At 36.7% G+C, this 123,974-nt stretch overlaps 3 protein-coding genes across 13 annotated transcripts; all 3 read left to right on the top strand.

Moving 5' to 3' along the window:
* Nucleotides 1–5,054: 5,054 nt before the first annotated feature.
* SCUBE2 (signal peptide, CUB domain and EGF like domain containing 2) lies at nt 5,055–69,716 on the top strand. Of its 5 annotated transcripts, none has more exons than XM_039350234.1 (23): nt 5,055–5,317; nt 11,046–11,168; nt 14,166–14,291; nt 15,498–15,632; nt 19,164–19,289; nt 20,808–20,924; nt 23,169–23,258; nt 24,773–24,889; nt 28,473–28,595; nt 30,680–30,796; nt 32,073–32,195; nt 32,704–32,814; nt 37,376–37,462; nt 38,617–38,721; nt 39,038–39,193; nt 39,556–39,759; nt 43,814–43,984; nt 48,318–48,485; nt 49,387–49,548; nt 55,241–55,438; nt 57,110–57,262; nt 58,972–59,051; nt 69,606–69,716. In XM_039350234.1, exons 1-23 carry the CDS (start codon nt 5,215–5,217, stop codon nt 69,609–69,611), a joined length of 2,901 nt encoding a protein of 966 aa, XP_039206168.1. In that variant the 5' UTR covers nt 5,055–5,214; the 3' UTR covers nt 69,612–69,716. The 5 variants fall into 5 exon arrangements, with proteins under 5 accessions (XP_039206168.1, XP_039206167.1, XP_039206165.1 ...); XM_039350233.1 differs by lacking the exon at nt 69,606–69,716 and adding an exon at nt 62,315–63,082; XM_039350231.1 differs by lacking the exon at nt 69,606–69,716 and adding an exon at nt 60,111–63,082.
* Nucleotides 69,717–72,609: 2,893 nt separating this feature from the next.
* On the top strand, nt 72,610–103,896 carry NRIP3 (nuclear receptor interacting protein 3). Of its 7 annotated transcripts, none has more exons than XM_039350228.1 (8): nt 72,610–73,195; nt 86,464–86,622; nt 88,676–88,758; nt 98,683–98,825; nt 99,653–99,705; nt 99,813–99,907; nt 100,964–101,047; nt 101,286–103,896. In XM_039350228.1, exons 1-8 carry the CDS (start codon nt 73,028–73,030, stop codon nt 101,299–101,301), a joined length of 801 nt encoding a protein of 266 aa, XP_039206162.1. In that variant the 5' UTR covers nt 72,610–73,027; the 3' UTR covers nt 101,302–103,896. The 7 variants fall into 7 exon arrangements, with proteins under 7 accessions (XP_039206162.1, XP_039206161.1, XP_039206158.1 ...); XM_039350227.1 differs by having other exon boundaries at nt 72,615–73,195; nt 86,443–86,622; nt 100,914–101,051; XM_039350224.1 differs by having other exon boundaries at nt 72,616–73,195; nt 86,443–86,622; nt 100,914–101,047.
* Nucleotides 73,310–75,930, top strand: LOC120311081 (cilia- and flagella-associated protein 77-like). The gene has a single exon (XM_039350221.1). It carries the CDS (start codon nt 74,982–74,984, stop codon nt 75,810–75,812), a length of 831 nt encoding a protein of 276 aa, XP_039206155.1. The 5' UTR covers nt 73,310–74,981; the 3' UTR covers nt 75,813–75,930.
* Nucleotides 103,897–123,974: the final 20,078 nt, after the last annotated feature.

The following is a 123,974-nucleotide window of genomic DNA, read 5'->3' as shown; positions in this document are numbered from 1 at the left end:
CTGTCTTTAAGATGCTAATTTAAAAAGTTGAAAAATAAACTTTATAAGGGCTTTAATAAACTAAGTGCTTTCTGTATTTATTGGAATTCCCTTGAAAGAAGATAGTTCATAGTTCAGGACTAAACTGTGGGATCCTTGGTGCTCTCTGAACTTGGTTATTTTCTTGCAGATGTTTCATTACCAAACATCTAACAATGATGATGTTGCCTAGTTTGGTATTGAAACTTCTGTAAGAAAACAACCAAGCTCAGGCGACACCAAGGATCCCACAATTAGTATTAGTATTACTGCTGTTGTGGAGAAAATAGGAGGAGGAAGATGTTTTGAATGTGTTCACTGCCCTGGGTTGTTGGTAAAAATAATAAAGGTAACATATAAATAAATAAATATCTATGGAGATTCTCAGTCATCCAGGTAATCAACATAGGAGAGCAAACCCATTAGGCCAAGATTCAGGAGTCCATCTGCATTTAAAAGACAAAGGCCACTCTTTCGAAGACAGCAAAGTCCACATTTTGGACAGAGAGGACCACTGGTTTGAAAGAGGGGTCAAAGAGGCCATCTATGTCAAAACTGAACAGCCTTCTTTCAACAGAGGAGGAGGGATATGACATAATCTGTCTCCAATCTACAACACAGTCCTTTCAACAGTTCTAAGAAGGCTCCACACCCATTTGCACTACTCAGGTGACCCTGAAGATACAGGTAAGTCTCCAGGTAGCACTAACAACTTGATAAAAGAATGCAAGTGACCAGCTGCCTGCAAGGAGTATAAATCCTTCCATTCCCCACCATCCAGTCAGAGCTGAAGAAGCTTCTTGGATGAGAAGCAAAACATCTTCAAAGAAAAACAAGGAAGTCCAGCTGCCTCGTGAAAAAGCATCTTTGGGATAAATAAATAAAAATTATTGATGGTATGCCCTATTTCTGTATAGATCCATCTGTATTTCTCCAATATTTCAAATCATGCTATACTACTGTCCTAAGATTCAGTCCAGAAGGTATTTCCATACAGAGAATTTTACCATTTCATGGAACACCTTGATAATACATATCAAGCAAGCCTTTGTTGTGACCCAACAGTATCTGCTAAAAATGTGAAAGATTAATCCCTTATTTATTCAGAATTCAGAGGGGAATTCAACTTTGGTTTTTAATGATGATGATGATGATGATGATGATGATGATGATGATGATGGAAGGGACCTTGGAGGTCATCTAGTGCAACTCCCTGCTCAGGCAGGAAACCCTATACCATTTCAGACAAATGGCTGTCCAGTTTCTTCTTAAAAACTTCCAGTGTTGGAGCATTCACCGCTTCTGGAGGTAGGTTGTTCCACTGGTTAATTGTTCTGACTGTCAGGAAGTTTCTCCTTAGTTCTAGGTTGCTTCTCTCCTTGATTAGTTTCCCTCCATTGCTTCTTGTCCTGCCTTCAGGCGCTTTGGAAAATAGCCCTTTTCTTTGTGGCAGCCCCTGAGATATTGGAATACTGCTATCATATCAGCTCGTCCTTCTTTTCATTAAACTAGACATACCCAATTCCAGCAACAGTTCCTTATATGTTTTAGCCTCCAGTCCTCTAATCATCTTTGTTGCTCTTCTCTGTACTCTTTCTAGAGTCTCAACATCTTTTTACATCGTGGTGACCAAAACTGGATTCAGTATTCCAGGTGTGGCCTTACCAAGGCATTGTAAAGTGGTATTAATACTTCACGTGATCTTGATTCTATCCCTCTGTTAATGCAGCCTAGCACTGTGTTGGCTTTTTTGGCAGCTGCAGCACGCTCATATTTAACTGATTGTACACTAGGACTCTGAGATCCCTCTCACAGTTACTACTATTGAGCAAGGTACCACCTAGACTATACCTGTACATTTGGCTTTCCTTGCCTAAATGTAGAACCTTACTTTTTTCACCATTAATTTCATTTTGTTAGATAGTGTTCAAGTCTGTCCAGATCATCCTGTATCTTAAGCCTATCTTCTGGAGTGTTGGCTATTCAAGCCAGCTTGGTATTGTCTGTAAATTTGATGAATTCCCCATCTCTCCCCTTGTCCAAATTGTTGATGAAGATGTTGAAGAGCACTGGGCCCAGAACAGAGCCCTGGGCCACCCCACTACACACTTCCCTCCATGTAGATGCAGTTCCATTGAGGACCACATGCTGAGTATGGCCGGTCAGCCAGCTACAAATCCATCTGATGGTGATGCTGTCTAACCCACATTTTTCTATCTTATCAAGGAGTAGGTTGTGATCTACTTTATCAAATGCCTTACTGAAGTCCAAGTAAATTATATCCACAGCATTCCTCCGATCTACTGATTTTGTCATTTGGTCAAAAAATGCAATAAGATTTGTCTCGCATGATCTGTTTTTGACAAACCCATGTTGGCTTTTAGTAATGACCTTGTTTGCCTCTAGATGTTTGCTGATTCGTTGTTTGATTATCTTTTCCAGAATCTTCCCAGGTATTGCGGTCAGGCTGATAGGTTTGTAATTTCCTGGATCTATTTTTTTCCCTTTTTTGAAGATGGGAACTATATCAGCTCTTTTCCAGTCCTCTGGTAGTTCCCCAGTGCTCCAGGATCTTTGAAAAATATAGTTAAGTGGTTCCGAGATCACATCTGCCAGTTCCTTGAGAATCTTGGGGTGTAATCCATCTGGTCCTGGTGATTTGAACTTGTCTAGGCTGGACAAGTGCTCACTTAGCATTTTCTTGCTTATCTTAACTTGTGTTTCTAATCTGTTTTTTATGGTACTGCTATTGATAGGTTGGACTGTTTTTTCCCTTTGTGTAAAGACAGATGCAAAAAACGAGTTAAATAGTTCTGCTTTCTCCCTGTTGCTTGTCACCTTCTTGCCACTTTCTCCCACTAATGGACCAATCATTTCCTTAACTTTTTTCTTGTTTTTTACATGTTGAAAGAAGCTTTTTTTTGTTATTTTTGACTTTGGTCGCAAACCTTAGTTCATTTTGAGCTTTCCTCACTTCATCTTTGCAGGCTCGGACTATTTGCTGATATTCTGCTTTAGTTATGTGTCCCCCTTTCCACTTTTTATACTTGTCCTTTTTATCTTTCAATTTATGAAAGAGTTCTTTATGCAGCCATGCTGGTGTCTTTTGAGAGCTATTATTTTTCTTCTTTCTTGGTATTGTGCTAGACTGAGCTTTTATTATCTCACTTTTCAAAATTTCCCAAGCTTCTTGAGTTGTTTTCCCTTCAGGATTCTCATCCATGGAATCCTTCCCAAGCTCTAAGTTTATTGAATTTAGCTCTCTTAAAGTCCAAGATTCTAGTTTGACTGTGTTCTATTTCTTATGCTTGCATAATGTTGAATTCCAATATTGCACGATCACTTCCTCCAAGGTTCCTATGGCTTCAACACCTTCCATCATTTCATCTCTGTTAGTGAGGATTAGATCCAATATGGCTAATCCTCTAATTCCCTTTTCTACTTTTTGGGAGACAAAGTTGTCTGCTAGGTTTGTCAGGAATCTGTTTGCTCTTCCACTTAGTGCAGAGTTAGTCTGCCAGTTGATGTCAGGGTAGTTAAAGTCCCCCATTACTATTGTTATGTGCTTCCTACATACCTTAGTTAGCTGACTAGCAAAAAGTTCATCTATTTCCTTTATTTGATTGGGTGGCCTATAGTATATATTTATGGCAATGTCATTTTCCCCCTTTTATATTGACCCAAATGCATTCAAGACAGTTTTCATCATTGTTGTGCTCTATTTCTGTAGAGATGTAGTTATTTCTTATATAGAGAGCAACTCCACCTCCTCTTTTATTTGGTCTGTTTCTTTTAAATAATTTAAATCACTCTAGCTGTGTGTTCCATGTGTGGGTTTCATCCCACCATGTTTCCGTAATGGCAACAATATCATATCTGCCCTCATTAACCTGAAATTCTAGTTCACCCTGTTTACTGTTCATACTCTGTGCATTGAATCTGCCTCATCCATGGCAGAAATAAGGAAAACTAGGTTTAGCTTTTCTCATTCACCACCAAGCCTCATCGGGAAGATAGTTTGAACCTCTGGAGTTTTTGATTTGCTGGCTATACTGTACACAGGGCCTCAGAGACAGCATTTTCCTTGATCAGGTAAAGTCCTTGCAAAGAAGCTGACTTTCAGTTATTCTCCAAATTCTCTAAAGTTGAAGATAATGCTGAAACAAAACGGCACAAGGCAGAAGAAAAAAATGATGTGCCTCACGTCATCCAAACAAAATGTAGTTATGTCCAAGCTCCCTTTTTTTTTGCAATGAACATGCACTGAGGCCTTGAACTTATAATTTATTCAGCTAGGCTGACTAGTGATTTTGATTGCATTTATCGTTTCCAATAACCTCCTTTTTATCCTGAGATCTCCATCATTTTCTTCCCATCATAAGGGAACATCTCATTAAAATTTTCCCCACTGAGCAAAAATGCGCCATGGAACAGATATCTGAAGACTATGGTTTGTTAGCTTAGAATCTGTGTACTTTGAGTAGGAAGATCCCCAAATCCTTCTGTATTTTTTTGGAAGCTGGGCTGAAGAGAAGCCTTGGCTGGAAAAACTAGCAATTTGTTGATGTGCCAGGAGGATCAAGCTGGGATGACAACCTACCAGATTTTTTTTTTAACTGGGAGAACTTTTGAAAGGTTAATAAACTTAAATGCATCCTCACCCTCAAGCTGCCACCACCCTCCCAGTTTGCAACATTATTAAAGGCTATTCTACCCATGACTGAAGCCATTCTCAATTTGTGTAGGCTAGAAGTGACTCAGCTTTTGCTAAAACGTTTAGCAAAGCGAAACCCTCCCTTATATCAAATATATCGGCGGGGGGGGGAGGATCAGAAGCTCAACTGTAAAGCACTGTGAAGCGATATATAAATCTAAGTGCTATTGCTATTGCTACTGTTTAGACGAGAGACACGTATTCAGGCGTCCCCCACTAGTTCTTTCTGAATTACGACGCGAGTTCTTCGCAGAAGCGCGGGAAAAGGGGGAAGGCGCCGGGTGTCCGCCTCCTTGGGCGCGTGGCCGCTCCTTGCCCCGCCAGCAGCTCTCGCACGTGAGGGAAGGCTGTGCCTCGGGGTGGGACAGCCGCCGGCAGACGCCTCCTTTTTTGGGACGAGCGCGGGGCCGGACCCAGGGGGCGGTAGCCGCGGTAGCAAGAGCAGTAGCTGCAGCAGTTCTGGAGGCAGCTCCAGCTGATCGATGGGGTCCGGACATCCTTGCTCCGCCGTGCAGGCGCTTCTCTTCTTCATCCTCCTCCTCCTCCTCCCGCCGCCGTTCCTGCTACTTACCGCTTCTCCCCAAGGTTAGCTGTGCGCCGCCGGGTTCCTTTTCTCCGGTTAGTAGGCAGGGCGAGCGAGGTGTTCTGTTGGGCATTTCGCGAGTAAACTTCTTGCGGAGCGTCGCCGTTACGGAGCTGCGCCCTTAATACCATCCGGGCTGAGCGCTTCAAGTGAGCTTGTTGTCCGCTGAGTCGAGCAGCTGAGCTGCCTCGCGTCTGTCTATGTCCCTTGCCCGAAGGCAGGGAAGCCCCTGCCTGTTGGGGAGTTAAAAGTTAAATTCATTTGGGAATCCACTAGCAATCAGCATTTGTGGCACTATTGGGCAAATGCATTGTTGGACCCTTTAATCAGAAAGGCGTGCTCATTTAGAGGCGAGTTCCCGTCCTTTTGGTACATTGTGCCCGCGGGTAAATTTTGGAAGAGGAAACCTGTCTGTTTGTGGCAACAAAACAGCATACTGTGGCTCACGCTTCTCAGATGGGATGTGGGTGGAATAAGCCTCCCTAGGGGATATTATGAAATGGGCAGCGGTTATCTAGCAAATCAGCTGGTCTCCTACATTCGCTTTTGCATAAACTTCATCTGTTTTAGTGCTTACATTTGACATGTGAGTACTAAATTCGACATTTCATCTATTTTTAGTGCTAGCATTTTAGTGCTTTACATTTGGGAAAGTCCAATTTCTATAGCTCTTAAGCAAATGGAAATTAAGAAAATCTAAAGCAGTGATCCAATATATAGTTGCTGAAGATAAAACATAATTAAACCCAGTGGCCTATTTTTTGAATAAATATGCATAGAGTTGCGCATAGTAACTCTTAGAAGGTTCTCAATAGGGACAGTTTTGGACATTGTATTGTGTTTTGTACAAGGCAGAAATAGTTCATAGAATATACCTGATATTTTATAAGTAAATGGATGACAGCTTTTTATAACATGGAATTTATAGAACCTAGTTGGACTTACAAAAATCCAAAAATAAAAGATTTTTAAAATATTTCCCCGAGTGTAAACTAAATGATTATATCCTCAAGTCAGTACTGATTTTTAGTGATCACATAGATGATGATTTTTTTTTCCAATCTTGCCTTGTAGTAGTAACATTGTAGTATATCTATTGTCACTATAATCAAATCCATTTTCCTTGCTGTTGGTTATTCTCTTTCACTTTCTGGGCATTATAGATTTCTCATCAGAGCTAGAACTTCACCTAATGTGTCCAGTGCATAATAAGTCTAATTAATTGCACCTTGAGTGAAAAACATGAAATAAAAATATTGATGTAATAGACCCTAATTATTTGATTGAATATAGAAGTTCTTACTACTCCTATAGCTTTTCTTTCACCTTTGAATATATTTTGTAAGAAAATATTGTCAAATATATATAGAACAATTGTCAAGCCATACTGTATACAGATGTATATATTTGATGCCTCTTCTTTACAGCTAGATTTTTTTGAAGTGTGAGCGTAAAACGTTGATGCCTTTTTCAAGTTGAGCTTGAGTCCTTGTAACATACTATAGGCACCTAAGTGATGGAACATTTGCAATAGTGTAGTACAATATAAATTCCATCCCTTATGTACTTGCCGGAATTTTCATATTGCAAATGCAAAAGGCATAATGATATCCAGAATATGATTCATCATTGGGGGATAATTGTGGAAAGGAGCGGATATTTTGCACATTGCTGGTCAGAACCATTCCTAAAGAACTTGCTTGCAAAAACAAAATTATACAATGCTAATGAAAAATCTACTGTCCTGATGTGAAAGAGAGAAAGAAAAAAATCAGTTGAATACAGGTAAATGAATTAGCAAATGAATTTTTTTTTACAAATCTATTCAGATGGCATTGAAAGGATAAAAGATTTGGTCAGGCCTTTCTGAGGAGAGCTGATGGGCAGGTGGCAAAACATGTTTTGCAAGATAAACTTGGCTTACATGTGTGTAATGCTGTGATAGAAATATAAAGTGGCAGAACATGTGTGATGTCACAATACATTTTTGCAATGTCAGTGATAGGAACTGATTCTAATAGCAGAAAGCATTACTTAACTGTGATGCCATAATGACAAGTCCACTTAGTTCTTTGCCATAGAGTTCAAAGGGCAGCAGGAATGGGGTGGAATAAAAAAACTCAAGATAATAATCATAACCATGCAGTCAAATCGCCTCCCAATTGGTCACAATTGCCATCCTGATTTTTTTTACTCTCCAGTGAGTCTTTTTGACTCGCTTTTTGTCTTCGTTTTAACACAGTTTATTTCAAAAAGATACTAAAGTCTTTTTAGTAGTTAAAATGCACCATTCTATAAATCTGATAAACATTAATTACTATATATTAATATCATCCATCATCAGTCCTCAAAAGGAGTTTCATTTGAGAGTCACATCAAGCACATTGAAGAGTGCATTCCAAATATAAGCAAGGTAAGAATTTCAGTTTGGGTAAAAGGGTACAATAAGTCTTTGCAAGGTCTACATTTTAGCCTTTAATTATCTGTCCAAAAGGAAGAAAAATTGCCAACTTTTGGCTTAACCAATTGGGGGAAGGGTTTGAAGTCCATAAAAAGAAGGGCAATGGACCCTACTTTTGGATTCCCAGTTCTTCATTTTTTAATTTCATATTCATATTCATTCTTTTCCAGAATTGTATATTATAGAGCAGTGGTTCTCAACCTGTGGGTCGGGTCCCCATTTGGGGTCGAACGACCATTTCACGGGGGTCGCCAAACAACGCAGTCCGCCATTTTTTCCCCCTTTTCCTTAGCTGTGCTACTCCCTTTTATTCTATTGGCTTTTGAAAGCCAATAGAATAGACTCTCTTGAATAGAGTCTAATTCTATTGGCTTTCAAAAGCCAATAGGAATTGTCCAGGCTGTCTCTGCCCTGCTGAGCCCGCCAAAAGTCCCATTCTGCAAACGGTGCTGCACCAGTTGAGTAGTCCTCGACTTACGACCGGTTGGGGGTCGCGGCATTTAAAAGGTTGAGAACCACTGTTATAGAGGGAACTAGGGGATAACCCATGGGCCTTGCTGCACCATCCTGCCAAAGCTTTGATTAAATCCAGTGGTGGGATTCAGATATGTGAACAGCTGGTTCTCTGTGTGGATGCCGCTTCCGGAAGTTCATTTTGGGGCTGGGCAACAAAAAATTAGCTACCGATATGGTGCAAACTGGCTTAATCCCACCACTGGTTAAATCCTGGAATGAAAGGGCAGCCAAGACTTTGGATAGGATCGTCCCTGTGTGGCCTTTCTTGACCATTATTGTTCCCAATGCTCCCCATGGTTCATGGAGGAGCTGTGGGTTCTGAAAAAGGTAAGAGATGCCTAGAGCATTGCTGGAGGAAAGCAATGGATGAATTCAACTGGACACAGAGTTGCTATTAAGGCATACCTTGTAGTGGTAAGAGTGGTGAAACACCATTATTTCTCTATCCTTATTGTGTCCACAAAGTGTCACCCAGTGGCCCTGTTCAGGATCACCCAGTCCCTCCTGAGACAGGAGTGCTTGTGTGATCATCTTCAGGATTATGCAGAATAATTTGTGGAACATCTGATAAAGTCACTTGGATTTATTTCCAGTTAGAACCCATGCATGATACAGATCAATTAGAGATGTTTGGGGAAAGTCTTACCCAATTATCTGAGAATAGTTTGAGTCTTTTGGACTTGATGAAGTGGATAGGGTCCTTGATGCTGTCAGTGCAATCTCCTGTCAGTTAAATCCCTGTCCTTCCTGGCTGGTGAAAGCCTCCAAGATGCTGACAGGCAGGTGAATTCAGGCAGTGATAAATTCTTCACTGCAGGAGGGGATGTTTCCAGGACTCTTAAAAAATCCTCAAAAATCCATGTCTTGACATCACCCACCTGGATAATTTCCATCCAGTCTCCTACTTTTTAAGGAAGGTGATAGAGAAGGTGGTTGGATGGCAGCGTCAGAGGGTCTGGGATGAAATGGATTATGTGGATCCCTTCCAGTCAAGATTCTGGCCCAGTTATGGGATAGAAACAGCATTGGTCACATTTGTTGAGGGGTAGTGCATCCATCCTTGCTCTTCTTGACCTGTGAGTGGCCTTCAGTACCATTGACCATAGTATCTTTTTGGGCTGGTGGTGGGGTGTGGGACTAAGCAATGCAGTTTTGTGCTGATTTGGCTCCTTTCTCCAAGGTTAGTCCCAATTGGTGTTGATAGGGAGTGAGAGCTCCAGTCCATAGCTGCTCCTTTTATGGCATGCTGCAGGGCTTGGTACTTTCCTTTTTAACATCTACATGAAACCTCTGGGTGGGATCATCCATCATCATGGGATGAGGTAGCATCAGTACACTGGTGATATTCAAATTTACATCTCCATCCTTGATGACCCAAGTAATGCTATTGCTGCACTCTCATAGTGCCTGTAGGTTGTGGGGATCTGAATATGAGACAACAGACTTTGGCTGAACCCTGGTAAGACTTAGTGGTTTTGGGTGCATGAAGCTTGGATTCTGGGAGTTTAACATCTTTAGTTCTGGATGGAGTTGCATTATCCCAACTCCTGCTCAATGCGCAGATGGCAAGTGGCTAAGAGAAACTTTACACAACTTCATGTTGTGCACCAGTTGTATCCTTTTCTGATTGAGAGTTCCTGAGCTCAGTCACTCAAGCCCTGGTCATCTCATAGTTGGACTATTGCAACGTGAACTAGCTGGGATTACTCTTGAAGAGTATCCAGAAGCTTCAGCTGGTACAGAACTCAGCCCCACAGACAGTTCTTTATTTATTGCTTTAATGTTTTATGAAGTATTTTTGAATTATTGTAAGCTGCCTAGAATTGCCTTGGTAAGATGGATGACATAGAGATTAATAAGTAAATATAGGAATAAATATTATGGATAGTTGGGATATCATTCTTCAAGCCAATAAATAGATATAGACAGAAAGTGGTCCATATTAAGTTTGAATGCACTTTGTAGTTAATGTAGGGTCTATCATATTGATATAATTATTCATGGTAGTATACTGCATTCTCCACCAACCACTGTTTTGGTTATTTGTAGAATTTATTACAGTTCAGGTGGGTGGAGATAAGAATGTGAGTTACTACAAGATCAGAACAGAACAGAATATCAGAGTTGGAAGGGACCTAGAGGTCTTCTAGTTCAACCCCCTGCTCAAGCAGGAGACCCTATACTATTTCAGACAAGGTTTTGTCCAGTCTCTTCTTAAAAACCTCCAATGTTGGAGCACCCACAACTTTTGGAGGCAAGTCATTCCACTGATTAATTATTCTATCTTTCTCTTGTAGATAGGGCTACAACTTGCCTACTACCTAGATTTGAATACAGGCATTAGTCACCTTTCAAATTCAATTATGCCTTCAGTCTAACAAAGGCACTGGGGAGGGCATGGATCAAGCCCATGGTTAATAGAACAATATGGAAAAGTATTCTGTCTACTTCTTTGGATGCCCAAGGCTGAAAGAAGTCCTAAGACATATTGCCCCGGTTATCATTTTGGACCCTCCCCATAAAGAATCAAGTCATCAGACCATCAAAGTTTCACCCATTTTCACCCACAAAAACTAATTTTTGTTTACTTTTTTAGTTTTATAGATGCCATTTGGGGTGGTGATCATGGTGCCAGGATGTCAATAGAAGTCATACTGTTAACTATGGCTTTTGATCAAATGTTGTGGTCTGCATATATGAAGCTACTGCTGTAGATTTTAATTACATTGTCACTCTCGTTTCTCTTTGCACAGATGTGGATGAATGTGCACAAGGAATTGATGATTGCCACCCAGATGCAATTTGTCAGAATACTTTGAAATTGTATAAGTGCACATGTAAACCAGGGTACAGTGGAGAAGGAAAAACATGTGAAGGTAAGTGCACTAAAGCTGGATTTGACTGAATATGATTGTTCCCAATGTCTAGTTGAATAATAGCGACAAAATGCAGGTATTTGTAAAATTATGTTATTTAAATATATCGTGGCAAGCAATTTTTGTGACCTAACAAACTTTATCTCATTGCACTTTCATAAAACGTGGTTTATAACAGTCTCTTGGTTGTATTTTATAAGTGAGTACATTTCAGGTTCTTTTTCCAGTAGACTTGAACAGGCTACTCGGTTTTCCGCTTTTCAAGCCATATAAAGTTATTTATGTAGGTTACAAAATGTTTCAAATTCTATTCCATGTTCAAATCCGAATGTATTTTACATTGTTTTTTTTTAAAGTGATCTATTTCTTTGCATGCAAACATTCCAGTTGGTCAACATGATAGACAGACACTCTATATACGTGTAATTCTCAACTTATAACCACAATGGAGCCCAAAATTTTAGTTGTTAAGACAGTTGTTAAGTGACTTTTGCCCCACTTTATGCCTTTCTTGCTGCAGATGTTAAGTGAATCACTGCAGATGTTAAGTTAGTACTATGGTTATTAAATGAATCGGCTTCCCCCATTAACATTGCATGTCAGAAGGTTGCACAAAGTGATCACATGACTCCGGGATGCTGCAACCATCGTAAATATGAACCAGTTACCAAATGTTGAATTTTGATCAGATGACCACAGGGATGCTGCAATAGTCATAAGTGTGAAAAACAGTCATAATCACTTTTTTCAGTGTTGTTGTAACAGTTGTAAGTCGAGGACTACTTGTACACTCTTTGCAATATCTGTATGCACATACAGAATCATATTGTGCTAAATCATTATTTTAATAATGATTAGTTGAACAATCCATAATGATTGTGTTAACACATAATACAGAATGATAAACCTTTATTCTCATAACGTCAAATCAATAACAATTGTAATCTTGCTCAGAATGATGTTTGAACTTTCCACCCACCAACATCATCAGTGGTCTTTGAAAGATCAGGAGTATTTATAGAGCTACTATAGGGTGTGTGTGTGTGTGTGTGTGTGTGTGTGTGTGTGAGAGAGAGAGAGAGAGAGAGAGAGAGAGAACAGCTGTTTTCAGCTGATTCAAATATACTAAAGTTGTTTTCCTGCAAACTGCTGGTCAGCTGATAGGTGGATTGTTTAAGATTGGGTGGGAGGGCAAGGCATAAGAGATTACATTGGTTGAAGAAGGGAAGATGACCCAGGGGACATAATAAGCAAAGATGAAGAGGAAATAGGCAGGGTGCTTTATGTATGCCTTCATTGCAGATCCAACTCCATTCTAATTGCAGCATCCAGGATAAATATGAAGAAAAAGGTTGTCGAGCTCCAGAGTCTTCATGTTTTATTTTACATACCTACTTATATATATGTATATATACTTTGCATTTTAGACTGGTATAATGAACTCCTCTTCTGACATCGGAGAAATTCTCTCAACTTAGGTCAGCTTTGCAACTTTAGGCCAATCTCAAGAACTGTATTTCTGAAAAAAGGTGATTGAGAAGGTGATAATCTCACCATTTCATGTGCATGGATCAAATATCTCTGTTTCAGTTAGGCTTAAGACCAAGATAGAGCTTTAAGACTGCTTTGAGCTTCAAGATGAATGACTTATATAGAAAGTGAAACTTTCTATTTCTCCTATTTTTGCTACAATTAATCATAGTATTGTATAGTAGGCCACATGGTGGAACTGGACCTTGGGGGAATGAAGGTTTTACAGTAGATTATTACTTACTATTTATCTGTGTCAAAAAGCTTGTGCTGGGAGATACTTGTTCAGCATTTAGAATGTTGTATAGAATTCTGTCTTGTTCCCCATGCTCTTTAACATCCTCATGAAACTACTGGGGGAGATTATTGGGACCATTGTCTTTAATATGGTAGTGCTAGCCAGACATTCTGCCCACTGTCATTTAACTCCAAAGAAGTAATTGATACTCATAAATGTTGCTTGATCCTTGGATTATACTGAACCTCTGAATCATAACCATACCATGCTGAGAAGTTGTTGGGCAGTTTTTCAAAAGAAATCCTCCAGACTTCTTGGGTTGTGTACCAGTTGCCCCTATTACTGGATCAGGAAGCTCTGTACTGAGTTACTCACGGCTTGATTATTTCCCGCATGGATTATTGTAATGATCTGTACATGGGACTGTCCTTAAAGAGCATTTAGGATTTTCAGCTGGTGCAAAATATTTGTCCCTAGATCGGCACATTATTATATCACTGCTATACAAGCTGCAGTGGGTACCAGTTTGCTTCCAGGTTTAATTCAAAATGCTGCATGGCATGGAGTTGGGTTGTTTGAAGGACTTCCTCTCCCAGATTACATCAACCTGTCCCCTAAGTCCAGCAGACAGGCATGTTATAGGTCCTGTTCTCTAAGGAATAATATCTGACAAGACCTAGGAGGAGAGCCTCTTTTGCCATGGCACATAACCTTTGGAACATTGTCCCCCTTGAGATCAGATTAGCCCTGACTTTATTGGTCTTTTGGAAGGAAGTAAAGACCTGCTTTTGTCAACTTGCCTCAAGATCAGGCAATGGTGCTATGGAGCCTACCAAATGGCTATTCTATTAATAAAAAGGATTGCATTCTCCTGCAGATTATGATTTTATGGTTTTTAATATATTTTATTGTTTTAATGGATTTTTGTAGTGATGCTTTTTGTTACTTTTCATATTTTGCATGTGTGTGTTTAACTCCATGAACTGCCCACATATGTGAGATGGGCCCTTATATACACTGAACAAACAAACAAACAAACAAACAAAATGGAAGCAGTACTGGACATGAGAAGATTTAGATAATTTATTTTTGAAAAAATACATTATTTGCAAAGTTGAAATCATTTAATAACATTTATTAGTAGCATATATACACTTTAATCCTGTCACAACTTATCTATAACAAAACAACCAGGCATTTATCATGCTGACTTTTGCTTTATTCTCCAGATATTGATGAATGTGATAATGAGTTCAATGGAGGTTGTGTCCATGAATGTTTCAATATTCCAGGCAATTATCGCTGTATATGTTACGATGGCTTCATGTTGGCTCAGGATGGTCATAACTGTTTTGGTAAGGATGTGCTCAAAAAAGTTACTATGTACTGACATATTTATCATGTGCCTAGAGAAGTCAAATGCTAATTCAGCGAAATATGTAAATAGCATTTTTGTTATTCCATGTATTTATGAAAGTAGCAGAAATGTATATTGTATATTAATCACAATTTGTTAATCAAAATCAGATAACCCTTATTTAATCTTAATCATGATTTAAATAATTACAAAATATATTTGTAAATAGTTGTTTATTTCAGCTAATCATAGCTGGGTCCAACACTGGAAGTTTTTAAGAAGAGACTGGACAGCCATTTGTCTGAAATGGTGCAGGGTTCCTGCCTGAGCAGGGGGTTGGACTCGATGACCTCCAAAATCCCTTCCAACATTATTATTATTATTATTATTATTATTATTATTATTATTATTATTATTATTAAAATGGAAAGTCTACCTGTCCCCACCACCCAAATCCCACTTCCATTCCACATCAAAGAGTGAAATGAGTATTTGTTATTCTCCTATTTTAGCCAAATGAAATATATTTGTTGCTGCATACCATAGCTTTCTTCTAGCAGACAAAGGACAATAAATAAAAGGTGGCCTGGAGGGAAAGATATAAGTATTTTTGGTACAACCATACTTTTTCCATATATATCTTTAGTATCTATGGATATTTAGTTTGGGGGTTTGTATATCTATTGTTAGGCAGGCAAAAATGAATGCATTATATATAGACAGTGGTGATGGGGTTACCAAGAAAGAATTTAATTAAATAGATGCTGATCTGGCCTTGCTTTTTTCTATTATTATTATTATCCTGTAATTTAGTCCTGAGATTAAAATAACTGTTTTAAATAAGCTTCAAAGAAAAATGTGGACATTAATATCTGCATTTTTATTCATGAAATTATAAAAAATTAGAAAAAGCATTTTAGTGGGCAGCGTCATGAAAAAATTAAACTTTGTATTTATTTAGAAAAATAAATATCCGTAGTGTTAAGTTTTATTGAGTCTAAAGAGGAGCAATAGGAAAAATAGGACCACTATCCTATCCACAACTGGATATTTAGTTCATTACTGCTTAATGGATTATTTATGTGCAACTGGTATAAACTTTACTTATTTATTTATTTATCATCCATTTCACTTCAAAGCAACTTTGGGTGGCTTACAAGGCTTACATGGAATTGGATCCAAACTGGTACCGCTTGTATTTCAGATATGGATGAATGCTTGGTCAATAATGGAGGCTGTCAACATGCTTGTATCAACACAGTGGGTAGCTATGAATGTCGTTGCAATGAAGGATTCTTTCTCAGCGATAATCAGCACACCTGCATTCACCGTTCAGAAGGTATAAGTCTTTTCATTTCTACAAAAACATGCATGAGGCCCTTCCTTTTTTCCCCACCATTCAAAATCAAATTCCTTGAATTCTGTTGTAATATGGGATGATTATACAGTAGGTAGAGTTTCTAAAGATATTAGATGATATGCTGATGATAAAAGGAAAAATTGTAGCCTGCCTCTTGCCTGTTTTTAACTATTACATTATGCGGATACTGTATTGACAGGTATACGTTAGACAATAATTTCCCAGTGACTTGGATAAGCATGGCTAGGAATTCATTTTTATTGCATTTTGGGAATGTATGCCATTAAAACCAGTCAACATTCTCTGAGTTAGTGGAAGAAAGGACGCAGAATTGGTACCCATTCCTCATTTATACCTTCTGCTTCTTCCATTGGTGAAGGCGCTCTTCCCTTCTTTTTCTCATGCTCGTTTGAAAGGCTTGTTGGAGCAACTGTGGTTTACAGGCTCAAAGCAGGAATTCAGAGAACCTGTACTTAGTGATGGAGCCTTGAAACTTGTCCTCAATGAGCATTCTTAAAACACCAGGATAAAAATAACCAGACTTGTTTGGCCCATTTTATGCTGTGTCACAGCTTGCTTAAATAATCATGTACTACGAGCCATGTTTATAGAACAGATCGTTTTAGTCTGAGTAGACTGTATCCTTCTTCAAATTATCAGATAAGTTGGGTTTTTTTTAAAGAATGTTTGAAGAGAAAATTTTTAGGCATTTCCCTTTGGAGACTAAAGATACTGACTAGGAGATTATAGTGAAACATTTTTGCAAAACTCTTCTCAATTTTAATATTAATTAAAAAGACATAAAATTCACATTTCCTTTTATATTATTATGGGATCACTATGAGTCACACTTCATTTATTGGGTTTGATTGATATTTGATCAGAATGCTTTAGAACTCCTTTCTAGATCATTTTCTACATTAAGTTTTTGGAGAGGAATCTTCAGAACATGTAAAATTTGCTTGTATTGATAAAACCTATTAGTGATATGGAGGAGCTGTAAATATGTGTTTGCAGATGAGGAGGATGATGAGTTGCAAAATCAAACTTACTACTTATTTGCTATGCACCATTCTCATTCATTTTACAGAAGCCCAAGGTTGTGAGAGAAAATTAGTTTAATTAGTACCGTAGTTGCATTATTTACTCCTCATAAAAATGTTATCATTATACAGGTGGTATCTTTTGAATTTCAAAACTTAAGGCCTTTATAGAAATAAGATTAATTGTTCTTCTTTTTTTCTATAATGTTATTTAATTGATATGAAAAAAATAATTCTTAATTTTACATACTCTTTCAATCAAAAGGCATTTAACTATTCATAATATATTTGTTATTAGTAAAAAGCAGTATTTCAGCATGTGGCTATTTCTTTTGCACTACAACTCTCAGGGAAATAATTTAACTTTTTCTCTTTATGTAGGACTGAGTAAATCAGAATTCCCTATTTGAAAAGTTACCGTCTTCAGTAAACTTTGTCAAAGTACTTGCTTATACAGTATAACCCTTGGTTTTTGAATGCGCACAAAGAAATCATGCTGTTAGCAGAAGCTAAGCTGTTAATTTTCTTAATGCTTTTTATATGTCTTTTAGCTAACTGATGATCACATGGCATGTTGAACCTTTCAAATGCCACACAACAGAAGAGTTAATAAGACTAATTTGTGATCCTTTGTAATAGAAAAGGACGGACTGACAACCAAATAGTGATTTGCAGGTTTAATATGGATTTTTGTGTCTTTTGTGTTTCTGGAGGGGCGAAGACATCATTGTATTCCTAGTTTTCTCACTGTGGGAAAGGAGTCAAGGAACCAGTAGAGCAGAATAATCAAAGCAATATAGTAGCTATCCCTTTGTTAGTCAAAGTCACTTTAGAAGAAGTATGTTGGAATGAAAGCATGGCTTATTAAAATGCTGCAGAATTTTCTAAGAGCATGATGTCCGTCACAGTTTTTCCTTGGGATAAGGAAAGTAATAGCAAACAAAACTTAATTCACAAATGATAGGACAGCTTGATTTGGAATGCATTATACATTGTTTTAACTACTACACTGTTTTCAAGCTGGAATGAGGAGCTCCTGATGTACATAATGAATTATGCATAATTATTAGGTAGCCTGTAAATTAGTCCCACATATGTCTGCACCTTTTTGAATGCCCTGTGGATTTAGATGTTTCCTCTCCCTTGCTCTGAAGATTTACTTTAATGGGAAAAGATATTGGAAACTCTTCATTTCCAGAATTCATAGAATCTGTTTCTTTTTTGTTTATGTTCGATCTGGGAGACTTGCTTCTTCTTATATTAAATGGGGATAATTGTTTGCATACGCAAAATACTAAAAAAAAGGCAGATCCATCTTAGATAATTATTTTCCTAATTGGAAGTTCACAGCGAAAACTACACCTACCGCTCAGATTATAAAAATGATTCTATATTAAATATTTATTTATGTGCATTATTTGACTTAATGGACAGAGGGTAAAATATTTTTTATTTTTTTATTTAAAGCATTTATATAGTCATCCTTCTTATGTCTACTAGAAAACAAAATATCCCCAAAGAGTTAGAATCTTTAAGTCCCTTTGATTAGATGCTGATAATAAAGAAAAATCTAGACTTTAAGAAATATGTGTTTGCTTGATTGAGTCTATTAGAAGAAATAAAACAGAATAAGGGATAATTCCATGTGTCTACATATTTAGAATGAATTATTTTCCCTCCTCGTCAGCTAACAATAAATCAGTAGCTCTCTTTCCTTGGATAAATGTTGTTTTTAGAAGATGCAGGAAATTTTTACACATTTCTTAGACTGAGAAAGAACAAGCTGTTTCATTCTTTATATGGTGGGTATGTTTCTCCATGTTTAGCTGATATCAGGATGAATTTCAAGGAGACTTTCTCCCTAATTTTACATTCAGGTTCATGAACCAGTAGCAAAGACCAAACTTTCAGTAAATGAATCTTCCAAAATTAGATATGCTTACCTGGTCCATGTTAAAGACTGGCCATAAAATTACCTATCCACCAAAATCAAGTCTCACTCATATATATACATTTGGTATGTATAGTGACCAGGTTGATATTCTCTAAAAGTTTATTGAACTTCTTGAGTTCTGTTAGCTGTCTGCCCTCTTCAAGAATATATATATTATTAGGAATAAAGTATTTACTGAGGTATGCTATATTTGAAATACACTGAGAATCCATCTTCTGCTTATATATCTTCCAACCCACCTCTCTCAGCTCATCCTATTCCATGAAACATTGTGTAGGTAGCACTGATCTACAATTAATTCCCCATTTGTGCCATTTTTCTCTTTAAAATTATAATAGATTTATAAATTTGGTTAAACTTTGATGGAGGTCGTTAATGTTATATTTCTACTCTTAGTATATAAACTTTGTTCCTTTTTTTCATATGAGGTAGATTGTCTAAATATCTAAAATCTGTTGCCTGTATTTTAAAAGCTCAGAGAATACTGATACATCCACACTGATTGTTTTGTAGAAGGGGTGAGCTGCATGAATAAGGATCATGGTTGTGCCCATATCTGCAAAGAAGCGCCAAAAGGAGGAGTGGACTGCGAATGCAGACCTGGATTTGAACTGGCCAGGAACCAAAGAGACTGCATTTGTATGCAACATTCTACACATACCTGACTCTTATGTAGCCCCTCTGATCAGAAGGAATTGCTAAGCATCTTTCTTCCCTTATCTGATCATATCTTGGTTTAAAAGATTTTCACTGTTCACTTGGTTTTTGTTCACTTCTGTTTTGCCTTGTGATAATTTTAATGATTATCAGATACGGTAGATGGTATGCATGATTGAAGCGTGCAGTAGATGGCATGCATTAGAGATGTGTTAGACTGCAAAATTTTCTTTGTAGAAGAAATCCCTTCCAAATCTGTTATTCTGTTTTTCTTTCTTTGTAGAATTTTAACTGAATTCAACTAGAGCTTTTGAAATAGAATTCAGTAGCCAAAGATATGTAAAATAACTATTGGTGTCTAATCTTGAATTCAGTATTATGTCTTCTGGTTGACTTTCTCATCAAAGAACTAATCTACAATCTAACCTATCAGAAGTTACTGTACCTCAATTAAGTTAAGCAGCATTATTTTTGAATAGGCAGGAATAGCATTGCCATATTTAATATCCATGCAGTTTAACTGAGAGCATGGGTGTCCACAGAAGGATATCAAAATCTGTAAGATAATGGATATAGTGTCCTAATTGAAGCCCCATATCTTTTATATATGTGTGCAATATCAACAGACATTCAGAGTGGGGGCAAGGGAAGGCCTCAACCCCAGTATCATACTCAACTCTATGCAGGTTTAAGTGGAAGCTGACGACTGAAAGAAAGTGCTATTTCTAAATATCAGGTTTGATTCTCAAATGAAAATATGCCTGTTACATTACTACAATAACTTGGTTTTCATTGAATCATCAATTTTATACAATATAAATCAGTGGATTTAAAATTTAATGTATAGTATTAAATAATTAAATAGTTATTTAACTATTAATTATTAATAATATCAATTATTAATAATATCAATTATTATCAATTTATCATATGTATAGTATAATGTATAGTATAAGAGTCACTTCTTATAAAATGGGCAGCCATGTACATTTGATAAATTCATAAATACAAAAATTATAATTCATTTAATTGCCTTACATTAATTGTTAAAAGGAAGAATGCCAATGTCTGGAATGGTATAGAGCAGGGGTAGGCAACCTTGGCTCTTTTATGACTATGACTTGTGGACTTCAACTCCCAGAATTCCTGAGCCAGTCATGCTGGCTCAGGAATTCTGGGAGTTGAAGTCCATGAGTCATAAAAGAACCAAGGTTGCCTACCCCTGGTATAGAGTTTCCTGCTTCTGCAGGGGGTTTGACTAGAAGGTCTCTTCCACCTCTGTTATTCTATTATTCTTTAATTTTGTTGCTGCCCTTGCATTTAATAAATGTTGATTTAGGAATTATGTTAAGTTACAAGGATAGATAATTTTTCTGCTAAAGTAGCTCATAGACTTACAACCAAATAGGACTCAAAGATGAACATTCAAGGTGGAGGGAGTTCAGAATGATATATACTTTTTAAATACTTCAGAAGTTTAATTGGACCTTTACTTTTCAGTGACTTGCAATCATGGAAACGGAGGCTGCCAGCACAGTTGTGAAGATGCAGAAGATGGGCCTGTCTGTGGATGTCATCCAGAGTACACAGTGCATGCCAATGGAAAAACATGTATTGGTATCTCACTTCTTTTCTGCTACATTATGTGTAGACAAGTTGTAAATAAATATGTAACAGTTTCTGAATGATTCGTCTCAGTAAAAATATAGATTTCTTTACAGTTCGCTTAGAAATTGCAGAAAATCCAGATTTGCTTATGAATGAGAAATGTGTTGGATTGGGGTTAGTCACATAACAGCACATGCACATAACAATGGGCTATGATGATGGTCCTGACTGATTAAAATACAAACTTCCATTAAAACAGCTGTTCCCAACCTTTCTGGCTCAGTGGTGGCAGCAGCAGGCAGGGGGAGGAGAGGGGTGGGCTGCTTTCGTGCACACAACCTAATCCCACACATGAACAAATGAAGCTTTGTATGTTCGCCCTCTGGTTGTGTGGTCTGGTTCCCAATGGGCTATTAACTGGTACCAGTCCATAGCCCGGGGGTTGGGCACCTGAATTAAAATATTCACTTTTAAAATATTAGAATATCTACTGTATATTCTACTAAAACTCTTATGTCTGTAGCCTTTAATTGGGCAAAATGGTGCATTGAATTTTTGAACCAAGATACCTCAAATGGGCTAACTTATCAATGCATCCAAAATCCAGGGAAATGAAATTTGGAGAATGTTATGAAATATTTTATGAAATAGAAACCATCATGAAACATGTTGTGACATAATACAAAATGTCATAAACATTCCCTATGGTCACCTTCTAATGTTTAGCTATGGTATAAAGTTCAAGATGGGTTACTTTCAAAGCAGCTACTTTTCTGAATATCTCCCTGGAATTTTAAGAACTTTTCCAGTACTTTAGAAGCTTCACTATGGTTGAAAACATTAGAAATGCCATCCTGAATTCTTTTGTCACAACGGTAGAATAAATGTAACTAATATGATTAATAAACTAGGCATTATATATTAGGAATTATATACTGTGTTTCGGCCAAAGATTAGGATGGGGTAAATATTAATTATTTATACTGTAATGCTGTTAATATGATATATTCTTCAAACATAAGTAGTGAATTTGAACCTTGGTGTCTTCACTTGAAGAATTGATAATAGCAATAGCATTTAGGCTTATATACCGCTCCATAGCACTTTACAGCACTCTCTGGGTGGTTTACAATGTAAAAGCTTTATTTGCATATTGCCACCAATAATCTGGGTCCTCATTTTACCAACCTTGGAAGGATGGAAGGCTGAGTCAATCTTGAACCCTGTCATGATCGAACTCAAGTCTGTGGGCAGAGTTTGACTGCAATATGCCCTTTAACCACTGGGCCACCAGGGCTCCTTAAAGCTTAAATACTTAAATTGATTAAAATATCAACATATCAAGAAATCCTCTGTTTGGCCATTATACCATAAACTCATAGAATTTAAAAGTTGGTAGTGATCCTAGAGATCACCTTGTCCAATAACCTGCCCAGTGCAGGAATCCAGTAATGTGGCATCCCTAAGAGATGGTTGTCCAACCTTCTGCTGATGAATTCTACAAATAATCAGGCATTTTATCAGGTACTTTATGTAAATTAAACTTGTTGCTTATTGATAATAATAGCTGTATGACAAAGGAGATCATCAGTGTTATAAGAGTAGCAGGGGGATTCTAAAAATAGTTGGAAAGAATAATCTGAAAACATGGGCATGAAAGAACACCGCCAATTTTTTATGGCAGAGAAAATAAATCAAGATTGCCAAACAAGCTGCTCTAAGAAAATATATTTTATAAGCAAAGGGAAACTCGTTATCTCTTAGGAAGGTTTTTGAGTTAAAAAGATATTTACTAAAAAACACATTCAAGATAAAACAAAACTTATTTTGCACAATCCTTCATTTTTGATGATAATTTCTTTTCTTTTATATAGCGTGTATCAAATAGATATATATGAGCTGGATCACACAGGATTACTTAAATATGGTTTACTTATATCACAACCGGCGGGGATTACACAATAGGCTAAGCTATAGCATGGTTTACAAATCACAAAGGTTGGGTTATAATAACATGCCAAGTGAAAACCGGGTAAACATGGTCTATTGTGGGGTAGAAACCCAAAGGGGGTTAACCTATAATTCAAGCAAAGATAAAGTCTGTCATATGGCAGAAAGTGATGAAAATCTCTTTGAAGTTACCAGATAAGCTGGTAGATTATTATTTTCTCAACCAAAATGTATTTTCTAGAGCATCAGTTTTTACTCCATGCCTGACCATTTGATACTTTTTCTTTTCTTTTCCATACGAAGAAAGAATAGAAGTGACCACGGAAATCTCTGAAAACAATGTTACGGCAGGAGCTGATGCAGATAAACGCGTGAAGCGGCGACTGCTTATGGGTAAAGAGATGTTCAGGTCTGATAATTGTTTGTAAGAGATTTCCAAGCTTTGCTGTATGAATAACACGAATAACAACAATTGCTGTAATGACTTTACAGAAACTGAAAATACTTATTCCACCTAATGAAATTAATGCAATTTCTATATGCTTTCAGTTCAGTGCAGTTAGGGCACCAATTGTCCGTGCCACTGCAGAACTTCTCAAGTTCTCTATTTTTGCCAGTTGTCATGTAATATATTCAGAAAAACTTTTTCATAGAGATACAATGCTATTGTGCTAATTACAGTTGCAATTTCTCTTTCAAATATGTAGAAGTGTGTAGAGCTAATTCATATTTCTGGAAAAAGGCAATAAATGATTTTTTAGTTAAACTTTATTAAATTTCTCAAAGAATGAAATTAAGAAAAGAAAAAATAAGGAGAGGCAAAGTGCAAGGGATAAATGAAAAAGAGAGAAAGAAAATAAAAAGAGTAATTTCTTATTTTCTTCGATACAATTACAAATATTTTTAATATTTTGTTCTTTGTAGAAATTTAATAAAATGTAATTTTAAAAAGCAACAAACTATGAAGGATGTTGCAGGAAAAAATTAGTCAGTCAAAATTACTTGATTGTTCTTCATAATATATAGATATTATCTATATAATTTTCTAAGATTAAGTGGGATAATATCTACATGCAATGAGGAACAATCAAGTACACTTGCTGCAGATGAAATCCCAGGACGCCCCAACAAACAAACTGACATGTAGGAAATATATGGATACTTCAGTGAAAACAGCAGCTTGGGAATGTAGCTATTGTGGGAAGGTTGAATTCTATGTAAAGAGATCATTGAAGGAAGAATTGAAAATTGCCTACAATAAATTTTTCATTTAACAAGGAAAATGATGCCCATTAGACCTGATTAGGATGTTATATATAATAAAAGGATCCTAGTGGTGCATCAGTGGAATTTTATACAGATCTAAAATGGCAACCAGATGTCTGTTGCATCCAAAATTTAGTAAACAGAAGCCAGGAAATTGTGAGCTTACTGTGTTGCCTTTAAATGCCTTTATAAATCCATATGATGAAATTAGAGTACTATATATCATTTTGGTTGGTATAATGTTATCAGAGGCAATATGCTTCTAAATACCAACCACTGAATATCAGTTGCTATGGAATACAGATGGGAAAAGTTAGTCATGTCCAGTTTGTGGAATAGAAACTTAGACCTGATCCACTATAGATTTTCTCAGATTCCTAAGGAAACCAAACTGAATACTTATCTGTAGGTAATTCTACTTATAGTTAACCTATCTTGATTTTTTTTTCATGTTTAAAGCTGAAGTTATCTGTTGCACAAACATCTCAAGTTCTTGATGCTCTTTGAACTTGGTTTAGAGATCACCAAGAAGTCTAAGATACTCTCTGAAAAAATGCTTGTTAAACATTAGAATTCGATCAGAATTCATTCTGTTGATTAAATAAAAATATCTCATTTCAAATTGTGTTCCTTTTCCTTAGAAACTTGTGCAGTAAATAATGGTGGCTGTGATCGGACTTGTAAGGACACTTCAACAGGCGTCCACTGCAGTTGTCCTATTGGCTTTACTCTTCAGCTTGATGGGAAGACATGCAAAGGTAAAGTTCAATATTCCTGGCAATGTGCAAGCTAAATATCTACAGAGGATTCTTGCCTAAAACCCCAGAAAAGTGTAATTTTGCTAAGCCAGTAAAAAAAGAAAATCTGAAATAGGAAAGCAGTATACAAGGCGTTGCTTTGATTGTTCCTTTGCTGAAATATGTATGTGAAAAGTTCAATTTGTTTTTTGTATTCAGTTCAAGGTTATCACTACTGTCCTGTACAATGTACAGTGCTAACACAACTCTAGAGCTTAGAGGTGAGAATTTCTGTATATATCAGACTAAATTAAATTATTCCTGCATGTATCATCCTGTAATAAAACACCTATAGATAACAACTACTTCTAATACTATGAAAAAAACTAAGAGTTATTTGATTATGTAGGCACAGGACTCCTGCTCATGTTGCAATGTTTGCAAAAGAGATGGTTAAAAAGCAACATTATCTTCCCATAAAAAGGAAAATGCCTGTGAATCTGCAAAGATTATATTTTGTCCCGAAACTCAGTATTCTGATAGTTTTATATCTGCCTGCCTGCCTGCCTGCCTGCCTCCGTCCGTCCGTCTGTCCATCCGTCCGTACACACACACACACACACACACACACACACACACACACACACACACAGAGAGAGAGAGAGAGAGAGAATGAGAATTGTCTATTTCAATTGAAGGGGAAGTTGATTCTGTTTCTCTAAGAGTGAATACATGGTAGTATGACATAATACCTATTGCAACAGAGTTTCTCCAAAAGCTATTATGTTAGTTAAATTTACAGAGCAAGTATACCAATTCAAATTTTGTTATAGTCAACAAAATTAATCTGTAATAAGCATTCCTAAACAAACAATAATAAAATAGTAATATACAAAGGGAAGAAGAATTTGAAAGCACAATTGATTCAATTGTTTATGATGAAAGTTCAAAAGAATATAGATAGTCCTCATTGAACAACCATTCAAAGTTACAATGGCACTGAGTTGCTGCTGAGGCAGTGTCCCTATGGTTACATGATTGTGATGCAGGTGTTCGGCAACTGTCTTGCACTTAACAGCAACCTGCATTTATGTGATCACCATTTGCAACCTTCAGTGCAAGCTTCTGACAAGCAAAATCAATGGAAAAGCCAGCAAAAGGTCACAGATGGCAATCACGTGATCACAGAATGCTAGACCACACAAAATTTGCCTAATGACAACCTCTGGGACTGCTGGAACTATCATAAGTCTGCATAATTATTTGATGTCACACTTTATGATCACATTGCTTGGTGACAGAGTTGCCAGTTTCAACTACCATTATTAAGTGAGAACTACTGTACCTGTAAATGAAGAATGTAAAAGTGATGTGAAGTTTTAGAAATGGGACAGGAATTTTTTGATACTGTCAAGAATGGATCTTAAGAAAAATAGAAATAGGCGTGGAAGAAAAGGAAAGAGATGAAAGAAGCTAGAGTAAAGGAAGAACAACCGTGAAGAGAAGTACAAGTCCTCTATGAAAAAATACTAAAAAATAAGAATAACCTCATAAAAGAATGAGTAGAAATTGGTATGGAAAAAGCATAATGACAGAAAATTGACAAGCTGTACTTTACAACAATGTACATCAAAAATACAAAACATTTGAAGTTTATTTCATCATATGTTCCCTTCTTGTAGATGATAATTCCTAACAGTTTTAGAAGCAACTCAGATTATTTTATAATAAGCTTGCTTCATGTTCCCTTCTGTGTGTCAGATGCTCTCTTATGTTTAAAAGTTGTTATTGTTGTTATTGCTTAGAGGTATATTTAAGAATGTATTGGTTAAAAATGAAGTGAAGCATACACATGCGCACACATACACACACACACCCCTCATTGGCAAATTTATTTCTTCTGAGAAACAAAATATGGGTATAGACTTAAGCAGTGGTGGGATTCAAATATGTGAACAACCATTTCTTTGTGTGGATGCCTCTTCCAGAAGTTTGTTCTGGACCTGGGCAACAAAAAATTAGCTACCGGTTCTACCGAACTGGTGCGAACTGGCTGAATCTCACCACCGGACTTAAGTTATTGTGGCCTATCAGTTTAACTCTCATTCCAGCAAGGGAGAAAATATCGTAAGAGATACGTAAAGTATGGGGGATCTAATTTTCAGAAAGAATGAAGTCTTAACTGTCCATTATTGCAAGTAGGGTATATGCAGTAGGCTGCTTGTTCTGGCCAACTATATATTTAATATTCTTTCTGTTTCATACAGAGATGTGTTTTCCTTGGCTTCAGGTAATACTATACCATCTATGAATCTGGAAGATTCATTCTCTACAAGACCACTTCCCATCCTGTTCAAAGATATCAACTGACTCAGTTCTTAATGCTACATTATCCCATGTACCAATCTTAGCTTTCTTTTCTAATAATGCTTGCTTTCTGCTAGGAGATTCATTTTTCTAAAATAGGAAGGTTGCTAAATTCTGCTCAGTAACAGTTGCTTTAAGGAAGAATTGGGTCTAATGCTGGAATGCTTAATGTGGAATTTGCATTGCTATTTGATTAGATATTGTTATATATTCCATTAGTTACTCTATATTTTAATTGTTCATATTCAAATTTCCATCAATTCTTATCTTATAAAGGTTTTGCTCTTCACCCATAAATAAATATATAATTTTGATGTAAGTTTCTCTAATGAATTATTGTGTACAAAAACAAGTACAGGTACAATAGCAATTGGAATCAGGGCTGCCACTGCTAAGCCATGTGGTTGTAAAGCATGGTGTCATGTGACCACATTGCTTAGCAATGGCAGTTGTAATCCCAAGATGCATGGGTTGTTAAACAGGAAGCAGTGAGAATCCCAGATAAGGAGTATGGGGGTGCCACAGGATTGGAGGAGGCCCTGGGAGGGCCGGTGCAGGCTGCATTTGAGTTGGGAGAGGCCTAGGACAGGCCATGTGCAAGTACAGGAAGGCCAGTGGGTAGATGGTTTGACATAGTGTAAGTGCAGAGAGACCGGAGGGGCTGAATAACATTTGAGTGCAATGAGGCCACCGGGTGGATGGCACAGTGCAAGCACAGGGAGGCCAGGCAGGCTTATCAGAGCAACTTGCAACCTATGCTGCAGGTTTTTCTCATTGATTTTGCTTGTGAGAATTCAGCAGGGAAAGTCACAAATGACTATTGTGTAACCATGGAACTAAGGTCGCCATACATGCAACCCACTCAACAAGCTCTTGAATCATAATCACATGACCATGGAAGTACTGCAACAGCCAGAAATTTGAAGACCAATTGTAAAAAATATTGCTCATTCAGTACCGTTGCAACTTCAAACAATCGCTAAACAAGTACTCAGTAAGCAAGGACTTACTATAATCACATTTTAAACCTTGTGATACAAGACAGTTGTTCCAAAGAAGATTGCTTTTGAAAAAATTGTGCAAAACTAGAAGGAAAAGATCACTTAAATCTTGTATGTTTCTTACACTAAAAGATTTTTGACTAATTTGCTTTCAAGGCTGTGACACATGTTTAAATCTTTCAGGAAAAAGAAATGAAGCTTATTATATCACTTATCATTCCTTTTCTTTCTTATAGACATTGATGAATGCCAGACCAGTAATGGTGGATGCGATCATTTTTGTAAAAACACAATTGGTAGTTTTGATTGCAGCTGCAAAAAAGGTTTTAAATTACTAACTGATGAAAAATTGTGTCAAGGTATGTGTGGGAGGAAGCAATAATATATATATGCTTGCTGGATGGGGAATTCTGGGAGTTGAACTCTGCATATCTTAAAGAGACCAAAGTGGAGAAACATTGACATAGGGTATACTTAGAAATGAATTTCAGATCTTCTTGTCAGTGTTCTAAATTTCCATTAATTTCAGGGAGAGAAATTTAAACTATTTATGGATTATGTTTACATTAACAGAATGACTAATTAGCACAAAGTAATTTAGCAAAATGATAATAAGCAGAGTTTAATCTGTTTGGCAAGTATGATTCACTTTCAGAATAACCATCTGGAACCATAATTAACTGTGACTTTCCAAAAGTAGAATTGATTGCTATCAGTGGAATTCTTGGTTTGATTCTCCTAAGATTACAGGACAAATATTTCCTTTTTGGCTGAGAATGTCCTGAATATACCCAATTTTAGGTGAAAATAGCCTATTGATAATAATAGATTGAATATTGATAGTATTAATATCAATGTTCCATTGATAGCAACAGATTAAATATATTCTCAGCAGATGTACTGATAGTTTATCTTGAAAATTATTATTGCCTTTCTGTACAATTTTTCTAAAGTCATCTTATTAAGACAAATGTGACAATGAAGACAAATATAAAATATAAATCCAAGCTTAAATATTATAATTTAAAACATCTCACGTGTAAGCTCACGATAGTCCTTGTACGTATTTTCCCAACAATTCACATTTCACGTTTGATATCATTATTCAGCTGCAAGTTCTCTAGAATCCAAAACTCTTTTGACTGCAGGTAGATCTGGGGCTTGGATCCTGAATGATGCTTTATAGCAGAGTGTCCCTTTAGCAGAGTGTCCCACATGGGTACTGTCATTGATGGAAAAGGAGGAAAATCATTTTCATGGTTTGCTCCCGTTGTCTTTTCATCAAACCTGGTTTTATTCTTTTGAAACATATTTGGGACAACAGGAGCTGCAAAGAGAAAGGGAAACAGGAAAATTAGTCTTTCTTCTGCCAGTGGGAGTATCCTATGACCAAGTCCTGCTTTGGCAATCGGCTTAGATCTTAAATGCTGAAGAGGAATTCTAGCAGGTATTAATGAGGCAGAACAAGCTTAAATGGGGGAAATAGGAGGTGTTCAAATCTGCCTGTTCTAATTGCCCTGCTTACCCTGGAAAAGCTACTTCCAAATTGTGGTTGGAAACAGGCTGTGGTGTTTTTTGGGATAGAAAGTTGTCATGCCATTATTTTCCTACTATTTACATTCCTTCAAGGTACTTTGTGGTTTATATGATTACTCATCTTACAAAATGTGACTCTGCAACATGCAATAAAATGATAATATTTTTGTAAAAACCAACAATTATAAAAATAAAAATTATTAAAAGGCTAGGAGAGAGCATAATTTCTTATGAGCAATGGAACCATCTCATCAGATTACTGTTCCCTTGAGAGCCCCAGGGCTGTAAACACTACCAGGTTTTAAGGGGTTCCAGAAGATGGACAGAGATGGAACCAACCTCTCACCATTTAAGTTTTTGTTCTTATATGCAATGAGATACACATTCGGGAACTCAAAACTGCTGGCAGAAATTCATATTTGGAAGATAGGCAGATTTGGAGGATGAGATAAATCATTCTCCTTGCTACTTTTTTCAACCTCACCTATGGGAACATTTTTTTTCTAGATAATACAGGAAAATCAGAATGATGTTAATTCTACATCTATATGTAATTACAACTGGATGTATGTTCTATCTATGACAAGTAGTTCAGTGTTTTCATGAAATACAAGAAATTAAATAATATCTTACTTTAACAAAAAAAATAGTTTAAGAAACAGGAAGAATTCACATTGAGAGCAATACTTCAGTACTTTGGCTTGCATGATATATGACCTGCATTGTGATCTTAACATTGTGAGCTTAACAGAGTCTATTGGAGTTGGGTGGATTATTAATTCAAATAAATGTTTCCAGTGAGTTGTTATTAGTCTAGCCTATCCTCCACTTTTAAATCAACTTTCCTAGTTCATTAATGTCTCCTCAATAAAATGTGAAGTAATAAAGCATCCCTTTTAAATTGCAGACATTGATGAATGTTCTTTTGAAAGGACATGTGACCATTTGTGCATCAATCATCCAGGCATTTTTGAATGTATTTGCAATGAAGGATACATTCTTTTTGGCTTCACACATTGTGGCGGTGAGTGTATATAAACGTATTGCTGGCATTTTGTTTGGAATTCTGTTTCTATGATCTCAACATGAAAAGGAAATGTGCATTTCAAACTCCGTGCTGCAGATTTTTCAGATTATTTGCCTTTCTGTTTTTCGGGTGGTTTGAAGTAGGAGCCTGAATCTGTACACATTAGACTATTCCTTAAAACAACTTTTCTTTCTTACTTTTACTGGAAAGCAGCTGTGGGTTTTGGAACAAATAGTTGCATTCCACACTTAGGTACTAAGAGTTGGATTTTGCAGATCATGCTTGCAAAGTACTGTTGGCAATACTAATTATGGCATGTAGTAATTATCTGCAAGGTTAAATGCTAACCCAGAATGGTTTTAAGAAATGGATAATGTGTGTTATATGTAGATGTCACATAAATAAGATAGCTATAAAAGAAAAGATAAAATAAATTGTGGAGAAATTAAATGAAACAGGCATCTAGGAAGAGTATGAACCAACAAGGAAAATGGCATCATATATACATTTGCCCTGGTCCATATTAGCTTTTAATTATTGTACAATCAGTTAAAGGAAAAGACAAAAAACTATCACCTAACAACAAGAACTATTAGCAACCATGTATTTATGGGTGAAGCTTACACACATAATGTAGCAAAATTTTGCTACTCTTATAGAAATAAATTTATCTTGATTGTTTAACATAATCAACTGGTGGTCAATGTCCCTAAAGAACTGGCAATCAGAAAAACACAAGCTCCAAAAATGGTTGATAGTAGTTCTTGTGGTTAGGGATAGTTTTGTGTTGTTACTTTTATTGATTGTATTTTCACTCAAAGTGACATCTTTACCAAGAGAAGGATGCAGTTCCTACATTTTATTTCAGGGCAAGTGTGGTTCTTCATTGTGACTCATTGTCTTCATTGAAATATGCTACCTTACCTTCTGATTTTAATGAAAATTGCTTAAAATCAAATTTGTTAAATTTTGACTGTACAGATGTATGTGGTTGCTAAGAATTAACAGCAACTTGATGGCCCATCAAACAATCATCAACTGGGTACCAGTCATTTGTCCTGAACATTTTGTGAGAGGTTTCCAGAAAAAGCTGGTCTGTGCGTGCAAATGCATGTTTTAAGTTTTTGGCAACGGTATCAAAATATCCATGCTGCAGAAAAACATATTTAGCTCTTTATGTATTGTGTGCCTGGCAGTAGTTATCCATATGCAGTTCTTTGCCAACTAAATTCAGAACAGCATCAATTACTCCCCCCTCATTCTTCTTCTGTAGATATCAATGAATGTAGCATGAACAATGGAGGCTGCCAGCATATCTGCATAAATACACTGGGTAGTTATCAGTGCCACTGTAATGCCGGGTATAAATTACACTGGAACAAAAAGGACTGTGTGGGTAAGATTCAGAGTCTCAAACCTTTTTGCAGCTTTGGACCACTTGAAGTTCTGTGCACTTCACATAATATATGGGAATGTGTCTGTACATTTCCTTTTATTACCCTAATACTTGTGGCCAACCAGATTCTTGGAACAATGCAGACTGAAACAATGAATGGTCTTCCAAATTGCATTCAGGTCTCCTAAAAGTTACTGTAGATCTATAGCAATACATTGCTTCTAATTAGCTGATAAAACAAAAACAGGAGATACTTTCCGGTCTTTGATGCTTTCTTTCCTGTGCTTTTAATCTAGGCTGTTTTTCCTTTTGCAGTTATCTGCATGACCCCTTCCTCCCGCCTCAGCTTTTTATAATACACTGTGTGTATGTCTTCATTCCCAGTATTATGAATAGCATATGTGCAAATTGATAGTGATTATGTAACATGTAACTTCATATTTGCATTTTAGAACCATGCCTGCCGTTAGCTTTCTTGTCCTGTGAGTGTCTGTGTTTTGCTCTGTAGAAAGGCCCTTGTCTGATGTCCTTTCCCCCAAAGTATCTCTGCGCTGCATTAAGACTGGTGGAAATGATAGATGCTTTTTAATCTGCCTCTCGGATGTCCATTTTGCTTCTGGTAAGTCATGCAGAACACGGGAGATATTGTTATTATTGTTGCTATTGCAATTATTATTATTCTTAAATTAGGGAAACAAGAATAACTTAGATAACTCTGATGTATTTGCATATATTATAGGAGAATTCATTTTGAATAGATAATCCTTAACTTGTAACTGTTCATGTAATGATGATTTCAAATTATGACAGGATCTGAAAAAATTACTAATGACTTACATTATGATCATTGGAAACCATCATCCCTCCCACTTAATGAGAAATTATGATAGCCTATGAAAATATTACTTATGATCTCAATTTGCACCATTACAAACCGTCGCACTAAACCCCCCCACAGTCATGTGATCACTATTTGGAATGTTTTTTATAGGTTTCTGGAGACAAACACCATGGGGAAGCTGGATTTGCTTAACCACCACATTATTTGCTTAACAGTGGTGACTTGACTTAACAACCATAATAGAAATGGTTATAAAATGGGGTCCAGTTACATGGTGACTAAATGACTTCCAACAAAAATTTCAGTCTGAATTGTGGTCGTAAGTTGAGGACTATGTGTAATAAATATATTTTAATTGTATTCATTTTCTGTTCTACAAATGTACGTTGAAGCTTTTTCTTCCAATAATCCTTTGGTAGTTGCTCCTGAAATGAAGCATAATATTTATATAACCTGGTAGTTTTATATTATAGAAAGAAACAGCAGCAAATTGTTCACCATTGACATAGAAATCAGTTGATGGCAACACAGAATATTTTTAAAAACATTGTCTATAAATGTGCTGTAAGAAAAATATATTTCATTACTATGTCCACAAGTTACTTAGCAGCAGAAGTGCTTAGATTAAAATTTATCTGGACTGCCTTCCTTGAAAACCGTCCTCTGCTAACTAGTCAACTAACAGATATTGGAGAGTTGTAGACTTCTTATGAAACAATTTTAAAATTTGCCAAAGGATAGAAAAGATATGTGGAGCTTTAAAGCTGTGTGATTTCCCTTGTGCCTATTGAAATGAACATTTTGAAAAATATAAATCAGTCAAGTGTGGTTCAGAAGGCCCTTTCCTATGAATCCTGGTAATCTAGCTAGGACAATGGAAAAAACAGATGGAAGCAAAAATCTTCCTCTTGTTTCTATCAATTAAAGGTAAGAAAATAGCAACTGGAACTTGCTTTTATGGTGAGAGAGTAGTAGAAAACATGATGGAAATAAAGGGTGTGGAGTGACTAATCCTATCTGCCTAATATTTTGATTTGATTTGATTTAATTTCATTATTTAAAAGCTCATCATTTGATAACCTGGATCTTTTAGAAGACCTCTATTCTCTGAGCTTTCAACCCTTCTTTCAGGTTGAAAAAATGTGCGTGGCATTTTTGTGTCACTTTGGAATTGACTACAGCAAACTTCCTTAAACTGCTGTGTTTCATTATATGCTTGGTTATAGATTCAATAGTTGTGGAGTTTTTTGTGCTCTATGAACTTGGTTATTTGTCTATATCAGTGGTAGGCAACCCAAAACACTTAAAGAGCCACTTGGACCCGTTTCCCATCAAAAACAAAACACTGGGAGCCGCAAAACCATTTTGATATCTAAAATGAAGATAACACTGCATATATCCTTTTTTACCTTTATTATAGGTGTGTGTGTGTTTGTGTGTGTATATGTATGTGTGTGTATGTGTATATATATATATGTATATTTATATGTATGTATGTATATATATATATATATATATATATATATATATATATATATATATATACATACATACACACACACACACACACACACACACACACACACAGGTAAAAAAAGGATATATGCAGTGTTATCTTCATTTTAGATGTCAAAAGGATCTCTCTCTCTCTCTCTCTCCCTCTCTAGCTGCCCTTGGTCTGCCACTCCTCTTCCCCCGCTCTCTTTCTTTCTCTCTCTCTCTTTCCTCTCTCTCTCTCTCTCTCCCTCTCTCTCTTTCTCTCTCTCTCTCTTTCTCCCCCCCTCTCCTATCTGCTGCTCACCTGACAAGCTTCAGGCTGTTGTCCAACAAGATCAGGGGTAGGCAACCTCGTCTCTTTTATGGCTCATGGACTTCAACTCCCAGAATTCCTGAGTCAGCCTAGCTGGGCTAGCTAGCTCTCTCCTGCCCTTCCTGCTTCCTGCAGAGACGCAGCAAAGGGAAGAGCTCCGCCCAGTAAGCTTTTCAGCTCCTCGGAGAACACTGTGAGTGCACTCTCTTTTTTTTATACACACACACACACACAACACACACACACACACAGAGAGAGAGAGAGAGAGAGAGAGAAGCAGGGAAGCGCAATTCCTCTCTCTGTCTCTGTCTCTCTCTGCAAAGGCAGAGGAGGCTGGGAGCCGCATGGGAAGGCTCAAAGAGCCGCATGCGGCTCCGGAGCCGCAGGTTGCCGACCTGTGGTCTATATGTTTCATTATTTAAGTAACATCATCACTGGTATTAAATGGGATTGCTCCCTGTTTATATAGAGTAGCTTCCCTTCCAGTATTGTAGGGAGTGGTTTTCTCCTTAGTAGTTTCTTGATTTGGTTATTGTTTTTTGTTTGATTGTTTGTCTGGTGGTAACGCTGCTTATCCAGGTGTTGGCTAATGGAAAGGATGTCTTTTTTCTGGTCTGTTTCTTTTCTTCCTAGCTTTTTTTATTGTCTCTTCTGCATAGTGTGTAAATGTGATCTATCGATAACTGATTTGTCTGAATATCAACCTTCTAGGAATTCTCTTTCATCTAGCAGCATGGCTTTCCATTGAAGATAATCCTATAGCATGAAATTCTGAAATATTATCTAATAGTGTCCTTTCTGACTAGTGTAGGGGAAAAGTAAGATTACATTGCTTTAAAAATTTCTACTCACTATTTGAATTATTTGACTGGGGTTTGTGCTAGAGAATATGCCAACAAGTGGAGTCTCTGGTTCCTGGACCTCAAATTCTTGCTGTATAGGAGATAATAAAGCATTTAAGTCAATTTTTATATCACATTATCTCAGATCAAGATATAAAATTAATCCCTTGCCCTTTTACTTTCAGTTTTGAAATCTAGCTTTTCTGGAAACACTGTGGTAGGGAGTTGATAGAATATTCACTTTCCTCTGTGAGTTGTCCAAGCTTTTTTTGTAAGTTCTTTGCTAGGTTGGGGTCTCTGGTAATGATATAGTTTGATGAAGAGGTATTTGGGCTTGTGTATCTTTGGGTATCCATAGAAACATAGGATTTTGGTGCACTACTTTTCATCTACCACTATGATTCTTTTGTGATTTGACTTTTCTTGGTTAGATCATTAAGAATGTTCTTGATCTAATTGTCTAGTTTCTGTATTGAGTTGGTGTTTACTGAGATTTAAGTTAGGTTCTTTGTCCTTCTGTCCACGATAACCATGGTTCAGTCTTCGTCAGCTGGCAGAATAGTCTTTTTAGTCCTTTAGGTGTTTTAGGGCAAGTCTCTGCTTTGAGCTGGTTCTGCTTCTATGTTCTTCTGATCTGTGGTATGATTGTCTGCCTTATGTTTTCTGTGAGAGCACCAAGGGCTCCAGAGTTCTACCCTGATTTACATATGTCCTATTGCAATTCCATAATTTCAGAACTGTAGTCTATTTTCATGGGAATAAGCAAGGCCATGTATCAAAACGGTGCCATGACTAGTAATGCATATGATCAATGTCAGATCTGTGTTTTCTAAGAAAAAAGCACAATGGATAAAGAACATTACTTGTTATTACGCTTGCCAGGCAATTCCAAGCTATAGATTTGTATAACATACAAACATTTACACAAACATACAGATTTTATCTAACACAAACTGTGTCTCAGAAATTAGGGGATAGGGACTATTAAACAGATAAAAGTGCAAAACTTGTAACTGCATATTACAAACTGTATTAAAGAGTTTAAGACCTTGAAATAGGACAGTTTGTCTGACACACGTCAGACTAAATAAAACTCAGATAAGGTACTCAGAAGACAATTTCTTTTTTAAACTCTCTCTCTCTCTCTCTCTCTCTCTCTCTCTCTCTCTCTCTCTCTCTCTCTCTCTCTCTCTCTGTGTGTGTGTGTGTGTGTGCGCGTGTTGAGACTGATAATCTGATCTGACAAACAGTATTTTTGATTCACTGTATTCAATGTCAGAGTGATTTTGAATAACTTGCAACAATACAGAACTTTCATCCTCTCGTTTAGTAAATGGAGTCTACATCATTGTGTAAATAAATACAGGTTTTATTTATTTATTTATTTATTTATAAAATTTGCCGCTCATCTTTTATCCAATGACTAAAGATAATATTTTTGTAGTCTTGAAGCATTGTTTATATATTAGTGCAAGGATAAAGTGGTTGTGGTCCTTTATATGTTGCTGAACTGTAATTCTCAACAGTGCCAGCTAATATAGACCATGCTGGGAAATGTAGTTCAGCAATAGCTGAGGAGTCACAATTTTCCTGTTGCTATATGAGAATGAGCTTTCAGGGGTATATTTCAGCCATGCTCTAGCATGTGTTTCTGTTTTATTGTATAGCCTTATGATCTGTCTCTTAGGCCTGGAAGATTCCTATACTATAAAATGTGGCAACCCTTTATCACCTAAGAAAAAAATACAAAATCCAAATGAATCAACTACTTTAGGTAATTATTTTATATGCATGTTTTCAAAATATATTAAACATTTATGGCTGATTTGTTTCTGTTTTGTTTTGGTTTATTTGTAGGCCTGCTTGCCAATAAAGGAAATATTGCTCAATTAGTTAATTAACTTGCCTAATTTTTCTTGTGTTTGAGCAGATTTTAATTTTCTTTAAAATAACTTTTGTCTGTTTTAATGTATTCTTTTTGCATCTTGCAGCAACCAGAAGAATAGAAAAGGCATTGCTGCTTTTGGGGAGGGAAATAGGATAAATATTTTAAGATACCGCTTTCATGTGTGCCTTTTGTAAGCAATTTAAAAAACACATATATTTTAAAATATAACTTTTAAATTGATGGTTTTTAGTCAGTTACTTGACTGATGCTGCAGCTGTAGTGTTGTTTTAATTTTATTTTAAACATTCACCATGTCTTAATGATTTCACATCAAAAGTTTTGAATATCAGAGCAAGCAGCTGATTTCAGGGTACAACATGTTTATCTAAACTTAGCATGATACATTTGCTAAGGGCTAGCATGACACATAGCTTAGAGTCATCATCTGCCATTAAAGTGGATGAAAGTTGCTGCTGTATGTTTTATTATTAAATTGACTAAACTCAGCCATAATCTATCATCAATTGTAAACTAACCACAGTGTCTGTGTTCAGACATGGTTAGCCAAAACAAACTATAATATGGGTTATTATAACAATCTGGTTATACTACCACTAATAATTTTATTTGTTTGGCTTTGGGTTAGACAATGTGGTTTGATGCAAGTTCTTTAGTTACTTCAAATATTCTTATACCCTCAGTGTACTATATATTTTGGCTTGGCTTGTTTGCTTTCATTTTTTGACTCTCTCTTGAGATGAGGAGTTTTTGCATAGTTTATTTGCTTGTTTATTCCATTTATATGGCCACCTACTTGCCTTGCAATTCTAAGTGGCTAAAAAGAAAATTAAAATATCAAATGCAAAGGAAAAAGTTAAGATAATGAAAGAAAGAAAACAAGATGCTCTGGGGACTAGACCCATAAACCATATACATAGAGAATTAAATGAGGCATGTGGAAGCCATCTATATTACCTGCTTGGTTTTGGTAATGAATTCAGTTAATTTGAAAATAATTATTTTACTGTTTCTTTCTGAAGATCTCTCTATCATCAGGACAACTGTAACTTTTAAGTTTACTCAAGGAAAATGTAACTTGAAAAAGAGTAAGATGTTTCACGATGCTCTTCACCATGTAATACCAGGTATGAATGACAGTGCATAGTTTAAAATGGTTGTTTCTGTAGATCATTTATGACTTGATAGGATTTGTGGGTTTCTGTTGTTGTAATGATTCACAATTCTTCTTGGATTTGGGATATAACTATAAATGTTTCTAAAACAGTTTGCTGGTATGTGACATTCTAAATATCCAAACTGGTAGCTGCAGTTGTTTGTCATTTGTAAGCATCTGGAATTAATCATATAACCCTGCATACTCAGCAATATTTATCAAGCTTTAGCAAATGCCCAGTAACAAATTTGGCCAAGTTGCTGCTTCCTTTAATTTTGTCCACACAGAGAAACATAATTCAATAATGGAGAACTTCTACTATGTAAACCTAACATGCAGTTCTGGCAAGAAAACTGTTGGAGACCTCAGCAGAATGAAGGCAGCTAGAGAAATGTTTATAACTGCAGACTTTGAGCTTGAAACAGACCAAAAGGAGGTGGCAGGTTGGTTGGAAAAGAACTCACAGTACAACTGAAAGGCTTCATTTCTGACAGAGCTTTGTTGCAGTTTGATCTTTTTGAGTTGTTCTCTCTTTCATTTCCATTTCTATGCAAAAAAGAAAAAAAGTATCTCCTGTTTTGAAGCTTAAGAGGTCTTTTCCATATGATCAGAAAGCTACTGTGGCTAAAGATGTTATTGTTCTTGTCTGTTTTGTGTGCCTTGAAAATTTCACCTCAGGACAATATTTGTTGCCATTATTTAGGCAGGCTGCCTTCTCAGTTGCTGTACCAGCTACCTTTTTTAAGTTATGGTTCTATATATCCAAGCTTTTTGCTCCTAATCACTGCTACCTGCTCCTTTCTAGATACGTGTAATTTGAGCTGTGCACGTAAAAGGACTGAGAAAAGGCTTCGTAAAGCTATTAGAACTTTGCGGAAAGTCATCAACAAAGAGCAGTTCCATATTCGCCTCTCTGGTGTAGATCATGGCATGGCTCGAAAGCCTCCCAGAGCAGTAGATACCCAGGATCCCTGCAGCCTAGGTCAAAAGCACCTGGATAACAAATGTGGTAAGTAGAAGGAACAGAAATTAATATTGATCTCTCGGATGTGCATCTCATTCTCTTTGTGTTATTTGATCTGACACTCACAATATCAGAAAATCATGCAGCTATTGAAGGAATGACTAGATCAATAAATGCTAGAATTCTACATTTTACAGCACCACAAAAAATTATTTGTGGAAAAATAATCTTATGTCAAGGTTATTTTCCTTGGGTTCAGTGTAAGTCCTCTTTGTTATCTCTATTCCATTGTCTCCGACCTAAGCTTTGTAATTTATTTTCTATTCATTTTTCATTTTTTCCCCCAATATCTGAAAGCATCTGTCAGTTTCATAATACTTAGTACTGTATTCACTGTGAACTTTATTGTTTATCCCATTTATCACGAAAACATGGTACAAAAGATGTTTATTTAGAAACATGTGTTTTAACTCCATGAGTTCATTGAACTGAAAGCAGTGAAATCCTTGATACATATTTTAAAATAAAAACTCTAAAAAAGAACTATGATTACAAAAACACAATGGAAATATGAGGTTCCAAAACAAATGTTTCAATAGCAAATTGACAGGATTAATAGCTATATTTTGGATTATATGGAAAACTAGCTGATACAATAAGAATGAATTCTATGGAAGCTCAAGCTTTTTTGCTTTCCTCTCTTCTGTTTGGAAATATTCCCATATTATGCGATGTCATTCAGGCCAACAATCTGTACTTTTGCTTCTTTGAAATGAATCTATACGTCTCTTGAGAAACCCCAGAAAATGAGGTGGGGAAAACACTCATGTTCACTTCCAGATTTATGTGAAATTATGTCCCATTCAATAGCGGGAATGGGGTTTTGAAGTAGGCCAAGATATAATGTCTTCAGACGGCTAGAACTAGAGAAAGGAAGAAAGAATCCAGCCTTTGATTTGCATCCCTCAATCTCTAAGAAATTGCAAGGGCTGCCACAAAGAAGAGGGGGTCAAACTATTCTCCAGAGCACCAGAGGACAAGAAATAATGGTTGGAAATTGATCAAAGAGAGAAGCAACCTTTTAGGAGAAAGTTCTTAACAATGAGGACAATTAACCAGTGGAACAGCTTGCCTCCAGAAATTGTGGGCACTCCATCACTGGAGGTTTTTAAGAAGAGACTGGACAGTCAATTGTCTGAGATGGTATAGGCTCTTCTGCTTGAGCGGGGGGGGGGTGGACTAGAAGACCTCCAAGGTCTCTTCCAGCTTCTATTCTATTCTATTCTATTCTATTCTATTCTATTCTATTCTATTCTATTCTATTCTATTCTATTCTATTCTATTCTATTCTATTCATTTTTAATCTATGAGATACCTTTATGACAGCAAGTCACTTAAAGAGGCAGCAAATAAATAATAGTAAATAAATAAAAAAATTATTGAAAGCAATATGAAGTCATTCTTCATCAAAGACAGATTAACTTGCACTAGAGTTTCAATCTTTTTCTTTTTGGATTTTGTTTATCTTGCCTTTATTTTTTTTTTTTTAACTAACTCAAGATGATGAACATATCTAATACTCCTTCCTCCTGTTTTCTTAATTGTAAATCTTATCCTGTTATCTTAATTGTTAAAAATTGTTTAAAAAGATAAAAATATACAAACAAGTACACTCGGTATGTAGTTTTGTATGTCTGATGTTCAGTGTATTGCTACTTTTTCCCTTTTAAATAACAGGGTCTTGAGCAGAATACGAGAAGCTAATGTATTTTCTAAATCAGAGATAACAGCTAACTGTTCTTACTGTTTCAGAAATAATAGATTTCAGGGCCCAGTTCTTATGCACAAAATTTCTCCATATGTTCATAGCTTATGGACCAGTAAGAAACCAAAACACCAACAACAAAGATTCCGAAACAATATAGCTTAGAGATATAATCCATTAGATATAATCCATTTGTCTTTTTTCTTATGAAATCAGGGCATGGGTCTTCAAGGGTTGGTGAGTTGTGGATCATACCCTCTTTTATAAGGTTAACCATCTTAGTCAATGAGACACTATAGTGTTTGTCCATGGCTCCAAAATCTCAAAGCTAAAACTGGCTGAATAGGAAGAAAGAGCTTTCAAATGTCTTTGTAACTTATAATCCAGGCGCCCTCAGGGTGCCTCTCTCCACATCTATCTTTTGCATCAGAATAGCTTTCATTTCACCCCTGAAACTCTTGTATAAGTTAAGAATGGGGTTTTAATGGTCAATGAACACAACAGAAAAGGGTGGTTACAGGAACAGAATCTGTTAATGGTGAATGGTTCTTAACTTCATTTGAAGAAAAGAAAAAAGCAAGCAGAAAGTTTGCTGAATCCTTAATGGAGTTTCATTATTTCTAAACTATTGGTCTTTGTTTTCAAAGAAGGCTGGTTTTGTATTCTGTGGAACACCTTATGTTTTTTTGCAGTGATGTTGTTATTTTGTTCATACTGAAAGATCAGTGATGTCTTTAAAAGTTAGTATACAGCTGTTGATTACTTCACAGAGGAAAATTTTATACAGGCAAGCAACAATCTAACTCTTGGTCCTCCAGATCCTGCCCGATGGCTGAGGCTGCTAGAAGTTGTCATTCAGTATATTATTTATATCAGCATATTTCTGCTTTAGTACCTTGGAGAAAAGTATCAGGAGTATCTCAGTAGAATGCTTAAAGCAACTATTTGATATGTAGCTTTCATTTTGAGCAGTGGAAGAGATTGCTATTTTAAGTAGGATTCACAATTTTAAAGGGTCTATCTGTTCCTGGTTATGTAATTAAATTTGTCTCCAGTTTAGTCACACATATGAAGATGATATTTTAAATTACTGTTCTTTTTTTCTTGCCTCTGTTGAAACTGTTAAGTAGTTAAAAGCCCAGACGGTAGCTATGGATTCACTAGTTTAAAAAAAAAACTGGTCCACTAACATGTAAGCCCCATTGATATTAGGAGGAGAATTGCAGCCAGTTTTATGCATTGTATGTATGTGTAGAGCTAGGAAAAATCCAGTAATGGGTTCTATTTTCAGTTTTATAGGATTGCAGACATCCTATAAATGTCTTCATATACATATACATAATTATTTAATTGAAACCCATGCATCACTGGGAAGAATATTGCTCAGCTGATGTGACTACTTTCTTTTTTTTTAGAATGCTTAATCTTGTAGTTCAGTGATGCAATTAGTCTAGAATCCTCTTGCCTTCAAGGGCCACGTTCTCTCAGAAGTGATCTATAAGGGATAGCTCAAAGAATAGGGTTAAAGCAAACAGATGTTTTCACTTGAACATCCCCTTTTTCTTTGTCTGGCATCATTTTCAACATTGGTGTCAGAAGGAAAACAGATTGGTCTTATTAGAAATCTGATCCAATTTCTTTAGTAGGGAATTTAATCAAAATATTTCCCTGAAAGAACAGCTGTAATCCTATGAAAGGAAATTGTTGATTCCTATGGTATGTTAGAGATCCTGTTCAGTTGGCTTCCAGGGATTTTTAAGTTGAGATGTTGCTGATCAAATAAGGTACATTTCAGCTGGAAAGCAGGTGTCTTGAAAATGTGTTACAGATTTTCTAGTACAATTCATGTCTCAGTTTTTATAGATAATTTTTTTTAAAAAAATGTGGACCTAGAACAAAAGAAAGCAGGTGAAAACATCCACCTGCCATGGCTTGAACATCTTTTCTTTTTAGAAAAAAAATCCTGTAGGAAAAGTAGAAGGTTCATCTGCAGGAACTCAAAAGAAAATCATACTGGGACAAGAGTCCATTTTCCTGTTCCAAAATATCCCTTATAGTTATGAACATTCAGAACATTGTGTTGCTCTAAGTGAAGAAAGATTAATTTTCCATTTGCACATTATGAGTGAAATTCTGAAAATAGTTATGAGATTTACATTGTAGAGTAGCTGTTCAGGAATAATAATGATGGTTAGCAATTCAGTGAAATAATATACCTTTAACTGTAAATAGTACATTCAAACATACGTTAAAGCTTCACCCTGTATAATATTCATCCTTCTCACTGAAGAGAAAATACTTACTGTGACTGACTGTTTTGCCTTTTATTGTTAGCTAGCTGCAGTGTTGGAACATATTTTGATGGGGAACAAGAAAGTTGTATTTTATGTCCTAATGGAACTTATCAAGACAATGAAGGTCAAATTGTCTGCGAACCTTGTCCAAATCTTCAACGTTCTGGGGACTCAAAAGCAGTTGGTGCTCGTAGAATATCTGAATGTGGAGGTAAGGATGTTATGCAACACATTGTGTTTGGAGAGAAAGACTTGCTGTTGCTTCTTCCTCTTTGCTTCTTCCTCTTTACACATACTGAAAAATGTTCATTAATACTAGGCTTTGGACAAATATTATAGTGCTAGAATTTAGTTAAACAATTTACAGAAAAAGTAGGCTTGCTCTTCATTGCAGGGGAATGTACAGTAGAGATTTGAGGCTGTGAAAGGTGTAATCTAACATTTCCCTTCCTATAATTAACTCCTCTGAAATGGGCAGAAAAAAGATAGAAGTATCTCTGTAGAATCTTGCTGGGAAATATTTGCCTGAATAAAGGCAAAGTCTCAGCTTCCAACACGATCCTAGCTATGAAATTCTTCTTGATCTTTGATAAGTGCATTCTTGCTGTAGCCTGTAGCCCAGAGAATAGTGGGATTAAAGAGAAACTAATAGATTATACTAGACTCCAGAAGATGGTAGAGGACAGGAAGGCCTGGACAACGTTGTCCATGGGGTCGCGATGGGTCGGACATGACTTCTCAACTAACAACAACAGAGACTAAGGAGGATAACCTATATTACCTACTGAACATCAATTTCGGATCATCTGGAGCAGCAAAGTTTGCCTATGTGTAAAACTGCCCAGACGTGTTCCTAGTATTCATTCAAGAGAGGATTTTATAGTACATCACTAAAAGCTAAATTCTAAACTCAGCCCTGCTGACTGAAGCACCCAGGGCCTCTTGGTAGTATTTCAGAGCTGTGGTAAACAAGAGTGATTTAAGCTATATATTAGAGACCACAGACAATTGCTTGCAACAGGGCAACAATAAAGTAAATCTTGTAGTTTATTTTTTTTCCTGGATGGTTAAGAATATACCAATTAAAATGTTTAAAAACTGTGGGTTGATATTATCCAGTGATCAGACTATGTTTTGCCTTTTAAATGTATTCAATGGATTTTCCAAGAAGGAAAGAGCTAAATTAGTTATACTTTAAAGCCATTTCTGTGAATATAATTTAATGTCATGTAAGATGGGAAAAAGTATTGGAACTACAGAAGTACAGGATGATTCTGGAACGAATATTCTGGGGAAAAATATTTTTAAATACAGCTGTTTTACTTCTAGAAAATGCTCTAGATATCATTTAATCTAATTTTCATTATTTTTTATTTAGCCTAATATTCCTTCAATTCATTTTATCTAATATTACTTACTCTAACAGGTAGCGCTGTCCAGATTCTCATACAGGATCTGTTCTTGACATAGGTGGAAGTGAATCTGTGCATATTCCTTTCCTACCTTTTCTAGGGCTATGAACCTTTCCCAAGGCTTTTATGTGATGGGTTATTTTCCTGAATGAACAAATGCTTCTCTGATGGCTACATAGAGAAAATAAATATGCTAGCTGACATTGCTTAACTACTGAAAAAGGGATACAGAATATTTGCAACCAGCTCTTTCTTCACATCCATTATATAATGAAAATATTTAATACTAATGGATATAAGTAACACAGGTTCTGGATAAGTCTTGATGGAAAAATAGAACTGCAAAGATCTAATATACCTTCCTTCAATCTTTGTTTTTAATGTATTGTAATGTATCTCCATTGCAGTAATATATTAGATTTTAATACAATATTCTTTTTTCCTGGCATACTAAATTTCTTTGATAAAGGAGACCTCAATGTAGAATAGAACTGCAATTCTTAATACGTGACCCCAAAATGTTCTATCCCTTAATATTTCTGATTAAATATTTTGGCTTAATATTTTGATCCACGATACAACTCATTCTCTATTTTTTTTTCAAGTACAGAAAAAATGGGCTTTTTGTTTGATTTTATTATGAATTTTATACTTTTGATTTACAAATCCCTGCATAGTGCGCAATAAAATATCAACACTGAACATTTTGTAAAATACCCATATTCTACATTTAAACTATCAGTTTTCAATCAAGAAGTGTGGATGATGTGTTGTTTGATACCATAAACATAGTTTGGTAACTGGTATGGCTAATCTGCAATTAGGTTGGCCTATTGATAAAGGAAAGTGGCATAGCCTATGATTCAAATTAAATATCACCATCTGGGGAAAATAACTTAGATTTGCATATAATGTAATATCTTAGTTACTTCCAAGCTCAAAAAAGAGAGTGTTGGGAAAGAAATGCTTTCTTCATGTCTCTCGTGTCATGACTAATGGCTCAGTGTCTATCACGTCATTTTCTTCCTTCACTGCTGCAAAGAGTGCATATGGTTCCTTCTGCTGCTTTATTCATAAGCCTAGGCCGTTTTCCCTATTAAACACAGCTCATTAGCTGTAAACAAAATCCTCATCCCTGATCAAGAACAGTTAGTGCCTCTCTCTCGCCTCTCTCCCCCCCCCCCCCCCCCCCCCCCCCCCCCCCCCGGCAAACTTAAATAATCTGAAATGAAGCCAAGGCCAATTTAGTCCCTCTTAACAAAAACAGCCATTTGGTGAAGTGATTTATTGAAGCTGTAAACCACAAGCTAACAGATTTAACCTCTCTTTAAAAGTTAAGAACTCCACAGTATAGCCAAACAATTTCAGCAGTAATCCATTGTCTTACAAAGCAGTTTAATCACTTGTTTTGTCTTTGCAATCTGCTTACTGCAAAATTGGGAGATACATCACTCAGATTCATGTGGAGAATCTATAGGCAACATGAATATAATCAGTTCTAGTAGATTAGCTCTGTTTTTATAATATCTGAGCATCAAAACAGTTCAGAAGCAGAGATATTAAAGACCAGGGATAGGAATTTGATGTAATTGTCTATTTACAATATGGCCTGCATTTGTATGTATTATTAAAACATTTTGAGTATAGTTTCACTGTCATTTCTGCCTTGCAAATGTCCTTCAACTGAACTGAAAGTGAATGGGTTTTCAAGACAAGGTCTGTGGAAATAAAGCATAAGCAGAACCAGGCATTGTTAAAATATCTTCAAACAAAGGATAACCCTCCTATTCTTTATTATCTGTTAATTCAGCATATAAACTAAAGGGGCTTATTACTTCATAAAATAGAGATGGGTAGAATATTGGGAGGTACATGAAAATTTATAATTCCTTTTCTCTTAAAAAACGGCATGCCATTTTTATATAGATAACTGGTAGGGATGAGCATTGAAAATTAAGCTGTTATGCCTCTTGCAGCTTTTCCTGACCTTGTCTTCTCCAGATGTGTTGAGATTACAACTCCCACAATTTTTATTGGGTTGGGGTCCTATTTTGCAGCTTTGCTTGGTTTTTCTGAATTGTATACTTTAAGACAGATAAAGGAAGGCAACTCATATAAGGTAGGAATGAATAAATGTTTGACCCAGGACACAATGACTAAACTATGCTATTTGTTTGCAATTTAACTAAAATAAAACATTTTGTTTCTTAATCTTACTGATTAGATAACATATTATAGTACTATATTATCTATGTACAAGAATACTTTCTCTCTTTCAAGCCATTAATCTCTAATAATTTTACTAGAATTGCAAGATGGATATATACAAGCCTATTAATTTGAATATAAGCTCTTTCTTTAGCAGACAGCTGGAGCAGGAGAGGAAGCAACTGAATCACAACTCTGTTATGAAAGCAGGACACTTCTTGCTATAGCTCCAGTTTGTAAAAGTTAATCCATTGTATTTGTGCAAGGGTAATAAATCCCTTTTTGCTGCAGTATCACATACGAATTTTTAATAAACAGAATGATTCTTCAGCACTTAGCAAACTTCAGAACCAATTCTCAATTAGTAATAGTTTAGTTAGGTGCATTACACTTGAATACAAGAGTCCTGGTGGCATAGTGGTTAGAAAGCAGTATTGCATGCTAACTGTTGATTGCCAGCAGTTCGATCCTGATCTGCTCAAGGTTGATTCAGCCTTCCATCCTTCTGAGGTCAGTAAAATGAGGACCCAGATTGGTGGGGGCCATATGCTGACACTGTAAACTGCTTAAAGAGGGCTGTGAAGCACTATGAAGTGGCATATAAGACTAAGTGCTATTGTTATTGCTAATTTTCTAATAAAAAAGCAAGCCTATTAAAAACCTATTATCAGAAAAAGAGACTGGTAATATAGTACAATGGAAGCTACTGTTTTCTTACTGTAGAAATAGGTTTCTCTGAATCAAGTTACATGTAAGTGTTAGAACTGAGACAGCAGAGACAGGAATTTTTAAAATTGTTTTCTGTATTTTGTTTTAACAAATATTAAAAGTTTAGCATTTGATTCTTGCATGTAGACATCATTTTAAACTCATTTTGCTTCAGATTTTTATATCTGCCCTGTTACCCTTCTTTCTACTCCGCAGGACAGTGTTCACCGGGTGAATATTCAGCTGACGGATTTAAGCCCTGTCTTTCATGCCCTTCTGGGACATACCAGCCTGAACCAGGTCGGACATCTTGTTTTACATGTGGAGGAGGTCTGATGACAAAATTTACCAGTGCAACAATGTTTCAGGATTGTGAGACTAGAGGTAAGAATGGCAAGATTTCAAAACATTAAACCATCATTTATTTCAGTCCTAAATTTTCATCTCTCCCTCCCTCTGATCTGATCTGAATTTCTATATAGGTTGTTCTTGAATGACAACCATTCGTTCAACAACCATCTGAAGTGATGATGAATGAGTTGTACCAGTCACGATTGCCATTTGTGACCTTCCTTGCCAGCTTCCCATAACCCTCCCTCCCCAGCTAAGATAGACAATACTTTACTACCTACAGGAATACTTTTTCACCATCCAGAATATAAGAACACCTAGTTTAAAATATCTTACATTAGACCAACGGCTCCCAACCTTTTCTATACCTTGCACCCCTAGAACGCTTCTGATATATTCTCGCACCCCTTACAAAAGTTCGAAATAACGGCAACAAATTATGCATGTACACTATAATTTTGAAAACTCAAGTTTTTGCACCCCCTGGAATATCGTTTTGCACCCTGCATTAGATCAAAAATAATTTTTTAGGCAAGAAATAATTGGCATATCCTCCAATCAAGCAAGGCACATTTAATCTCAGTGCCATTTCAAATAGTGAGCTTCCTATAACGATTTTTTGTTTTCGCACGAAATTGAATATATTTTTCACTTGTGTGCCTTCTTGTGTCATAAATGTTATATGCATCTATTATGTAATAAACACAATTATGAAAATCTATGCTTTATGCTTTTTATAGTGTAAAATCTATGTTTTTATACCAATTTGCAGATATACTATGGAAATCTTACAAGCTTTTATTTATACAGGGTTATAAGCATATCAACTTGTATAAATTTATTTTCAGAAAAATAGTTAAATGAATTTAAGATGAAATTATGCCATAAGTTTTCAAAATATTAGTCCTAGCTGATTTCTTATTTTCATTTATAGTGCAGTGCTCACCTGGACACTTTTACAATACAACTACGCATCGTTGTATCCGCTGCCCAAGTGGAACGTATCAACCGGAGTTTGGACAAAAGTACTGTATTTCATGTCCTGGAAACACAACTACTGATTTTGATGGATCCACAAACATATTGCATTGCAAAGGTGAAGATTGGTGCTAAGTAAGAACAGTAAATTTTAGAATTCAGGAGATCAGTACAACTTGCCCTGCTTATATTCAGTTCAGTTGACTTTTTTTTTTCCACATCGTTGAAGAATCCTGTGCCATAGTTCCTTCTTGAGTTGCTGTGGTAACATTTCTATATATAGCAAATCACATGAGATTTCTTTCCTTGGGGGAATTGCAGCTTATATTCTGCCAAGGAGTCAAGGCAGGCTAATACCAGAGGAATAGATTCAGTTTTAGTATAAACGTATTCTCTAAAAAGTTTAGCTGCTCTACTACTGTTTCAATTAATATGAGGTGTCTTTAGTGTGAGAATCTTCACTAATGCTCCTAGGCATCCAGTACTTAATCCTCTGTTATTGCTGTCTTTCACTTTTTCTCATTAACTCATAAAACGAAACTCATAAAAACTCATACTGTGTTCCAAGGGCTTCCTTTAGTATATTGGATTCTGCTCCCTCTTGGGATGCAGCGTATTTGACCTGGTTGTTTTCTTTGGTACCGATCTCAATGCAACTTATATAAGTGGAAACAAGAACAGTTGCCAGCAGTTTCATCAAGGTTTCTACTCAGAATTCTGTAACTGTACCTAAGGCCTTGCTTCCTAAGACTTTTGTTTATTCTCTTCTACCCACTGCCAACAGTATGTAGCAGTCTCCCTCATTCCAATGTAGGGAGCCAGTGTATCCCAGCCATCTTCTAAAGGGCTCATTCACTTCATTTCATATACGTCTCACCTTTCTGTTCTAGATAAAGGCTGTTAGCAAAATTAAAACAAAAACATAAACTTGACATGTTTAAATTAACACTAAAGCTGATACATAATTTAACATTAATATATAATAATTTAACGATTAAAAGCTTAGCAAAAAAAAGAGATGCATCTCCAGTATTCTTCCCAATACTGAACTTATGGAAGCCAAACTCAGTTTCCAAGAATGTGTACTCCATAATTGAAGAACAGTACAAGAAAAGGCTCTCTTGCATCTCAGAAAGATTAGCCTTTGATAGCAACAGCCACCTGCAAAGGGCCTCTTCTATAGAGATTAATAGCTGGACATATTCATAATGAAATAAGAGTTCCTTAGATAGTCAAGTTGTACGATCTTTTGCTTTTTAAAATTGAAGACTAACTGTGTTGTAGGAGTGATTTGGTTGACATCTGAGTACAATTCAAAGTGCTGGTCATTATCTTTAAAGTGCTACATGGTTCGACATTTTGATAATTTAGGGGCTTTCTGTTTCAAGTGAAATGTATCCATTCATCCAATGAACATGTCTAGATTTGGGATGTTGTTGGTTACTTCTGTGAGGTCTGGGAAGGGAAGCTCGTGAAAATGTTCTTTTTTACCATGTCCTCCATACTTAGGCAGCCTTCCATAAAGATTCAAAAGATATATTTCCCAAGAGCTTTTAAAAAGGTGGTTAAAATGGAATGTTCCAAAGAACATATGGTGTCCAATGTTGCCAGGGCTGGTTGTTATGACAGAGATTTATTATAGGTTTAATGGGAATGTGGGTTATTTGTGGTTTCATGATTTTATTGATATATGTAAACCACTGGGAATCCATGTGGAATCATTGGTATAGAATTAATATTGCAGGGTCTGGATTTCATTTCAGCCTGTTCCTACCACACACACAAACACAGTCTATTACTGAATTAGGCAATAGTCAAAGGAACCAATTATTCCTTGGAATTAAGAAGTAAGGAGCATCAGAGATTGGTACCATCAGGGTACTAAAGACATCCCACCCAATGCCTTACACTCATAAATGATGATTTTGAGGGACTAGAGGAAGTGCTGCTACCAAGACAAAGGTTAGATAAATCTAAGTTCAGGACACAACAATAACCTGAAAACATCTCAGGGAAGACCCTAATAAAGGGAGAGAGGAGGGAAGAACATTCAGACTTGCAAGATTCTATTACTGTAAACCTATAATTGGCCTGCATCATTTTAGTTTCCTAATCTAGTTTACCTTGGAGAGCTGTCACCAATCAGCAGCATAAGTGTTAAACAATCTTCTGGATATAGCCATAAAGGAACAGTGTCTCAAAGCCTAATCCCACCTAGCAATCTGAACAATTCCAAGGCCAATGTACTGAAAGTACCAAAAGATCCAGGGTATCTAACAGGGCTTCATTTTTATCCAATTTAATTGCAGATCCTCTATCAAGTCAACCATATTAGTTTTAATAGGGTGAACTAGAAATTCAGGTTAATGAGGGCAGATACGATATTGTTGCCATTACGGAAACATGGTGGGATGAAACCCACACATGGAACACACAGCTAGAGGATTTAAATTATTTAAAAGAAACAGACCAAATAAAAGAGGAGGTGGAGTTGCTCTCTATATAAGAAATAACTACATCTCCACAGAAATAGAGCACAACAATGATAAAAACTGTCTTGAATGCATTTGGGTCAATATAAAAGGGGGGGGGAAATGACATTGCCATAGGTGTATACTACAGACCACCCAACCAAACAGAGGAAACAGATGAAACAGCTAACTAAGGTATATAGGAAGCACATCACAATAGTAATGGGGGACTTTAACTACTCTGACATCAACTGGGAGACAAATTCCGCACCAAGTGGAAGATCAAAGAGGTTCCTGGCAAACCTAGCAGAAACTTTGTCTCCCAAAAAGTAGAGAAGGGAACTAGGGGATTAGCCATTTTGGATCTAATTCTCATTAACAGAGATGAAATGATAGAAGGTGTTGAAGCCATAGGAACCCTGGGAGGAAGTGATCATGCAATATTAGAATTCAACATTATAGAAACACAAGCAATAGAACACAGTCAAACTAGAGTCTTGGACTTCAAGAGAGCTAATTTCAATAAACTTAGAGTGGGCTTGGGAAGGATTCCATGGATGAGAATCCTCAAGGGGAAAACAACTCAAGAAGCTTGGGAAATTTTGAAAAATGAGATAATAAAAGCACAGTCTAGCACAATACCAACAGAGAGGAAAAACAACAGCTCTCAAAAGAAACCAGCATGGCTGCGTAAAGAACTCTCTGACAAATTGAAAGATAAAAAGGACAAGTATAGAAAGTGGAAAGAGGGGAACATAACTAAGTCAGAATATCAGCAAATAGCCCGAGCCTGCAAAGATGAAGTGAAGAAAGCCAAGGCTCAAAATGAACTAAGGCTTGCGACCAAAGTCAAAAATAACAAAAAAAGCTTCTTTCAACATGTAAAAAACAAGAAAAAAGTGAAGGAAATGATTGGTCCATTAGTGGGTAGAAGTGGCAAGAAGGTGACAAGCAACAGGGAGAAAGCAGAACTATTTAACTCGTTTTTTGCATCTGTCTTTACACAAAGGGAAAAAACAATCCAACCTATCAATAGCAGTACCATAAAAAACAGATTAGAAACACAAGTTAAGATAGGCAAGAAAATGGTAAGTGAGCACTTGTCCAGCCTAGACAAGTTCAAATCACCAGGACCAGATGGATTACACCCCAAGATTCTCAAGGAACTGGCAGATGTGATCTCGGAACCACTTAACTATATTTTTCAAAGATCCTGGAGCACTGGGGAACTACCAGAGGACTGGAAAAGAGCTGATGTAGTTCCCATCCTCAAAAAAGGAAAAAAAATGGATCCAGGAAATTACAGACCTATCAGCCTGACCTCAATACCTGGGAAGATCCTGGAAAAGATAATCAAACAACGAATCAACGAACACCTAGAGGCAAACAAAGTCATTACTAAAAGCCAACATGGGTTTGTCAAAAATAGATCATGCCAGACAAATCTTATTGCATTCTTTGACCAAGTGGCAAAATTAGTGGTTCAGAGGAATGCTGTGGACATAATTTACTTGGACTTCAGTAAGGCATTTGATAAAGTAGATCACAACCTACTACTTGATAAGATAGAAAAATGTGGGTTAGACAGCATCACCACAAGATGGATCCGTAGCTGGCTGATCGGCCGTACTCAGCGAGTGGTCCTCAATGGAACTGCATCTATATGGAGGGAAGTGTGTAGTGGGGTGGCCCAGGGCTCTGTTCTGGGCCCAGTACTCTTCAACATCTTCATCAACGATTTGGATGAAGGGATAGATGGGGAACTCATCAAATTTGCAGATGACACCAAGCTGGCAGGAATAGCCAACACTCCAGAAGACAGGCTTAAGATACAGAAGGATCTGGACAGACTTGAACACTGGGCACTAACTAACAAAATGAAATTCAATGGTGAAAAAAGCAAGGTTCTACATTTAGGCAAGAAAAACCAAATGCACAAGTACAGCATAGGTGGCACCATGCTCAATAGTAGTAACTGTGAGAGGGACCTCGGAGTCCTAGTAGACAATCACCTAAATATGAGCCAGCAGTGTGCTGCAGCTGCCAAAAAGGCCAACACAGTGCTAGGCTGCATTAACAGAGGGATAGAATCAAGATCACGTGAAGTATTAATACCACTCTTCAATGCCTTGGTAAGGCCACACTTGGAATACTGCATCCAGTTTTGGTCACCACGATGTAAAAAAGATGTTGAGACTCTAGAAAGAGTACAGAGAAGAGCAACAAAGATGATTAGGGGACTGGAGGCTAAAACATATAAGGAACGGTTGCTAGAATTGGGTTTGTCTAGTTTAACGAAGAGAAGGACAAGGGGGGACATGATAGCAGTATTCCAATATCTCAGGGGCTGCCATAAAGAAGAGGGAATTAAGCTATTTTCCAAAGCACCTGAAGGCAGGACAAGAAGCAACGGGTGGAAACTAATCAAGGAGAGAAGCAACCTAGAACTAAGGAGAAACTTCCTGACAGTGAGAACAATTAATAAGTGGAACAGCCTGCCTCCAGAAGCAGTAAATGCTCCAACACTGGAAGTTTTTAAGAAGAGACTGGACAGCCATTTGTCCGAAATGGTGTAGGGTTTCCTGCCTGAGCAGGGGGTTGGACTAGATGACCTCCAAGGTCCCTTCCAACTTTACTACTATTACTAATACTCAGTACTGTCACCATTTAACTAAGCCATGTAATGGTTTCTCCTCAGCCTCCACAAATGGAGAGTGTAGGTGAATCATAGAGAAGATCAGAAGAAGGAAACCATTAGCTAGTTATTTTTGTGTTGGTGATGGAGGATGTCATTCTAGACAATATATCAAGATAAAATGTGTAATGAGGAAGAGGTCTGTGGATTGGTTGCAATATTTGGTCAGCTTGGAGGCATATAAAGACAATCATGTTGCTTGGAATAATTGGCAAGCATTGATTTTTTTCCCCCTTGTAGTGAGGAGATAGAACATATGATATGAATATCAGCATAGCTATGAAAGTTATGAATATGGCTACCAAAATGCCACTGATATAATCCATTGTGTCAATGGGATAATCAAGTGCAGTAAAATAGTCATGTGGAAGGACTGTGTATGTTATCTTTATCAAACTTGGACTATGTCAGGTCCACAAATAGGGTGATGTGTGAACATATTTCATTTTGAATCATTGCAAGCAGTTGTATATTAACAGTTGCTTAAGAAACTGTATGTTTGATTTCTATATAGAAGCTGAAGTTTGGTTTACAGTGTTTGATGAGTTTGGTGGCATTGGTTCTCTTCTTCCACCTGCCCTCCCACCCTCCACTTTTTTTTTCATAGGCCATAATATGGATAATAGATTCCTTTCTTTTTTTAGACAGACATTGTGGGGGTGAGCTTGGAGAGTTTACTGGATACATTGAGTCCCCAAACTATCCTGGAAATTATCCTGCAAACATTGAGTGCACTTGGACCATAAATCCACCTCCTAAGCGCCGTATTTTGATTGTGGTTCCAGAAATATTTTTACCAATAGAAGATGAATGTGGAGACTACTTGGTGATGAGAAAAAGCTGTAAGTTAAAATTAAGTAGATTTTGTTTCTCTGGATTTCTGTGTCAGGTGGAGCTCTATATAAAGTAACTTAAAAGAGTTACGCTCTGTTTATAGGCTTGCATATACTAACGCTTAGGTGAATAAAGGAGCATGGACCCAAAGTCTGGAAATTCTATTGTTTTATTTTCCTTGGGCTGATCTCTTCGGTATAAAAGTAATGCTTTCATTGGGAGAAAGAGGTACAAATGATATTAATGCCTTGTAGGTGGGAAAAGCTCCTTTATACAGTTTTGAACACTACAGGTAGTCCTTGAGTTACGAATCCATTCCATTCATAACTCGAGGATTCACAGGAGTGAATGTGTACCTTGAATGTGATCGCTCCCTAAATGAATGCGCGGTTTGTTAAGTGCACATGAGGTATGTCAGGGTGGGGCCATGGAGGGCCTAGTGATGGAACAGGCCACCTGCTTCAGACCTCCCAAGGCCTCCTTTGACCCACTGAGATAACTTATGCTCCCCACAACTGCTTCCCCCTCATCCTGTCACGACAGGCCACTTACTTTGTGAAGATATAGTGAGCTGTCCCCTCTCCAGCCTTTCTGCCACACGAGATCATGGACCCCAGAAGCTTCCAGTCTCGGTACTCAAAATGTTTGCAAACTGATGGGAAGCTTTGGGTTAGCGACATTGCTACTTCAAAGCATCTGACTCTTTGGGTGCCGAGACTGGAAGCTTCTGGGGGCTGTGATTTCGTGGGACTTCAGGCATCCAGTCTTCACACAAAGTGTGCTTGAGGAAAGGCCTTTGCCGTTGAGAACCATGTCCCGGTTTGATGCATGCGTCACTTTCGGCCTGCGTTCTTGGCAGCAAAGACCTTGAGGAAAGGCCTTTGCCGCCAAAAACAGAGTCTCAACTTGATATGAGCGTCGCTCCTGGCCTGCATTCTCAGCAGCTAATGCCTTGAGAAAAGGCCTTCGCTGCCAAGAACAAAGGCCAGGAGTGATGCACGCATCAAGCCGGGGCTCCGTTCTTGGCGGCAAAGGCTTTTTGCAAAGATGGCAAAAGGCTTTGCAAACGGGGGGAAGGAGGCTTTAATGTTTCACCCTTCCCTCCATTTACAAAGCCTTTTGCTGCAAATCTCGTCCAGGCTTCCGTTTGCAGAGAACAGTGTAGTAATGTGTTGTGAAACATGATTTTTATTTTTATTTTTGTGGAGATTCTTTCCTAGATCTTTTCCCACAACAGACTACAAAACTCTTATTTTGGAAATGTTGGGGAGAGTTTGACAGTAGCTTAAAATGCACCAAAATGCTTTCATACTATGTTGAGAGCAGTAGTGACAAGTATTGTGTACATTATAATGAAATTGAAAAACGAACACCTTTGAAACAACAGCCTCCACTATTCTGGCACCATATAACTCTACTTTGATTACTGTCCCAGAATACTCAGTTCTTAGCTTGGTTGCATCAGGAAAACACTTTACTAAAGCAGATTTCAGTAGATAAACATAGTGACTACAAATAGCAGTCATCTTCTGCTTTTCACTAGAGGAGACTTTGGCAACAGGATAACTGATAGGATAACTTTCTTTGGGGAAAACTAATATTGGGGTAATAGTAGGACCTTATGGGAAATAATGCATAATATAACTCTGATATCTGCCTTTGTACATTTTGTTTGCCAGCTTCCTCCAATTCTGTGACCACATATGAAACCTGCCAAACTTATGAACGCCCTATAGCTTTCACTTCCAGGTCCAAAAAGCTCTGGATCCAGTTCAAATCAAATGAAGGAAATAGTGCAAAAGGATTCCAGGTCCCTTATGTAACCTATGATGGTAAGCCAAGAAAGTTTAAATATGGGCATTTTATTTTTGTTATTTATATTTCTGCACTTCTATAAATGAAAAAGATAGAAAGAGAAGATCTCAAGAAGATGAATAGGTAGTGAGCAGTTATTTAGCACCTGAACTTTCCAATATGCGAAACTGTTGCTTGCTGTACTCACAGATCATGCTAAATCATAAGTGATTTACTGATTTGGCCTACTATATATTGTGATCCCAGTCACTGTGGTTTGTAAATTGTAGTTTATGGCTAAGTCAACAAATCCATGATTGAATTAATCATGTCTGAGCACAATATATGAATCCAATCATAAGATAAATAGTTTAGAAAATATTAGCAATCATTGTGTTACCTGATGTTTGAACTGTTCATCGATCTTTATAGATTGAAAGTCAGTCTTGAAAGAGGTTAACCTGGAATATAGATATACTGTATAGTCTCCTTTATTTGGGGGAAGTATATTTTGTTTATCTGAGAATACAGAATTAGAATTCCTGGATAGAAAATGGCAGTGTTTGCATTAATGCAGCTTAAGGCTTTAATAAAGAACTTTTATGAAAAAAATGTGTTTGACTTGACAGATGGTTTTCTTAAATCATGCCACGTCTTACTAGTCAGCTATGGCAGGATGCATCATTTCTGCACAAAATGATGTAGCATTAACTGTATCTGATCAGAGAAATTGTTACGGTATTTAGGACTATGATAGTAAGGCATATGCTGTAGCTGTTTTCAGAAAAAGTTATGAATCTTTCATTGGTTTTTGTATTTTACGTAATACATTTTTTACAAGATGTGTTCTGTGTAATATTATGACTTCTCTATTCCTCGATTACTCTGTTGTAGCTCAGATTATATTTTTAGATTTAGGAAGAGCTATCATATGTTTTCACTCAGCCCTGGGAAATTACTTTTTTCATAACTGTTCCAGTGGTTTCACACTTTCTGCTTTGAAGTTAAATTTGGGACTAATCAATATTTCAGGCAGAGACAAAGAGAACTAGCAGCTTTCTCTCCATATGATCTCTGGTCATTATTCCAAGTTAAACAGGAATTCCCTCAGGGTAATGACCATCCCCAAACAAATCTGGTTTGGGCATGATGAACTCCAAATGCCTGACATGTGTTTCTTTTAAAGAGCTAAATTTGGCTTTGCTATAATCAGTGGTAACTTTCTGATCTCAGTTTTCTGAGACAGCCTTTGTTCCAGAATTTTGGAACTGAGCTTGATATAATTCCCATAAAGAAAACACATTTGTGGAACTCACACGCTTGCAAAAGCTATTGAGTAATGGTTTTATTATATAAAGACAATGGAGAATAAGAATGTTGATAGTGGATATTTTTAATGCAGTAAGTATTAAGGAAAAAAGTTGTTGAAATGTTATACAAAGTAGAGTTTGTAAGAATACTCATGATTTGAACATAGTAGTATCAACCATTTACTATGGAAAATTTTGTTTCTGTTTTTTTATATAGTTCTCTTATTGAAATTATTTTGGAATATATTAAATCTTCAAATTATGGAAGTAAGCCTCTAATTTTGATTGTACATTACAAAAAAATCTATAACAACCCTGGTATGCTTTTAAATTGCTTTACATGTTTAAATGTAAATGATCTGTTTTTGCCTAAAGAGAATAGTTTTGACTCTTTAACAAGTAAGCAAGATTAATGCTGCTTTGTGTATTCTTAATAGAGGATTATCAGGAGCTAATAGAAGATATAGTCAGAGATGGTAGACTTTATGCATCAGAAAATCACCAAGAGATCCTTAAGGTAATCTTATTTCTAACCTTGCCTGAAAGAAAATAGGAATTAAGCTTTTTCATAGTCAAAAGATTTATGCTGTTACTCATGATCTGTGAAGTGCAATGAGTTGGCACTGTATTAATACATTCTTGTGACAGAGAGAAGTGGGTACCAACATAGGAAGGTAGGTATATCTTTCTAACAAGAAGAGCTATCTGTTACTATTATTATAATTATTGTATATTATACATATATTGCCTTGACACTCTGGAATTCTTGAGTAGCTAGTTGAGGCAGTGCTGATTAAAAGTACATTATAATTTGAAGCAAAAAAACAAAAGTGGTTTCTTTATTCATGTGGCCCTGAGACTATACAGGTAGTTCTTGACTTACGACTACAACTGAGCCCTAAGTTTCCTTTTGCTAAGAGAGACAGTTGTTAAATGTGAGTTTTGCTCTATTTTACGATTTTTCTTACCATAGTTGTTAAATCAGTCATGCATTTATTAAATTAGTAATACTTTTGTTAAGTGAACCGGGCTTCCCCATTGACTTTGCTTGTCAGAAGGGGAATCACATGACCACGGGACACCGCAACCATTATAAATACATACCAGTTGCCAAGGGTCCGAATTCTGATCCTGTGCCCAAAAGGATGCTGCAATGGTTGTAAGTGTGAAAAATGGTCATGAGTTACTTTTTTCAATCCCATTGTAACTTCATACGGTCACTAAATGAACTGTTGTAAGCCGAGGACTATCTGTATATAGTTACGGAGGGAGTGGAAAATTTCAGAGTAAAAAGTACTGTTTCCAGCTTATGAAGTGGTAAAGACAATAGAAAACTTTGATCTTAACATTGCACATTCTCTCTTCCCCAACCTATGCCTTAGGATTCCATCCATACTGGCTTGGGCTTCTAAACAAAAGGCAGGATCTAAATTTGACATAAATAAAAGTAACAGGGCATCACCTGGCTAAAAGTCCTTTTCTGACTTTTAATTTACTATATTAAATTATGCTTTTGTCTTATTGTTTATTTCAAGTCATCATCAAATGATTAAAAATATTGACCTTATTCTTTCAGGATAAGAAGCTGATAAAGGCATTGTTTGATGTCTTAGCCCACCCACAGAATTACTTTAAGTATACAGCACAAGAATCTAGGGAAATGTTTCCAAGATCTTTCATTCGACTGTTGCGTTCTAAGGTCTCCAGATTTTTGAGACCTTACAAATAATGTATATTACATTTTTTAAAAAAACTTTAAGAATTCTTAATTGTACAGGCTTCTGTTATATTCTTTTTTATAGGGCAGTCTGGAAAAAACTGACAAGCCAATTGTATACAACATGTATATTTTAAATTAAAAATGTAATTATTTCAGTCCATGGAGGTTTTTCTCTTGTCTCATAACCCACTGGATGACTGTCTATTTTAGAAAAGTTGTGCAATTGTCTTGGAAGTGATGCAGTGATAACTAATCATGATTAATGTGAATATTTTAATTTTAAAATTTCATGATGGCAGCAGTTTAAAAGAGTTGAGTCCATCATTTTGGAAATGTCCAAGCAGTCCACTTTGGAATTTCAGAGATGATGAAGACAACACAGGCTTAAATGTCAATGTGATATGAGAAAAGATTGGTTTTCAAAGTGTGATTTCAAAACAAACCAAAGCATGATGTGAGTCTTCTGCTTTTTAATTAAAAAGAAATAGTACAGTAGTTTTTTCAAGTGGAAAACTACTTTCAAGTGGATTTTAAAGTGAGAATGATAGTCATTCTTTTGTACAGAATCCTTTATTTCTCAATATTCTTGTAGCCAATTCAATATTTAACATTTGAGTTACCCTGGATGAAGAGTGAATATTTATGTTCTCAGACATTCCAATGCTAAGTGAATAAAAACTATGTGTAGGTGATGGGGGGAAGGCATAATTCTCTTGTTCATGTAAGAGGGCAAAGATATGTATTGATTATGACATTTCACTGTATAAATTTGTTAAGCTTATATTTAAAAATTACCTTTAAAAGGATAATTTAATTAAAGAAAATGCAGTAAATTTGTATGGCTCAGATAGGATTATGTTATGATGATATGCAGGAAAAAAAGCTCTGTAAGACAATCTACATTATTCCACACCTTCCTTAATTAGTTTCTCAGTGCTGTATGTAACTGTGTTCCTTTTTTTATATGCCACACAACTGTCCATAAATTAATGGCTGATTTTGTGACATGGGAAGTAATAATCTCCTTGTTTTCCACAAGAGGGCAGTATGTGGTACACATTTAATTGTAAATAAACAGTATCTTTTGTTTTATCCTTAATCAGCTTAAAAAACAGAGTAGTGTTCAAAAAGAGTGTGTAGCCATACATACGCAGAAACATAGAATGAATACAGGATGCCAGTTTCATCTGGCAATTAAATGCAGTTTTTAAGGCTTTTTCTTCAGATTCACTGTTAAAATGCTCTCTGATTAGAAAAAACAAGAGTTTTCCTTACACAGAATATCAAAAATAAAGGTTATTGTGAATATCAGGGTGAGGCCAGTATGTAAGAGAATCTGTCATATTCCAGACTATTAATTGGCTTTCCTAATATTGCAGACTAGATGATCTGCGTAGTTTCTTCTAATTCCATAATTTATTTGTTTACACATAAATATATATATGTATATACATACAACTTATATGCCACCCGCCTCCCAATACCTCTGGGCAGCTTACAATTAAAAGTAAAAAAGAAAAGAGAAAAAAGAAGGAATACTCCTAAAACATCATATAACCAACATCCCACTTCCTCCCCCCCCCCATCTAGCAGTGACTCAACCTTTGCTTTGCCCTAGCCTGAGATCTTTAATAGCTTCTTGAACATTACTTTTTAATTCTATGATTCTAGATTAACTGATGGCAAATGCATGTTGCATCAGTTATTGTTGCTTAGTGCTATTCGTACTATGAATGTGTAGAATGTTCCTCCAGCCATCTCATAATCAGTAGACAGCTTACCTAAGATAATTACAGTATTGGAACAAACACAGGGTTCAGACATATTAAAATAGGAATATAAGATTCTAAGCGTACCATTTGGATGGTCCATTCTTACATATCAATATACTTATAGTGTTCCAATTTTTCTTGAAGATTGGTTTGAAATTTGGAAGCCTTCAAAAGCTAACCAGATCCATCCATATCTTCTCTAATCTTTGAGCATCCTTACTTCAAGTATGTCTTATGGGTCTAAAGGAATTCATAGATTCAGAAATTAATTCAGAAATGTATTTGTAGGAGGGAAAACTGCAAGTTCTGAAGAAATAGCAAACAGACTGGAAGATACTTGGATGTTCTGGCTATAGGTCATGAAGATCTTTCTGTAAAAGAGATGACTCACTGTTTTGAAAGGCTAAACATTAGCTCATCAGTCAACTCAACTGTCATCAAAATTTTACTCTAGATATTTTGTACACCACAGACTAAAAACTGAAAACACTCTGGGAATGTCACTTCAATTTAATTACTCAATATACAGCTTTAAAAGCTGCCCAGCTTTTAAAGATATCTGCAAAATTAAAAGAAGCAACAGTAAAAATTGTTTATATAGTATGTGCCATTTTATTCCAGTGGGACTAAAAGTTTGGTGGCGCCTCCCCGTTATCTCAGACTTCTGTTCCAAAATATTTGCAACTATCTCTGATACTGTTTCTGCAGTATTATACTCATTTTCTTTATTAAGCTTACTAACAAGCGAAGTGAGTTACAGTTCCTTTTTTATTTTATAAATGGTAATATTATCAGCTATTCTTAGTGGAAAATGGGAAAAGCTTTCCCCACTCAAAGCAGACTTTCAAAGGTTTTATATGTAAGACTTCTATATGGACAGTGAGAACTAAACACTTAACTATTTGAACAATCCTTGAAAGCATTAATGGATAATTAATTCAGATTGTAATCATTGGAAGATTTAATTGGAATATAGAAAGTAGATATTACTTTGCCAATATTCCATTTCTGTTGTTGGTATTATTTGCTGCCAAATGTTGATTAATGAGATATGTAAGATGATGTGTAAAATATAAACATTTTTTATGTCTATATATCAGGTCTTCTGATTTTTTTTAAAGTTGTACATATGAATGATATAGCTAATATACGTAATCCTTTGATCCCATCATTCAAATAAGTTCACAGGAGTAGCAATTTGCTTTTATCACTCAAATTAATTTATTTTCAGATTTAATCAGGTTACAGCCTGGAAATACTGATAATAGTCAGTTTGAATATTATTAGCCAACCTGCTTTTCATATATACAACTGTCCATTTTTTGTGTCTGCATGTATCACTTTATTTAAGAGGTAATTTATACAGTACTAAGCATTGAAAGCAGAAAAGTTAAAAGTTCAATGTGTAGTCCATACTTATTTTACCACTCTGTTGTGGAATATCTTCCAATGTCTGGGCAGTTCTAGAGGAATAAGCTAAGCCCTGAATTGGAATTATTCAGTTATGCAGCTTTTCTCATCATATTTATAGATAATGGACAGACCCACTCTTGTTTGTGATTTCATTAATGTGAGAAGGCTGTCTGCTTGGTGTTTTGCTTCCTTCTAGATAGAAGGGGTACAAATTTGACTTGCCAGACTTAAAAGCTAGCCCTATAAGTGTATGTTTAATAGTGGTTGAAACTGTAGGACATCACAGGTGATGTTTATAGATAAACTCCCATTAAAGACACCAAAAGTACTTTTCTCCAGGTTACTTGGAAAATCTTAAATGCACTCAAGCAAACACTTCCACAGAACTTTCTTTCATTTCAGTGAGGATCAAGTGGTCAAGAAAAATACGTAAAACGCTGCAGATTTCCACACTGATAAAATATTAATGACTTAGTTAATAGTAGGGCTTCATAAATTGCTGTCATTCTTGGCAACGGTACATTTCACAACAAACGCACTAGTGATAGAAATTACTTAAAAGAAATTTAAAATAGTTCTCTTCATAAAGTTTTTAACTTCCTGTTTCCAAGGAGACCAGTTGTGATAGACATGGGAAGCACTAAACTGCTTATTAAAGTTTTATTTTCTGACTAAATAAATAAGAGTGATCGGATAGAATTTCTTCCTAAAATTTGGTTAACTGTTGCTCTTTTCAGAAAGAAAGTCAGAGGAACTGAAAGTTCATTGCCAAGAGAGTGGCACAAAAAAAGCAACCTCTTATTTCCAGCTTAAATACATAGGTTACAAAGTGTTATTTGTTTTAATGTGGAACCAATTCATATTATTTTATTGCTAAAGAACATTCCCAAAAAAGTTAGAATGATATTCACCAATTATTATTTCAACTTGTGGAAAGTTAAAGGGGAATCACCCAATTTTTACTTACCTTTGCCATCAAAATGATGTTGCAAAAAGAATAGTAAAGTTACTACCTCAACCCCCGCCCACCGCCCTTTTACAAAGCCTGCAGTAACAGCAAATGCTTTTCAGAAAAAAGAGTGGAAAATAGAAATAAAAATGTAGGCTGCATTTCCACTTCTCAAGCTCCTCAGAATTAAATAACTGTTTCCAAAATTTGAGAGAGTTTTAAAAGCATTTGTGATTCAGTGGCTGAGGGGCCAGATGGAGATAAAATGCTTCTGCAAAAATGAGAACAGATTTATACTTTTATGCTTTCTCCTATAATTTTTTTAAGTGTTTCTAATGGACACACCTGCAATCCCTTTTTCACTAGCTACAAGTTACAAGTATATGTTGCACTGTTATGTGAAATTAGCATGTTGGCAAATAATTTGAGGCTGGATCATTTGCTTCCTGTTTGTGGAAACTTGTTGAAATTAATGAAGATACAAAATGCAATGAGCCTGTCTCCTTCCCACTCCCACTCGCCAGACGGCTTGTGGGGAAGAAGCTGCTCTTCATGTCATTGAAGGTATCGGAGCCAAATCTTGAGCCCAGAAATGGTATTTTCTGTTGAAATGACATATCAAATTTATATGCTTGGAATAAAATGATACTCTAGTGGGCATTACCTAAAAATCAGCAGAACAAGGCAAAAGCTATTGGAAGAAGCATCAGAGGTTCAAGTGAGATTAATTTTCTTCAAGGTTGCTTGACTCCTTAATAACTGAGTGGCTTATGAGGAAAAGAGAAAAAACTATATATATAGAAAAAACTTACAATTGACCAGAAGTCTATGCATGACCAGTAAAACCCCTAACCCATGGGATTCTGCAACCACCCAATCCAAGGCCTAGGACAGTAACCTCATTTTGAATGATTTTCGAAATGCTTTTAAGGTGAACCCAGATTGTAATGGGGTCCATATAATGCATCCAAAATCCTCTGGAGTTGAAGCCCAAACACCCCCTTCAGAAAAAGGTTAGAGATTGGACAAAAGTTATCCAGGATCATTGCACCCAGTGATCGACTCTTCAAGGCTGAGGGGACCACCTCCTCATGGAAACAGATGCCACCATTCTCTTTATTCTCTTATTTTCTAGGAGCATTTATGGTTCTTATTGTCAAATTTTCACTAAAAAAGTAAAATCTGGAAGTTCTTCAGGATGCAGTGTTTCTGCTCAAAGCGCAGGTGATGGCTCTGGCCAAGACGGGCCTTTGCACAGCTGTGTTGTGTACACCTTTACTGGACTTTTGCTGTGACATAGGTTTATAGAAATTGGGGCAAAATATGGAATGAAAGTATGCTTGGATTTATTTTAAGAGATAGTAAAGTTGATTATACTTCCTGGGGATGAAGGGAAAGGTTTCCTTTTCTGTTTTTTTCTGCACATTTTAATTTTTAATATATTTATTTTGTAGTTGTATAAGTTTTATTTGCATAATATGATCTAATAACATTATTGGAAAAACTATGTGTTGTGTGCCAGTTGTGCCAATTACTGGGCCAGGAGGATCTGCTTATGGTCACTCATGTCTTAATTGTCCAATTATTGCAAAGTGCTATACAGGAGGCTGCCCTAGAAAACCATCTAGAAGCTTCAGTTGGTCCAGAATGCAGTGACATAGGTAGTTATGGGCGCATCTAATTACGCCCATGTAACACTGTGAACAGTTCTGGCTTTCAATAAGCTTCCAGGTGCAATTCAAAAGTGAGAGTTATTACCTTTAAAGCCCCACATAATATAGGACAGCGGTGGCAAACCTATGGCATGCGTGCCAGAGACGGCACTCAGAGCCCTCTCTGTGGGCACTTCTCTGAACTGCTGGTGGTGGGCTGAGGAGCCCCAGAGTGCACCGGTTGAGGGGCCGGCAGGCTGTGGCTGCCGAGAGACACTGTTGGCCCCCATGCGCTCGATGGCCTCTGTGTGCGGGGGCCGATGGTGTCAGGCAGCAGCTGCCCCGGCTCCTACCTTGTCTTGCCCTGAGATAATGGCACCCCAACCCTGCCTCGCCTCACCCCACAGGACGAGCTTCCTACCCACCACCCCACCTGCCAGAGACCCTCCTGGATCTCCCCCAACCCTGCCTGGCCCCCACTGGCGTCTCTCCCCATGAGCAACATCGAGGTGACCACGCCCACCTTGGCCACTCCCATCTAGTCTACCATGACAACCACAGCCATGCCCACCCAGTAGGTCACACCCACCTGGCACCCGGCAATAAATAAGTGGGTTTTGAGTTGCAGTTTGGGCACTCAGTCTCTAAATGGTTCGCCATCACTGGTATAGGACCAGGTTACTTGAGGGACCATCTTTTTCCAAGAACATCTGCCCATCCCATAAGCTCCCACAGAGAGGGCATGCTCCAAATCAGATCATCATAAGTATTGATTGAAGATAAGTTAACTTGAGGTTGTAGCACTGAAGCATTTTATAAATTCTCTAGTGAGTGAAAAATGAAGTAAACAGTCCTTAAACAGACGTTTATTAAACATGGCTTTCCTCCAAAAGGAACCAACCAGACATTGCATTTTGTCTAATGAGCGGGCAGTATTTTTTATTAAATATAACATCAATATTTGATTTTCTTACCTAGTTCAGAAAAAATGTACTTTTTAAAATCAAGATCAGATCTAGGACGCTATAATCTGGAGACCTATTCCAGTAAGAGTTCCTAGATCCTGCTTTTTCTTTTCTCTCTAATGCCTAGGCCAAGGATAGGCAACCTTGTCTCTTTTATGACTCGTGGACTTCAACTCCCAGCCATGCTGGCTCAGGAATTCTGGGAATTGAAGTCCACAAGTCATAAAAGAGACAAGGTTGCCTACCCCTGGCCTAGGAGAATGTGCTTTCTTCCAGCATTTGTTCTCATTTGCTTTGCTTTCTCTTCCCTTTCTTTGATAAGCAGAGAGATCCTGCTTGCTTGGTCATCATCTTATCCACTTATTGACTCCTCCCTCTTCTAGGAAGCCCCAGCCCAACTTCCCTGGCAGCCTTCACTTCCCTGCAATCCTTGCTCAGAGAGCCTGACACTGCCTTATCTGAGATATTTGGCTTGGGGCCAAGAGGTCTTTCTAGATCAGTGGTTCTCAACCTTTCTAATGCTGCAACCCCATAATACAGTTCCCCATGTTGTGGTGACCCCCCAACCACTTATACATCACCGGGTGCCAGGGGCGTGGCCAAAGAAAAGGGGAAAAAATGGCGGACAGCCTTGTTTGGCGACCCCCGTGAAATGGTCGTTCGACCCCAAATGGGGTCCCGACCCACAGGTTGAGAACCACTGTTCTAGATGCTTGTTTCATATAGTCATCATATCTGCTTGAATCAGAGTTTCTATTAGCAAGTTCAAGGTTTCTACCACAGCACTTTCTTTAGACAAAATGGCATAATTGCTGAAAGGAAAGATTTGTTCCTCTTTAGTCTAGAGATGAAAGAAACAAACTAAAGCATCTTTATTTCAAAAATGGAGTAAGTGCCAAACATCTCCCAAGGGGAAAAACAGGTTGCTTCTTTCTCCAGAATTTGTTTATAAATAATTCATCAACTAACAACTGACTGTTCTACAAGGAGAAAAAACAAACAGGAAAAATAGCTTCTGGGTTGAAATTACTAAGCTATACATTCAGGGTTATTGTTCAGGATCAGATTACTTTTAATAAAGTAACAATAGCAGCCATAAGAGGGTGACTGGAAGTGCCACCTGATTTTTTTTTTCCTAACTACAAAATCATAGTTGCACAGCCTTAAAAATGTATATGATTTTAAGTCATTCTCCATTAGGATTCAAAATCTGTTGCACACATTTTATTTTTCTCTCTAGATAGCAATGTATATTTTAGGAAGAAACATTTTCAAAGACACTCTTCATTCCCTGCTGAAAAATTTATCTTTAATTCTAATGAGGCAGTCTATCCCATTACACAGTGAACTTGTTTCAAAACTGCATGCTAACTGTAATTCAATGTAAAAAGCAAGTTTGAGGAATCCTTCTTGGAAATAAACACACATACAAATCAGTAGTACTTTATTGCATCTTATCATAACATCCATAGCATCACTATGCTTAAAGGATCTGGTACATCTGGTGTAATTTAATTTAGACAGATATAGTCTAAATTAAAAGAGGAAACAGCGAATCTATATAGCAGACAGTTAGAAGCATGGAATGCAAGTAATTAGCAATAACACTTAGACTTACATACCACTTCATAGTGCTTTGCAGCTCTTTTTAAGTGGTTCGCAGAGTCAGCATATTTCCCCCAACAATCTGGGTCCTCAATTTACTGATCTTGGAAGGATGGAAGGTTCAACCCTGAGACAGTGAGGATTAAACTGCTAGCAGTGAGTAGAATTAGCCTGCAATACGGCATTCTAACAACTGCGCCACCATGGCTCATATTCAGCTGGCAGGAGAAAAGCCTTTTCTGCCATGGCTTCCACCCGCTGGAACATTGTGCCCCTCAAGGTGATATCCGCCCCCACCCTCTTGGCCTTCTGGAAAGGCATTAAAACCTGGTTTTGCTGTTTGACCTGGGGTCCCATTGAGGTTGTCCTATATAGGAGGTGGTTAGAGATTAAGACTCCACCTCCACATCCCCCCATTGGAAATTGGTTCCTTGCTTAGCTATCTTTATTAATTTTGTTAATATTTACCCTTTTAATGTTTTATATTATTATTTTTATCTTGTAAGTTGGGTAGATTCATTTGATGGCAAAATGGGTGGCATACATTTAATAAATAAGTATAATTTTAAAAACTCAGCACTTAAACAGAGCAGATAGCTTGAAGTTATGCAAAGATTGTGGGAAGATATGGTTAAAAATCCATGATGGATTTGAAAAGTTGCAAATAATTGTAGTCCAGATTTTGGACAGAAGGGCACTGCAGTTACAAATGATAACCATCTTAATCAAGGAAACATACTTCCCTTCCCCTCCTCAGAATTCATCCTTTTCCTGGATTGTTTCTGCTACATGTTGCTTTTCTTCTTATCTATTTGCTAAATAAACAGAAAACACTCCTGTCATTTATAGACATTTTGCACCATTATTTGGTCATCTACTTTGTTATATATTGCTAATTATATCAGTCATTGCACAGATAAACGTTCCATAGCTTGAACTCTTTGTGATCGACTACAATCCCTAGAATATGTAATGAGAATATTTATGCTTCTCAGGAGTAACAAGAGATTGTCACACAATTCATCTGGGATGCCTCAGTTGAGGGCTTCCAGAGGATGCATGGTGAAATAAAGATATCTTCATGAAGGTGGAGCTGATGACTGTGGCAAAGACCAGAGAACTGGGGAGAAGACAGGTTCCTTCAAACCTCTCTGGATAAGGTATGGGTGGGAGATTGCCCACATGTGCTCTGGATAGCTGCTTCTCAAGAAGAAATGCAGGACAGCTATGTTCCATAGGATTGAATGCTGAGAGATGACAGGATTAGCTATCTTGTTCACAACTGTGGTGGATCTTTTTTAGAGGACACTAAGTCCTCACTTTTTAATCATTTTCAGAAATTGCCTATTAACCATCTTAAAGCTATTAGAGACCTTTGAAATGACAGGTTTGAATAGTCATTGGGTGAGTTTAGCTTCAATAAAATAAAAATTAATTATAAACTTAAGAACCTGAAGTATCTGAAATAAAAAGCAAAAGCCAAATAGGATTTTGATCTAAGAAAGTTACAAATGGATTAAAGGTCTAGCTAAATTTGGATTATTGAATTTTATAAGATTTTTGCATTAACTATAAAATACAAATAGCTTTTTGTGGGAACAAGAGTGATTTTGACTATTGTGGTTCATAAAAAAGATAAGCAACTTATGATCTTAGAAACTACTAGACACTAGAGGGGACTAAAGATTCTAAGTAGAAAGAAAAAATATATAATCCGTTTTTTTGTGTTGGTTAACTGGGAATTACAAAATGAGACAAAACATCATAACATTGAAAATATTAAAGTTTTTTGAAAAATGGAGCTAGAAATTAGTAGTTACAATATCAACAGTGTCAGTAATGATGTCTGATCCTATGGATAGACTATGTCCAAAAGATGTCAATGAATAAGTGAAAGATGTGGATCAAATTTTGTCTGACAAGACAGAAAGTGCCAAAATTGGAATTATTCATAATAGATCAAGAGAATTATTTGGAAAAGGACACATTTATTCATCAAATTTATATGATTGTCCATCTCATGGAAAGGGACTCTGAGGCAGCATATAACCAATAAAACAATAATTTTGAGAAATCATTATCTAAAACCATTATAGTTATTAAAACCATTAAAAACAATAAAAGCAGAAGTAAACAAAAAAAATGGATATACCAAAGAAAACTGTCTGAAAGTTTAAAAAGGAGAAACAAAAATGAAAAACCAAGAAAATGTCCTGGAAAATGTTTTCTAACTGGATCTACAAAAGAGGTTTGTGAAACAGGATCAAAAAGAATTAAAGAAAAATCAAATCCCATGACAATATTTGAATAAAACGATTAAGACTATTAGAAGTAAAAGAAAGGAATACAGCATTGGTTTATCTGATCATGGTTAAAATAAGACTATTTGTAAAGCTCTGGTAACTCTGGACTTTTTGCTGACACCAGGACTGAAAAGGTATTCTATGGATATGCTTATAGATAAGTGATGGGATATGGGATGAAGAGGTATCCATTTATAACATTATAAAGAGTCAAGAAGTTAATTCTTATGTCTATAGCTATGCTGTTGTAATGAAGATGGGAAATATTTTCTTCATATATTTTCTTTTTCTTTATCATATTCTTTCTTTTCTCTTTTCTCTTACATTTTGTATTCTTTCTTACTGATTTTTATTCTTTAAATTTAGTTTGTACTAGACAACTCTGGGACCCATTGGATCATCCTATGGGAGAAAGGTAAATGCAGTCTGATGTGACCAGAATGAACATTAAGTTTTAGACCGAATATATTTTGTTTTTTACAACAATGCTGAACTGCCCTATGTTTATCTAAAACCATTATACATCATCAATAGAAAAATAATAATTATTTTTCTATTTATGATATGTTATATACCATAATTTAGATATCTAAATAAGATATAATAAGATATACTACCTTATGACATATGTCTATGATATATTATAATTTAGATGAGATCTAAAAAGATGAACAAAAAGATCATGGGCAAGCAAAATAGCAGCAGGAGCAGGAGCATCTTCTGATTTCCTGCCAGTTTCCCCATTGACTTTGCTTGTGGGAAGCTGGCAGAGAACACAGAAATCATGATCACATGACTGTTAGGATACTAAAACATTCACAACTTTGCAAATAAAATTGCTCTGAACATCGTGGAAATTTCACTTCCACTGGAATAATGGGTCCCCAGGTGGGTTTTTTTTAATACATATATTGCAATTATTCTTTAGCAAATTTGAAGTATCTTGACTGAAAAATCATTTCAGTATATTGCACCATTTTGGCTAACTTGAGGGTTACAGATAAATATACAAACAGATAAACACAATGAGAGCTTTAGTAGTGTATAGATAATAATTTTACCACTGCAATCAAAATAATTTATAAACAATTATATGTAAGAAATGGAAAGCCCTGGCTGAGAAAGGCCATCATTCCAGAGTTTTTCATAAATAGAACATTACAAAAAGGCATGTATCTTTACCAACACTCGAGATTGGGCAGACCAAACAAACTTATGTAATATCCAGTCGTTATGGAAAATGATGATCTTGTGGAAAAAACCGCTAATATATTAATAGTCAGTATTTCAGAAGGAGATTAAACTTTCCTCCCTCCCTCCCCCCTCTAATCGCTGCCATATGAGGAAACCAGATATTTCATTCCCAAGGGATCCCATACAAAGATCCCACTAATTAGAAGGATTAGCAAAAGTGGAGGATGGGTTATGTGGGTCCTAAACCTGCCTACAGATGCATGTCCAAATTGTCTAGCTGTTTAAAGGGCCTTAAATGATACCTAGGGTGTGTATGTGTGTATGTAATGCATGTGTGTGTTTGCAGCCAGAAGGGCACCATCTCGCCAATCTATCCTTACTCGTTATACATCTACAGCTGCCGGGTTTCGCTTAATAGGCAGCATATACGTATGATACCCACCGTAATTCCCCCCTCCCCCCCTTTTTTAAAAAAAATAAAAGAGGTCACATCCATTAGATAGAAGTCAAAAGCAGCTTCTTTTCCGCCCTGGAACAGCAGCTGCCGAGGAGGCACGCCACGGGCGATGGCTGTGGCTTTTGCCAAAGGAGCCGGGCGCCCGCCTCGCTTTTCCGGGGATGCCCGCTTCTGCGGCCAGCCCCGCATCTTCAGCCGGCGCGCAGGGGCGGGCGACCTCCCGCACGACGCCCGTCCAGCCCTTCCTTAGCTCTGCAGCCGCCGTCGCACCGGCGGGGGCACCTGCTGCTGGCGCTTGTCACGCGGGCGGAGGGGGGGGGAAAGGCTTGTCCTGCTATAAAGTGCTCCCGATAAAAGCCCGCCCAGGCATCCCCTCGGAAGAAGCAGCAACGGTAGTGGTTGTTGCCGCTGTAGCTGGCCGAGGGGAGGAGGAGGCCCGGCCAGCGCGAAGGGAGCCGGCAAGATGTTTTACTCGGGGCTGCTGACCGATAGGAAGGACATGGACGTGAGGGAAGCCGCAGCCCTCCGACAGCAGAGGAGGATGAAGCAGGCCGTCCAGTTCAACCACAAGGACTCCGCCGACTTGCTGCCCTTGGACGGACTGAAAAAACTGGGAACTTCAAAAGATACGGTTAGAATTTGGATTTTGTCGGGTAAAGGGGGATAAATGATGCAGACGAGGGTTGTAAAACACCGTGGGGGTGGGGGTGGGGGTGGCGGCGGGGGGTTCGAACAGGGTTGAACTGGATGGCCTTTGGCCACCCCCCGAATATTTGCGCTACAATTCGGCGGGGGAGGTGGGTGGAAGAAGTGGGAAAGGGCGAGAGGGAAAAAGAGCTTATGATTTCAGAAGCTTCCTTCCAGGGTTTTTTTTTTTTTTAAGGTTTTCTTTTTTAAATGAAGCATGTACAAGCATAGCGTAAATCATGTTGACTTACTTTAAACGATTGCTCGATCAAGGAAAGGAGGAAGAGAGGGGAAATTTAATTTTAGAAATAGTTTACTAGGTTTTTGCCTTCCTCTCCATAGTACATCAGGGTCTTAAACAGCCTTTCTTGAAATAAGCTCAATTGATTTCTGCAGGAGGTGCTTCTTATTAAATGAGTTCACAACAATTGCAGCTCTGGAGCCCTGCTACCTCGAAGCCTGCAAGATTTTTTGGGGTGGGGAGCCAAATGGCAGTTTATAAGGATGAAAGAATTTTGGATCGAGAAAACGGTGCTGGAAAAACAGTTTTAAAGCCCTCCCCTTTACATTGCTATGGCATTGATCCAGTAAAAGAGGTGTAGATGCTTTTAGGATAAAGTACTCTTGTCACTGGCTTTCTATGATTCTTGTAAATAATCCCTTAAAAATCTTATATAGTGAAGAAATGCTTTATAAAAAAAACCCCTCCCCCCCTAAAGCAGAGGTTTTAGGATTTGTTTTCATATCTGCAGAGCTTTCCATTTCCTTAATATTGAAACATGCATTAAATATGCTATTTGAATTGAAGAACAAAATGTAGTCAAGCAGAAAATTGTATATGCTGATTTCCTTTTTTTCCCTGGACTTCAGATCTTATAGGGCATATTTGACTTGGAAGCATATGGTTTAAAAAACTGAAATGGTTTTTAAGGTGTCATATTTATGCTATTACAATTAATTATTTTATAACTGTATACTGGATTTCAAAAACTAGATTGCTTAAATCATTAACATGAACATTTATAGATATTTTTTATTCACATTTGTATTTCTATTTTATTGGTGTCTGATTTAATTTGCTCTCAATAGCTTTAATTCAAATCATTGTTTCTTAATATGGTGCCCTCAGCTGAGTTCTTGAAGACTGTTTGAGGGGTAATGCTGGTTTAGGTGATCCAAGAGTCTGATCTATTCAGCTTTTTTTAAATCAACAAAGTGGAGGAAAATGTAGACAACATAATAGGACTATAGTTATAAATCCCTTCTATCCGATGGGCTTTCAGATATTTGAGATACATAGAGTATACTATATATATTTGAAGCCAGTGGGCATTAGCACTGACTATGGAGTTTACCTGTGCAAAAGTTAGAAGGTATAAAAAAAATCTAGAGACAAAGGATCCTTTCCCCCAGAAACAGAATTAATAAATCTTTTTTTTTAATGAACATGAAATAAAATGGCTTCCTGTGGTTCTTTAGCTTGATTATGGGCTCCCTTCCACTCTCTAAGGTTTATATGAGATGTGTTATTTTTACTGGCTAACAGACATGTGTTATTTTTACTTAGAAGTTATGAATCAGGCTTGATGACATGGTAAATTGCAAACAATAACTTTTGCATAGTTTATGATGTCACACTTCATGCTATACTCAGCTATAGACACTTGGATCAAATATTTGTGAAGACAGATCTGAAAGCAGAAGCATCAATTTTACTGTGGTGATCAGCAATGAGTACATTTGTGAAAAGGTACCTTGAGAAATTACACAAGAGGGCTAGTGTTAGTGACATTTGTCCACCACCGCTTTTGCCACTGACCAAAGCTAATATTCAACCAGGGACAGAAAATGAAAGAATTGGGCTTGTCAGAGATAGCATGTTCCAGAACCCCCTTATCTTAAAGCCAGAGCTAGGAAGGACCCGCAGAAGGTGCGCAAAGATTCCAGGAGCCAATTTTGTATATGGCCTAAGTGTGCGTGGGATTGATGGAGGAGTCCCTGAAGCCATAGGGCACTGGCAGGTTATGCCACCTCGTGTTATCAAAAGGAAAGAAATACCCAAAGATTTTATTCACATGCATAGTAAGGGAATTAAGGCTGGTCTTTTCACTGCAAAAGAACACCATCTATATTGTCAGCACCATGAGCTTCACTGCAAAACGACTGCTGCCAAAACCTTCCCCAAAGCTGCACTTCGTCTTCCCGATGCTATGACATATGGGAAGCCATATCCTCCTCCTACACCCATAACAGAGATCCTTCAACATAAGTTTGGTGACCAGTGGCTGCAAGAGCGTCGGAAAGCTGACATGCACCGTAAGCAGAAGAAACATTTGAAAAAACGAGAGAAAACACACGAGACCCGCATGACAATGTTGAATAAATATCAAATCCCTATGAAGGTAGATTCACAATGGCACATGCCAAAATTTCAGAAGATTGCTCGCCATCTTGACACCTTCCCAAGTCAAGAAGATAGACTGAATGCCATGAAAGCACAGCAAATTGAAGCACCAGTCCGACGTGGCCTGTTTGGTCGGGGCATTTATACGCATATATAGGGCTCAGCTTTATAAAGAAACAAACGACTTAATATACTTCAGTATGAGCTCTGTGCTGTGATAAAAAGTTTGATGGAACCTGCCATAAGTAGCATTAAAATGAAGCTCCCTGTGAAAAGAGAAAAGAAATAGATAAGGACATGGCGTGTCTCCTTGCTGAGCTTCTGCTATCAGATAAATAGAAAGAATGGAATTCCTGGCTGTCACCTAAAGGATGCATTATTACACCATTTGAGGACGGGGTGTTGGCACAACATCATAGCTTAATATAAAGCAATGTTTGATGTGTTTTAATTAGAAAGGTTGTATAGTCTTTTTGCTTCCAATCTTACTCGGAACGTGAACTCATAGTGAAAGGGAAATATTCATTTCCTATATTAAAATAAAATAGTAAAAATGTTATTTTTTCTGGTCCCATTTAAAAGAATGGACATTGCATAATTACCAGTAGGCTGTACGTAATGTTAATAGAGGAATAACATCCTATTTTTTAATATTTGTAAAACCCACTGTAAGCATAAATACTGGGTTTTCTAGTCATTAATCTGTGAGTATAAAGTTCAGATTTCAGAATGAAATGTCAGAATTTTCTCTAAAAAGATATAACATGAGAGAATGTGACTGGCATAATACTTTTGTTTTCAGTCAAAGAAAAAAAACATATTTATTTGGAAACTACTACCTCCTACCTCTCCTGAATCTTTTTCATCTTCATTTATTTCTTCTTCCCTGTAGGTTGTAAAAGTTCCAGACGTTTTAGACTAATTTATGAGAATTTTCTTTTTTTTTTCTAATGCATTATGGATAAACTATATTGTTTTTATATTATGGATTCATTCATATCATTTAAAGTTAAAAGACATGTATATAAATACATTTTAAGTTAGTAGCTATTGACATTTACATCTGCCAGGAACTTGTACTTGAAATTTCAAAAGTGCATTTACAGAGGACGTGGAACACGGAGAACATGGAGAATGTTGGTTTGATCTTGTCAAATTTGATTACTTGTACAAAGTATGCTGAAGCTACAGCAGACATCTATAATCAATCTTTCAGCAGGGGTGAACTTCGACTACAGGAATGGCCTTCAAAGAAAGGCTTAAAGTAACTTTTACATTGCTGTGCATTCAAATTTGCAACAATCCCAAGCCTGCAATTCAGTAAAAAAAACCAGTAAGAATACAATTGAAATTTAATAATTGATTCCTTAACATTAACACATTGCAAAAAAAGATATTAATATTTGAGAATGGATTTGGGAGAATCACAAATACTTCTTTTCCTATATTCTAAATCAGTGCATGTGCATGTCTGCATGTGCCAGAGCTACTTACTCTAGACATGGACAACTGCCCAGCATGAAATAATTATCCATGCCTCCCCGTTCCGATGTTGCATGACTAGTTGCTATTGGAATTGGCCTGACGAGGCTGCCTGTATACCCCTGGTTCCTCTCAGAGTTGCAGAATTGTTATGTTAAAGGCATTTAAAATAAATACTTTGCCACTGGTTATTTGAAGGGGAACTGAGAGTCCAATAGTAATATATTTAAAGTGGCAAAACTTAGAGGCAGTGGTATATCCAATGGGATGCTGAGATAATAATAGACAAATCCATATTGTTCGAAGGGAAGAGCAAGGATTTTCGAAAATCAAGAAATTAGAGAAAAGGGAAAGAAAATTTTGACACTCATTTGCCTGAGGGAGCTGCCTTGTCACTTGCACATTGGTAGAATATGTACCGTGTTGCCTGTTATAAGGTTTCTTACCAAGAAGGATACAGTAAGTGAAAGAGTTCACCTCGTTCCTGGTATGTTCTTCAGTCTTGATCGCTTCTCTCTCCCCCTCCCTCCCAGATTTACTGTATCCCTTAAAATTATTCATTTCTCCAGTGGCTGTTCTCTCCACTTAGAATACGGTTCAAGACTACAGATGCAATAATTCAAGGTTTGGCGTATTGTGTTACCAGAATAACAGTATAACAGAGTTAGAAGGGATCTTGGAGGTCTTCTTGTCCAACTTATTAACTTATTAATTAAGGGCTAGGAAAATGTTTTCTGAAAAGACTTCGGAACATTTCATATCATGTGGAAGGGGCAGTACATTATAGAGATAGGCAAGTTTAGCACCAAGTTTACATCCTACCTGGGAGAGAACAAGGATTCCATGCATGTACATTTGGAAGAAAGGCAGAACAGAGCAATCTGAAATTATGAGTCTCATCTCAGTTCCAAAACCTTTTCAGCTTTGCAGACCAGCGGAGGGGGAGGGGATGGGGATGGTGGAGGCAAACATGTGCGCAGCTCCATTTGCACAAGCAACAAGCACACGCACCTGCCGTTTGTGCAAATGGAGCACACATAGAGCACACACACACACTCTCACCCACTGCTTGCACGAGTGGGGATGTGTACTTCTGCGGCCCAGTTCTGAAAGGCGCAAGGCCTGGTAGTAGGCCGTGGCCAGGGGATTGGCAACCTCTGTCATAGATTAAGAGCAGGCTGAGTAATGGGTGCAGAGTAAAGACTTAACTATTATACTCACTGCCCCATATGGTCAGTGGGTCCTGAGGTCCTGAGCAATCAATGCCACGGAAGCCACACTTCCAATACTCATAACTTGCTGAGCCACAAAAATACATCAGTTTCAACACTAAGCGAACAGAGTACTTTATGTAGATATAGCTGCTATCATTAATTGATCTGGTTAAGCATGCTGAGTGAATACAGTCTATATGGAGTTTCAACTAAGAATACGATACTTGGGATTTTATAGATGATAATATGAACAATGATAGTATGGAAGTTAAGGTTGCATTGGGGGAACCATCTAGAAACAACTGTGAGCCAACTCCTTTCACATATTCAACAGAGATAATTTTTTTTGGTACAAATAGCATTTTCTTTATCTTATAATGTAATTATAAAACTATGAAATATTGTTAAAACAAAGATTACCCTTTTTTTCATAGCTATTAGCGTATTTGCTGGATATTCAATTTGTTGATTTCCAGCATAAATTCAAGAAGGCATTAATCTTGCCTTAATTAAAATGTAGTTCATTTTCTCCCAAGGTTAATTGTAAGAAACAAAATGTAGTTATCAAAGAAGTGTAATTCTTTAGAAAAAAATATAATGATACTAGAAATGTTCTGCAAAATTTCTGTTTAATTGGCAAGAAACAATGCAGATAGAAAAGTAAATACTAGCATATATTTCCATATTTAATATGAATAGAAAATTGACAATGGCATTGAAGGAAGACAAAACTAACGTATGTAAAGTACTGTATATTTTCATACTGCTTATAACAAATTTTATTGCACCAAATTTAATTCAATACTTTGGGAAATGTGTTGGTAGTAATTAAAATATTAAATAGTGATGGAAGGTTAATTTTCAGTGACTGGATAGTGCTTGGAGTCACTTATCTGGAAGCAGTTTATATTAATGCATATATCATTTTTTTCCTTCCTTTTAGTGGGTCCTTGTCTGAAATTTCTGGACAGATGTAGCTCATTGTGCCCTATGTGGACATTCAAAGGACCCTTTAAGCCAGCGGTTCTCAACCTATGGGTCGCGACCCCATTTGGGGTCGATCGACCATTTTTCGGGGGTCGCCAAAGAAGGCGATCCGCCATTTTCTCCCCTCAGGGGGCGGCGCCGTGCATGCGCGCCGCGCATGGGGGCGGCGCCACGCATGCGCAGAACGTTTGTGTGACGGGGGTCGCCGTCACACAAAGGTTGAGAACCACTGCTTTAAGCCCTTAGATGGCCAAGAGGGAGCCATTTAGGAATGTTTCTACATAATGACATAATGTGTGAACAACCATTCTACTGCTTGTAGAGGCATAATAAGCAAGATAGGGAATGCCTAAAAGGTTTTAATGAGTGCTTCATTCTGTAGTGTTAATTATAATTGCAATAGGACCATGAAAATTCTAATATTAACTCAGTACACAAAAATCAGTGAAACATCTGTTTTCCCAAAGATTTACTTAAATGGATGTAAGAATTTTCGGGACAGAGAAAGATGCACTGTTTTGCTCCTTAATCTCATAAACTAGAAAAGGGTACACATGCATTTGCTCTGCCTGCCTATTACATAGAGTCATATTTAGGTTTGGAAAAGGTTGGAAACTAAATCCCCCAAGTTATTTTATTAATAGTTTCACAGCTTCATGAACAATATCAGGACAAATATTAAACCCAGCCTAAATGGTTTCAATTATCCTTCTCCAAATGATGAACTGCATTAGTTGTGCTAACGGGATTCTGGAAGAAGTCCTGTTTTTAAAGGAATGAATATTTTCGCACAAGCAGCTGTGCAGAAGGGCTGGATGTTACAGTAGTGGCTGAAATGCATAACTGGATAGGAGTTTTGTGGCTAGTCACTATAATAGGAATACAAAAAATTAAGATGGATTGGATGGCTGGATAAACAGACACACAGGATTTTTTGTTGTTATGCAACCCAAAAAACATGTTAGAATACTCTTGATGGCTAGAAGGTGAATACTTATAAATTAAGAAAGCTCTGTGCTCATCTATTAACCAAAAAGGGCAAGTTCTCTTTTTTCTGTAAATGCTGCAAATAATTAAATGGGCCCATTTCTGCAGATATCTGGTATCCTTGTGAACCTGAAATAAATGCTGGGGCAAAGCTTGCTTTAGAGAGCTGTCCAATCACTGCTTTAATATGACCAATGATGAGGAATTCCCCAGCTCTCTTTGGATTTCACTCTGAAATTTCCTTTCAGTAATTTAAATCCATTGTTCTATCTCTTGCTCTGTAGGATGAGACAAAGTAAGCTTCCATTTGAGAGGTATTACTGTATATCCTTTCAGATACTTGAAGAATGCTCCCTTATCTTTCTATAGTCTTTGCTCAAAAGTAAGCATTGCTGAAAATAGACAGATATCATTACAATGCAAATTATACATGCGCAGGTCACTAAAGCATTTAAAAGAAAATTCTTTATTGAGGCCACATATGTCCCATGCTTAATTTGAATAATGTGGAGTTCTGATTCTCCAGGTTGTAGATCATATGGTCCAATCCTCTTCTGAATTAAAAACCCATTAAATCATATCTTGACAGGTGACCACCCAGCTTCTGGTTTGAAAACCTCTAGCAAATAGGAGTCTATCAGTGTCCTGGGTAGACTCTTCTAAGCCATACTTAACATCAGGAAATTCATCCAGATATTCAGCACAAATCTCCTTTAATTTCAACCTATTGTCATATCTCTGTGCCTCACTTTCAGATTTGCTTCATTTTGAATATGACAGTCTTTTAGTTGTTTATAGAAACTGCCAGATCTCCCTTAAATCTTTGCTCTTGAAAAGTAAACATAGCCAGCTCTTTTTTTTCTCTTATGGTTTTGTTTTCATGTGTCTTATTTTCTGGAAGTTTATCTCTGAAACCAAACTAGCTTATCACACGACTGGATATTAGGCAGGACTGGACACACTAGTCTTTCAAGGGTGGTCTAATTAACCAATACCGACAGTGGAGTCATCTCCCACAGTCTGAATGTTATCCTTCTATTAAATGTTCTGTCAAAAATGCATTAACCTTTGTAGCTGCCTCATTGCATTGTTTATTAATATTCAGCTGTGGTCCACTGAGACTCTTCAATCCTTTTTCCACATACTGCTGCCAGATCAGGTCTTCCTAATTCTGTACCTGGGCATTTGATTTTTCCTCTATCCAAGTGCAAGGCTGTGATTAAGCATCATCTTTTAGGATTTCATTGTTTTGAATTATGTTTTTGCCTTCTGACTGTTACATAATTTCTTTAGTTTACATCAGCTGAAAATTAGGCAAGCATTCCTTCCTTTCCATCCTTTCTCTTTTCTTTCTCCCTCCCTCAATTTCCTATGTGTGGTTTCACAATTTGGAAAGGGAACCATGACCTTCTAGCTTGCTTCTGTGTATTACTAGTGGTTGATGTAGATGCACGAACATCATGAGACAATAAAGACTGAAATTCTCTGAAATTCTGTGCTTTGTTGTCGAATTTTGACACTGGATCTTGAGTGCCTTGAGACCTGAAATGAGATCCTTGGTGTCTTTTTTATTTTTTAAAATATGTTTAATATTGAATTACACCAAGAAAAAATGCAAAACCTGTGAATACAAATAAAACAGCATGTACACTATATGTGTACATACTCAGATATTCTCACACACACATACACACACACACACACACACACAGAGAGAGAGAGAGAGAGAGAGAGAGAGAGAGAGAGAGAGAGAGAGATGCACCATATAAAACAACCTAACAAACAAGAGAAAAGACAAATAGTAAATCAAATAATACAATACTAATAACATTTATAGAAAAATTGCCATGACACAGTTTTTAAACAGCAGATTGAATCTTGACCATAGGGAATCACATTGCCTGGTGATAGACCACCAATTCAGAATCTGAGAGCGGACCCATTTCATCAAAAGAACCTTTTGAGCATGATAAATCCAGAAATTTTAATAAATAGATAAATTGTTTAAACATAATTTTTATGTTTAAACACATGGGCATCCTTAAACTTTCTTTTCTTCCCAAAAAAATTACTATAGCAAGAATATCCAGTTAATAAGTTAACAAGGGACATGACCATGTTATGTAAACACCTCAAAGGTATTATATCTCCAACATCGGAAATTGTGTAGACTTTCTAAACAACCTTTGAAGAGTCTAATAACCTGCAAAAAGGTTTTTTATGAATTAATCTTATTTTAAAATCAAAAGAAATATATCAATATTTCTTAAGCTTGTGAAACTCCAGTTTCAAGTCCTGCATGTTATCAGTATATATTATCTTTTTAATTTTCAATAAAAGTGAATGGTAATACAGGTTATTTTTTAAAAATATATATTTTTACATTATGTTTGACAAGGAAAGCTTGGAGTTTGAGCTTTCCAAAAAAATTAATCATTAATTTAGTAATTTGTTTATCTAAGTAGAATTAACATAGATATCATCTTAGAATATATATCAATCTTGAACCAATATTCATGTTCACAGCATTTATTCTTTCTCATAAACTTTCACCCATCTATTAAAATCACCATTATTCCCCATTATGCAATTTGAAATATCCATCTCTATCAAAATGATATGCTGGCTATCATATAATAAATAATAATAATAATAATAATAATAATAATAATAATAATAATAATAATAATATGCAACATAACACCCCAGACTTAACAATTGTCGATAAGAAAGACAAAAAAGTCTGGATAGTGGACGTGGCAGTGCCTGGAGATAGCAGAATAGAAGAGAAAGAACTGGAGAAGATAACAAAATACAAAGACCTACAAATAGAAATAGAAAGACTGTGGCAAAAGCAAGCAAGGGTAGTACCAATAGTCATAGGCTCCTTGGGTGCAATCCCAAAACAACTGGAGCACCACTTGAACACCATTGGCATTGACAAATTCGCTATTAGTCAATTGCAAAAGGCGGCCTTATTAGGAACTGCTTCCATCCTGCGACGATATCTATAATACCATCAAACATCCACATCTGCCTATCCCAGGTCCTGGGTAAGGACTCGATAGGTAGACAAAATGCCAAATCCAGTCTGAACATCTGGCTGACTGTGCGATGATCGATAATAATAATAATAAAGTTGGAAGGGACCTTGGAGGTCATCGAGTCCAACCCCCCTATGGCTTGGTCTCCAGGTATAAGGAACTATTGAGTAGGGATCAGACAATTCAAAACAATCTGTGGAACAGCTTGACTTCAGAAGTTGTGGGTGCTTCATCACTGGGTTTTTGTTTTTTTTAAGAAGAGACTGACTGGACAGTCACTTGTCTGAAATGGTATAGGGTCCCCTGCATGAGCAGTGGGCTGGACTAGACCTCCAAGGTCCCTTCCAGATCTATTCTGATTGATTAATTGGCATAAAGCACAACTAGTTTGTACATATACTACTTCAGGTTATGTTTGATTATTGATTTAGTTGGAAGTAAATTGAATTAAGTCTGTAGTTTCTTGTTAATGACTTTAGCATCATAACGCTATTCCTGTTCAGGTCATATAAGTTAGGGAGGACCACTTTGGTCTAATGGTTAAGGCACCAGGCTAGAAACCAGGAAACTTGTGAGTTCTAGTCCTGTCTTAGGCATGAAAGCCAGCTGGGTGACCTTGGGCCAGCCACTTTCTCTCAGTGCAACCCACTTCACAGAATTGTGGTCCTGAAGAAAGTAAGAGGAGGAAGGAGCATTATGTATTTGCGCTGCTGCTTTGAGTTGGTTATAAAATAAAAATGAAAGTAATTTAAATTAAATAAAAAACAGGCTATTTTTTTAATAGTAGGAACAAACATACAACTACAGGAAGCCAATCTTATGGGAGAATAGGAAGATCCCATTTCAATATTGTCTGATCACTCACCATCATCCTTCAGTGACTGAACTGATTTTCTTTCAGCTCTGCTCTAACACAACTTCTTTTCTGCAGTTTACAACACTGGAGCTCAGTGGGGCTTGGCAGGGGGCTATTTTCCCATATTGCTTCACTATACCTCTCATTTTTGGAACTCAGAATTTTTTAATAAGTTTCCCAGGCAACCTTATCAACAAACCTAATAATTCTAATCATTTTCTAGTGCTTGTAATAAAGTGCCTGCTTTGAGTTTTCTCTGTTTATATAACCAGGATGTATTGAACCGTTGTCTCATTCCATTTTCCAGTTTCTCTCTCTTTCCTCAAAATGACAATGTCATGCCACCAGCACAAATTGTAGTAGATGTATAGGTTTATACAGGAAACCTGTACTTGGATTGTCAGGGAGTTTTCCTTTCCCTCATCCCTCTCATTTTTTTTTCAAAACAGCCAGAAAGAGCACAGCGCTTATACTGAAAACTTAGGAAGGGGCAGGGATAGCTGTTTATTCCATTTATGTTGTTATAGCTCAGGGGCTGACCACTGAATCAAGTTGGCTGATGACAATGTGTTGTTCTCTCTATTTTTAGCAACAGATTGCATAATTCGTGGTGAATGGCCGAGTTTAATGGGAGTTAGAAGCATCAACTCTCCTAGTCCACAGTGTCAGCAAATTTGTAGCATTTCAGATGGATTTATTTCTTAGTCATGGCATTATGTCTTGAAAATAAGTTCCCTTTTCCTGCAAAACATAAGAAAATCATTGAACTGGGAGGAGACTTTCCAGTGTCCCTGAATGGTATTTTCAGAAAGAAAAACATTTCTGAAGGTGTAGCAGTTTATCAGACTAAGCTGCAAAAGCAGCAACACCATCTGAAATTCTTTTTGTGCCGAGCTGTTATAAGAGACCCAGTTTAGTTTAATGGTTAAAAGGGCACACTGAGAAACTAGAAGGCTGCGAATTCTATTCCTGCCTTAGGGACAAAGCCAGCTGGGTGACCTTGGGCCATTTACTTACTCTCAGTTCTAGGTAGAAGGCAGCAGCAAATGACTATCAGAATGACTTTATCCAGGTAGTAGCCAGGAATCAGAACTGACTTGAAAGCACAAAACACTAACACACAAAAACAGTGACTTATGTGTAGTTTTGCCAGCTGTTCAGGATACAGAACAGAACAAAGAATGTCAAGCTTCTCTACTAATTGTTCTATCAATTTCTACATTATGGACAAGAGCAACTTGACACAAGTTTAAAAAAAATTGAGTGCTCTCTCACATACGTCATTGAAATCTTTGACCATTTTTAAAAAGCAAGACTGAGTGAGAAGATGATTCCTTATTTCAGGGAAGGATCACTTTTATCGTAAGACATCATATGCTTGTCTGGTTTTGGCTTAATCTGTTAAGTGCACCCAGCCTCTAATGCAGTGGTTCTCAAACTTTTTAATGCCGCGGCCCCCAACCAGTCGTAAGTCGAGGACTACTCAACTGGTGCAGCACCGTTTGCAGAATGGGACTTTTGGCGGGCTCAGCAGGGCAGAGACAGCCTGGACAATTCCTATTGGCTTTTGAAAGCCAATAGAATTAGACTCTATTCAAGAGAGTCTATTCTATTGGCTTTCAAAAGCCAATAGAATAAAAGGGAGTAGCACAGCTAAGGAAAAGGGGGAAAAATGGTGGACTGCATTGTTTGGAGACCCCCGTAAAATGGTCGTTCGACCCCAAATGGGGTCCCGACCCGCAGGTTGAGAATCACTGCTCTAATGGGATATACCATATTTTCCGGCGTATAAGACGATTTTCTAAAGCATGGAAATCAGCGCCGAAGTCGGGGGTCGTCTTATACGCCGAGTCGTCTTATATGCCGGAAATTATGGTATATTAAAATAGTTAAAATTAAATTATGGTGATGGTAAATGAATTAGATTTATGTATTGGAAATTGGCTCATAACTGACTTAGGCACAAATGTTTTTATTTAATTATTACAGTATAAATGTAATGGTTACTGCTTTGTCTTTATAAAATATAACTTAAATTTAGATGCTGACAACAATCCATTACTAATTAATCACTACTGATTAATACTAATGGAATATTTTTGATTGCTACATAGATTTTTAAATATTGGATCTTTGAAACTTTAAATGACTGCTAAGTGCTACAATCTGGCTTTGCTTTACCTGTGTTTTCTCCCATGCCCTGAATTTTTTTTTAAGCAACCACACAACATTTTGCAGAGACGTCTCATGGAAACAAATATGTCAAGATTGCGGCACAGTCGAGGGACATGCTCTCAGAAAAATGATCTCTCAGCTCAGACAAATAAACTGAATCAAATTAAACTGGATAGTCCCCCCAAAACAGAGGAAGAGGATCTCATTCTCATATGCTGCCAGGTAAGCTTTTGTATCCTGTAGGAGATCTGTTAGTCCATTTCCTGTACTTTTGAAAAGTTCTATATTCCTACATCTCAAGGTAGTAGAACTTTCCAGAACAAGACTCAGGAACATTCTGCTCCAAGTTGCCTCAAATCTGAGGATAAAGTTTAAGGCTGCCTGTATCTTGTTTGGATTAAACATCAAAGTTGAAAGTCATGAATGAAGGCAAATATACGTGACCCAAGATAATGTTGTAGGATCCAGTCTGGGTCGGTCCCTGGGACCAGAGGTTTTGACTTCCAAGCTTTAGGACTCGTTCTGGAGCCCATCCGCGGGGGAGGTTGAGAGTTATGCTCTTTGGCTTAGGAGCCACACAGTTGTAGCCTATGTGATTTGTGTTACAACTAATAGAGCTACTCCTCTGATTAATTCTGATCATGGGAATCACTTCCAGTAGTTCAGCTTATTTCCTAAAGTCCTGGAGTTATTCCCCATGTTCTGAGCAATATCTACTGAGGTCCGTCCGTAGACAAAACATTGACTCAACCCAATGGCCTGCAAATTAATAAAACTGGCTGAGTTTACACAACACATTGAGCACATATTAGGCTATTGCATTTTAGTCTTGTGTGTGTCATACACCTTTCATATGTGAACCAGTTTGTCTTTATTAAAACAAATATCATTCTATTGTCCTTTGGTAAACATTACTGTGCACAGTACAGAAAAATAATAAACCATAGCATGCAAGGGAAAGGAAAGAAGTAAGAGAAAATAAAATCTGGCTAAATCTAGTTTACTTCCACACTATTTACTGTGTTTCTCTGTACTTTTCTGATTTTACAAATCATCTTTGCTTTTACCGAGTTTACACTGTGCTTGATATATTGCCGTTTGCTTTTTAAACTTTTTATCCTTTTTTCAGGATTTTATTAATACCATCAAACCATGGTGATTTTATTATTTTTCCCTTTTGCGCAACTTATTCCTTGTTCCTTCATATATTTGTTTTGCAATTCAATTCTCATTTATCTCTTATGAACAAAACATTTTGACATTTAAACATACATATTAAACTTGCATATGGCTGGTTTCAGGAAATTGACTAACAGTTTACAGCAAAAATATAAAATTTCCACTTCAAGAAACAATAAAACATCCATGATAACATTCATGCATCATGAATTTCTTAAGTACCCCATTCCCACTGCATTCAACATGTTTTTTTTCTGACATATCCAACTCCCACTTCCATATAAAAAGGGGGCATAAATATACTTTCATATACATCCCAACTTTTTTTTCAACAAACATTTCTCACATAGATTATATACTGTCCAATGTCTAACAGCATTTGACTTCTTAAAATTTCTCCATTTTGTTTTCCCATCTAATAGTCTCCGAAATAGCATGGCTTTGTAACAGGCTTTTGAGCTTTAATATATGAAATACATTTTAACTTGGAAACCACCCCTAATAATATTAGTTGATTGGGTGGGTGTTAGGTGAGACATAAGCTCAACTTATGTCACAGAGTTGTTATGATGTTTGTTTCTTGGTGTTCCCTGAGCATGCTTCTCTCCCTGCAAGGTCACATAATCAGGCTAAGTGAGCAGGAAAAGATGCAAGCTCAGAGAACATCAAGAACCCTTTAAGTCAGCCCTGTGAAATATATTCCATTATGTCAGAGTTGTTGTGAGCTGTTAGTGCTTCCTTGAGTTCCTAAATAAAAAGCAATATAAAAATCTAATAAATAAATCCAAACACTGGGTTTGTATGACCCACTGGACCACAAAATATTCAACTATATTTTAGTCAAGCATTTTGTGCTACTTCAGCTCCTGCTGTTAATTTATGGTGCTTTGTTGTATTAAGTTTTCTGGGAAAACCGCATAACCCTTGGTTAAGTCAAGTGTAGCTAAGGGTCCTTGTGAACATAGCTATTGTGTCTCCAATGCTTAGGAGTGGGAATGGAGATAGAACTTTTTTTTCCTAAAACTGTATCAAAAAACAATAGAAATACAGATAATTCAGCTGATATTGTGCAAAAATGCTGTGTTTTTTTCTACAGTGTAATGGGAAGGAATTGCAAGTTGTGGTTAATACTGGATGCCAACGCAATATAATTTCATCTGCGTGTCTGGAGAGATTAGGGTAAGCAACACTCTTTGTGGCTGTAGCAATTGATGTAAAGTAATTAAATTCTCTTGCTTTTACAAGCTGAGGTCATTATTGGTTGTACTGCTCAGTTACAGATTTAGGTCCTAAGGTTACCTTTGAAGTTGCAAGCTGAGCTAAGAATTTGCTACTGCAGAAAGGGAGAAAAGAAAATTATGGAATAAATTACAAAACTATTATTATTAATAGTGGTACTGAATCAAATAAGCAACATTTCTTTGGGCATCTATACCACCCTTCTTTCTGTCATAGAATAATGATCTTGAAAAGAGCATCTAGTATCACAGTATATATAAATAGATAGCTTTTGTTATTGTTCCTTTACTTTTGTTAAACAGTGTTTGCAAATTCCTGAACTGGTATAAAAATCTCTCTAGAAACAGGCTGAAACAGCTAAACGAGAATCTGTCTTTCAAACCAATTCTTAATGGGTACAGTTTAACAATGTAAGTCTGGAACAAGGCAGCCGTGTTTCAATAAATTTAGAACAATACTATATATTGGGAAAGAATTTTATTCCAGTGGTAATTTGGTCTGTTATTTTTTCCTGTTTCTAAAATAGCCTTGAAAATTCTTAGTCTGGTGACCATGAAACGTTTATTTTAGCAATAACAATTTACAGCCCAGGGGCCATCCCACACTGATTACTGAAAAAATAAATGCCAGTTTTTTGTAATTGTCATGAGGTATTTAAGTAACACTGTAGCTCTCAGTGGTTGTGCCTGTAATGAACTGAGCACTGCTGAGCAATTTACATTCTCATTACCCAAAGTCATCATTATATATTTAGTAGGAGTTTTATACTATAAGTTAGTATTACTTCCTGCAGAGTAGCTGGCACCTTTACTTCCTTCTCATTGGATCCAGTAAGTATATTTCTGAAGCAGGACTGGAAAGCAGGGTGAGGCTTACCTTGTTTTAGCACAGGGATGGACCACTTTTGATATTCCAGGTATCACTTCAGGTATCTATCTCAGTTAGCTATGTGGGATGGGGCTGTTGGAATGAAGTTCTACAACATGAGGGAAGCCATATATTACCCTGAACTTTGTAATCATGCCTTTCATAGCTGTTTGGCTAGAAATTAGGGAAAATGATATCTATTCATGCTATCACAAACTTTGACCTAGTGGAACAAACTGTCGAGAGTGACAAAAGAATAAACTGTAACCATATTTTTATTGTTTTATTGGGTTGAGCTAGTAAACCTCTTCAGAACCACTTCTTGTTAACTAAATTGAGATGTAGGCATGATAAAATGCAGGCTATTGATTATAGATTACTTTGATAATTAATACAGTAGTTAGATTCTTTTACTCCATTTTATATAGGGTCTTCTCTGAAGTGAAGATTGATTTGATACATTATTTTAAAAAACTTATTTAGTTGGAATATATATAGTTTCTCTGTACAACACTAGCTAAAGACATTGCAAGAGCAGCCCTTGAAACTGTCCTGCTACTTTATGAAATGTTGGCTTTTAGGACATGTCACAAAATGTGTTGTATTCCAGCCATATCCTTCTTCAAGGCATTTCATTCTATACCCACTGGATCTAAGATTTTTTGATTACTGGGTATATTCAGTATTTTCAATTCCCTTTTAATTATTTATTTCCAAAATATGTTTTATTTTTTCACATTTTGTTACCTTTCCCAACTACCAATTTGTATTTATTAATAGTATATACCACTAATGTCTTGGGGGGGGGGTGTTGAGGGCCATGCTAGACTTTGCTTCATTTGCTGGGGGCTGCATTCATTCAAAAGGAGAGCAGGGACAAGATATTAAAAATATAATTTGAATATAAACGTTGTTGTTGTTAATTGCGAAGTCGTGTCCGACCCATCGCGACCCCATGGACAATGTTCCTCCAGGTCTTCCTGTTCTCTACCATCTTCTGGAGTCCATTTAAGTTCACACCTACTGCTTCAGTGACTCCATCCAGCCATCTCATTCTCTGTCGTCCCCTTCTTCTATTGCCCTCAATCTTTCCCAGCATTAGGCCCTTCTCCAGTGAGTCCTTCCTTCTCATTAGGTGGCCACAGTATTTGAGTTTCAACTTCAGGATCTAAAGAGCAGTCGGGGTTGATCTCTTCTAAGACTGACCGGTTTGAACGCCTTGCAGTCCAAGGGACTCGCAGGAGTCTTCTCCAGCACCATAGTTCAAAGGCCTCAATTCTTTGGCGCTCAGCCTTTCTTATGGCCCAACTTTCACAGCCATACATTGCAACTGGGAAAACCATGGCCTGGACTATACGCACTTTTGTTGGCAGGGTGATGTCTCTGCTTTTTAGTATGCTGTATAGATTTGCCATAGCTTTCCTCCCCAGGAGCAAGCGTCTTTTAATTTCTTGGCTGCAGTCCCCATCTGAGGTGATCTTGGAGCCCAGAAAAATAAAATCTGTCACTACCTCCATTTCTTCCCCATCTATTTGCCAGGAATTGAGAGGGCCGGATGCCATGATTTTGGTTTTCTTAATGTTGAGTTTCAAGCCAACTTTTGCACTCTCCTTCTTCACCCGCATCAAAAGGCTATTTAGTTCCTCTTCACTTTCTGCCATGAATATAAACATAATAAAATTAATTAAAATATATTTAATCATTTTGTCCATTAAATATGAAGGCAAATTTTGGAGCATTCTGTGGATCCATCAAGGTTTTGGAGGGTTGCATAAGGCCTTCTGGGCTTTCACATTCTGTATCCTTGACATATAGGATTTGACCTCTAAAAACTATGCTTTCTTTCTTCTCCTAATTGTGTCTTTATTTGCACATGAGCTCCCTTCAGTAATACTTGGTTAGAGGAGAGACTCCCCGAACATTTGAGAACTGAAGTTTTGAATTTCATAACAAATAGATATATCATACCAATGAATTGTGACAGACAAATTCATAAATTGGGTCTTAGCAAAATTTCACAATGAATCACTGCAGGTTTAACTCCCAAACTCCTGGTGTTAATACTTAATTTAAAACTCATATAGACTTAGAGCAGGGGTGTCAAACTGCCGGTCTACAGGCCGGATGCATCACATGGAAGCCACGCCCACCCCATTGCTGGCAATGGCAAAACCGGCCCAATATGTTGCGCGACGTCACATGACGTCGCGCGTTTGACATGCCTGAGTTAGAGGCTTTGTGCTGTTCCATCAAAGAAATTACCGCTTATATTTATTGAGGTGGGAGTAATAATAGTGGTGGGAAGAAGAACATTGAGTGTAGTCTTTACCATATTCAAATAACTTCTTTGGCCATGTATCTCAGTCAGAATTACTGACTATCCAAAAGGGCAGCATAGAATAATATACTTCTGTTCCACCCCATTGATGCAGGGATGCATGATGCTGCCTTAATTGTTTTCCTTTTATAAAAAAAATGAAAGATGTTTGTATTTTTATTACTGTAAAAAAGAAGTAATTTTAAGTTAGAAATTTAATGAAAAATTGAACAAAAGCACTTTACATTGTCAAATCCATTGTTACAATAGGAAACTTCAAAATGTGAGGTTCGCTGTCTTAATTACTAGTTTTATCACCACTCTCTGGTTGTGGGTGTCTCCTTTTGCACAGCTATCAATATGACTGATTTATTCCTGACAACACAGATGATGTTTTTCTCAAAGTGTTACATTTTCTATTTTTAAGGGGGAAATTAGTTGAAATGTACAAATTGCCTGGTTTTTCTCCTTTGAAGTGATGAATAATGACTCTTTCAACTTTTAAAATTAAAATTTATGATATACCCTTACTTCGGGTATACAAAGTTTTAATTAACACTAATTGTTACAAATTTTCTTCATTATCCACAATCTTTTTTTTGTTGATCAAAAAAGCTATTCTATTGCACGAGACTGCATGATACTCTCAAGTTTTCTAAAAAATAATAAATCCTATGTTTTAATTGCCCAGAAGAAATCCATTTCTCTTATTAAATGGAACCTGTCTGAAACTTAAGTGACAAGTTATACTGATTTTTGTGCATAATTTCCCTTTTCAAGTTTCTGCACTTTTCAGCATCACAGTAAGGTTGGCTAGCATTCATTTCTGTAATTCCTGTTTTCTATTGTGATTTTACATTTTCTCATTATACTTTTTCTGAGCACATACTTTATAAAAATGATTGTCTTGTGATGTGCTTTGTTTAATCCATTTTACACTGAATATTGCTTAGAAACTCCCTCATTGCTGGCATATCTCTCGGATTTTTCTTTTTACTAGATCTTTCCTGATAACCCAGTTGCAGTTGTCCATTATTATTACTGTTATTGTTTCCACTTATTTTTTCATTTTAAGAATAAATGTTGTTCATAAAACCCTATTTATATGGCATGGTATGCCTATCCTCCTTTGTTCTGAAATTCTCTAGATTTGTATGAAGTGGGAATTTATGTAGTACTTATAAAAAAATGAAATACGGTATGGTGTGGAGGTTGTAGCATCTTGTGGACCTGGTTTTCTATACCTTCATAAGATACAGCATTTCAGAATGTAAAGCAGCTTTCTGTATCAAAGTGTTTTCAGCAGGTGAGATTATAGTATTCTGTGATGTAAATGTTATGAATTCAAATACATATAGCCTAACTAAGAAGAAGCCAGTTATGAGACTTATATATGTAAAAAGTTCTAATCTAATTTAGCCATAAACCTACCTTCCAGATTCACTTAATTGTACAATCACTTTCCTGGGATAAAGATGGACAGGAAAATAAATCGGAATCTATTGGTAGATTGTTAAGATTTAAATTGATATGCATAGATTTCTGATTTATTTTCTTTTTAAAAAATAGCAACAGCATAGTCAAGCATGTTCAGTATGTACACATGTATTCATTTATATAATTTAGAAGCCTCCCAAATTCATAAGATTCTGGGCAATTTACAATGTCAAAAATAATAAATACAGGTAGTTCTCAACTTACCACCACAATTGAGCCCAAAATTTCTGTTGCTAAGTGAGACAAATGTTAAGTGAATTTTCCCCATTTTACGACCTTTCTTGCCACAGTCACTGAGGTTGTTAAGTTAGTAACATGGTTGCTAAGTGAATCTGACTTCCCCATTGACTTTGCTTGTCAGAAAGTCACAAAAGGGAATCACAGGACTCTGGCACCCCCAACCATCATAAATATGAGCCAGTTGCCAATCCTCCGAATTTTGATCAAGGGGATACTACAACGGTTGTAAGTGTGAAAAACTGTCATGTCTGTTTTTTTCAGTGCCATTGTAACTTTGGTCACTAAGTAAACTGTTGTAATTTGAGGACTATCTGTAATAATAAAAGTGTACACCATGTGCATCCATAAAAACAAAAACAAAAAAACGCAATATAAAATTCTATAGGCCTGGGGGAGGAGTCAGCATCCATTAGGATTGGAATAGTAACTCAAAAGCAGATTTGCAGTTATGCAGGAAATGAAAATCTCCCATTGAGCCACCCTTTTGTGTTTGGTTCCATTTTGTAGATTTCAGTGTTTAATTAAGAAAAGCAATTTTGTACAATCAGAATGTTTTTCTATTTTTGTTCTTGATGTAGATTGACAACATTATCTCCAACTGCTTCCAGGGCAAGTTTGTTTTATTTTGAGTTTGTTAGAATAAGCATGGAATAACATGGAATAAACAATATAAAATTGAGATGGCGTGACTGCAGTGGACATTGAAAAAAAGAAGTACATCCTTCAGAATATTCAGAAATTACAGCGGAAGCAAAGAAAACCAGTAATTTAAAGTTTTTTGAATTGCAATACTATTATATTTAAGAAGCTGGAGAAAAAAGGAAAAGAGATGGCTGGGTATATTTGAAAAAGGAACTTTTCCCCCCTATCTTTTGCTAACCACATGATACCATTAATAGACAGAAAAATAGATCCTTCAAAGAAGCAACATCAAAGTGCCTTTAGCTCTGGCTCATCTCTGCATAGGTCATGAATCAGTCATGAATCAGTCATCTTGCAGAAGGGAACAGAAGAATAGTACCTTCAAGATGATACAAATGAAAACAAATTCTCATGGAACAAGAAAGAATTATTACTTTCAGACTAGTAGTTTTTTTAGATAGTTTTCACTGGGAACAAAGGTCAGTGCAAATGGTAAGAACAGCAAACAACTGTGATTGCCTTCAGGAATATTTTGTTCTGATTCACGAATTGCTTACCCATTCACTATCACTCCAATAAAAGAAAGTGAAATGAAAGATTGTGCTAAAGGTCATCCTTCAATTAAATATTGATATTCAACTATTTTAAACATGTATTATTAAAATAAAGTCATTAATAGTTATCTTGTCCTTTTGTGTGTGTGGAGAAAATATACTATCAACAGCAGCTGCAGCCATATACCTTGGACTTGAAAGTAGTAGTATCTCTGTGATTGTTGCACAAAATAGGTTATATCTTATAAGGTTTGGAGAACATACGTTTGGATGAGATGTAATGAGCTTGGTAAATATTGTGAAAATTGAAGAATTCCCAGAAATAAGATTTTCAGATAAGGAATTGTGAACGTAGAAGGAAGGGAGAGAGTAAGTATGCTGGGGTCTTTTAAACCAGTTAATGAAAATTAGGAAGAGTGTCAGCATTGCAATATTTCTGGTTTTTATGCATGCACTGATGCTCAGGAGGAAAGGAATAGCACTTAGGCTTATATACCACTTCACAGTGCTTTACAGCCCTCTCTAAGCAGTTTTACAGAGTCATCATATTGCCCCGAACAATCTGGGTCCTCATTTTACCAACTTTGGAAAGATGGAAGACTGAGTCAACCTTGAGCCAGTGAGACTTGAACTGCTGAACTGCTGGCAGCCATCAACCAGCAGAAGTAGCTACAGTCCTGCATTCTAACCACTTGCCACCTCGGCTCAGTGGAGTCCCTGCAGATTTTACTCCACTAATCGTTGCCAACTATAGTCCCTGTAGTTTTCTTGACAAGCTTTTTCAGAAGTGGTTTGCCATTGTCTTCTTCGAAGGGCTGAGAAAGAATGACTAGTCCAGTGGTGGCGAACCTATGGCACGGGTGCCAGAGGCGGCACTCAGAACCCTCTCTGTGGGCGCTTGCGCCATCGCCCCAGTCCTAGGCCTTCAGCTGGGTTTTATAAAACCTTTTCACTTTAGGCCTTTGCTGCCGTGTGCAAAAAAAAAAAAGGTTCAATCAATCAATTTCAACTTCTTGCAGAGAAAAAAAAAAGATCTTGCAAAGTTGGAATTGATTGATTGAACTTTTTAGTCCCACCCAGTCTACCGTTACTACTGCAGCCATGCCCACCCAATGGGCCACACCCGCCCAATGGGCCACACCCACCCGGCACCAGATGATGCATAAGTGGGTTTTGGGTTGCAGTTTGGGCACTCGGTCTCTAAAAGGTTTGCCATCACTGGACTAATCCAAGGTCACAAAACTGGGTTCATGCATGATTAGAATTTATGGTCTCCTAATTCTTAGCTTGATGCCTTCATCACTACACCAACCTGGCTGTTTTCTAAATAATACTAATTGTTCCCCATGAACAATTTATAACATCTTTAGATCAATAGCAGAAAAGCTAACTTTCTACACATCCCATTCTTGTCTATTTCTTACACTCTGGGGCTTTTGGTTTGCATTGTGTTATGTGTTGCATGAATTTAGCTGAAGAGGATGTTTAAATTTTCATTTTATAATCTTCACATATATCAACTGAGTTCTAAAATAAGGTCAGAGTACACATGCACAAAGGAAAGTGCAAAAATGCCCACGATAGACAGTATGTTGTGACGATTAAAATATTAGACTAGCATTCAAGAGTCAAGATAGAAATCCGCCATAGAAATTCAGTGAGTGACTTTGGACCAGTCACCCTGTTTTGGCTTAGCTTGCAGGGCTGTTATGAGACTAAAATAAAGGCAGATCCCTATGTTAATTGCTTTGAAACTGTTGTGGCCTGTCGGCTGCCAGAGAATTCCATAGCCAACTCAAAGGAGTGGGCGCCAGGCCCAGCATCAGGGCCAGCTGAAAGCTCCAGTGGGGACGAAGGAATGGAGCTGTCACAGCCAGGGACAGAGTCGGAGCCTGGGCCATCCACCAGCCCCCAAATGGAAAGTCTGAGACCTCCATGCCTTGAGGCAAGTGATTCAGGAGAGGAGGATCACATGGGGTCAGTAATTGATGCGCGGGTGCGACGGAGGCTGAGGAGAGGAGAACAGTGAGAGACTATGGGCCAGTCTTCGGGGTAGAAGAGTTAGAATAGAAACTTAGAAAAAAGGTGGCATATAAGTTTAGCAAAAATAACAAAAATCTATCAAGGGAAAAGAAAAACAATTTGCAATTGTAAGTAAATAATATGGAAATCCTTAGAAAAAATCTCTATTGTGATAAATCTATAGATACAATTTTGTTTCAGAGGGAGGCACTGGTTTTTTCATTGAGGACCACACTTGAAGTGGGATGCTGGGGACCTCATTCCAGAAACAAGTAGGCCAGCACAAAAATTAAATTTGCTATTTTTATTTTTCTGTCATCTTAAAAATTATACTTTGGCAATGAGAAGGAAGGCTTTGGGAATTATATCTAGGACTATCATGAGCCACTTGGAAGACCACAGATTGCATATCCTTTATGTAAGGGAACAGCAAAAAGGTCAAAAACTAAAAGTGTCTCCATGATTCACATTTGATACTCGACAGAGCAATAGAACATCATGTATTAGCAAAATATGAAAGGTTTGCCAAATGTTAAAATTATCTTAACTTTTTTTCCTATTTTTCATGAAGACAGAATAGCACAATCTGCCTTTTAGCACAAACATCCTTAACTGTCCTTCCCTGTAAAAAAATGGCTTAAAAATCATGAACTGAAGCAAACAGATGCTCTTGTAATTCATGTCTTGTAATTCAATATTTCAGATTCTCTTTTCTCAGTGTATGTTGATAAGACACCAAATCTAACCATATTGTGACAGCTGCAATTATATCACTAGCCCTTTTGCTTTGTTTCAACATTTTTAAACATAATTTTCTTATTTTTTGTTCCTAAAACAATATTTAGCCATGCAACTTTATATAATCAATAGTAATTTTTGATTACTTCTCTATTTGTTACCAATTCTGCTTTCTCACTTTCATTAGGCTAAGTTAGAATTATTTTTCTTTCTTTGTACCAGTAGTACTCTTGGAGACTTCATTAAAAGCAATTATGTCTTCTTGCCATTCAGTCAGTTGTCTGGCGCTAAGGAACTAAGCGGGGTGGGAAAACCACTAGGAAGTACCCAAGCTTCAGGCTAGACTTGGAAGTTGAAAAAGCATCCCAGAAGAAGGAAATAACAAAACTTTTTTCTGCTGTTTGCCTGGCCATGGGCATGAAGACTATGTGAATTATATTCAGCCTGAAAGAGCTGACCAGTGCTGCAACAACCTCTATCTTGGGGAAGCAGGCATGCATATTGTAGTAATATTTTATTCAGAATAGAAGAAAAAAGGGAGGGAAGGAAGGAAGGAAGGAAGGACTGATTGACTGACTTTGGACTTCAAATAGATATTTTAGACTGACATAGTTAGGGTTAGTATATAGAGTGCAACATATATTTCCCTCCTATCAGGCCAAGGTTACAGAGGACACAATGAAATCCAATTGAATCCATTTAATTATTTACACATAATGGCCAGAATCTTGCCCATCTAAAACTATAACGTTATAAGCTACTAGATATATCCTGAGAGACTCTAGGGTGTGGCTACTCTGAATCTATTTCCCCCTCCCACTTCCAGTTTGGGACTGTATAGACTCTTAATCTGGGTCTTTCTCTGGGAAAATTTTGTGTTGCCAAAACTCTCCCCCACTGCTCCTCTAGGTACACATTCCATCACACCTTCTCCCTAAAATGAACTTGCTTCTGATATTAGCACAGTTGTTTTATTTCCATCTTCAGGTTAAAAGAGCATATGAAAACCTGCAAAGCAGAAGGTGAGAAGATTTCATTGCCACATAATATGAAAGCGATTGGACATCTGGAACATCTGCCTCTTATAATGGGGACTGTCCATGTAGATTGTTCTGCAGTTGTTGTGGCTGGTAAGTGTTTATAGACACATTGCATATAACCAAGTCTTTCACCAGTAAATTTTTAGAACCATGAATAATAAACCAATTTCTCCCCATCTCCTACCCCCATAATTGCCCTCTGGAATTATGCCCCCCCCCTTAGATTTGTGTAGTTTTCACCCATATGATGTTCTGGAAATCTTTTAAAAAGTAGCTGTTCTCTCAGGCCTATGGGTGGTTGTGGATCTCTGTTGTGTTTTATAGTACATAGAATGCAGTTTGCCTGGACATAGGTTTTTTATTCCTTACTGTTTTTATCTTTTAAACTGTAAGTTGCCCAGAGTTCTAGGACTAGGTAGCCTGTGGATTTTAATAACAATAACTCCTGATTATATTGGTTGTATAGTATTTTGCAACACAAAATTTTGTTTGATAGTAGTGGAACATGCATGTTCCACAGATATGTATTATCTCAATCTGTTGCAGGTGGAGAACACATTTTCAATTTATATTGTATTTTAACTTCCAAGGATCACAAGGACATACAGTAGCTAGTGAGTCAAATATGCGATTAATAATGAAACATAATAGTTTTGTCACTTTTTTGTTCTGGAAAATTCTAAGATATTTTTTTTTCAAAATTTGGAGAATTAAAAATTGCAAAACTGCCACTGTTTCGGTGGTACTCGGACAGCACTTCAACAAGAAGATGTTCTGGACATCCAGCGGAGAGGAGGAACTGAGAAAAGTAACAATATCACATTATATCCTTAATGTGCTTCATAGCAACAGAGCTCCTATAAAGCTCTTTTTTTAAATGCATCTATCTGAATAGTTTTTGTATTTTTTTTTTTCAGAAGATAATGAGAAAAGCTTCTCCCTGGGATTACAAACACTGAAATATTTGAAGGTAAACTTCTCTTTTCTTGGTGTTCTTCCTTTTGCACATCCTTATCCTTTTTACTCCTTTTTAATTATTTTCTAATGTATTTTAATTTATTCATCTTTATTTCTTAGTGTGTGATAAACTTGGAGAAACAAAATCTGATCCTGGGGAAGACAGACAAGGAAGAAATTCCTTTTGTCAGTAATGCTTCTATTCATGAAGAGAAGTGAGTGTTTTAACTGTCAGGCTGTACTGAGATTTAAGAGGATGTTATACAGTTAAATTTCTAGCATGATGAATATGTGGGACAAATGGTTGGGATAGATTTTGTTTGTTGCCAGAGAGCTCTCATGATTGTTCACTATGCACTATCAATGGTGTATTTATTACATTATTGAAAAGTAGCATGAATGAATGAGTGCCCAGAAAGCTTTCAGTGCTAAGTAATATGTGGTGGAAAGCTTGGATTTTTCAATGAGTAACAAGCCACATCTGTATTTTCATGTGCCTAGAAATGTGTTCCCTATTCAATAACTCTCGAACTTGCTTTCTTTGATGGCATTTTATCATTTCTCCTGGTACTCATCATCATACTAGCTGGGTAATATAAATTGGCCCTAAATACATGTTTTCTAGATACTATGCAGATACTATGATCAAGTTTAATATAATTTAATCTATTAGTCTTGATCTAAAATCTGTCATACAACTAATAGATATTTTCTCCAGACCTTCTACTGGGCTTTCAATCTTCCCTGTTGATCTTTCTGTTTTGACTCACTGCTTGCCACGTTGCCAAAAGAAACAAAATAATGTTACCACTTTGCTCCTAAACTATTCATGTGTGTACTTTGGGAGAGTTGTTACTGGTGCCTCGGGCAGTTGATGTAAGGTGTCATGAAAGCAAGGAAGCAAGTATTCATTTGTTGCCATATTTTTAAGGGTAGAGCATTTTTCTGTCTTTGGTGTCTACTCTAAATGACTTAACTAATTTTGGATGCTGTGCTTTTTATTCAAGTGGGAAATGGACAGTGGGTAACCTCAGGCAGCAAACAATCTTGGCCTAGTCCTATCATAAAAGTTGACTCTTAAGAAATAGGTTCTTCTGACAAAAGACTTAATGCTACAATAAAATAAGCATTTAAAGTTGTTCCAAATACTTTTGTTATCAGCTCCCCTTTCCCTTAAATGTCAGACATTAGAGAGATGGAATTTGTAAAATTTACACACAGCTGGAAAAAAAATTATGAGGTGCCTTACTTGCTAAACAGTTATTTCCTAGGGCACATCCTCATGGCAGCCACCTGCGCTCCTGGTTCAGTGCTGTAGCACACAACTGGAAGCCTGGGAAGTGTCCCTGGAAAAGGCAGGTACCTTTTTCCTCCAGATTTGCTTGTGCTAGCCATACAGATGGCGTTGCCTTACAGTTTTTTTTTTCTATCAGAAGAATGGGGAGTAGCCCTGGCTCTCATAGAGTGTGTGGCTTTGATATATTGCATGAGCAGAGCGTCCACTGGGCACATCCTTGCTCTAAGAGTTGGGAGGTGGGGGAAAAGGCAAAAATAACTCTCTTTTGAGAGACTGTCCCATTCATCTCATTTCAGCTCTGCTGATGCATGAAGAGAATATAATCCTGGCTTTGGAGAAATACTGTGTGGTTGAATAAGAAGATGTCAATACCAATAATTTCAACCTGCTAGACTACAGCTAGACTGTAGCTAAATGAAACAACATCTATTTTTCAGGCATTCAGGACAGCTTCAGACTTTTATTTATCATGTTGAAAATCTGGATTATGATGTGTAAATGGACATCTAAGTCCAATCTTAAAAATGGTGTTCTCGGTCTGGCCATCAAGTATGAAAAATTTTTTTTTCCATATTCTATTGAAATCTAATATTTGTTACAATTGGATTTGAGAAATAAACCTCCTCTTGCAAAATTGAGGTTGGGGAAAAGACGATTTTATAACTTTCTTTTTGGAACCAGTTGTGTTTCGCTGCTATGAATAGCTTCTGTTAATCAGCTTTTTCAGTGGATAAAAATGAATTGTTTGACATTATCGAAGAGCTTTCATCTGAGTAATTCACACAAGTTGTGGAGGATTTTTTTTTATTCAAAGGAATTGCATAATGGTTTGATTGTAATAATATAACTTGATCTAAGGTTCTTATTCAGTAGCATTTTACTTACAGAAATTGTTCTTTGGGTGGAAATGGAAGGAGGTACCATTTTCACCAATTTGCCCTCTCTCTTCCAAATTCCAAAGGATTGGTAGGCTTTCAAGAGTAGTATATGATTGCAAGGAGAGAGTAGATCTTCAGGGAAGAAGGAAAATCACCTCCCTAATTTCTTCTAGTAGCAGATTCACAGATTTCTCCCCACAAATGAAAAGAACCCTTCTATTCTCAGAAGGGTTACTTTGAATCAAATCTTATGTATTTTTCAAATGTATGTATTTCTCAGAATTTACAGAAATTCTATATGAAATGTTCATGTTAACAGAAAGAGGTTGGAAGCCAAATTTTATTTTTTAAATCCCAATACAGCCTTGAAGAGAATTTCAATATCTGTTAGTTTCAATGCTAATATTTATGATATGATTATAATCATACATTAATTTTGCTGCATAGCAATATGTCGTTAAATTTGAGAACTTAATTAGTCCCTTTTTTTTTGCTTGCCTACAAGCATTCCAGATTTAAATATGGATGCATCATTTTAATGGCAAGGTCATCTGTATCCATCATGATTGTCTATTTACTGCTAGTAATAAACTGACCTACTCATACTTGCCAAAGAATCTAAAAGTATGTTTTAAGACTGATCCAGTCTTCTTGTTCAGAATCTGAGCATAGATTATAGCAAGATAAATATATGTGTGTGCATTAAATGTTACAGGAAAGAGTCTTTCTAGGACAACATATTCATTGTCTTTGTTTTTAACCATACTTTCTTTGGGCTTTTCACTAATGGATGACTACTAGATTCTCAATAATATCAACTATTACCAAACAGTGTTAAGCATTTAATAATATTTCCTGTTCTCTTCATAACTTTCTCTTTGTAATTTAAAATTTCCAAGAAGGCTGTAATATATATATATATATGGACATTTCCAAAGTGACATTTTCTTGTGTTTTGTTTTTGAAACATCTAATTAACTGTGAATTAGTCTTAGAATAAGCCTATTGAGACTGTGCACACAGGATGTTTACTTTCCATTCATTATGATGCCACTACAAATGAGGTGGTCTGCAAATTGGAGCATGCTGCAGCAGTCATAAAACTGTGGCAGCATGCATATAAAAATGCATAAAGCTACTTAATTACCTTCACACTATTGTGACAAGATGCAAGATGATCCTAAGAATTATTCCTTGCTTGCATAGCAACTCATGCAAACAAATATATATATATACTGGACAGCTGTTTTAATATACATTCACTCTTTAAGAATATGGGGAGCTGTTCTGTAGATAATCTTCCATAACTGTTACTCTTCAATCAAGATATTTCTCTTGAGCTTCTGTCCTTAGCAGCTAAAGCCATTATAGCAAGCTTGAATTGCTATGATTACTAGCCTTGAATTCCATGGGTCATATAGTTACCATCACAGATATGCTTCTGATTACAATATATTAAGTGCTTTGCTGGAAAGGGGCTTCAGTAGAGTTGTGTGTGCGTCTCTACGTGTGTCTGTGGCAATATCAATATAATGGATGCAAAAACAGTTTAAAATACATTGCATCCTTATTAACTTGTCAAATAAGAATTTGTGTTGAATATGTATTTACATTGTTAAGAACTATCATTACACCAATGAAAGCACTGGAATCTATTTCTAATGAATGTAGAGTCAACATTTTTGGAGTTAGGTCAATTTTTATTATTTGATTTGTTCAGTCTATATTTGAAGAGACTAAGCTGCAGTATAGTTAAAATACATGTACTTCTGGACCTCTTTAAGTCCATGTTTTAACAAATTATAATTTGGCTTTCTGCAGTTGGATTAGCAACATCCGTTTAGCATTGACTATGACATTATTGACAAAGTACAAGTGCTTGGAAATATTTTTTTTTATGTCTGTCATTACTCTGGTTAGTATTTATAACATTTGTACATATTTAAAAAAAAGAAAAATTCTGTGTTTGCAAGGTGAACTGCACTATGTATATCTCTGGTTTAAAAGAAATATATATTTGTCTAAGTAACTATGCCATTGGTTTCATGAATTTATTACTTGAGTGTTTATTACTGTGCTGACAAAAATAAAATATAATAAACTTCTATTAAAGTATACATGATTGATTCTTAAATGCTTCCCAGGAGCCTCGTCCACTGGATTCACTCTGATTTTTATTCTGTATTCTGATTTTATTCTGTTTGTGAGGCAAATATGGAGCTCGTTTGTGAGGGGCGATTCTGTGTCTGTGAATCTAGATGTGTAGGAACTTCCCTTTCTCTTGCAAAAGAAATGGCGTCCTGCATGAAAGTGAGGGAAAGATTGTGAGAGGATTGTATTCCATTAGCTCATGGAAAAAGAGAAAACAATATGCCCATCGGAGCTGTTCTGTAAAAGGAAACATGGACAAAGCAAAGTTAATCAAGCAAGGACAACAAATTACTATAGTTTCAATTGAATTCAAGTACGAAAGATAGTAATGAATAGGAATTACTACTCATATATATTTAACTTTTCCCCATGTGTTCACATTAAAAACTGATTCTGTTGCAACTTTGTGGGATCGTATCTGACTGTAGAATCATTGGTTATATATCTCCATTCTACTAGAATATTGCCTTTTTTAATGTACCAAATAAATTAATATTATCTATTCGTTAGTTTATAGCCTGTCTAATGAAAATTAGAATGTGTGTTCCCAGCTTCGCTTTGATGGAGAAGCCCCATAAGTAAGCTGCATGGGTTGCATGCATTTGGGAATCCAAAAGGACTCCTCCTTGCTGCTGGCATGCAGATCCTCTTGTGGGGTTTTTCCAATGTGAAATTTGGAAGTACAGAATTCTTATCGGGTTTTTACTTATAGGAAAACATATTATGAGTTTTCTTAACATCCCTTTGATTTAAAAGAGTATTGCTCAGAAAATTTACCTTAACAGCAGTTTAAAATTGTTATTGTATAGAAGTGTACTTTGAGAATGGCTTGTTTTGGTGGTGTATTTTAAGTTGATGCACTATTATTGGAATCATTTTCATTTTCTTCCCATGTTCCAGTTTTAGTGATTTAGGGAGAAAAGATTTTCACTGTGCCTCAGTTCCAAGAGGAGAGTTTTAACACTATTGTGCACTCTTGGACTAGATTCTCTCTGCTGCGACTAATTTGATAAAAAAAACCATGAAAGAAACTAGGTCAGCCTTCTGTGGTGTTCTGTGAATGCATAGAATACAACCACTGCAATCCACTAGCCAGCATGGTTGTTGATTAAACTGACAGTGGAGAATACCAGATTGTTAAGGCTGAATGAGCTGAATTTAATACTGGAAATTAAGATACAGAAGTATTGACTCTTTGCATCTTTTATCCTATTGATCCCTATAGGTATTAGGGGTAGTAATAACAAGCAAGGGTCTCCTTTTTTCCAATTCTGCTCTGCTTTCCCTGAATGAAGACTGAAAAATAAAATACCTCCATCTTCTTGGCTCCATTTCTTGAGGCAGAAAGCTCAGAAATTCAGGATATTACAGCATATAACTTTCTTTTCCTTACTATTCCCAAATATTTTCAAGGGGTTTCATTTGGCTTACAATCAGAAGATTTGCTAACCATTGACGTAAGTGAAGGAATTGCAGAATTTCCAGAATTCTAGCTAGAATTACCTAAAAGTTTTCCCCTACATAATATACAATTTGGCTCTTGTATATTAAGTTAATGGAGAAGAAAACAGTATATATAAAGGGCATTTCATCCAAAGTTTGGACATGCAATATTCTCTAGTGCAGAATTCACTTCTGCTTTTTGGGGGGTGACAGTGGCCACAGAGATGATTGTACTGTATCAAACACTGTTTTTTCCTTATTTTTTGCTGCCTCAGATCAAGAAAATATCTTGGGAAAATGAGAAAAAAGGTGGTGAGAGACTGTAACCTTGGCAAATGCTTGTTTGTGTTACGTCAAAATAAAAAGCTAATGCCACCCAAACTAAACAATTCTGATTTCCTTATGGGAAGAGAATAACCCACCAGATATAAGGCATTAAATCTGATGCTAATCTAATTCGTCAAGTTGCATTGTAGATAGTTGTAAGCTAATAAATTTACCAACAATAAGGTTGATACCAGTTCCTAAGTAATAAAAAAAAACACCATTCAAGCACAAGGAGCAGACTGAAGAACTTCACTGTTTAGTAATACAACAACTTGATGAGAGAAGAAACTACAAAAACAGAGTGAGCATGAATACTCAGCATGGAATGATCCTTGATTTTTGGGACCCGAGAATGAGAGAAGATACAAAATCTTGGAAACTTCACATAGTTTTTTTCAAGCCCTATTTGCTTAAAAATCATGAAAAGAAGAACCCTTAAACCAGACAGAGGCTCAAATAGCTGTTTTAATAACATCCTTAGCCTGATGCCTTCAAGAAGAATTAAGCAGAGGATCAATTCCATTATATACACCTTTAGCATCTAACATTCTTCCTTTTAATTCTCTCCAATCCACTGGGGGGAAAATGTGCAATGGGAGTTTGGGACCCTGCCTTTTCATCAGTCAACAAGAGAAGCCTTCAAAAACAGAACACAACCAAATATGGCATGATAGGAGAAATCAAAGATTGTTTTAAAAAATGTGCTAAAAAGTGAAGTTCTGCAGTCTGCTCCTTGTGCTTGAATGGTGTTTTTTTATTACTTAGGAACTGGTATCAACCTTATTGTTGGTAAATTTGTTAGCTTACAACTATCTACAATGCAACTTGACGAATTAGGATTAGCATCAGATTTAATACCTTATATCTGGTGGCTTATTCTCTTCCCATAAGCAAATCAGAATTGTTTAGTTTGGGTGGCATTTACTTTTTATTTTGGCGTAACACAAACAAGCATTTGCCAAGGTTACAGTCTCTCACCACCTTTTTTCTCATTTTCCCAAGATATTTTCTTGATCTGAGGCAGCAAAAAATAAGGAAAAAACAGTGTTTGATACAGTACAATCATCTCTGTGGCCACTGTCACCCCCCAAAAAACAGAAGTGAATTCTGCATTAGAGAATACTGCACAGATGGAGTTGTTGTTGTTGTTAATTGCGAAGTCGTGTCCGACCCGTCGCGACCCCATGGACAATGTTCCTCCAGGTCTTCCTGTCCTCTACCATCTTCTGGAGTCCATTTAAATTCACACCTACTGCTTCAGTGACTCCATCCAGCCATCTCATTCTCTGTCGTCCCCTTCTTCTATTGCCCTCAATCTTTCCCAACATTAGGCTCTTCTCCAGTGAATCCTTCCTTCTCATTAGGTGGCCAAAGTACTTGCACAGATGGAGAGAGAAGAGTAAATTACCCCAATGCATTCCCACCATTGAGCTCATAGTTTTGGTGACTGCTCCATTTTTGGACACAGGACTCTGCTGCTATTAAGGAATTCCAGAAGCCATGTTCTGTATGCTTTCTTACCTTGTCTGAGCTTGCAAGGCATGTCTGTTGGCAGTGGGTCAAAAACTGAAAGATGGTGCTAGAACTGTTTTTTATATGTAGGTAAAACATAGATAAAAGAGTAGGACTTGGACTGCATGGTTACAAGCCATTATCTTGATTTTTTTGACCTAGTCCTGCAGATTCTCCTGGAGCTTACTAACTATTTTATTGGGAATCTTGAAATTGGAACTTGCTTCATTCTTAATTGTCTGTAAAAGCCTTACCTAGACCAAGGGCAAATGATATTATAATATTAAACAATTTTTAAACAATTGGATATATATTTGTGTTTACAGTAGGATTCCTTGATCTTTATCTTTACAGCAGTGGTCCTCAACTTTTTGGGCACCAGGACTGGTTCCATGGAGAGAGGTTTTTCCACAAACCAGAGGGGGCGTGGTTTCATGTGCTGCCTGCATCTTATGGATGGGGCTTCACTTGTTTGTGCGGCCCATTTTTTGGCATGCCGCAGATCGGTGCTAGTCCACAAACTGGGAATTAGAGACCCCCATTTTACAGTATATAAAACAAAACTCTACAAATGTTGCAATTTGTAGCTTTAATTAAAAATTAAAGGATTAAATTAAATTGAAGTTTTATGCATGCTTACTTGGGAATAAGATACATTTATTGTATAGTTGCCTTTCTGTGAGAGTTCAAGTAATTTGTTACATGGAAGTCTCACTATACTCAATTTTATCCCCCAGTAACAATCTTGTGAGGAAACAGTTTGAATTGTCTGGCATGTAAGATTTCCTTGACTGAGTGGGGACTTAAAACTAGATCCAAATCCAATATTTAATATGCTTTGAAATTGGCATTGATACTTGCCAAAAAGTAAGATTTTCCCCCTCTTCCCAAATTGCCTGAAAAGGGATAAAAGGAAAAGAAAAAAGCTGCTGCCATCTGTTTGGCTGGCACAACTTGGCAGAGCTTAGGAAATGGATGCCCCACACTAAATTTCTCTCCCACTTGCCCTCATTTTAAGTTTTGTGCCATTAGTGATAAAATTATTCTTATGGAAGACTGTGAAATGCAACATGTACTGTATTTTCTACAGCCAAAACATTCAGTATATCTTGTGCTGGAATTTCTTATTTAATACATTCAGTATTAGATATAATATAATCCCTCAAATTAATACCTGGAATTAAAATTAGATTCCTCTACTCAATATTTTGTATGCAGTTTCTTCAGCCTTTTGTGAGGGATTCTTGCCAGAATTTACTTTATCTTTCATTTTATCACATATTGTCTTTGCTTTCTATACAAAATTGACCATGGAGCTAAGATGTTTGACTATAGCAAAACTAGTTTATATGCTTGTCTTGTCTGCATTATTTTTTCAACTATTGTTCTTCTTTGTAATGTATGCATGTTTTGGTGAGCTGGCCTTTCATCAGCTTGAAAGTCTTGTTGTCAGTTTCAGAATTTGCTATTGCCATTTCAAAGACTACAAAAAGATGAAAGTGGTTTTAAAACTGTAGGAAGAAGCATTAATAATCTGTGTTATGCTGATGACATTAGTCTGATAACTGAATATGGTAATGACCTATAAGCTTAGTGATGAAAGTCAAGGAGTGCAATGAAAAAAATGGATTAAAATTTAATATAAAGGTAACTAAACAATAAAAGGTACAGCAATCAGCCTTAGAACTGAAAATGAATATATCAGAAGAGTGGATCTACCTTCTACAATCAATTATCAACAGTCAAGAAATACATCACAGTCAAGAAATACACCACAGATCATCACTTGATAGAATGTAGGCCTTGAAAAATATATTCATATGCCAGAATGTGTTTATATCTACAAAGATCAGAATTGTGCTTCCACACCAATCAGAATGGTTTTCCCTGTACTTTTTTTTTTAAAGTAAAAACTGGGCTTTGCAGAAGCAGAATAGAAAGAGTACTGATATCTTGAAATTTTGGTGTTGGAGAGGACTCCCGGGAATATCATGGATAGCCAAAAAAACAAATGGATTGTCAAATAACTCAAACCAGAATTCATATTTGAGGCATAAATGATCAAGCTCAAATTATCCTGTTTCAGAATCATTGTGTGAAAACCTAAGTCTCTGGAGAACTCTATAATGTTGAGAAAGATGAAGGAAAGAGAAAAAAGAGGAGACAGATTGTGGTCACTAAGACCAACTTCATGGAACATAATCAGTCAATCAATTTCAAAAACATGATCTATATCCATTTTTAATGTTCTTGAATGTGGATTTCATCATACAGGCAATGTGTTCCCCTTTGCAACTTTGGGCCTCCATTATTACAAACAGCTGTTGATGGGATCCCTTGCAGTTTTTACTGAGTGAACTACTGTATTCAGATCAACACTGTTTTAGGCCTCTGTACCAACTACATATTAAAAAAAAAAAGCAAAATCATAGAACATTACCTCGTAACTCTGACATTTATTTCAGTAAGAATTGGGAAACAGCTTGTATTAGGTTGCTTGGTTTTAAAGACCAGAATGACCTGGATTCAGGAATACTGTACTAATGTCCATTCAGGCCCAGGTTTCTATGAAATCAGAACATCCCACTGAAAATAAAATCTGAGTTCTTTTGAAATAGCGCTAAGAAATAAGCTTTCCAAAAGAACTTGCCCATTGAGGAAAGAGCTGTTTTTATTTAGGAGCCTAATTATAAATAATAATGAAAGTTGATTGCCGTCTTTCCTAGAGGCCCAGACAGTCCATCTCAAGAGAGCACTGTGACAACAGCAGGTCCTGGGGGCGGGGAGGGGGGGGAGAGAAGGCAAGTGATCAAATCTGCCTTGTGATATTATTATGCAAATGCTGGCTCTTATATGCTTACAGCATGACAAGGAAAAGAAAAAAAAAGAAATCCCTGTGGATTTTACTCCATTAGTTATTGCCGACTATAGGGGGCAATGCTCATCTCGGTTTCAAGGCCATGAGCCAGCGCTGTCTGAAGACATTTCCATGGTCATGTGGCCAGCATGACATCACAGAGCGGTACCTATTTATCTACTCACATTTACATGCTTATATCATGACAAACACAAATATAAATGATGGAGCTTACATTATGAAAATGTAATGTGCATTGCATTTTGGTGTCATCAGGGTTAGTTTAATGGGCTGTGAGAATAACTTTAGGAGACTAGAAAAAGAGTCACACGGTAGGCAACCCTAATAAATAAAATCTGAGTCCAAAGGAAGAATGGGGATGGAGAAAATGTCTCAGAAGGGACCCTCCCTAGGTCTCTGGAAATTGAAGGCAAGGAGTAGGGAAGCACATTCAGATGTGAAGAATTCTGTTACCTTAAAACAAAGGTCACATGATTACTCATTCTTTTGGTTTCTTGTCTTTGATAACATAATAACACCACTTTGAAAAGCCTTTCTGCTCAGCTCTAGCATTGTCAGTAGAGATGCAATTTTTAGCTTGATTAAAGATCTAGCAGCATTCCACCTGACTTCGTGGTACAGAAAGGATTATTCAATTTAAAAAGGTCTCTGTGTTAGAGTTAATTAATTTTGCATTTTCCGTGTCAATTTCATTATATATTAATTATGATTGGGCACACGCTAAGTTCAAGAACTGCAGCAGAGGAAATCTGGGACTCTGTTGCTGCCTGCCTGCTGTTTTCTGCCTGGCAAAATAAACTGGAGTGTCATTTGCAAATATCCTTTTCCACATATTCCAATAAGCATGGCATTTTCACCAGTATTGGCATTTAAAAAATAAAATGTTCAAGGCAGATTTTGTAATCTATGGCTCAAATTAAGATGGAACAGATATCAATATTCTTGTAATCCAGCTCTGCAGGGGTACTTGGAAGTCAGTGCCAAGTTCCATGAGTCATGTACTCGTCACTGGAGAACACTGTCAAATTTGTATGCAGCAGCATGAAAAGGCTGGGCAAGAACTTTGAATTTTGGCTAAAAGATTTTGCATCAGGTTTTAAAAACAAACCTAGGCTATGGACCAGGAGTATAGCTGTTTTTGATAGATAGTAAACATACTAATCCAATTACATCCATTTCCAATCCAACAGATTTGTTTTTGTATCAAATCTTTATAAAATATTGTTAATGATCTTCCAACCTCCAAAGTAGTAGGAAGCTGCAGGAGCAATTATATTTATTCCTTAGAAAACTATGATGTCTCCTAGTCAAGTTTATTTCCTGGGGATTTTGCAGACATATCTTCTATGTAGCAATTTTTTTCTTCAGAAAAACAGACTAATTTGTTTTCTTACAGGATGTTTTTTTTTTTCAACTTCATAGTCTAATCTAAACCCTGGCTCCCTGCATAATCTCTCCTTTCTATCTGGCTCTATTCCTCCATTTTAATCTTTACTGCCAGAGAGGATAGAAATCTCTCTTGTATACCTTGTATTTCCTTTTGAGGGATGGGCCTTGGGGAATATCATCTTAATGCAGTGGTTCTCAACCTGTGGGTCGGGACCCCATCTGGGGTCGAACGACCATTTCACGGGGGTCGCCAAACAAGGCTGTCCGCCATTTTTCCCCCCTTTTCTTTGGCCACGCCCCTGGCACCCAGTGATGTATAAGTGGTTGGGGGTCACCACAACATGGGGAACTGTATTATGGGGTCACGGCATTAGAAAGGTTGAGAACCACTGTCTTAATGTAAGACAAAGCAGGTTTTCCATAAAGTTATTATTCCTCTCAATTTAGCTTTAATAGGCACCCCAGAGCCTATCATTGGATCTCAGCCTCCCTTTTTAGCTTTTCCACCACCATCTTCTTTCTTTTCCTGTCTGCATGTCAACCATCTAAGCCAAGGGTAGATCCTTCCCTTTCTTTGCTAGACTCCTCTTTACTGTCTCTTTCTTTACTTCTGTTTTTGATTGTAAAAAAACTATAATCATTCTATTGGTGGCAGCAGAGTAGTAAACATGCCAGTCTCATTCTGGAGGTGCAGAAAGAGGAATCCTGTGAGATCAGTGAATTTTAGATTTATTTAATTTCTTCCCATCTCAAGAGGAAAGTGAGGTGTGCAGATGAGGCCTCTTTCTGCTCTTCTAGCTTAATGATAGAAGCATGGACAAGAAAGGGCATCACTCACCAGAAATCCCTGGTGCTTTCAAATATACACTTATTTAGCATTTTGAAAGGGTAGTATAGCACCATACTGTTTGAATAGTATGGAAATGCGTCAAACTACTGAGGTGATTCGAAGGGAAATAAGTATTCCACATTGGACAAGCTTACGATCTTGCCAGTTGTACTAATGTACTAAGTTGAAAGAATTTAGAAATAGAATTCTGTTGTGTAGTTCTACACAAAACTTTAATTTCACATGTAGAATGAGGTGGCTGGATGGAGTCACTGAAGCAATAGGCGTGAGCTTAAATGGACTCCAGAAGATGGTAGAGGACAGGAAGGCCTGAAGGAATGTTGTCCATAGGGTCGCGATGGGTCGGACACAACTTCACTAATAACATATTTGCATTTTTTCCATGAATATCAAAGTAAAAAATAATGGATATGTATGAAAATAAATGGAAATTTGCTTGCAATTTATGTGATTAATAGCTCTTGTTATGACTGGTAACACATTGTGCTAAGTGATAATGTTAGTTGTTTCATATTGGTATAATGTGGAATAAGTCTGACCAATTTTATACATACCTTATAATTAATGGTGCAATATATTTAGTTCATTTAATGAATTGTAATTTAATTTGTAATATCTATATCAGTGGTTCTCAACCTTTCTAATGCCGCGACCCCATAATACAGTTCCCCATGTTGTGGTGACTCCCAACCACTTATACATCACCGGGTGCCAGGGGCGTGGCCAAAGAAAAGGGGGAAAAAATGGCGGACAGCCTTGTTTGGCGACCTCCGTGAAATGGTCGTTCAACCCCAAATGGGGTCCTGACCCACAGGTTGAGAACCACTGATCTATATGCTTATATAAAATCAACTCATCCTCAATTCACCCTTAACCGCTTCCATTTAGCATTTTAATAATGCGTGTGTGATGAGGCAGATGAAGCAGGTATTCATTTTCTATTTTTATGAGTTATACATTGCTTTTCCTGTAAGATGTTTATCAGTATGATTTACAAATTGTTCCCAGACAGACAGCCTGTCCTCTCGGCTGCTTGACTGTGCCAAATTAAATCCAGAATTGAATGTCATCATCTGCCTCTTCTTTGCCATAAAAGCTAACATTAAAACTTATTTTAGGATTTATATCCCCCTTCAAGAACATGCGACTAGTTCCGGCTTCTACCCCTATATTTGGTATATATGGGATATTAGGTCCTGATATGTTATATAATATGCTTTTTCATTCTTCATTTCTTTAGCCACAGACATATAAATTAACTGAATTTCAGTTTTACAAAACTCTGGTGAATAATTGGAAGAAAAAACCCTCTGTGAGATACAATGAAGAAACTGGAAATTGAAAAGGGAGTTTTTTCTAATAGTTGTCATGGAAATGCAGAGAAAGTAGGGCATGCTTTGCTCAAGCCTTGGGAGGGTCATGATATGATATAAATACAGTGTTACACATTTTAGGATTGGACATTCTTAGGATCTATTAATTGAAAGCATTGTACAAACTGCTGTCACAGGAGAACTTCTGAAGTCTCTAAATTTAAGATGCTGGAGGAAATGAGAAGAAAGTTAATCCAATGAAATTCTAAATCTGGCCCACTGACCTCATGACTACACTAGAAAATTCATGCTCAAATGCCAGCATATTTGCATTAAAATCACTTTGGAGTAGCAGATACAAAAAAATATGAGGAAACATCTTTAGCTGTTAGTCTTCACTCTTCAGGAGCAAAATGTTGCATGTTGAAGCAGCAAAAAACCTCAGTAGATGGCCATTTTGTATATGCATGGCTCCTAGTTGATGGAATATGTACCGCAGTATGTTGGCTTGCAAGGTAGTCTCCAGGTTAGATATGCTAGTTTCTACAGATCTCCAGGACAGGCAGATCTGGATAAAGCCTTTCTGGATTGGATTATATAATTTTCAGAATGGAAAGAGATATAGATAATGGGTGAATTCTTTTTTTTTCAGTTTTATTACATTATTGTAATTTTAATAGATGTTATTTCAATACAAAGCTATTTGTACTGTATTGATTGAAGACTGTAATCTAAATGTTTAGATTACTTAAGACTGTTGAAGAAGGAAATATCCTATGCGTATTAATTACAGTTTAGGGTATGTGGGTTTTTTTATAAATATTTTATTAATTTCAAGTTTTACAATCATAAGTACTTAATAAACAGTGCGGTGTTTGGATTCCTTTGTCATTCAGTGGTACATATTAACTTTCACTCAAAATATCCAATACTACACCATCCATTATTTCCCTGGTCCTCTCTTCTTCCAAAGTAATCATTTTTCCACACTAGGCAAATATAATTCTTGCTGCTATTAATACCTATACAATTAAATATAAACATTTTTATCACGTTTCTAATGTTATACATAGTGTCAATACAGTCAGTTTATAATATCAAATCTAGCCAAAACATATTTCAAATGTATTTGCAATAAAAATTCCCTTATTCAATCCGTATCCTGTTTTTTCCCTTTTTTTTCAGTTTTAATTTCCCATCAATATTCAAAATAACTTTATCAATTATCATTTTTCTCATAATTAATTACATTTGGGTACCTAAAAGCTTCCCTTATAACAACCCTCTTAATATTTTCATATTTCCCATCTTATAAAAAGTTATCCTAGTTACAAATCACATCCTTCTAATTTATAATGGTTCTTTTATTTATTTATTATTTTAATCATATTCAAATATCCATTAGATAATATAACACCTCATCTAATTAGTCAGGACCTCTGTTTTCTTCAGTCTTACTCTAGCTTTCTTCCTTTGCCAAATAACTTTGCAAGTCAGTGTGTTTAGATCACCAAGTATTTCTTCCTCTGTTTCTGCATATGTTGTTTGGGATAAAAAAGACAATTTGGGATAAAAAAGGCAATTTAATAAATGGATTAAGTGTAGAAACACTTAATCCATTTATATTCATTAAACAGCCTCCATTTTCTTTCTCCTTCCTTTTCTCTTTTAGTTTCTTGTTCCCCAATTTTCTGCATCTCTCCTAAGAGCTCTATCTTTCATTCTATAAATTTTTCTTCCTTGTCCTCAAATATGTTTGGAAGTCTTGAAAAGTAAAATGTCTTTCCCATTTCTGGTGTTATATCTGGGTCTTCCAAATTTTTATTTATCTGTACCTGTCTGTTGGTTTCTTCTTGTGAATCCTCCATCTTTGTATCAGTTTCCTCCATTTTTTCTTCTGTTTTCTGAGTTGCTAGTTCATTCTTTATAGTCATTTTCTAAACGTCTTCTGCTTGTAAGTTTAAGTTGGAAAGTTGTTCATTTATGTTATTTAAATTATTTTTAGTCTCCTCATAGTTTAAGACAATTGTCTCTTGAATTTATTTCAACATAAAGAGAATTTCTTTCTGAAGTTCATTTCCATTTTCTTGTTGATTATCCATGTTTCTTCCAAAGAGAAATATTTCAGAAGTAGCTTTCCCACTGTTTAATATTTCTTAATAATTCTTGAGACTAAAAGTCAGTCAATATTTATATTCCAGGCTGCCAGTTCAGAATGGTTTGTTGTCTCTTTTATACAGATAAAACAGCCCAAGGATTTTTTCCCCTCTTTTTCCAGCTGCAGTCTGCAAAAGTGAAAGTTTCCAGGAACAACAAAAAGCCTTATCTATGTCTGGGCTTCGTGCCAAATTTTCTTTAAGCATAATAAATTGTAATGCCAGAGTTCACCACTAGATGTAGTTAACATCCATCTTCCAGCTTTTAAGTCCACCAACTTTCCAATTATCTTTAAAAAACAAAAGTCTTAAAAATATTTTAGTCCCCAAATTTGTCAAAGCTATGTTTCTATATTAAATCCAAATTAATCTTGTAGTTTTCTCTAATTTTCCCCCAAAGAAAGTTATTCATCGCTTCTCTTTTCCTGATAGAATGGGGCGGAAATTCCCCTCCTCTCTATCATGTGGGGGCATTCTTTTCTTTGAGAATTCTTTTTTTCCAGGAAAAAGTTTTAGAGTTATAAGGAGAGTATCACGTTCTCACCTAGTTCCATCTGCGTTGTTCAAAAGTTGCTAATTAGTGCTTATCTTGGGTTGTTGGTAGCTTCTGGCTGGCCACATAAATGAGGCCGTTCTTTTTCCTGCCAGTTTGGAGGGCTTCCTCAGATCAAATGGAAGGGCTGCCATCCCTCCTCAATCTATGAGGGTCCCCTCCTTCTTCATCGCTTCTCCTTTTTAGGGTCCCCAGCAGAGCGAAATCAGACATGGAAAACAGCCCCATCTTCTTCCACCCGTAATGCCACGATGTCTAACCCAGAGGTCAGTTAGGGTATGTATTAATTAGCATAAGATTATTTGGCATTTTCATTCAACACTGAATATAAAAATTAAAAAACCTGCATCAAAATATTTGTTATACAATAGAGGTTTTACTCTTAAAGATCTTAAGAGTTAAGATTGCCATCATATTATTACTTGATGTTCTTCACACATGTTAATAAAAAATACATGGAGCAAATATGACAACAATTAAATACCAAAAAATTATTTAAAAGATTGTTGGGTTTCTAACTTCCTCCTTTTTGTGCATTTATTAATTTACTAATGGCTGCCTCTGACCACCCAAATTTCTGTTAGAAAACTATTCATCACAACTATAAATTCCTAAAATTTCTCACTGAGCTTCATTTTTTGAAAGGAGAGACAAGTGGACTAGCTGTCCTAGATCTAAGCCTAACTAATAGGGAATAGCTGGTTGAAGAGGTAAAAGCAGTGGAAACTTTTGAAAGGAAGTTGCCACATTATTTTGGATTTCAGACTGTTATAAAAAAAGAGAAGGAGAGATTGGTTTTTAACAAATTTAGACACATTTAGTTTACCAAGTTTATGTAAGATCTTGGGTAGTCAGATCCTCAGGTCAATGCAAGTGTAAGAGAGTTAGAACTTCTCACAATTAAGATCCTGGAAGAATAATCAGACTTCATTTGAATGGAGAAAAAAAATAGGGGGAATAGAGTGTTGGGTTGTTGGTTTTTTTTAACTTGTCTTGATGCAGGGCCATAGTTCCAAGTAAATCATTGGGTTTTTATTATTTTTGTGAGGGCATCTGAACCCATACAGACACTCTTACAAGAGTGTCTGTATGGGTTCAGATGCCCTCACAAAAATAATGATGCTCAGGCTTTACATCATTCCAGTTCCTTCCCTGCCTCCCTCGCACCCATTTATCTAGTTCCCTTCTGGGAAGAAAAAAAAACCCCTATGTTAGAAGGGGCAAGAAGCCTGGTGGATGCTTGCAGGCTCTGCTGGAACTCATGTGTACTACATTCTCACTAACAGGAAGTGACTAATGTAGTCTACTAGTTAAGATGTTGGATAAGGGAGAAACTAGGTCCATCATCAGCCACGGAAATGCAAACGAGTGACTTTTGACTACTCGGTTTCTCTCAGCTCAACCTGTCCTATCAAGTTCTTCCACGGAAAAATAAAGGGAAATCTCCATTTGTGTAAGATGCTTTCGTGTTCTTGAAAAAATAGTAAGAGATAAATATCATCGATCATTGTTACTTTAGCTCCTGGAGGTCAAGTGCAAAAGTGCAACTATTCTCAAGAAGAAGAAAGCTTCTATATGCAATTTATATATAAAGATAGGAAAGCCCTAATGAATCAAGCGAAAAGGCAATCAGATGTCCTACAATCAGGCAGCATTTTCTCTTATTCTTGTTTTTTTTTTTTTTTTTAATTTTTATTCATTAATACAATTAAAACAACAATGGACAAACATGACATTCCAGAGTGAATTTTTCTATCAGTTCCTATCATAGTACAAAAATTTTATAATTTTATAATTTTTTGTTCTTAACCTCTATATAAACCTCATCTTTTATACAATACAATTATATATACAATTATATGTACAGTTATGTATATCTTTTAGTTCTACCATTAGTTTGAAGTCCGAGCAGTTCTTAATTCATACCAGCGGTAAAATTTGCCCCAGATTTCGAAGTATTCGTGTTCCGTTTTGTCTTTCATAATCATTGTAAGCCTGTCCATCTCAGCACATATTAAAATTTTATGCAGGATCTCTTCTTCCGTTGGGGTTTCCTTGTTCCTCCAATTTTGAGCAAAAACCAGCCTGGAGGCCGTTAAAATGTGTAGCATTAAATAAAATACGCCTTTGTCATGTTTTTGCGTAGTTAAACCTAATAGAAAGAGTTCTGGTTTTGGTTCTACCGCTTGCTCTAATATTTCTTCCAACCAAATTTTAATCCTGTTCCAAAAATCACGAGCTCGCGTGCATTCCCACCACATATGATAGTAAGTTCCACTTTTCAAATTGCATTTCCAACATTTAGGGGAGACATTGGTATACATTTTAGACAATCTTGTGGGTGGGAGATGCCATCTATAAAACATTTTGTAAAGGTTCTCTTTGTAAGAGGTGGCCAAAGTAAGCTTCTTGTTTCTTGCCCATAGTTCTTGCCATATATGCAGATCAAAATTAAGACCAAAATCCTTACTCCAATTCAACATAGTCACTTTTACTTGTTCCTCGTACGTTGCCTGATCTAGCAAATAATAGTATAGTTTTTTAATCATTTTATCCTCCGACCCCAAAATTATTTTATCCAATTCTATTGGTTCTAATTTAATACCTAACTCTTTTTTGTCTTTCCGATATCTTGCCTGCAGTTGCAGGTATGCCCACCATTCTAATTCTATCCCTTCATCGTGGATGGTTTTCCTGGATTTCAATTCCCCTCTTTCATCTAAAATATTTTTATATGTTATGATCTTGTCTAATTGAGTAAATTTTGGGTGTACATATATTTCTAACGGTGAGATCCAACTAGGTACTTGGGTATAATTTGGTTGCCAAATTTTTGTCCATACATCAATAAGAGCTTGCCTAATATAGTGACTTCGAAAATATTTATGTACTTTATATTTATGATCCCATAATATGGCATGCCATCCTATTTGTAGGTCATGGCCCTCCAGACACAATAGTCTCCTATTTTTTAGTAATATCCAATCTCTGGTTTTGAGGAAGTAGTATGCAAAAGAACTCTGCCTCTGGATCTGGATGTCATTCCTAACCATCTTGATTTGCAGTGTTTGTTAGTCATATCACCTCAATTCCCCTTTTAAACTGCCCTCTCCTGAACCTGGCACTATTCAGCTTAGTTGGGTAATGAGGAAGAATTTTTACTCTGAATATGTTATTTTAAATGGAGCTTGACATGAGAGTGGGAAATAAACTAATACCACAAGCAGTTGGAAACAGAACTCTAATGTGGCTTTTTAAAAGCACTACATTGCACAGCTTGGACAAATATACATACCTGAGATATTTTCTTTTAAAGAATAAATATTATTTGCAAAAACCAGGAAACTGTGCATTTCATACTCAACTCAGCCACATTTTACCAACCCATGTGGTTAGGTTATGCTTCAGTGTGTTGTAACAATACAGACAACTGAGTTAATTGGGGGGGGGGAACCCACAAGAAAGCATGATGTCTTTGCCTTGGTTAGTTCTTTGGCTTTCATAATTTTGGCTTTATTGATTTGGGGACGGAAGGGGAGAAATTAGAATTCAGTCTCCTGAAGTGACCCCATCTCTCACTGAGGGATTTGAACACTAAAAAAAAGGTCCCAACAATATGTTAGTACCTAATCTAATGAGCAATCTTTTACAGGTTACCTAGAAAGAAATTTTGTTAAATTTAATGGGGATTCATCTCTGAAAGTGTTTTAAAAAACATCTGATGAAAGAATTGTTGCACATTGTCTAATGGAACAGTGAAGTGACAGCAAATTAATATAGTGAAACTACAAGAAGCAATGTGTACAAAGATTTATTCTAATAGTTTCTAATTAAGTTTCACATTCTTTTTTTAAAAGAAAATAAACCATACATACTACTAAAATAAAGAGCTATTCAAATATACTTAGTTATGTGTGACCAATACTTCCAGTAAAACAAAGCTGTTTTTATTTTTTTCCATACATGGGAGATGTTATTTGCTTTTGAGATGGTAAATTCGAAGAAAAATATGTTCAGTTTCTTTGCATGAAGTTTATACAAAAGCAAGATTCTCAGCATAACTGAAAAGTGGACAGGTGCCTGAAAGATTGTGCTGCTGTAATTTCCAACTACAGGAAATTATTTTAATGCAATTAATTGATTTAAAAATGGGTTATGCCGCTTTCTCTTTGAAACACCTTTGAAATGGCACATATTTAGTCACACTAATAGGTAATGAAGTATAATCAGCAAGGCTATAGATTGTAAATAGTTGCAATTTCTTAGCAGCTGTTTTGGAATAAGCAAAATATATTTCAAATCTATTCTTAGTTGAAGAGTTCAAAGCTCCAGTGTAGGTGAAGCAAACAATTGAAAGTTTCAGAGTTGGAAGCAAACATTCCACAAAATACTTTCTTAGGCTAGCTCCTTACACAAAAGAGAGCAACTTTTTGCTATGCCAAGTTACAGTATCAAGATACTGTAGTTTTGTAGTTAGATACCTAGTTTTGGCCATACAGTATTTGTAAATGTTTAAGCAGCTGGCAACACCTACCCAACATTGATTAATCAAGAAAGCTATACTGAACTGGTTTGATACTTGTACTTATATGATAGACCAGTGTTTCCCAAACTTGACAATTTTAAGGCATGAGGACTTCAACTCCCAGAATTCCACAGCCAGCAATGCTGGCTGTGGAATTCTGGGAGTTGAAGTCCACATGCCTTAAAATTGTCAAGTTTGGGAAACACTGTGATAGACCATCAGGAGCCATAAGGTTTTGGCTAGACTGAGAAGTTAGAAAAACATCACTGAAGAAGGCAATGGTAAATTAGTTCCTTATTCTTTCCCAGATAAATTACATACAGAGATACAAAAGATATAAAAAACAAAAGTTGTCATGTCGTCCATTAAAAGAAGAGCAAATCTAAATCCCGAATGAATCTAAAGGTATATCTTTAAGCCATCTGATTTAAAAATAGTGTTCAAGCATGTAAGTTTCTAATACTTTTTCCCTTAAAAGCCAAGAAAAAAAAGCAACAAAAATTGTGGGTTTTTAGCTATTTCTTTGATATGGCCTTTGGAGATTCATTGAGTCCCATTAAGTATATTATTTTATATTATATCAAAGGTTTGCTCAAATTTGCTGGAAAAAAGAAACTACCAAATAGAATTAGCTTTGAATTCCATTTGCCAGAGGGATACTGAGTGCATTCCACACAATATCCATATTTTATCCAGCTGTTAAAGTCAAGTCTCTTTCCATACTTAGTGAGATTAAAAAATATATAAATTGGTGGAAAACAGAAAAACAAAAACTAGGCTAAGTGTGAGCAGCTGGTGCTAACGAGCCATATATGATCCTAGGCCCTTAGATTAATTTCAAAAGTCACTTGCAAGCAATCAGTACTGACCTTTAGTGACAATTATCTATTTCTACCCTGGCAACCTACTTGGAAGAGAAAAATAAATACTGATAAAAGAGAATATCTGTAGCTCAGGGTTGAACTCTGGTGTACTTAGTGCTCTCTGAGCTTGGTGATTTTCTTGCAGATGTTTCATTACCAAACTTGGAAACACCATCAGTGCTAAAAAGAAGTTGGGTTTGTTCTTATTTTTATATTCTAATAGCTTGCCCTATCAGTGTTACTTGTGCTGAAAGAAAAATCTTCATCAGGGTTTAGTCCAAGCCAGGAATAAACAAAATGGAGACTGCTTTAGAAAGCAAGCTGTAGTTTATTGAAGAGCAGAGCCAGACAGAAATGTGGTTCTGGGAAAGCTGACCACATGCAGTTGGGAGCGATGGGTTTTTATATCTTCTTGGGCTTTTGTGTTTGGAGTTGCTTCCTGTTCCTGTGGCATGAACTTTGACCTGAGGTTCGGTGTGCCCTTTTAGTGTTTTGATGGTGGTGGGTTAATCCTATTATGTCCTAAAGGTCATAGCCTGCTTCTCTGGGGCTGGGGCTGATGGCTTACTTCCTGTGTTGGATTTTTTCATTGAGGCATTGCTGATTCTAATTCTATCACTCTGCTATTGTTAATTGTCAGTTTTGCTGCAAGCGATTTCAAAATATTTTGTTCTGAATGGCCTTCTCCCTGGTAGCATTTGCTCATGAACAGGGCCTCAGTCTTTCTGAATGGGGTTATCAAATCTGCATTTCTACAGACCTGGCCTCTGTCTAGTTTCTGCTTGGGGCTATTAAGAAAAACTGGGCCTGTTTTTCTGCCTTTAAGATCTTTTGGGGAAATATAATATTCTGTCTTTTTAATATTTCATTCTATGGGGGGGCTGACACTTGTCATTGTCTACATACCATTCAAAAGAGACAATTAAAAAGCAAAAAAGGAAACAAAAAAACCAAAATACTTACCCACCAGCAATCAATACCCAAACAGTGATTAACACCAAGATTAATGCTAGATCAACAATCAAGAAGTAAACAATACCCCTATCAAGGAACTACCAATGCAGACAAACAAGCTAACAGTAAACCACAGCCTAATCAATGAACCACAAGACCACTCCCACCAACACTGACAGGGCAAGCCACAAGTATATAAAAATAAGAGCAAACCCCACTCTTTAACAGCACCAATGATGTTACCTAATTTGGGATGAAACGTCTGCAAGATAACCATCAAGCTCTGAGAGCACCAAGATTCCAACAGAAAAAATGAATATAAATGACAAAGAGAGGTAAGGATGAGTCTGTTGAAAGAAAAGTCTTCATCGTGGTTCAGTCCAAGCTGGGGATAAACAATATGGCGATTGCTTTGGAAAGAAGGTTGCAGTTTACTGAAGAGGAGAACCAGACAGAAAGATGGTTCTGGCAGAAAAGAGGAAAGAAAAAAAAAGGGTTAAGCATATGTAGGGAGTGGGTTTTTATACCCTCTTGAGCCTTTTGTCCTGTTCCTGTTTGAGGCTTTGTATTTCCTGTGTCATATATTTTGACCTGTGTCCCTTTGGCATCTGTGAGTTAATCCTATTATGCCCTGTCTTAGACTTTGGGTGGGGTATGTAGATTTTAGGTGTCTTTGTCTTCCTAAGCTTCTAGCTCCAAATTTCCTGAATGGTCTGCATATGCATTTCTATAGAGCTGGTTTCTGCTTGGGGGAGGCAGACTTGGGGCTATTAAGAAAAACTGGGCATGCTTTCCTGCCTCTTTCAGATCCTTTGAGGAAAAATATTTTTCTGCCCTTTTAATATTTTCTTCTCTGGGGAGCTGACTTCCCACAGGTCGAAACCAGGAAAAATAGGATGAGAATATGAAATAAAGATGATGATATTTTCACTTTTGAATCTGCCTTAGCTAACCTACTTTTTGTTTCATTCATGTCAACTGGTACTTTCTTTTCCTGAAGGTCTGTCTGCTCCTCCAGGTCAGACAGGGTAGGTGTGCTCCACATTTCCTAATATTTGCCAGCCAACATTGCTTGGCTGACAGACCCCGTAGTGTGTCCAACCTGCAGAATCAAATTGGATGAGTAGAAACCACTGGGAGAAGATGGTCCCTTAGGTCACCTGGTTCCAAGCCATGAAGGGCTTTAAAGGGGA

The sequence above is a fragment of the Crotalus tigris genome, unplaced genomic scaffold, assembly GCF_016545835.1.
Source record: "Crotalus tigris isolate CLP2741 ecotype Arizona unplaced genomic scaffold, ASM1654583v1 scf7180000018308.1980950, whole genome shotgun sequence".
NCBI classification, from domain to species: Eukaryota; Metazoa; Chordata; class Lepidosauria; order Squamata; family Viperidae; genus Crotalus; species Crotalus tigris.
Note: the sequence above shows the minus strand (reverse complement) of the source record. Positions and strands in the feature narration are given on the sequence as shown.

Coding starts and splice junctions, on each gene's coding strand:
- SCUBE2 (XM_039350231.1), top strand. CDS start 5,215: ATGGGGTCCGGACATCCTTGCTCCGCCGTGCAGGCGCTTCTCTTCTTC. Junction 24,890..28,472: donor TGATGGGAAGACATGCAAAG/GTAAAGTTCAAT, acceptor TCTTTCTTATAG/ACATTGATGAATGCCAGACC. Junction 39,760..43,813: donor GCACCTGGATAACAAATGTG/GTAAGTAGAAGG, acceptor TTTTATTGTTAG/CTAGCTGCAGTGTTGGAACA.
- NRIP3 (XM_039350222.1), top strand. CDS start 73,028: ATGTTTTACTCGGGGCTGCTGACCGATAGGAAGGACATGGACGTGAGG. Junction 88,759..98,682: donor GCGTGTCTGGAGAGATTAGG/GTAAGCAACACT, acceptor TTCCATCTTCAG/GTTAAAAGAGCATATGAAAA. Junction 99,908..100,963: donor GCTTCTATTCATGAAGAGAA/GTGAGTGTTTTA, acceptor GTTATTTCCTAG/GGCACATCCTCATGGCAGCC.
- LOC120311081 (XM_039350221.1), top strand. CDS start 74,982: ATGAGTACATTTGTGAAAAGGTACCTTGAGAAATTACACAAGAGGGCT.